The sequence below is a fragment of the Nothobranchius furzeri genome, chromosome 3, assembly GCF_043380555.1.
Source record: "Nothobranchius furzeri strain GRZ-AD chromosome 3, NfurGRZ-RIMD1, whole genome shotgun sequence".
Classification (NCBI taxonomy): Eukaryota; Metazoa; Chordata; class Actinopteri; order Cyprinodontiformes; family Nothobranchiidae; genus Nothobranchius; species Nothobranchius furzeri.
In genome coordinates, this window is record NC_091743.1 from 29,731,192 (window position 1) to 29,875,370 (window position 144,179).

Consider the following 144,179-nt stretch of genomic DNA (forward strand, 5'->3'; position numbering starts at 1 on the left):
CCAATCAACAGCCCCTACAACCACAAAAAGGAATGGAGTCATTAGCACTTATGGTTTGTAAATGGCACCCAGAATTATGTTGCACGAAGCACAATTTCACATCATTCTGGGTCCATTTGTGTGAAAACAAGGTCCAATCAGGCTGAAACGTTACAGGAAGGTAGAATCTATTGAGTTGTAAGTGATCTGAACGTTTCATGATGATCGCACATTCCTATGGGGGTCAAACCATGTCCCAAAGGTCACCGGGCCTGGTGTCACTTTAAAGAAGTAGTCCAGTTACACCTTTGTGGGCTTATAACTTGGCTTCTGAATGTCCTAGAGAGGTCAGGTTTGTTTTAGTGTACTCCAATCAACAGCCCCTACAACCACAAAAAGGAATGGAGTTATTAGCACTTATGGTTTGTAAATGGCACCCAGAATTATGTTGCACGAAGCACAATTTCACATCATTCTGGGTCCATTTGTGTGAAAACAAGGTCCAATCAGGCTGAAACGTTACAGGAAGGTAGAATCTATTAAGTTGTAAGTGATCTGAACGTTTCATGATGATAGCACTTTCCTAAGGGGGTCAAACCATGTCCCAAAGGTCACCGGATCTGGTGTCAATTTAAAGAAGTAGTCCAGTTACACATTTGTGGGCTTATAACTTGGCTTCTGAATGTCCTAGAGAGATCAGGTTTGTTTTAGTATACTCCAATCTAAAGCCCCTACAACCAAAAAAAGGAATGGAGTCATTAGCACTTATGGTTTTTAAATGGCACCCAGAATTATGTTGCACGAAGCACAATTTCACATCATTCTCGGTTCATTTGTGTGAAAACAAGGTCCAATCAGGCTGAAACGTTACAGAAAAGTAGAATCTATTGAGTTGTAATTGACCTGAACGTTTCATGATAATAGCACTTTCCTAAGGTGGTCAAACCATGTCCCAAAGGTCACCGGATCTGGTGTCAATTTAAAGAAGTAGTCCAGTTACACATTTGTGGGCTTATAACTTGGCTTCTGAATGTCCTAGAGAGATCAGTTTTGTTTCAGAGTACTCCAATCAACAGCCCCTACAACCACTAAAAGGAATGGAGTCATTAGCACTTATGGTTTGTAAATGGCACCCAGAATTATGTTGCACGAAGCACAATTTCACATCATTCTGGGTCCATTTGTGTGAAAACAAGGTCCAATCAGGCTGAAACGTTACAAGAAGGTAGAATCTATTGAGTTGTAAGTGATCTGAACGTTTCATGATGATCGCACATTCCTATAGGGGGTAAAACCATGTCCCAAAGGTCACCGGGCCTGGTGTCACTTTAAAGAAGTAGTCCAGTTACACCTTTGTGGGCTTATAACTTGGCTTCTGAATGTCCTAGAGAGGTCAGGTTTGTTTTAGAGTACTCCAATCCACAGCCCCCATTACCACTAAAAGGAATGGAGTCATTAGCGCTTATGGTTTTTAAATGGCACCCAGAATTATGTTGCACGAAGCACAATTTCACATCATTCTGGGTCCATTTGTGTGAAAACAAGGTCCAATCAGGCTGAAACGTCACAGAAAAGTAGAATCTATTGAGTTGTAAATGATTCCTGTGCTTAATTATGATAGCACATTCCTATAGGGGGTCAAACCATGTCCCAAAGGTCACCGGGCCTGGTGTCACGTCAAAGAAGTAGTCCAGTTACACCTTTGTGGGCTTATAACATTTCTTCTGAATGTCCTAGAGAGGTCAGGTTTGTTTTAGTGTACTCCAATCAACAGCCCCTACAACCACAAAAAGGAATGGAGTCATTTGCACTTATGGTTTTTAAATGGCACTCAGAAGTATGTTGCACGAAGCACAATTTCACATCATTCTGGGTCCATTTGTGTGAAAACAAGGTCCAATCAGGCTGAAACGTTACAGGAAGGTAGAATCTATTTAGTTGTAAGTGATCTGAACGTTTAATGATGATCGCACTTTCCTATAGGGGGTCAAACCATGTCCCAAAGGTCACCGGGCCTGGTGTCACTTTAAAGAAGTAGTCCAGTTACACCTTTGTGGGCTTATAACGTTTCTTCTGAATGTCCTAGAGAGGTCAGGTTTGTTTTAGTGTACTCCAATCAACAGCCCCTACAACCACAAAAAGGAATGGAGTCATTAGCACTTATGGTTTGTAAATGGCACCCAGAATTATGTTGCACGAAGCACAATTTCACATTATTCTGGGTCCATTTGTGTGAAAACAAGGTCCAATCAGGCTGAAACGTTACAGGAAGGTAGAATCTATTGAGTTGTAAGTGATCTGAACGTTTCATGATGATCGCACATTCCTATAGGGGGTCAAACCATGTCCCAAAGGTCACCGGGCCTGGTGTCACTTTAAAGAAGTAGTCCAGTTACACCTTTGTGGGCTTATAACTTGGCTTCTGAATGTCCTAGAGAGGTCAGGTTTGTTTTAGTGTACTCCAATCAACAGCCCCTACAACCACAAAAAGGAATGGAGTTATTAGCACTTATGGTTTGTAAATGGCACCCAGAATTATGTTGCACGAAGCACAATTTCACATCATTCTGGGTCCATTTGTGTGAAAACAAGGTCCAATCAGACTGAAACGTTACAGGAAGGTAGAATCTATTGAGTTGTAAGTGATCTGAACGTTTCATGATGATAGCACTTTCCTAAGGGGGTCAAACCATGTCCCAAAAGTCACCGGGCCTGGTGTCAATTTAAAGAAGTAGTCCAGTTACACATTTGTGGGCTTATAACTTGGCTTCTGAATGTCCTAGAGAGATCAGGTTTGTTTTAGTATACTCCAATCAAAAGCCCCTACAACCAAAAAAAGGAATGGAGTGATTAGCACTTATGGTTTTTAAATGGCACCCAGAATTATGTTGCACGAAGCACAATTTCACATCATTCTGGGTCCATTTGTGTGAAAACAAGGTCCAATCAGGCTGAAACGTTACAGGAAGGTAGAATCTATTGAGTTGTAAGTGATCTGAACGTTTCATGATGATCGCACATTCCTATAGGGGGTCAAACCATGTCCCAAAGGTCACCGGGCCTGGTGTCACTTTAAAGAAGTAGTCCAGTTACACCTTTGTGGGCTTATAACTTGGCTTCTGAATGTCCTAGAGAGATCAGGTTTGTTTTAGTGTACTCCAATCAACAGCCCCTACAACCACAAAAAGGAATGGAGTTATTAGCACTTATGGTTTGTAAATGGCACCCAGAATTATGTTGCACGAAGCACAATTTCACATCATTCTGGGTCCATTTGTGTGAAAACAAGGTCCAATCAGGCTGAAACATTACAGGAAGGTAGAATCTATTGAGTTGTAAGTGATCTGAACGTTTCATGATGATAGCACTTTCCTAAGGGGGTCAAACCATGTCCCAAAGGTCACCGGATCTGGTGTCAATTTAAAGAAGTAGTCCAGTTACACATTTGTGGGCTTATAACTTGGCTTCTGAATGTCCTAGAGAGATCAGGTTTGTTTTAGTATACTCCAATCAAAAGCCCCTCAAACCAAAAAAAGGAATGGAGTCATTAGCACTTATGGTTTTTAAATGGCACCCAGAATTATGTTGCACGAAGCACAATTTCACATCATTCTCGGTTCATTTGTGTGGAAACAAGGTCCAATCAGGCTGAAACGTTACAGAAAAGTAGAATCTATTGAGTTGTAATTGACCTGAACGTTTCATGATAATAGCACTTTCCTAAGGGGGTCAAACCATGTCCCAAAGGTCACCGGATCTGGTGTCAATTTAAAGTAGTCCAGTTACACATTTGTGGGCTTATAACTTGGCTTCTGAATGTCCTAGAGACATCAGTTTTGTTTCAGAGTACTCCAATCAACAGCCCCTACAACCACTAAAAGGAATGGAGTCATTAGCACTTATGGTTTGTAAATGGCACCCAGAATTATGTTGCACGAAGCACAATTTCACATCATTCTGGGTCCATTTATGTGAAAACAAGGTCCAATCAGGCTGAAACGTTACAAGAAGGTAGAATCTATTGAGTTGTAAGTGATCTGAACGTTTCATGATGATCGCACATTCCTATAGGGGGTCAAACCATGTCCCAAAGGTCACCGGGCCTGGTGTCACTTTAAAGAAGTAGTCCAGTTACACCTTTGTGGGCTTATAACGTTTCTTCTGAATGTCCTAGAGAGGTCAGGTTTGTTTTAGTGTACTCCAATCAACAGCCCCTACAACCACAAAAAGGAATGGAGTCATTAGCACTTATGGTTTGTAAATGGCACCCAGAATTATGTTGCACGAAGCACAATTTCACATTATTCTGGGTCCATTTGTGTGAAAACAAGGTCCAATCAGGCTGAAACGTTACAGGAAGGTAGAATCTATTGAGTTGTAAGTGATCTGAACGTTTCATGATGATCGCACATTCCTATAGGGGGTCAAACCATGTCCCAAAGGTCACCGGGCCTGGTGTCACTTTAAAGAAGTAGTCCAGTTACACCTTTGTGGGATTAGAACTTGGCTTCTGAATGTCCTAGAGAGGTCAGGTTTGTTTTAGTGTACTCCAATAAACAGCCCCTACAACCACAAAAAGGAATGGAGTTATTAGCACTTATGGTTTGTAAATGGCACCCAGAATTATGTTGCACGAAGCACAATTTCACATCATTCTGGGTCCATTTGTGTGAAAACAAGGTCCAATCAGGCTGAAACGTTACAGGAAGGTAGAATCTATTGAGTTGTAAGTGATCTGAACGTTTCATGATGATAGCACTTTCCTAAGGGGGTCAAACCATGTCCCAAAAGTCACCGGATCTGGTGTCAATTTAAAGAAGTAGTCCAGTTACACATTTGTGGGCTTATAACTTGGCTTCTGAATGTCCTAGAGAAATCAGGTTTGTTTTAGTATACTCCAATCAAAAGCCCCTACAACCAAAAAAAGGAATGGAGTGATTAGCACTTATGGTTTTTAAATGGCACCCAGAATTATGTTGCACGAAGCACAATTTCACATCATTCTGGGTCCATTTGTGTGAAAACAAGGTCCAATCAGGCTGAAACGTTACAGGAAGGTAGAATCTATTGAGTTGTAAGTGATCTGAACGTTTCATGATGATCGCACATTCCTATAGGGGGTCAAACCATGTCCCAAAGGTCACCGGGCCTGGTGTCACTTTAAAGAAGTAGTCCAGTTACACCTTTGTGGGCTTATAACTTGGCTTCTGAATGTCCTAGAGAGATCAGGTTTGTTTTAGTGTACTCCAATCAACAGCCCCTACAACCACAAAAAGGAATGGAGTTATTAGCACTTATGGTTTGTAAATGGCACCCAGAATTATGTTGCACGAAGCACAATTTCACATCATTCTGGGTCCATTTGTGTGAAAACAAGGTCCAATCAGGCTGAAACGTTACAGGAAGGTAGAATCTATTGAGTTGTAAGTGATCTGAACGTTTCATGATGATAGCACTTTCCTAAGGGGGTCAAACCATGTCCCAAAGGTCACCGGATCTGGTGTCAATTTAAAGAAGTAGTCCAGTTACACATTTGTGGGCTTATAACTTGGCTTCTGAATGTCCTAGAGAGATCAGGTTTGTTTAAATGTACTCCAACCAACAGCCCCTCCAACCACAAAAAGGAATGGAGTCATTAGCACTTATGGTTTTTAAATGGCACCCAGAATTATGTTGCACGAAGCCCAATTTCACATCATTCTGGGTCCATTTGTGTGAAAACAAGGTCCAATCAGGCTGAAACGTTACAAGAAGGTAGAATCTATTGAGTTGTAAGTGATCTGAACGTTTCATGATGATCGCACATTCCTATAGGGGGTAAAACCATGTCCCAAAGGTCACCGGGCCTGGTGTCACTTTAAAGAAGTAGTCCAGTTACACCTTTGTGGGCTTATAACTTGGCTTCTGAATGTCCTAGAGAGGTCAGGTTTGTTTTAGAGTACTGCAATCCACAGCCCCCATTACCAATAAAAGGAATTGAGTCATTAGCACTTATGGTTTTTAAATGGCACCCAGAATTATGTTGCACGAAGCACAATTTCACGTCATTCTGGGTTCATTTGTGTGAAAACAAGGTCCGATCAGGCTGAAACGTTGCAAGAAGGTAGAATCTATTGAGTTGTAAGTGATCTGAACGTTTCATGATGATCGCACATTCCTATAGGGGGTAAAACCATGTCCCAAAGGTCACCGGAACTGGTGTCACTTTAAAGAAGTAGTCCAGTTACACATTTGTGGGCTTATAACTTGGCTTCTGAATGTCCTAGAGAGGTCAGGTTTGTTTTAGAGTACTCCAATCCACAGCCCCCATTACCACTAAAAGGAATGGAGTCATTAGCACTTATGGTTTTTAAATGGCACCCAGAATTATGTTGCACGAAGCACAATTTCACATCATTCTGGGTCCATTTGTGTGAAAACAAGGTCCAATCAAGCTGAAACGTCACAGAAAAGTAGAATCTATTGAGTTGTAAATGATTCCTGTGTTTAATTATGATAGCACATTCCTATAGGGGGTCAAACCATGTCCCAAAGGTCACCGGGCCTGGTGTCACTTCAAAGAAGTAGTCCAGTTACACCTTTGTGGGCTTATAACATTTCTTCTGAATGTCCTAGAGAGGTCAGGTTTGTTTTAGTGTACTCCAATCAACAGCCCCTACAACCACAAAAAGGAATGGAGTCATTAGCACTTATGGTTTGTAAATGGCACCCAGAAGTAAGTTGCACGAAGCACAATTTCACATCATTCTGGGTCCATTTGTGTGAAAACAAGGTCCAATCAGGCTGAAACGTTACAGGAAGGTAGAATCTATTTAGTTGTAAGTGATCTGAACGTTTCATGATGATCGCACTTTCCTAAAGGGGGTCAAACCATGTCCCAAAGGTCACCGGGCCTGGTGTCACTTTAAAGAAGTAGTCCAGTTACACCTTTGTGGGCTTATAACATTTCTTCTGAATGTCCTAGAGAGGTCAGGTTTGTTTTAGTGTACTCCAATCAACAGCCCCTACAACCACAAAAAGGAATGGAGTCATTAGCACTTATGGTTTGTAAATGGCACCCAGAATTATGTTGCACGAAGCACAATTTCACATCATTCTGGGTCCATTTGTGTGAAAACAAGGTCCAATCAGGCTGAAACGTTACAGGAAGGTAGAATCTATTGAGTTGTAAGTGATCTGAACGTTTCATGATGATCGCACATTCCTATAGGGGGTCAAACCATGTCCCAAAGGTCACCGGGCCTGGTGTCACTTTAAAGAAGTAGTCCAGTTACACCTTTGTGGGCATATAACTTAGCTTCTGAATGTCCTAGAGAGGTCAGGTTTGTTTTAGTGTACTCCAATCAACAGCCCCTACAACCACAAAAAGGAATGGAGTTATTAGCACTTATGGTTTGCAAATGGCACCCAGAATTATGTTGCACGAAGCACAATTTCACATCATTCTGGGTCCATTTGTGTGAAAACAAGGTCCAATCAGGCTGAAACGTTACAGGAAGGTAGAATCTATTGAGTTGTAAGTGATCTGAACGTTTCATGTTGATAGCACTTTCCTAAGGGGGTCAAACCATGTCCCAAAGGTCACCGGATCTGGTGTCAATTTAAAGAAGTAGTCCAGTTACACATTTGTGGGCTTATAACTTGGCTTCTGAATGTCCTAGAGAGATCAGGTTTGTTTTAGTATACTCCAATCTAAAGCCCCTACAACCAAAAAAAGGAATGGAGTCATTAGCACTTATGGTTTTTAAATGGCACCCAGAATTATGTTGCACGAAGCACAATTTCACATCATTCTCGGTTCATTTGTGTGAAAACAAGGTCCAATCAGGCTGAAACGTTACAGAAAAGTAGAATCTATTGAGTTGTAATTGACCTGAACGTTTCATGATAATAGCACTTTCCTAAGGTGGTCAAACCATGTCCCAAAGGTCACCGGATCTGGTGTCAATTTAAAGAAGTAGTCCAGTTACACATTTGTGGGCTTATAACTTGGCTTCTGAATGTCCTAGAGAGATCAGTTTTGTTTCAGAGTACTCCAATCAACAGCCCCTACAACCACTAAAAGGAATGGAGTCATTAGCACTTATGGTTTGTAAATGGCACCCAGAATTATGTTGCACGAAGCACAATTTCACATCATTCTGGGTCCATTTGTGTGAAAACAAGGTCCAATCAGGCTGAAACGTTACAAGAAGGTAGAATCTATTGAGTTGTAAGTGATCTGAACGTTTCATGATGATCGCACATTCCTATAGGGGGTAAAACCATGTCCCAAAGGTCACCGGGCCTGGTGTCACTTTAAAGAAGTAGTCCAGTTACACCTTTGTGGGCTTATAACTTGGCTTCTGAATGTCCTAGAGAGGTCAGGTTTGTTTTAGAGTACTCCAATCCACAGCCCCCATTACCACTAAAAGGAATGGAGTCATTAGCGCTTTTGGTTTTTAAATGGCACCCAGAATTATGTTGCACGAAGCACAATTTCACATCATTCTGGGTCCATTTGTGTGAAAACAAGGTCCAATCAGGCTGAAACGTCACAGAAAAGTAGAATCTATTGAGTTGTAAATGATTCCTGTGTTTAATTATGATAGCACATTCCTATAGGGGGTCAAACCATGTCCCAAAGGTCACCGGGCCTGGTGTCACTTCAAAGAAGTAGTCCAGTTACACCTTTGTGGGCTTATAACATTTCTTCTGAATGTCCTAGAGAGGTCAGGTTTGTTTTAGTGTACTCCAATCAACAGCCCCTACAACCACAAAAAGGAATGGAGTCATTAGCACTTATGGTTTGTAAATGGCACCCAGAATTATGTTGCACGAAGCACAATTTCACATCATTCTGGGTCCATTTGTGTGAAAACAAGGTCCAATCAGGCTGAAACGTTACAGGAAGGTAGAATCTATTGAGTTGTAAGTGATCTGAACGTTTCATGATGATCGCACTTTCCTATAGGGGGTCAAACCATGTCCCAAAGGTCACCGGGCCTGGTGTCACTTTAAAGAAGTAGTCCAGTTACACCTTTGTGGGCTTATAACGTTTCTTCTGAATGTCCTAGAGAGGTCAGGTTTGTTTTAGTGTACTCCAATCAACAGCCCCTACAACCACAAAAAGGAATGGAGTCATTAGCACTTATGGTTTGTAAATGGCACCCAGAATTATGTTGCACGAAGCACAATTTCACATCATTCTGGGTCCATTTGTGTGAAAACAAGGTCCAATCAGGCTGAAACGTTACAGGAAGGTAGAATCTATTGAGTTGTAAGTGATCTGAACATTTCATGATGATCGCACATTCCTATAGGGGGTCAAACCATGTCCCAAAGGTCACCGGGCCTGGTGTCACTTTAAAGAAGTAGTCCAGTTACACATTTGTGGGCTTATAACTTGGCTTCTGAATGTCCTAGAGAGATCAGGTTTGTTTTAGTGTACTCCAATCAACAGCCCCTACAACCACAAAAAGGAATGGAGTCATTAGCACTTATGGTTTGTAAATGGCACCCAGAATTATGTTGCACGAAGCACAATTTCACATCATTCTGGGTCCATTTGTGTGAAAACAAGGTCCAATCAGGCTGAAACGTTACAAGAAGGTAGAATCTATTGAGTTTAAGAGATCTGAACGTTTCATGATGATCGCATATTCCTATAGGGGGTCAAACCATGCCCCAAAGGTCACTGGGCCTGGTGTCACTTTAAAGAAGTAGTCCAGTTACACCTTTGTGGGCTTATAACTTGGCTTCTGAATGTCCTAGAGAGGTCAGGTTTGTTTCAGAGTACTCCATTCAACAGCCCCTACAACCACAAATAGGAATGGAGTCATTAGCACTTATGGTTTGTAAATGGCACCCAGAATTATGTTGCACAAAGCACAATTTCACATCATTCTGGGTCCATTTGTGTGAAAACAAGGTCCAATCAGGCTGAAACGTTACAAGAAGGTAGAATCTATTGAGTTGTAAGTGATCTGAACGTTTCATGATGATCGCACATTCCTATAGGGGGTCAAACCATGTCCCAAAGGTCACCGGGCCTGGTGTCACTTTAAAGAAGTAGTCCAGTTACACATTTGTGGGCTTATAACTTGGCTTCTGAATGTCCTAGAGAGATCAGGTTTGTTTTAATGTACTCCAACCAACAGCCCCTACAACCACAAAAAGGAATGGAGTCATTAGCACTTATGGTTTTTAAATGGCACCCAGAGTTATGTTGCACGAAGCACAATTTCACATCTTTCTGGGTCTATTTGTGTGAAAACAAGGTCCAATCAGGCTGAAATGTTACAAGAAGGTAGAATCTATTGAGTTGTAAGTGATCTGAACGTTTCATGATGATCGCACATTCCTATAGGGGGTCAAACCATGTCCCAAAGGTCACCGGGCCTGGTGTCACTTTAAAGAAGTAGTCCAGTTACACATTTGTGGGCTTATAACTTGGCTTTTGAATATCCTAGAGAGGTCAGGTTTGTTTTAGAGTACTCCAATTAACAGCCCCCTTACCCCAAAAAGGAATGGAGTCATTAGCACTTATGGTTTTTAAATGTCACCCAGAATTATGTTGCACGAAGCACAATTTCACATCATTCTGGGTTCATTTGTGTGAAAACAAGGTCCAATCAGGCTGAAACGTTACAGGAAGGTAGAATCTATTGAGTTGTAAGTGATCTGAACGTTTCATGATGATAGCACTTTCCTAAGGGGGTCAAACCATGTCCCAAAGGACACCGGATCTGGTGTCAATTTAAAGAAGTAGTCCAGTTACACATTTGTGGGCTTATAACTTGGCTTCTGAATGTCCTAGAGAGATCAGGTTTGTTTTAGTGTACTCCAATCAACAGCCCCTACAACCACAAAAAGGAATGGAGTCATTAGCACTTATGGTTTGTAAATGGCACCCAGAATTATGTTGCACGAAGCACAATTTCACATCATTCTGGGTCCATTTGTGTGAAAACAAGGTCCAATCAGGCTGAAACGTTACAAGAAGGTAGAATCTATTGAGTTTAAGAGATCTGAACGTTTCATGATGATCGCACATTCCTATAGCGGGTCAAACCATGTCCCAAAGGTCACCGGGCCTGGTGTCACTTTAAAGAAGTAGTCCAGCTACACATTTGTGGGCTTATAACTTGGCTTCTGAATGTCCTAGAGAGATCAGGTTTGTTTTAATGTACTCCAACCAACAGCCCCTACAACCACAAAAAGGAATGGAGTCATTAGCACTTATGGTTTTTACATGGCACCCAGAGTTATGTTGCACGAAGCACAATTTCACATCTTTCTGGGTCTATTTGTGTGAAAACAAGGTCCAATCAGGCTGAAATGTTACAAGAAGGTAGAATCTATTGAGTTGTAAGTGATCTGAACGTTTCATGATGATTGCACATTCCTATAGGGGGTCAAACCATGTCCCAAAGGTCACCGGGCCTGGTGTCACTTTAAAGAAGTAGTCCAGCTACACCTTTGTGGGCTTATAACTTGGCTTCTGAATGTCCTAGAGAGGTCAGGTTTGTTTTAGAGTACTCCAATCCACAGCCCCCATTACCACTAAAAGGAATGTAGTCATTAGCACTTATGATTTTTAAATGGCACCCAGAATTATGTTGCACGAAGCACAATTTCACATCATTCTGGGTTCATTTGTGTGAAAACAAGGTCCAATCAGGCTGAAACGTTGCAAGAAGGTAGAATCTATTGAGTTGTAAGTGATCTGAACGTTTCATGATGATCGCACATTCCTATAGGGGGTAAAACCATGTCCCAAAGGTCACCAGAACTGGTGTCACTTTAAAGAAGTAGTCCAGTTACACATTTGTGGGCTTATAACTTGGCTTCTGAATGTCCTAGAGAGATCAGGTTTGTTTTAGTATACTCCAATCAACAGCCCATACAACCACAAAAAGGAACGGAGTCATTAGCACTTATGGTTTTTAAATGGCACCCAGAATTATGTTGCACGAAGCACAATTTCACATCATTCTGGGTTCATTTGTGTGAAAACAAGGTCCAATCAGGCTGAAACGTTACAGGAAGGTAGAATCTATTGAGTTGTAAGTGATCTGAACGTTTCCTAATGATAGCACTTTCCTAAGGGGGTCAAACCATGTCCCAAAGGTCACCGGATCTGGTGTCAATTTAAAGAAGTAGTCCAGTTACACATTTGTGGGCTTATAACTTGGCTTCTGAATGTCCTAGAGAGATCAGGTTTGTTTAAATGTACTCCAACCAACAGCCCCTCCAACCACAAAAAGGAATGGAGTCATTAGCACTTATGGTTTTTAAATGGCACCCAGAATTATGTTGCACGAAGCACAATTTCACATCATTCTGGGTCCATTTGTGTGAAAACAAGGTCCAATCAGGCTGAAACGTTACAAGAAGGTAGAATCTATTGAGTTGTAAGTGATCTGAACGTTTCATGATGATCGCACATTCCTATAGGGGGTAAAACCATGTCCCAAAGGTCACCGGGCCTGGTGTCACTTTAAAGAAGTAGTCCAGTTACACCTTTGTGGGCTTATAACTTGGCTTCTGAATGTTCTAGAGAGGTCAGGTTTGTTTTAGAGTACTGCAATCCACAGCCCCCATTACCAATAAAAGGAATTGAGTCATTAGCACTTATGGTTTTGAAATGGCACCCAGAATTATGTTGCACGAAGCACAATTTCACGTCATTCTGGGTTCATTTGTGTGAAAACAAGGTCCGATCAGGCTGAAACGTTGCAAGAAGGTAGAATCTATTGAGTTGTAAGTGATCTGAACGTTTCATGATGATCGCACATTCCTATAGGGGGTAAAACCATGTCCCAAAGGTCACCGGAACTGGTGTCACTTTAAAGAAGTAGTCCAGTTACACATTTGTGGGCTTATAACTTGGCTTCTGAATGTCCTAGAGAGGTCAGGTTTGTTTTAGAGTACTCCAATCCACAGCCCCCATTACCACTAAAAGGAATGGAGTCATTAGCACTTATGGTTTTTAAATGGCACCCAGAATTATGTTGCACGAAGCACAATTTCACATCATTCTGGGTCCATTTGTGTGAAAACAAGGTCCAATCAAGCTGAAACGTCACAGAAAAGTAGAATCTATTGAGTTGTAAATGATTCCTGTGTTTAATTATGATAGCACATTCCTATAGGGGGTCAAACCATGTCCCAAAGGTCACCGGGCCTGGTGTCACTTCAAAGAAGTAGTCCAGTTACACCTTTGTGGGCTTATAACATTTCTTCTGAATGTCCTAGAGAGGTCAGGTTTGTTTTAGTGTACTCCAATCAACAGCCCCTACAACCACAAAAAGGAATGGAGTCATTAGCACTTATGGTTTGTAAATGGCACCCAGAAGTAAGTTGCACGAAGCACAATTTCACATCATTCTGGGTCCATTTGTGTGAAAACAAGGTCCAATCAGGCTGAAACGTTACAGGAAGGTAGAATCTATTTAGTTGTAAGTGATCTGAACGTTTCATGATGATCGCACTTTCCTATAGGGGGTCAAACCATGTCCCAAAGGTCACCGGGCCTGGTGTCACTTTAAAGAAGTAGTCCAGTTACACCTTTGTGGGCTTATAACATTTCTTCTGAATGTCCTAGAGAGGTCAGGTTTGTTTTAGTGTACTCCAATCAACAGCCCCTACAACCACAAAAAGGAATGGAGTCATTAGCACTTATGGTTTGTAAATGGCACCCAGAATTATGTTGCACGAAGCACAATTTCACATCATTCTGGGTCCATTTGTGTGAAAACAAGGTCCAATCAGGCTGAAACGTTACAGGAAGGTAGAATCTATTGAGTTGTAAGTGATCTGAACGTTTCATGATGATCGCACATTCCTATGGGGGTCAAACCATGTCCCAAAGGTCACCGGGCCTGGTGTCACTTTAAAGAAGTAGTCCAGTTACACCTTTGTGGGCTTATAACTTGGCTTCTGAATGTCCTAGAGAGGTCAGGTTTTTTTTAGTGTACTCCAATCAACAGCCCCTACAACCACAAAAAGGAATGGAGTTATTAGCACTTATGGTTTGTAAATGGCACCCAGAATTATGTTGCACGAAGCACAATTTCACATCATTCTGGGTCCATTTGTGTGAAAACAAGGTCCAATCAGGCTGAAACGTTACAGGAAGGTAGAATCTATTGAGTTGTAAGTGATCTGAACGTTTCATGATGATAGCACTTTCCTAAGGGGGTCAAACCATGTCCCAAAGGTCACCGGATCTGGTGTCAATTTAAAGAAGTAGTCCAGTTACACATTTGTGGGCTTATAACTTGGCTTCTGAATGTCCTAGAGAGATCAGGTTTGTTTTAGTATACTCCAATCTAAAGCCCCTACAACCAAAAAAAGGAATGGAGTCATTAGCACTTATGGTTTTTAAATGGCACCCAGAATTATGTTGCACGAAGCACAATTTCACATCATTCTCGGTTCATTTGTGTGAAAACAAGGTCCAATCAGGCTGAAACGTTACAGAAAAGTAGAATCTATTGAGTTGTAATTGACCTGAACGTTTCATGATAATAGCACTTTCCTAAGGTGGTCAAACCATGTCCCAAAGGTCACCGGATCTGGTGTCAATTTAAAGAAGTAGTCCAGTTACACATTTGTGGGCTTATAACTTGGCTTCTGAATGTCCTAGAGAGATCAGTTTTGTTTCAGAGTACTCCAATCAACAGCCCCTACAACCACTAAAAGGAATGGAGTCATTAGCACTTATGGTTTGTAAATGGCACCCAGAATTATGTTGCACGAAGCACAATTTCACATCATTCTGGGTCCATTTGTGTGAAAACAAGGTCCAATCAGGCTGAAACGTTACAAGAAGGTAGAATCTATTGAGTTGTAAGTGATCTGAACGTTTCATGATGATCGCACATTCCTATAGGGGGTAAAACCATGTCCCAAAGGTCACCGGGCCTGGTGTCACTTTAAAGAAGTAGTCCAGTTACACCTTTGTGGGCTTATAACTTGGCTTCTGAATGTCCTAGAGAGGTCAGGTTTGTTTTAGAGTACTCCAATCCACAGCCCCCATTACCACTAAAAGGAATGGAGTCATTAGCGCTTATGGTTTTTAAATGGCACCCAGAATTATGTTGCACGAAGCACAATTTCACATCATTCTGGGTCCATTTGTGTGAAAACAAGGTCCAATCAGGCTGAAACGTCACAGAAAAGTAGAATCTATTGAGTTGTAAATGATTCCTGTGTTTAATTATGATAGCACATTCCTATAGGGGGTCAAACCATGTCCCAAAGGTCACCGGGCCTGGTGTCACGTCAAAGAAGTAGTCCAGTTACACCTTTGTGGGCTTATAACATTTCTTCTGAATGTCCTAGAGAGGTCAGGTTTGTTTTAGTGTACTCCAATCAACAGCCCCTACAACCACAAAAAGGAATGGAGTCATTTGCACTTATGGTTTTTAAATGGCACTCAGAAGTATGTTGCACGAAGCACAATTTCACATCATTCTGGGTCCATTTGTGTGAAAACAAGGTCCAATCAGGCTGAAACGTTACAGGAAGGTAGAATCTATTTAGTTGTAAGTGATCTGAACGTTTCATGATGATCGCACTTTCCTATAGGGGGTCAAACCATGTCCCAAAGGTCACCGGGCCTGGTGTCACTTTAAAGAAGTAGTCCAGTTACACCTTTGTGGGCTTATAACGTTTCTTCTGAATGTCCTAGAGAGGTCAGGTTTGTTTTAGTGTACTCCAATCAACAGCCCCTACAACCACAAAAAGGAATGGAGTCATTAGCACTTATGGTTTGTAAATGGCACCCAGAATTATGTTGCACGAAGCACAATTTCACATTATTCTGGGTCCATTTGTGTGAAAACAAGGTCCAATCAGGCTGAAACGTTACAGGAAGGTAGAATCTATTGAGTTGTAAGTGATCTGAACGTTTCATGATGATCGCACATTCCTATAGGGGGTCAAACCATGTCCCAAAGGTCACCGGGCCTGGTGTCACTTTAAAGAAGTAGTCCAGTTACACCTTTGTGGGCTTATAACTTGGCTTCTGAATGTCCTAGAGAGGTCAGGTTTGTTTTAGTGTACTCCAATCAACAGCCCCTACAACCACAAAAAGGAATGGAGTTATTAGCACTTATGGTTTGTAAATGGCACCCAGAATTATGTTGCACGAAGCACAATTTCACATCATTCTGGGTCCATTTGTGTGAAAACAAGGTCCAATCAGGCTGAAACGTTACAGGAAGGTAGAATCTATTGAGTTGTAAGTGATCTGAACGTTTCATGATGATAGCACTTTCCTAAGGGGGTCAAACCATGTCCCAAAAGTCACCGGGCCTGTTGTCAATTTAAAGAAGTAGTCCAGTTACACATTTGTGGGCTTATAACTTGGCTTCTGAATGTCCTAGAGAGATCAGGTTTGTTTTAGTATACTCCAATCAAAAGCCCCTACAACCAAAAAAAGGATTGGAGTGATTAGCACTTATGGTTTTTAAATGGCACCCAGAATTATGTTGCACGAAGCACAATTTCACATCATTCTGGGTCCATTTGTGTGAAAACAAGGTCCAATCAGGCTGAAACGTTACAGGAAGGTAGAATCTATTGAGTTGTAAGTGATCTGAACGTTTCATGATGATCGCACATTCCTATAGGGGGTCAAACCATGTCCCAAAGGTCACCGGGCCTGGTGTCACTTTAAAGAAGTAGTCCAGTTACACCTTTGTGGGCTTATAACTTGGCTTCTGAATGTCCTAGAGAGATCAGGTTTGTTTTAGTGTACTCCAATCAACAGCCCCTACAACCACAAAAAGGAATGGAGTTATTAGCACTTATGGTTTGTAAATGGCACCCAGAATTATGTAGCACGAAGCACAATTTCACATCATTCTGGGTCCATTTGTGTGAAAACAAGGTCCAATCAGGCTGAAACATTACAGGAAGGTAGAATCTATTGAGTTGTAAGTGATCTGAACGTTTCATGATGATAGCACTTTCCTAAGGGGGTCAAACCATGTCCCAAAGGTCACCGGATCTGGTGTCAATTTAAAGAAGTAGTCCAGTTACACATTTGTGGGCTTATAACTTGGCTTCTGAATGTCCTAGAGAGATCAGGTTTGTTTTAGTATACTCCAATCAAAAGCCCCTACAACCAAAAAAAGGAATGGAGTCATTAGCACTTATGGTTTTTAAATGGCACCCAGAATTATGTTGCACGAAGCACAATTTCACATCATTCTCGGTTCATTTGTGTGGAAACAAGGTCCAATCAGGCTGAAACGTTACAGAAAAGTAGAATCTATTGAGTTGTAATTGACCTGAACGTTTCATGATAATAGCACTTTCCTAAGGGGGTCAAACCATGTCCCAAAGGTCACCGGATCTGGTGTCAATTTAAAGTAGTCCAGTTACACATTTGTGGGCTTATAACTTGGCTTCTGAATGTCCTAGAGACATCAGTTTTGTTTCAGAGTACTCCAATCAACAGCCCCTACAACCACTAAAAGGAATGGAGTCATTAGCACTTATGGTTTGTAAATGGCACCCAGAATTATGTTGCACGAAGCACAATTTCACATCATTCTGGGTCCATTTATGTGAAAACAAGGTCCAATCAGGCTGAAACGTTACAAGAAGGTAGAATCTATTGAGTTGTAAGTGATCTGAACGTTTCATGATGATCGCACATTCCTATAGGGGGTCAAACCATGTCCCAAAGGTCACCGGGCCTGGTGTCACTTTAAAGAAGTAGTCCAGTTACACCTTTGTGGGCTTATAACGTTTCTTCTGAATGTCCTAGAGAGGTCAGGTTTGTTTTAGTGTACTCCAATCAACAGCCCCTACAACCACAAAAAGGAATGGAGTCATTAGCACTTATGGTTTGTAAATGGCACCCAGAATTATGTTGCACGAAGCACAATTTCACATTATTCTGGGTCCATTTGTGTGAAAACAAGGTCCAATCAGGCTGAAACGTTACAGGAAGGTAGAATCTATTGAGTTGTAAGTGATCTGAACATTTCATGATGATCGCACATTCCTATAGGGGGTCAAACCATGTCCCAAAGGTCACCGGGCCTGGTGTCACTTTAAAGAAGTAGTCCAGTTACACCTTTGTGGGATTAGAACTTGGCTTCTGAATGTCCTAGAGAGGTCAGGTTTGTTTTAGTGTACTCCAATCAACAGCCCCTACAACCACAAAAAGGAATGGAGTTATTAGCACTTATGGTTTGTAAATGGCACCCAGAATTATGTTGCACGAAGCACAATTTCACATCATTCTGGGTCCATTTGTGTGAAAACAAGGTCCAATCAGGCTGAAACGTTACAGGAAGGTAGAATCTATTGAGTTGTAAGTGATCTGAACGTTTCATGATGATAGCCCTTTCCTAAGGGGGTCAAACCATGTCCCAAAAGTCACCGGATCTGGTGTCAATTTAAAGAAGTAGTCCAGTTACACATTTGTGGGCTTATAACTTGGCTTCTGAATGTCCTAGAGAGATCAGGTTTGTTTTAGTATACTCCAATCAAAAGCCCCTACAACCAAAAAAAGGAATGGAGTGATTAGCACTTATGGTTTTTAAATGGCACCCAGAATTATGTTGCACGAAGCACAATTTCACATCATTCTGGGTCCATTTGTGTGAAAACAAGGTCCAATCAGGCTGAAACGTTACAGGAAGGTAGAATCTATTGAGTTGTAAGTGATCTGAACGTTTCATGATGATCGCACATTCCTATAGGGGGTCAAACCATGTCCCAAAGGTCACCGGGCCTGGTGTCACTTTAAAGAACTAGTCCAGTTACACCTTTGTGGGCTTATAACTTGGCTTCTGAATGTCCTAGAGAGATCAGGTTTGTTTTAGTGTACTCCAATCAACAGCCCCTACAACCACAAAAAGGAATGGAGTTATTAGCACTTATGGTTTGTAAATGGCACCCAGAATTATGTTGCACGAAGCACAATTTCACATCATTCTGGGTCCATTTGTGTGAAAACAAGGTCCAATCAGGCTGAAACGTTACAGGAAGGTAGAATCTATTGAGTTGTAAGTGATCTGAACGTTTCATGATGATAGCACTTTCCTAAGGGGGTCAAACCATGTCCCAAAGGTCACCGGATCTGGTGTCAATTTAAAGAAGTAGTCCAGTTACACATTTGTGGGCTTATAACTTGGCTTCTGAATGTCCTAGAGAGATCAGGTTTGTTTTAGTATACTCCAATCAAAAGCCCCTACAACCAAAAAAAGGAATGGAGTCATTAGCACTTATGGTTTGTAAATGGCACCCAGAATTATGTTGCACGAAGCACAATTTCACATCATTCTGGGTCCATTTGTGTGAAAACAAGGTCCAATCAGGCTGAAACGTTACAAGAAGGTAGAATCTATTGAGTTGTAAGTGATCTGAACGTTTCATGATGATCGCACATTCCTATAGGGGGTCAAACCATGTCCCAAAGGTCACCGGGCCTGGTGTCACTTTAAAGAAGTAGTCCAGTTACAACTTTGTGGGCTTATAAAGTTTCTTCTGAATGTCCAAGAGAGGTCAGATTTGTTTTAGTGTACTCCAATCAACAGCCCCTACAACCACAAAAAGGAATGGAGTCATTAGCACTTATGGTTTGTAAATGGCACCCAGAATTATGTTGCACAAAGCACAATTTCACATCATTCTGGGTCCATTTGTGTGAAAACAAGGTCCAATCAGGCTGAAACGTTACAAGAAGGTAGAATCTATTGAGTTGTAAGAGATCTGAACGTTTCATGATGATCGCACATTCCTATAGGGGGTCAAACCATGTCCCAAAGGTCACCGGGCCTGGTGTCACTTTAAAGTAGTCCAGTTACACATTTGTGGGCTTATAACTTGGCTTCTGAATATCCTAGAGAGGTCAGGTTTGTTTTAGAGTACTCCAATTAACAGCCCCCTTACCCCAAAAAGGAATGGAGTCATTAGCACTTATGGTTTTTAAATGTCACCCAGAATTATGTTGCACGAAGCACAATTTCACATCTTTCTGGGTTCATTTGTGTGAAAACAAGGTCCAATCAGGCTGAAACGTTACAGGAAGGTAAAATCTATTGAGTTGTAAGTGATCTGAATGTTTCATGATGATAGCACTTTCCTAAGGGGGTCAAACCATGTCCCAAAGGTCACCGGATCTGGTGTCAATTTAAAGAAGTAGTCCAGTTACACATTTGTGGGCTTATAACTTGGCTTCTGAATGTCCTAGAGAGATCAGGTCTGTTTTATTGTACTCCAATCAACAGCCCCTACAACCACAAAAAGGAATGGAGTCATTAGCACTTATGGTTTGTAAATGGCACCCAGAATTATGTTGCACGAAGCACAATTTCACATCATTCTGGGTCCATTTGTGTGAAAACAAGGTCCAATCAGGCTGAAACGTTACAAGAAGGTAGAATCTATTGAGTTTAAGTGATCTGAACGTTTCATGATGATCGCACATTCCTATAGCGGGTCAAACCATGTCCCAAAGGTCACCGGGCCTGGTGTCACTTTAAAGAAGTAGTCCAGTTACACCTTTGTGGGCTTATAACTTGGCTTCTGAATGTCCTAGAGAGGTCAGGTTTGTTCGAGTGTACTCCAATCAACAGCCCCTACAACCACTAAAAGGAATGGAGTCATTAGCACTTATGGTTTGTAAATGGCACCCAGAATTATGTTGCACGAAGCACAATTTCACATCATTCTGGGTCCATTTGTGTGAAAACAAGGTCCAATCAGGCTGAAACGTTACAAGAAGGTAGAATCTATTGACTTGTAAGTGATCTGAACGTTTCATAATGATCGCAGATTCCAATAGGGGGTCAAACCATGTCCCAAAGGTCACCGGGGTAGGTGTCACTTTAAAGAAGTAGTCCAGTTACAACTTTGTGGGCTTATAACTTGGCTTCTGAATGTCCTAGAGAGGTCAGGTTTATTTTAGTGTACTCCATTCAACAGCCCCTACAACCACAAATAGGAATGGAGTCATTAGCACTTATGGTTTGTAAATGGCACCCAGAATTATGTTGCACAAAGCACAATTTCACATCATTCTGGGTCCATTTGTGTAAAAACAAGGTCCAATCAGGCTGAAACGTTACAAGAAGGTAGAATCTATTGATTTGTAAGTGATCTGAACGTTTCATGATGATCGCACATTCCTATAGGGGGTCAAACTATGTCCCAAAGGTCACCGGGCCTGGTGTCACATTAAAGAAGTAGTCCAGTTACACATTTGTGGGCTTATAACTTGGCTTCTGAATGTCCTAGAGAGATCAGGTTTGTTTTAGTGTACTCCAATCAACAGCCCCTACAACCACAAAAGGAATGGAGTCATTAGCACTTATGGTTTGTAAATGGCACCCAGAATTATGTTGCACGAAGCACAATTTCACATCATTCTGGGTCCATTTGTGTGAAAACAAGGTCCAATCAGGCTGAAACGTTACAAGAAGGTAGAATCTATTGAGTTTAAGTGTTCTGAACGTTTCATGATGATCGCACATTCCTATAGCGGGTCAAACCATGTCCCAAAGGTCACCGGGCCTGGTGTCACTTTAAAGAAGTAGTCCAGTTACACCTTTGTGGGCTTATAACTTGGCTTCTGAATGTCCTAGAGAGGTCAGGTTTGTTTCAGAGTACTCCAATCAACAGCCCCTACATCCGCTAAAAGGAATGGAGTCATTAGCACTTATGGTTTGTAAATGGCACCCAGAATTATGTTGCACAAAGCACAATTTCACATCATTCTGGGTCCATTTGTGTGAAAACAAGGTCCAATCAGGCTGAATTGTTACAAGAAGGTAGAATCTATTGAGTTGTAAGTGATCTGAACGTTTCATGATGATCGCACATTCCTATAGGGGGTCAAACCATGTCCCAAAGGTCACCGGGCCTGGTGTCACTTTAAAGAAGTAGTCCAGTTACACATTTGTGGGCTTATAACTTGGCTTCTGAATGTCCTAGGGAGATCAGGTTTGTTTTAATGTACTCCAACCAACAGCCCCTACAACCACAAAAAGGAATGGAGTCATTAGCACTTATGGTTTTTAAATGGCACCCAGAGTTATGTTACACGAAGCACAATTTCACATCTTTCTGGGTCTATTTGTGTGAAAACAAGGTCCAATCAGGCTGAAACGTTACAGGAAGGTAGAATCTATTGAGTTGTAAGTGATCTGAACGTTTCATGATGATCGCACATTCCTATAGGGGGTATAACCATGTCCCAAAGGTCACAAGCCTGGTGTCACTTTAAAGAAGTAGTTCAGTTACACCTTTGTGGACTTATAACTTGGCTTCTGAATGTCCTAGAGAGGTCAGGTTTGTTTTAGAGTACTCCAATCCACAGCCCCCATTACCACTAAAAGGAATGGAGTCATTAGCACTTATGGTTTTTAAATGGCACCCAGAATTATGTTGCACGAAGCACAATTTCACGTCATTCTGGGTTCATTTGTGTGAAAACAAGGTCCAATCAGGCTGAAACGTTGCAAGAAGGTAGAATCTATTGAGTTGTAAGTGATCTGAACGTTTCATGATGATCGCTCATTCCTATAGGGGGTAAAACCATGTCCCAAAGGTCACCGGAACTGGTGTCACTTTAAAGAAGTAGTCCAATTGCACATTTGTGGGCTTATAACTTGGCTTCTGAATGTCCTAGAGAGATCAGGTTTGTTTTAGTGTACTCCAATCAACAGCCCCTACAACCTCAAAAAGGATTGGAGTCATTAGCACTTATGGTTTTTAAATGGCACCCAGAATTATGTTGCACGAAGCACAATTTCACATCATTCTGGGTCCATTTGTGTGAAAACAAGGTCCAATCAGGCTGAAACGTTACAAGAAGGTAGAATCTATTGAGTTGTAAGTGATCTGAACGTTTCATAATGATCGCAGATTCCTATAGGGGGTCAAACCATGTCCCAAAGGTCACCGGGGTAGGTGTCACTTTAAAGAAGTAGTCCAGTTACAACTTTGTGGGCTTATAACTTGGCTTCTGAATGTCCTAGAGAGGTCAGGTTTATTTTAGTGTACTCCATTCAACAGCCCCTACAACCACAAATAGGAATGGAGTCCTTAGCACTTATGGTTTTTAAATGGCACCCAGAATTATGTTGCACGAAGCACAATTTCACATCATTCTGGGTCCATTTGTGTGAAAACAAGGTCCAATCAAGCTGAAACGTCACAGAAAAGTAGAATCTATTGAGTTGTAAATGATTCCTGTGTTTAATTATGATAGCACATTCCTATAGGGGGTCAAACCATGTCCCAAAGGTCACCGGGCCTGGTGTCACTTCAAAGAAGTAGTCCAGTTACACCTTTGTGGGCTTATAACATTTCTTCTGAATGTCCTAGAGAGGTCAGGTTTGTTTTAGTGTACTCCAATCAACAGCCCCTACAACCACAAAAAGGAATGGAGTCATTAGCACTTATGGTTTGTAAATGGCACCCAGAAGTATGTTGCACGAAGCACAATTTCACATCATTCTGGGTCCATTTGTGTGAAAACAAGGTCCAATCAGGCTGAAACGTTACAGGAAGGTAGAATCTATTGAGTTGTAAGTGATCTGAACGTTTCATAATGATCGCAGATTCCAATAGGGGGTCAAACCATGTCCCAAAGGTCACCGGGGTAGGTGTCACTTTAAAGAAGTAGTCCAGTTACAACTTTGTGGGCTTATAACTTGGCTTCTGAATGTCCTAGAGAGGTCAGGTTTATTTTAGTGTACTCCATTCAACAGCCCCTACAACCACAAATAGGAATGGAGTCATTAGCACTTATGGTTTGTAAATGGCACCCAGAATTATGTTGCACAAAGCACAATTTCACATCATTCTGGGTCCATTTGTGTAAAAACAAGGTCCAATCAGGCTGAAACGTTACAAGAAGGTAGAATCTATTGATTTGTAAGTGATCTGAACGTTTCATGATGATCGCACATTCCTATAGGGGGTCAAACTATGTCCCAAAGGTCACCGGGCCTGGTGTCACATTAAAGAAGTAGTCCAGTTACACATTTGTGGGCTTATAACTTGGCTTCTGAATGTCCTAGAGAGATCAGGTTTGTTTTAGTGTACTCCAATCAACAGCCCCTACAACCACAAAAGGAATGGAGTCATTAGCACTTATGGTTTGTAAATGGCACCCAGAATTATGTTGCACGAAGCACAATTTCACATCATTCTGGGTCCATTTGTGTGAAAACAAGGTCCAATCAGGCTGAAACGTTACAAGAAGGTAGAATCTATTGAGTTTAAGTGTTCTGAACGTTTCATGATGATCGCACATTCCTATAGCGGGTCAAACCATGTCCCAAAGGTCACCGGGCCTGGTGTCACTTTAAAGAAGTAGTCCAGTTACACCTTTGTGGGCTTATAACTTGGCTTCTGAATGTCCTAGAGAGGTCAGGTTTGTTTCAGAGTACTCCAATCAACAGCCCCTACATCCGCTAAAAGGAATGGAGTCATTAGCACTTATGGTTTGTAAATGGCACCCAGAATTATGTTGCACGAAGCACAATTTCACATCATTCTGGGTCCATTTGTGTGAAAACAAGGTCCAATCAGGCTGAAACGTTACAAGAAGGTAGAATCTATTGAGTTGTAAGTGATCTGAACGTTTCATGATGATCGCACATTCCTATAGGGGGTCAAACCATGTCCCAAAGGTCACCGGGCCTGGTGTCACTTTAAAGAAGTAGTCCAGTTACAACTTTGTGGGCTTATAACTTGGCTTCTGAATGTCCTAGAGAGGTCAGGTTTGTTTTAGTGTACTCCATTCAACAGCCCCTACAACCACAAATAGGAATGGAGTCATTAGCACTTATGGTTTGTAAATGGCACCCAGAATTATGTTGCACAAAGCACAATTTCACATCATTCTGGGTCCATTTGTGTGAAAACAAGGTCCAATCAGGCTGAATTGTTACAAGAAGGTAGAATCTATTGAGTTGTAAGTGATCTGAACGTTTCATGATGATCGCACATTCCTATAGGGGGTCAAACCATGTCCCAAAGGTCACCGGGCCTGGTGTCACTTTAAAGAAGTAGTCCAGTTACACATTTGTGGGCTTATAACTTGGCTTCTGAATGTCCTAGAGAGATCAGGTTTGTTTTAATGTACTCCAACCAACAGCCCCTACAACCACAAAAAGGAATGGAGTCATTAGCACTTATGGTTTTTAAATGGCACCCAGAGTTATGTTGCACGAAGCACAATTTCACATCTTTCTGGGTCTATTTGTGTGAAAACAAGGTCCAATCAGGCTGAAACGTTACAGGAAGGTAGAATCTATTGAGTTGTAAGTGATCTGAACGTTTCCTAATGATAGCACTTTCCTAAGGGGGTCAAACCATGTCCCAAAGGTCACCGGATCTGGTGTCAATTTAAAGAAGTAGTCCAGTTACACATTTGTGGGCTTATAACTTGGCTTCTGAATGTCCTAGAGAGATCAGGTTTGTTTAAATGTACTCCAACCAACAGCCCCTCCAACCACAAAAAGGAATGGAGTCATTAGCACTTATGGTTTTTAAATGGCACCCAGAATTATGTTGCACGAAGCACAATTTCACATCATTCTGGGTCCATTTGTGTGAAAACAAGGTCCAATCAGGCTGAAACGTTACAAGAAGGTAGAATCTATTGAGTTGTAAGTGATCTGAACGTTTCATGATGATCGCACATTCCTATAGGGGGTCAAACCATGTCCCAAAGGTCACCGGGCCTGGTGTCACTTTAAAGAAGTAGTCCAGTTACAACTTTGTGGGCTTATAACTTGGCTTCTGAATGTCCTAGAGAGGTCAGGTTTGTTTTAGTGTACTCCATTCAACAGCCCCTACAACCACAAATAGGAATGGAGTCATTAGCACTTATGGTTTGTAAATGGCACCCAGAATTATGTTGCACAAAGCACAATTTCACATCATTCTGGGTCCATTTGTGTGAAAACAAGGTCCAATCAGGCTGAATTGTTACAAGAAGGTAGAATCTATTGAGTTGTAAGTGATCTGAACGTTTCATGATGATCGCACATTCCTATAGGGGGTCAAACCATGTCCCAAAGGTCACCGGGCCTGGTGTCACTTTAAAGAAGTAGTCCAGTTACACATTTGTGGGCTTATAACTTGGCTTCTGAATGTCCTAGAGAGATCAGGTTTGTTTTAATGTACTCCAACCAACAGCCCCTACAACCACAAAAAGGAATGGAGTCATTAGCACTTATGGTTTTTAAATGGCACCCAGAGTTATGTTACACGAAGCACAATTTCACATCTTTCTGGGTCTATTTGTGTGAAAACAAGGTCCAATCAGGCTGAAACGTTACAGGAAGGTAGAATCTATTGAGTTGTAAGTGATCTGAACGTTTCATGATGATCGCACATTCCTATAGGGGGTATAACCATGTCCCAAAGGTCACAAGCCTGGTGTCACTTTAAAGAAGTAGTTCAGTTACACCTTTGTGGACTTATAACTTGGCTTCTGAATGTCCTAGAGAGGTCAGGTTTGTTTTAGAGTACTCCAATCCACAGCCCCCATTACCACTAAAAGGAATGGAGTCATTAGCACTTATGGTTTTTAAATGGCACCCAGAATTATGTTGCACGAAGCACAATTTCACGTCATTCTGGGTTCATTTGTGTGAAAACAAGGTCCAATCAGGCTGAAACGTTGCAAGAAGGTAGAATCTATTGAGTTGTAAGTGATCTGAACGTTTCATGATGATCGCTCATTCCTATAGGGGGTAAAACCATGTCCCAAAGGTCACCGGAACTGGTGTCACTTTAAAGAAGTAGTCCAATTGCACATTTGTGGGCTTATAACTTGGCTTCTGAATGTCCTAGAGAGATCAGGTTTGTTTTAGTGTACTCCAATCAACAGCCCCTACAACCTCAAAAAGGATTGGAGTCATTAGCACTTATGGTTTTTAAATGGCACCCAGAATTATGTTGCACGAAGCACAATTTCACATCATTCTGGGTCCATTTGTGTGAAAACAAGGTCCAATCAGGCTGAAACGTTACAAGAAGGTAGAATCTATTGAGTTGTAAGTGATCTGAACGTTTCATAATGATCGCAGATTCCTATAGGGGGTCAAACCATGTCCCAAAGGTCACCGGGGTAGGTGTCACTTTAAAGAAGTAGTCCAGTTACAACTTTGTGGGCTTATAACTTGGCTTCTGAATGTCCTAGAGAGGTCAGGTTTATTTTAGTGTACTCCATTCAACAGCCCCTACAACCACAAATAGGAATGGAGTCCTTAGCACTTATGGTTTTTAAATGGCACCCAGAATTATGTTGCACGAAGCACAATTTCACATCATTCTGGGTCCATTTGTGTGAAAACAAGGTCCAATCAAGCTGAAACGTCACAGAAAAGTAGAATCTATTGAGTTGTAAATGATTCCTGTGTTTAATTATGATAGCACATTCCTATAGGGGGTCAAACCATGTCCCAAAGGTCACCGGGCCTGGTGTCACTTCAAAGAAGTAGTCCAGTTACACCTTTGTGGGCTTATAACATTTCTTCTGAATGTCCTAGAGAGGTCAGGTTTGTTTTAGTGTACTCCAATCAACAGCCCCTACAACCACAAAAAGGAATGGAGTCATTAGCACTTATGGTTTGTAAATGGCACCCAGAAGTATGTTGCACGAAGCACAATTTCACATCATTCTGGGTCCATTTGTGTGAAAACAAGGTCCAATCAGGCTGAAACGTTACAGGAAGGTAGAATCTATTGAGTTGTAAGTGATCTGAACGTTTCATAATGATCGCAGATTCCAATAGGGGGTCAAACCATGTCCCAAAGGTCACCGGGGTAGGTGTCACTTTAAAGAAGTAGTCCAGTTACAACTTTGTGGGCTTATAACTTGGCTTCTGAATGTCCTAGAGAGGTCAGGTTTATTTTAGTGTACTCCATTCAACAGCCCCTACAACCACAAATAGGAATGGAGTCATTAGCACTTATGGTTTGTAAATGGCACCCAGAATTATGTTGCACAAAGCACAATTTCACATCATTCTGGGTCCATTTGTGTAAAAACAAGGTCCAATCAGGCTGAAACGTTACAAGAAGGTAGAATCTATTGAGTTGTAAGTGATCTGAACGTTTCATGATGATCGCACATTCCTATAGCGGGTCAAACCATGTCCCAAAGGTCACCGGGCCTGGTGTCACTTTAAAGAAGTAGTCCAGTTACACCTTTGTGGGCTTATAACTTGGCTTCTGAATGTCCTAGAGTGGTCAGGTTTGTTTCAGAGTACTCCAATCAACAGCCCCTACATCCGCTAAAAGGAATGGAGTCATTAGCACTTATGGTTTGTAAATGGCACCCAGAATTATGTTGCACGAAGCACAATTTCACATCATTCTGGGTCCATTTGTGTGAAAACAAGGTCCAATCAGGCTGAAACGTTACAAGAAGGTAGAATCTATTGAGTTGTAAGTGATCTGAACGTTTCATGATGATCGCACATTCCTATAGGGGGTCAAACCATGTCCCAAAGGTCACCGGGCCTGGTGTCACTTTAAAGAAGTAGTCCAGTTACAACTTTGTGGGCTTATAACTTGGCTTCTGAATGTCCTAGAGAGGTCAGGTTTGTTTTAGTGTACTCCATTCAACAGCCCCTACAACCACAAATAGGAATGGAGTCATTAGCACTTATGGTTTGTAAATGGCACCCAGAATTATGTTGCACAAAGCACAATTTCACATCATTCTGGGTCCATTTGTGTGAAAACAAGGTCCAATCAGGCTGAATTGTTACAAGAAGGTAGAATCTATTGAGTTGTAAGTGATCTGAACGTTTCATGATGATCGCACATTCCTATAGGGGGTCAAACCATGTCCCAAAGGTCACCGGGCCTGGTGTCACTTTAAAGAAGTAGTCCAGTTACACATTTGTGGGCTTATAACTTGGCTTCTGAATGTCCTAGAGAGATCAGGTTTGTTTTAATGTACTCCAACCAACAGCCCCTACAACCACAAAAAGGAATGGAGTCATTAGCACTTATGGTTTTTAAATGGCACCCAGAGTTATGTTGCACGAAGCACAATTTCACATCTTTCTGGGTCTATTTGTGTGAAAACAAGGTCCAATCAGGCTGAAACGTTACAGGAAGGTAGAATCTATTGAGTTGTAAGTGATCTGAACGTTTCCTAATGATAGCACTTTCCTAAGGGGGTCAAACCATGTCCCAAAGGTCACCGGATCTGGTGTCAATTTAAAGAAGTAGTCCAGTTACACATTTGTGGGCTTATAACTTGGCTTCTGAATGTCCTAGAGAGATCAGGTTTGTTTAAATGTACTCCAACCAACAGCCCCTCCAACCACAAAAAGGAATGGAGTCATTAGCACTTATGGTTTTTAAATGGCACCCAGAATTATGTTGCACGAAGCACAATTTCACATCATTCTGGGTCCATTTGTGTGAAAACAAGGTCCAATCAGGCTGAAACGTTACAAGAAGGTAGAATCTATTGAGTTGTAAGTGATCTGAACGTTTCATGATGATCGCACATTCCTATAGGGGGTAAAACCATGTCCCAAAGGTCACAAGCCTGGTGTCACTTTAAAGAAGTAGTTCAGTTACACCTTTGTGGACTTATAACTTGGCTTCTGAATGTCCTAGAGAGGTCAGGTTTGTTTTAGAGTACTCCAATCCACAGCCCCCATTACCACTAAAAGGAATGGAGTCATTAGCACTTATGGTTTTTAAATGGCACCCAGAATTATGTTGCACGAAGCACAATTTCACGTCATTCTGGGTTCATTTGTGTGAAAACAAGGTCCAATCAGGCTGAAACGTTACAGGAAGGTAGAATCTATTGAGTTGTAAGTGATCTGAACGTTTCATGATGATCGCTCATTCCTATAGGGGGTAAAACCATGTCCCAAAGGTCACCGGGCCTGGTGTCACTTTAAAGAAGTAGTCCAATTGCACATTTGTGGGCTTATAACTTGGCTTCTGAATGTCCTAGAGAGATCAGGTTTGTTTTAGTGTACTCCAATCAACAGCCCCTACAACCTCAAAAGGGATTGGAGTCATTAGCACTTATGGTTTTTAAATGGCACCCAGAATTATGTTGCACGAAGCACAATTTCACATCATTCTGGGTCCATTTGTGTGAAAACAAGGTCCAATCAGGCTGAAACGTTACAAGAAGGTAGAATCTATTGAGTTGTAAGTGATCTGAACGTTTCATAATGATCGCAGATTCCTATAGGGGGTCAAACCATGTCCCAAAGGTCACCGGGATAGGTGTCACTTTAAAGAAGTAGTCCAGTTACAACTTTGTGGGCTTATAACTTGGCTTCTGAATGTCCTAGAGAGGTCAGGTTTATTTTAGTGTACTCCATTCAACAGCCCCGACAACCACAAATAGGAATGGAGTCCTTAGCACTTATGGTTTTTAAATGGCACCCAGAATTATGTTGCACGAAGCACAATTTCACATCATTCTGGGTCCATTTGTGTGAAAACAAGGTCCAATCAAGCTGAAACGTCACAGAAAAGTAGAATCTATTGAGTTGTAAATGATTCCTGTGTTTAATTATGATAGCACATTCCTATAGGGGGTCAAACCATGTCCCAAAAGTCACCGGGCCTGGTGTCACTTCAAAGAAGTAGTCCAGTTACACCTTTGTGGGCTTATAACATTTCTTCTGAATGTCCTAGAGAGGTCAGGTTTGTTTTAGTGTACTCCAATCAACAGCCCCTACAACCACAAAAAGGAATGGAGTCATTAGCACTTATGGTTTGTAAATGGCACCCAGAAGTATGTTGCACGAAGCACAATTTCACATCATTCTGGGTCCATTTGTGTGAAAACAAGGTCCAATCAGGCTGAAACGTTACAGGAAGGTAGAATCTATTTAGTTGTAAGTGATCTGAACGTTTCATGATGATCGCACTTTCCTATAGGGGGTCAAACCATGTCCCAAAGGTCACCGGGCCTGGTGTCACTTTAAAGAAGTAGTCCAGTTACACCTTTGTGGGCTTATAACGTTTCTTCTGAATGTCCTAGAGAGGTCAGGTTTGTTTTAGTGTACTCCAATCAACAGCCCCTACAACCACAAAAAGGAATGGAGTCATTAGCACTTATGGTTTGTAAATGGCACCCAGAATTATGTTGCACGAAGCACAATTTCACATCATTCTGGGTCCATTTGTGTGAAAACAAGGTCCAATCAGGCTGAAACGTTACAGGAAGGTAGAATCTATTGAGTTGTAAGTGATCTGAACGTTTCATGATGATAGCACTTTCCTAAGGGGGTCAAACCATGTCCCAAAGGTCACCGGATCTGGTGTCAATTTAAAGAAGTAGTCCAGTTACACATTTGTGGGCTTATAACTTGGCTTCTGAATGTCCTAGAGAGATCGTGTTTGTTTTAGTATACTCCAATCTAAAGCCCCTACAACCAAAAAAAGGAATGGAGTCATTAGCACTTATGGTTTTTAAATGGCACCCAGAATTATGTTGCACGAAGCACAATTTCACATCATTCTCGGTTCATTTGTGTGAAAACAAGGTCCAATCAGGCTGAAACGTTACAGAAAAGTAGAATCTATTGAGTTGTAATTGACCTGAACGTTTCATGATAATAGCACTTTCCTAAGGTGGTCAAACCATGTCCCAAAGGTCAACGGATCTGGTGTCAATTTAAAGAAGTAGTCCAGTTACACATTTGTGGGCTTATAACTTGGCTTCTGAATGTCCTAGAGAGATCAGTTTTGTTTCAGTGTACTCCAATCAACAGCCCCTACAACCACTAAAAGGAATGGAGTCATTAGCACTTATGGTTTGTAAATGGCACCCAGAATTATGTTGCACGAAGCACAATTTCACATCATTCTGGGTCCATTTGTGTGAAAACAAGGTCCAATCAGGCTGAAACGTCACAGAAAAGTAGAATCTATTGAGTTGTAAATGATTCCTGTGTTTAATTATGATAGCACATTCCTATAGGGGGTCAAACCATGTCCCAAAGGTCACCGGGCCTGGTGTCACTTCAAAGAAGTAGTCCAGTTACACCTTTGTGGGCTTATAACATTTCTTCTGAATGTCCTAGAGAGGTCAGGTTTGTTTTAGTGTACTCCAATCAACAGCCCCTACAACCACAAAAAGGAATGGAGTCATTAGCACTTATGGTTTTTAAATGGCACCCAGAAGTATGTTGCACGAAGCACAATTTCACATCATTCTGGGTCCATTTGTGTGAAAACAAGGTCCAATCAGGCTGAAACGTTACAGGAAGGTAGAATCTATTTAGTTGTAAGTGATCTGAACGTTTCATGATGATCGCACTTTCCTATAGGGGGTCAAACCATGTCCCAAAGGTCACCGGGCCTGGTGTCACTTAAAAGAAGTAGTCCAGTTACACCTTTGTGGGCTTATAACGTTTCTTCTGAATGTCCTAGAGAGGTCAGGTTTGTTTTAGTGTACTCCAATCAACAGCCCCTACAACCACAAAAAGGAATGGAGTCATTAGCACTTATGGTTTGTAAATGGCACCCAGAATTATGTTGCACGAAGCACAATTTCACATCATTCTGGGTCCATTTGTGTGAAAACAAGGTCCAATCAGGCTGAAACGTTACAAGAAGGTAGAATCTATTGAGTTGTAAGTGATCTGAACGTTTCATGATGATCGCACATTCCTATAGGGGGTCAAACCATGTCCCAAAGGTCACCGGGCCTGGTGTCACTTTAAAGAAGTAGTCCAGTTACAACTTTGTGGGCTTATAAAGTTTCTTCTGAATGTCCAAGAGAGGTCAGATTTGTTTTAGTGTACTCCAATCAACAGCCCCTACAACCACAAAAAGGAATGGAGTCATTAGCACTTATGGTTTGTAAATGGCACCCAGAATTATGTTGCACAAAGCACAATTTCACATCATTCTGGGTCCATTTGTGTGAAAACAAGGTCCAATCAGGCTGAAACGTTACAAGAAGGTAGAATCTATTGAGTTGTAAGAGATCTGAACGTTTCATGATGATCGCACATTCCTATAGGGGGTCAAACCATGTCCCAAAGGTCACCGGGCCTGGTGTCACTTTAAAGTAGTCCAGTTACACATTTGTGGGCTTATAACTTGGCTTCTGAATATCCTAGAGAGGTCAGGTTTGTTTTAGAGTACTCCAATTAACAGCCCCCTTACCCCAAAAAGGAATGGAGTCATTAGCACTTATGGTTTTTAAATGTCACCCAGAATTATGTTGCACGAAGCACAATTTCACATCTTTCTGGGTTCATTTGTGTGAAAACAAGGTCCAATCAAGCTGAAACGTTACAGGAAGGTAGAATCTATTGAGTTGTAAGTGATCTGAATGTTTCATGATGATAGCACTTTCCTAAGGGGGTCAAACCATGTCCCAAAGGTCACCGGATCTGGTGTCAATTTAAAAAAGTAGTCCAGTTACACATTTGTGGGCTTATAACTTGGCTTCTGAATGTCCTAGAGAGATCAGGTTTGTTTTATTGTACTCCAATCAACAGCCCCTACAACCACAAAAAGGAATGGAGTCATTAGCACTTATGGTTTGTAAATGGCACCCAGAATTATGTTGCACGAAGCACAATTTCACATCATTCTGGGTCCATTTGTGTGAAAACAAGGTCCAATCAGGCTGAAACGTTACAAGAAGGTAGAATCTATTGAGTTTAAGTGATCTGAACGTTTCATGATGATCGCACATTCCTATAGCGGGTCAAACCATGTCCCAAAGGTCACCGGGCCTGGTGTCACTTTAAAGAAGTAGTCCAGTTACACCTTTGTGGGCTTATAACTTGGCTTCTGAATGTCCTAGAGAGGTCAGGTTTGTTCCAGAGTACTCCAATCAACAGCCCCTACAACCACTAAAAGGAATGGAGTCATTAGCACTTATGGTTTGTAAATGGCACCCAGAATTATGTTGCACGAAGCACAATTTCACATCATTCTGGGTCCATTTGTGTGAAAACAAGGTCCAATCAGGCTGAAACGTTACAAGAAGGTAGAATCTATTGATTTGTAAGTGATCTGAACGTTTCATGATGATCGCACATTCCTATAGGGGGTCAAACTATGTCCCAAAGGTCACCGGGCCTGGTGTCACATTAAAGAAGTAGTCCAGTTACACATTTGTGGGCTTATAACTTGGCTTCTGAATGTCCTAGAGAGATCAGGTTTGTTTTAGTGTACTCCAATCAACAGCCCCTACAACCACAAAAGGAATGGAGTCATTAGCACTTATGGTTTGTAAATGGCACCCAGAATTATGTTGCACGAAGCACAATTTCACATCATTCTGGGTCCATTTGTGTGAAAACAAGGTCCAATCAGGCTGAAACGTTACAAGAAGGTAGAATCTATTGAGTTTAAGTGTTCTGAACGTTTCATGATGATCGCACTTTCCTATAGGGGGTCAAACCATGTCCCAAAGGTCACCGGGCCTGGTGTCACTTTAAAGAAGTAGTCCAGTTACACCTTTGTGGGCTTATAACGTTTCTTCTGAATGTCCTAGAGAGGTCAGGTTTGTTTTAGTGTACTCCAATCAACAGCCCCTACAACCACAAAAAGGAATGGAGTCATTAGCACTTATGGTTTGTAAATGGCACCCAGAATTATGTTGCACGAAGCACAATTTCACATCATTCTGGGTCCATTTGTGTGAAAACAAGGTCCAATCAGGCTGAAACGTTACAGGAAGGTAGAATCTATTGAGTTGTAAGGGATCTGAACGTTTCATGATGATAGCACTTTCCTAAGGGGGTCAAACCATGTCCCAAAGGTCACCGGATCTGGTGTCAATTTAAAGAAGTAGTCCAGTTACACATTTGTGGGCTTATAACTTGGCTTCTGAATGTCCTAGAGAGATCGTGTTTGTTTTAGTATACTCCAATCTAAAGCCCCTACAACCAAAAAAAGGAATGGAGTCATTAGCACTTATGGTTTTTAAATGGCACCCAGAATTATGTTGCACGAAGCACAATTTCACATCATTCTCGGTTCATTTGTGTGAAAACAAGGTCCAATCAGGCTGAAACGTTACAGAAAAGTAGAATCTATTGAGTTGTAATTGACCTGAACGTTTCATGATAATAGCACTTTCCTAAGGTGGTCAAACCATGTCCCAAAGGTCAACGGATCTGGTGTCAATTTAAAGAAGTAGTCCAGTTACACATTTGTGGGCTTATAACTTGGCTTCTGAATGTCCTAGAGAGATCAGTTTTGTTTCAGAGTACTCCAATCAACAGCCCCTACAACCACTAAAAGGAATGGAGTCATTAGCACTTATGGTTTGTAAATGGCACCCAGAATTATGTTGCACGAAGCACAATTTCACATCATTCTGGGTCCATTTGTGTGAAAACAAGGTCCAATCAGGCTGAAACGTCACAGAAAAGTAGAATCTATTGAGTTGTAAATGATTCCTGTGTTTAATTATGATAGCACATTCCTATAGGGGGTCAAACCATGTCCCAAAGGTCACCGGGCCTGGTGTCACTTCAAAGAAGTAGTCCAGTTACACCTTTGTGGGCTTATAACATTTCTTCTGAATGTCCTAGAGAGGTCAGGTTTGTTTTAGTGTACTCCAATCAACAGCCCCTACAACCACAAAAAGGAATGGAGTCATTAGCACTTATGGTTTTTAAATGGCACCCAGAAGTATGTTGCACGAAGCACAATTTCACATCATTCTGGGTCCATTTGTGTGAAAACAAGGTCCAATCAGGCTGAAACGTTACAGGAAGGTAGAATCTATTTAGCTGTAAGTGATCTGAACGTTTCATGATGATCGCATTTTCCTATAGGGGGTCAAACCATGTCCCAAAGGTCACCGGGCCTGGTGTCACTTAAAAGAAGTAGTCCAGTTACACCTTTGTGGGCTTATAACGTTTCTTCTGAATGTCCTAGAGAGGTCAGGTTTGTTTTAGTGTACTCCAATCAACAGCCCCTACAACCACAAAAAGGAATGGAGTCATTAGCACTTATGGTTTGTAAATGGCACCCAGAATTATGTTGCACGAAGCACAATTTCACATCATTCTGGGTCCATTTGTGTGAAAACAAGGTCCAATCAGGCTGAAACGTTACAAGAAGGTAGAATCTATTGAGTTGTAAGTGATCTGAACGTTTCATGATGATCGCACATTCCTATAGGGGGTCAAACCATGTCCCAAAGGTCACCGGGCCTGGTGTCACTTTAAAGAAGTAGTCCAGTTACAACTTTGTGGGCTTATAAAGTTTCTTCTGAATGTCCAAGAGAGGTCAGATTTGTTTTAGTGTACTCCAATCAACAGCCCCTACAACCACAAAAAGGAATGGAGTCATTAGCACTTATGGTTTGTAAATGGCACCCAGAATTATGTTGCACAAAGCACAATTTCACATCATTCTGGGTCCATTTGTGTGAAAACAAGGTCCAATCAGGCTGAAACGTTACAAGAAGGTAGAATCTATTGAGTTGTAAGAGATCTGAACGTTTCATGATGATCGCACATTCCTATAGGGGGTCAAACCATGTCCCAAAGGTCACCGGGCCTGGTGTCACTTTAAAGTAGTCCAGTTACACATTTGTGGGCTTATAACTTGGCTTCTGAATATCCTAGAGAGGTCAGGTTTGTTTTAGAGTACTCCAATTAACAGCCCCCTTACCCCAAAAAGGAATGGAGTCATTAGCACTTATGGTTTTTAAATGTCACCCAGAATTATGTTGCACGAAGCACAATTTCACATCTTTCTGGGTTCATTTGTGTGAAAACAAGGTCCAATCAGGCTGAAACGTTACAGGAAGGTAGAATCTATTGAGTTGTAAGTGATCTGAATGTTTCATGATGATAGCACTTTCCTAAGGGGGTCAAACCATGTCCCAAAGGTCACCGGATCTGGTGTCAATTTAAAAAAGTAGTCCAGTTACACATTTGTGGGCTTATAACTTGGCTTCTGAATGTCCTAGAGAGATCAGGTTTGTTTTATTGTACTCCAATCAACAGCCCCTACAACCACAATAAGGAATGGAGTCATTAGCACTTATGGTTTGTAAATGGCACCCAGAATTATGTTGCACGAAGCACAATTTCACATCATTCTGGGTCCATTTGTGTGAAAACAAGGTCCAATCAGGCTGAAACGTTACAAGAAGGTAGAATCTATTGAGTTTAAGTGATCTGAACGTTTCATGATGATCGCACATTCCTATAGCGGGTCAAACCATGTCCCAAAGGTCACCGGGCCTGGTGTCACTTTAAAGAAGTAGTCCAGTTACACCTTTGTGGGCTTATAACTTGGCTTCTGAATGTCCTAGAGAGGTCAGGTTTGTTCCAGAGTACTCCAATCAACAGCCCCTACAACCACTAAAAGGAATGGAGTCATTAGCACTTATGGTTTGTAAATGGCACCCAGAATTATGTTGCACGAAGCACAATTTCACATCATTCTGGGTCCATTTGTGTGAAAACAAGGTCCAATCAGGCTGAAACGTTACAAGAAGGTAGAATCTATTGATTTGTAAGTGATCTGAACGTTTCATGATGATCGCACATTCCTATAGGGGGTCAAACTATGTCCCAAAGGTCACCGGGCCTGGTGTCACATTAAAGAAGTAGTCCAGTTACACATTTGTGGGCTTATAACTTGGCTTCTGAATGTCCTAGAGAGATCAGGTTTGTTTTAGTGTACTCCAATCAACAGCCCCTACAACCACAAAAGGAATGGAGTCATTAGCACTTATGGTTTGTAAATGGCACCCAGAATTATGTTGCACGAAGCACAATTTCACATCATTCTGGGTCCATTTGTGTGAAAACAAGGTCCAATCAGGCTGAAACGTTACAAGAAGGTAGAATCTATTGAGTTTAAGTGTTCTGAACGTTTCATGATGATCGCACATTCCTATAGCGGGTCAAACCATGTCCCAAAGGTCACCGGGCCTGGTGTCACTTTAAAGAAGTAGTCCAGTTACACCTTTGTGGGCTTATAACTTGGCTTCTGAATGTCCTAGAGAGGTCAGGTTTGTTTCAGAGTACTCCAATCAACAGCCCCTACATCCGCTAAAAGGAATGGAGTCATTAGCACTTATGGTTTGTAAATGGCACCCAGAATTATGTTGCACGAAGCACAATTTCACATCATTCTGGGTCCATTTGTGTGAAAACAAGGTCCAATCAGGCTGAAACGTTACAAGAAGGTAGAATCTATTGAGTTGTAAGTGATCTGAACGTTTCATGATGATCGCACATTCCTATAGGGGGTCAAACCATGTCCCAAAGGTCACCGGGCCTGGTGTCACTTTAAAGAAGTAGTCCAGTTACAACTTTGTGGGCTTATAACTTGGCTTCTGAATGTCCTAGAGAGATCAGGTTTGTTTTAATGTACTCCAACCAACAGCCCCTACAACCACAAAAAGGAATGGAGTCATTAGCACTTATGGTTTTTAAATGGCACCCAGAATTATGTTGCACGAAGCACAATTTCACATCTTTCTGGGTCTATTTGTGTGAAAACAAGGTCCAATCAGGCTGAAACGTTACAGGAAGGTAGAATCTATTGAGTTGTAAGTGATCTGAACGTTTCCTAATGATAGCACTTTCTTAAGGGGGTCAAACCATGTCCCAAAGGTCACCGGATCTGGTGTCAATTTAAAGAAGTAGTCCAGTTACACATTTGTGGGCTTATAACTTGGCTTCTGAATGTCCTAGAGAGATCAGGTTTGTTTAAATGTACTCCAACCAACAGCCCCTCCAACCACAAAAAGGAATGGAGTCATTAGCACTTATGGTTTTTAAATGGCACCCAGAATTATGTTGCACGAAGCACAATTTCACGTCATTCTGGGTTCATTTGTGTGAAAACAAGGTCCAATCAGGCTGAAACGTTGCAAGAAGGTAGAATCTATTGAGTTGTAAGTGATCTGAACGTTTCATGATGATCGCTCATTCCTATAGGGGGTAAAACCATGTCCCAAAGGTCACCGGAACTGGTGTCACTTTAAAGAAGTAGTCCAATTGCACATTTGTGGGCTTATAACTTGGCTTCTGAATGTCCTAGAGAGATCAGGTTTGTTTTAGTGTACTCCAATCAACAGCCCCTACAACCTCAAAAAGGATTGGAGTCATTAGCACTTATGGTTTTTAAATGGCACCCAGAATTATGTTGCACGAAGCACAATTTCACATCATTCTGGGTCCATTTGTGTGAAAACAAGGTCCAATCAGGCTGAAACGTTACAAGAAGGTAGAATCTATTGAGTTGTAAGTGATCTGAACGTTTCATAATGATCGCAGATTCCTATAGGGGGTCAAACCATGCCCCAAAGGTCACCGGGGTAGGTGTCACTTTAAAGAAGTAGTCCAGTTACAACTTTGTGGGCTTATAACTTGGCTTCTGAATGTCCTAGAGAGGTCAGGTTTATTTTAGTGTACTCCATTCAACAGCCCCTACAACCACAAATAGGAATGGAGTCCTTAGCACTTATGGTTTTTAAATGGCACCCAGAATTATGTTGCACGAAGCACAATTTCACATCATTCTGGGTCCATTTGTGTGAAAACAAGGTCCAATCAAGCTGAAACGTCACAGAAAAGTAGAATCTATTGAGTTGTAAATGATTCCTGTGTTTAATTATGATAGCACATTCCTATAGGGGGTCAAACCATGTCCCAAAGGTCACCGGGCCTGGTGTCACTTCAAAGAAGTAGTTCAGTTACACCTTTGTGGGCTTATAACATTTCTTCTGAATGTCCTAGAGAGGTCAGGTTTGTTTTAGTGTACTCCAATCAACAGCCCCTACAACCACAAAAAGGAATGGAGTCATTAGCACTTATGGTTTGTAAATGGCACCCAGAAGTATGTTGCACGAAGCACAATTTCACATCATTCTGGGTCCATTTGTGTGAAAACAAGGTCCAATCAGGCTGAAACGTTACAGGAAGGTAGAATCTATTTAGTTGTAAGTGATCTGAACGTTTCATGATGATCGCACTTTCCTATAGGGGGTCAAACCATGTCCCAAAGGTCACCGGGCCTGGTGTCACTTTAAAGAAGTAGTCCAGTTACACCTTTGTGGGCTTATAACGTTTCTTCTGAATGTCCTAGAGAGGTCAGGTTTGTTTTAGTGTACTCCAATCAACAGCCCCTACAACCACAAAAAGGAATGGAGTCATTAGCACTTATGGTTTGTAAATGGCACCCAGAATTATGTTGCACGAAGCACAATTTCACATCATTCTGGGTCCATTTGTGTGAAAACAAGGTCCAATCAGGCTGAAACGTTACAGGAAGGTAGAATCTATTGAGTTGTAAGTAATCTGAACGTTTCATGATGATAGCACTTTCCTAAGGGGGTCAAACCATGTCCCAAAGGTCACCGGATCTGGTTTCAATTTAAAGAAGTAGTCCAGTTACACATTTGTGGGCTTATAACTTGGCTTCTGAATGTCCTAGAGAGATCGTGTTTGTTTTAGTATACTCCAATCTAAAGCCCCTACAACCAAAAAAAGGAATGGAGTCATTAGCACTTATGGTTTTTAAATGGCACCCAGAATTATGTTGCACGAAGCACAATTTCACATCATTCTCGGTTCATTTGTGTGAAAACAAGGTCCAATCAGGCTGAAACGTTACAGAAAAGTAGAATCTATTGAGTTGTAATTGACCTGAACGTTTCATGATAATAGCACTTTCCTAAGGTGGTCAAACCATGTCCCAAAGGTCAACGGATCTGGTGTCAATTTAAAGAAGTAGTCCAGTTACACATTTGTGGGCTTATAACTTGGCTTCTGAATGTCCTAGAGAGATCAGTTTTGTTTCAGAGTACTCCAATCAACAGCCCCTACAACCACTAAAAGGAATGGAGTCATTAGCACTTATGGTTTGTAAATGGCACCCAGAATTATGTTGCACGAAGCACAATTTCACATCATTCTGGGTCCATTTGTGTGAAAACAAGGTCCAATCAGGCTGAAACGTCACAGAAAAGTAGAATCTATTGAGTTGTAAATGATTCCTGTGTTTAATTATGATAGCACATTCCTATAGGGGGTCAAACCATGTCCCAAAGGTCACCGGGCCTGGTGTCACTTCAAAGAAGTAGTCCAGTTACACCTTTGTGGGCTTATAACATTTCTTCTGAATGTCCTAGAGAGGTCAGGTTTGTTTTAGTGTACTCCAATCAACAGCCCCTACAACCACAAAAAGGAATGGAGTCATTAGCACTTATGGTTTTTAAATGGCACCCAGAAGTATGTTGCACGAAGCACAATTTCACATCATTCTGGGTCCATTTGTGTGAAAACAAGGTCCAATCAGGCTGAAACGTTACAGGAAGGTAGAATCTATTTAGTTGTAAGTGATCTGAACGTTTCATGATGATCGCACTTTCCTATAGGGGGTCAAACCATGTCCCAAAGGTCACCGGGCCTGGTGTCACTTAAAAGAAGTAGTCCAGTTACACCTTTGTGGGCTTATAACGTTTCTTCTGAATGTCCTAGAGAGGTCAGGTTTGTTTTAGTGTACTCCAATCAACAGCCCCTACAACCACAAAAAGGAATGGAGTCATTAGCACTTATGGTTTGTAAATGGCACCCAGAATTATGTTGCACGAAGCACAATTTCACATTATTCTGGGTCCATTTGTGTGAAAACAAGGTCCAATCAGGCTGAAACGTTACAGGAAGGTAGAATCTATTGAGTTGTAAGTGATCTGAACATTTCATGATGATCGCACATTCCTATAGGGGGTCAAACCATGTCCCAAAGGTCACCGGGCCTGGTGTCACTTTAAAGAAGTAGTCCAGTTACACATTTGTGGGCTTATAACTTGGCTTCTGAATGTCCTAGAGAGATCAGGTTTGTTTTAGTATACTCCAATCAAAAGCCCCTACAACCACTAAAAGGAATGGAGTCATTAGCACTTATGGTTTGTAAATGGCACCCAGAATTATGTTGCACAAAGCACAATTTCACATCTTTCTGGGTCCATTTGTGTGAAAACAAGGTCCAATCAGGCTGAAACGTTACAAGAAGGTAGAATCTATTGAGTTGTAAGTGATCTGAACGTTTCATGATGATCGCACATTCCTATAGGGGGTCAAACCATGTCCCAAAGGTCACCGGGCCTGGTGTCACTTTAAAGTAGTCCAGTTACACATTTGTGGGCTTATAACTTGGCTTCTGAATATCCTAGAGAGGTCAGGTTTGTTTTAGAGTACTCCAATTAACAGCCCCCTTACCCCAAAAAGGAATGGGGTCATTAGCACTTATGGTTTTTAAATGTCACCCAGAATTATGTTGCACGAAGCACAATTTCACATCTTTCTGGGTTCATTTGTGTGAAAACAAGGTCCAATCAGGCTGAAACGTTACAAGAAAGTAGAATCTATTGAGTTGTAAGTGATCTGAACGTTTCATAATGATCGCAGATTCCTATAGGGGGTCAAACCATGTCCCAAAGGTCACCGGGGTAGGTGTCACTTTAAAGAAGTAGTCCAGTTACACCTTTGTGGGCTTATAACTTGGCTTCTGAATGTCCTAGAGAGGTCAGGTTTGTTCCAGAGTACTCCAATCAACAGCCCCTACAACCACTAAAAGGAATGGAGTCATTAGCACTTATGGTTTGTAAATGGCACCCAGAATTATGTTGCACGAAGCACAATTTCACATCATTCTGGGTCCATTTGTGTGAAAACAAGGTCCAATCAGGCTGAAACGTTACAAGAAAGTAGAATCTATTGAGTTGTAAGTGATCTGAACGTTTCATAATGATCGCAGATTCCTATAGGGGGTCAAACCATGTCCCAAAGGTCACCGGGGTAGGTGTCACTTTAAAGAAGTAGTCCAGTTACAACTTTGTGGGCTTATAACTTGGCTTCTGAATGTCCTAGAGAGGTCAGGTTTATTTTAGTGTACTCCATTCAACAGCCCCTACAACCACAAATAGGAATGGAGTCATTAGCACTTATGGTTTGTAAATGGCACCCAGAATTATGTTGCGCAAAGCACAATTTCACATCATTCTGGGTCCATTTGTGTAAAAACAAGGTCCAATCAGGCTGAAACGTTACAAGAAGGTAGAATCTATTGAGTTGTAAGTGATCTGAACGTTTCATGATGATCGCACATTCCTATAGGGGGTCAAACCATGTCCCAAAGGTCACCGGGCCTGGTGTCACATTAAAGAAGTAGTCCAGTTACACATTTGTGGGCTTATAACTTGGCTTCTGAATGTCCTAGAGAGATCAGGTTTGTTTTAGTGTACTCCAATCAACAGCCCCTACAACCACAAAAGGAATGGAGTCATTAGCACTTATGGTTTGTAAATGGCACCCAGAATTATGTTGCACGAAGCACAATTTCACATCATTCTGGGTCCATTTGTGTGAAAACAAGGTCCAATCAGGCTGAAACGTTACAAGAAGGTAGAATCTATTGAGTTTAAGTGTTCTGAACGTTTCATGATGATCGCACATTCCTATAGCGGGTCAAACCATGTCCCAAAGGTCACCGGGCCTGGTGTCACTTTAAAGAAGTAGTCCAGTTACACCTTTGTGGGCTTATAACTTGGCTTCTGAATGTCCTAGAGAGGTCAGGTTTGTTTCAGAGTACTCCAATCAACAGCCCCTACATCCACTAAAAGGAATGGAGTCATTAGCACTTATGGTTTGTAAATGGCACCCAGAATTATGTTGCACGAAGCACAATTTCACATCATTCTGGGTCCATTTGTGTGAAAACAAGGTCCAATCAGGCTGAAACGTTACAAGAAGGTAGAATCTATTGAGTTGTAAGTGATCTGAACGTTTCATGATGATCGCACATTCCTATAGGGGGTCAAACCATGTCCCAAAGGTCACTGGGCCTGGTGTCACTTTAAAGAAGTAGTCCAGTTACAACTTTGTGGGCTTATAACTTGGCTTCTGAATGTCCTAGAGAGATCAGGTTTGTTTTAATGTACTCCAACCAACAGCCCCTACAACCACAAAAAGGAATGGAGTCATTAGCACTTATGGTTTTTAAATGGCACCCAGAGTTATGTTGCACGAAGCACAATTTCACATCTTTCTGGGTCTATTTGTGTGAAAACAAGGTCCAATCAGGCTGAAACGTTACAGGAAGGTAGAATCTATTGAGTTGTAAGTGATCTGAACGTTTCCTAATGATAGCACTTTCCTAAGGGGGTCAAACCATGTCCCAAAGGTCACCGGATCTGGTGTCACTTTAAAGAAGTAGTCCAGTTACATATTTGTGGGCTTATAACTTGGCTTCTGAATGTCCTAGAGAGATCAGGTTTGTTTAAATGTACTCCAACCAACAGCCCCTCCAACCACAAAAAGGAATGGAGTCATTAGCACTTATGGTTTTTAAATGGCACCCAGAATTATGTTGCACGAAGCACAATTTCACATCATTCTGGGTCCATTTGTGTGAAAACAAGGTCCAATCAGGCTGAAACGTTACAAGAAGGTAGAATCTATTGAGTTGTAAGTGATCTGAACGTTTCATGATGATCGCACATTCCTATAGGGGGTAAAACCATGTCCCAAAGGTCACCGGGCCTGGTGTCACTTTAAAGAAGTAGTTCAGTTACACCTTTGTGGGCTTATAACTTGGCTTCTGAATGTCCTAGAGAGATCAGGTTTGTTTTAGTGTACTCCAATCAACAGCCCCTACAACCACAAAAAGGAATGGAGTCATTAGCACTTATGGTTTGTAAATGGCACCCAGAATTATGTTGCACGAAGCACAATTTCACATCATTCTGGGTCCATTTGTGTGAAAACATGGTCCAATCAGGCTGAAACGTTACAAGAAGGTAGAATCTATTGAGTTTAAGTGATCTGAACGTTTCATGATGATCGCACATTCCTATAGCGGGTCAAACCATGTCCCAAAGGTCACCGGGCCTGGTGTCACTTTAAAGAAGTAGTCCAGTTACACCTTTGTGGGCTTATAACTTGGCTTCTGAATGTCCTAGAGAGGTCAGGTTTGTTCCAGAGTACTCCAATCAACAGCCCCTACAACCACTGAAAGGAATGGAGTCATTAGCACTTATGGTTTGTAAATGGCACCCAGAATTATGTTGCACGAAGCACAATTTCACATCATTCTGGGTCCATTTGTGTGAAAACAAGGTCCAATCAGGCTGAAACGTTACAAGAAAGTAGAATCTATTGAGTTGTAAGTGATCTGAACGTTTCATAATGATCGCAGATTCCTATAGGGGGTCAAACCATGTCCCAAAGGTCACCGGGGTAGGTGTCACTTTAAAGAAGTAGTCCAGTTACACCTTTGTGGGCTTATAACTTGGCTTCTGAATGTCCTAGAGAGGTCAGGTTTGTTCCAGAGTACTCCAATCAACAGCCCCTACAACCACTAAAAGGAATGGAGTCATTAGCACTTATGGTTTGTAAATGGCACCCAGAATTATGTTGCACGAAGCACAATTTCACATCATTCTGGGTCCATTTGTGTGAAAACAAGGTCCAATCAGGCTGAAACGTTACAAGAAAGTAGAATCTATTGAGTTGTAAGTGATCTGAACGTTTCATAATGATCGCAGATTCCTATAGGGGGTCAAACCATGTCCCAAAGGTCACCGGGGTAGGTGTCACTTTAAAGAAGTAGTCCAGTTACAACTTTGTGGGCTTATAACTTGGCTTCTGAATATCCTAGAGAGGTCAGGTTTGTTTTAGAGTACTCCAATTAACAGCCCCCTTACCCCAAAAAGGAATGGGGTCATTAGCACTTATGGTTTTTAAATGTCACCCAGAATTATGTTGCACGAAGCACAATTTCACATCTTTCTGGGTTCATTTGTGTGAAAACAAGGTCCAATCAGGCTGAAACGTTACAAGAAAGTAGAATCTATTGAGTTGTAAGTGATCTGAACGTTTCATAATGATCGCAGATTCCTATAGGGGGTCAAACCATGTCCCAAAGGTCACCGGGGTAGGTGTCACTTTAAAGAAGTAGTCCAGTTACACCTTTGTGGGCTTATAACTTGGCTTCTGAATGTCCTAGAGAGGTCAGGTTTGTTCCAGAGTACTCCAATCAACAGCCCCTACAACCACTAAAAGGAATGGAGTCATTAGCACTTATGGTTTGTAAATGGCACCCAGAATTATGTTGCACGAAGCACAATTTCACATCATTCTGGGTCCATTTGTGTGAAAACAAGGTCCAATCAGGCTGAAACGTTACAAGAAAGTAGAATCTATTGAGTTGTAAGTGATCTGAACGTTTCATAATGATCGCAGATTCCTATAGGGGGTCAAACCATGTCCCAAAGGTCACCGGGGTAGGTGTCACTTTAAAGAAGTAGTCCAGTTACAACTTTGTGGGCTTATAACTTGGCTTCTGAATGTCCTAGAGAGGTCAGGTTTATTTTAGTGTACTCCATTCAACAGCCCCTACAACCACAAATAGGAATGGAGTCATTAGCACTTATGGTTTGTAAATGGCACCCAGAATTATGTTGCGCAAAGCACAATTTCACATCATTCTGGGTCCATTTGTGTAAAAACAAGGTCCAATCAGGCTGAAACGTTACAAGAAGGTAGAATCTATTGAGTTGTAAGTGATCTGAACGTTTCATGATGATCGCACATTCCTATAGGGGGTCAAACCATGTCCCAAAGGTCACCGGGCCTGGTGTCACATTAAAGAAGTAGTCCAGTTACACATTTGTGGGCTTATAACTTGGCTTCTGAATGTCCTAGAGAGATCAGGTTTGTTTTAGTGTACTCCAATCAACAGCCCCTACAACCACAAAAGGAATGGAGTCATTAGCACTTATGGTTTGTAAATGGCACCCAGAATTATGTTGCACGAAGCACAATTTCACATCATTCTGGGTCCATTTGTGTGAAAACAAGGTCCAATCAGGCTGAAACGTTACAAGAAGGTAGAATCTATTGAGTTTAAGTGTTCTGAACGTTTCATGATGATCGCACATTCCTATAGCGGGTCAAACCATGTCCCAAAGGTCACCGGGCCTGGTGTCACTTTAAAGAAGTAGTCCAGTTACACCTTTGTGGGCTTATAACTTGGCTTCTGAATGTCCTAGAGAGGTCAGGTTTGTTTCAGAGTACTCCAATCAACAGCCCCTACATCCACTAAAAGGAATGGAGTCATTAGCACTTATGGTTTGTAAATGGCACCCAGAATTATGTTGCACGAAGCACAATTTCACATCATTCTGGGTCCATTTGTGTGAAAACAAGGTCCAATCAGGCTGAAACGTTACAAGAAGGTAGAATCTATTGAGTTGTAAGTGATCTGAACGTTTCATGATGATCGCACATTCCTATAGGGGGTCAAACCATGTCCCAAAGGTCACTGGGCCTGGTGTCACTTTAAAGAAGTAGTCCAGTTACAACTTTGTGGGCTTATAACTTGGCTTCTGAATGTCCTAGAGAGATCAGGTTTGTTTTAATGTACTCCAACCAACAGCCCCTACAACCACAAAAAGGAATGGAGTCATTAGCACTTATGGTTTTTAAATGGCACCCAGAGTTATGTTGCACGAAGCACAATTTCACATCTTTCTGGGTCTATTTGTGTGAAAACAAGGTCCAATCAGGCTGAAACGTTACAGGAAGGTAGAATCTATTGAGTTGTAAGTGATCTGAACGTTTCCTAATGATAGCACTTTCCTAAGGGGGTCAAACCATGTCCCAAAGGTCACCGGATCTGGTGTCACTTTAAAGAAGTAGTCCAGTTACATATTTGTGGGCTTATAACTTGGCTTCTGAATGTCCTAGAGAGATCAGGTTTGTTTAAATGTACTCCAACCAACAGCCCCTCCAACCACAAAAAGGAATGGAGTCATTAGCACTTATGGTTTTTAAATGGCACCCAGAATTATGTTGCACGAAGCACAATTTCACATCATTCTGGGTCCATTTGTGTGAAAACAAGGTCCAATCAGGCTGAAACGTTACAAGAAGGTAGAATCTATTGAGTTGTAAGTGATCTGAACGTTTCATGATGATCGCACATTCCTATAGGGGGTAAAACCATGTCCCAAAGGTCACCGGGCCTGGTGTCACTTTAAAGAAGTAGTTCAGTTACACCTTTGTGGGCTTATAACTTGGCTTCTGAATGTCCTAGAGAGGTCAGGTTTGTTTTAGAGTACTCCAATCCACATTCCCCATTACCACTAAAAGGAATGGAGTCATTAGCACTTATGGTTTTTAAATGGCACCCAGAATTATGTTGCACGAAGCACAATTTCACGTCATTCTGGGTTCATTTGTGTGAAAACAAGGTCCAATCAGGCTGAAACGTTGCAAGAAGGTAGAATCTATTGAGTTGTAAGTGATCTGAACGTTTCATAATGATCGCAGATTCCTATAGGGGGTAAAACCATGTCCCAAAGGTCACCGGGGTAGGTGTCACTTTAAAGAAGTAGTCCAGTTACAACTTTGTGGGCTTATAACTTGGCTTCTGAATGTCCTAGAGAGGTCAGGTTTATTTTAGTGTACTCCATTCAACAGCCCCTACAACCACAAATAGGAATGGAGTCATTAGCACTTATGGTTTGTAAATGGCACCCAGAATTATGTTGCACAAAGCACAATTTCACATCATTCTGGGTCCATTTGTGTGAAAACAAGGTCCAATCAGGCTGAAACGTTACAAGAAGGTAGAATCTATTGAGTTGTAAGTGATCTGAACGTTTCATGATGATCGCACATTCCTATAGGGGGTCAAACCATGTCCCAAAGGTCACCGGGCCTGGTGTCACTTTAAAGAAGTAGTCCAGTTACACCTTTGTGGGCTTATAACTTGGCTTCTGAATGTCCTAGAGAGATCAGGTTTGTTTTAGTGTACTCCAATCAACAGCCCCTACAACCACAAAAGGAATGGAGTCATTAGCACTTATGGTTTGTAAATGGCACCCAGAATTATGTTGCACGAAGCACAATTTCACATCATTCTGGGTCCATTTGTGTGAAAACAAGGTCCAATCAGGCTGAAACGTTACAAGAAGGTAGAATCTATTGAGTTTAAGTGTTCTGAACGTTTCATGATGATCGCACATTCCTATAGCGGGTCAAACCATGTCCCAAAGGTCACCGGGCCTGGTGTCACTTTAAAGAAGTAGTCCAGTTACACCTTTGTGGGCTTATAACTTGGCTTCTGAATGTCCTAGAGAGGTCAGGTTTGTTTCAGAGTACTCCATTCAACAGCCCCTACAACCACAAAAAGGAATGGAGTCATTAGCACTTATGGTTTGTAAATGGCACCCAGAATTATGTTGCACAAAGCACAATTTCACATCATTCTGGGTCCATTTGTGTGAAAACAAGGTCCAATCAGGCTGAATTGTTACAAGAAGGTAGAATCTATTGAGTTGTAAGTGATCTGAATGTTTCATGATGATCGCACATTCCTATAGGGGGTCAAACCATGTCCCAAAGGTCACCGGGCCTGGTGTCACTTTAAAGAAGTAGTCCAGTTACACATTTGTGGGCTTATAACTTGGCTTCTGAATGTCCTAGAGAGATCAGGTTTGTTTTAATGTACTCCAACCAACAGCCCCTACAACCACAAAAAGGAATGGAGTCATTAGCACTTATGGTTTTTAAATGGCACCCAGAGTTATGTTGCACGAAGCACAATTTCACATCTTTCTGGGTCTATTTGTGTGAAAACAAGGTCCAATCAGGCTGAAACGTTACAGGAAGGTAGAATCTATTGAGTTGTAAGTGATCTGAACGTTTCCTAATGATAGCACTTTCCTAAGGGGGTCAAACCATGTCCCAAAGGTCACCGGATCTGGTGTCAATTTAAAGAAGTAGTCCAGTTACACATTTGTGGGCTTATAAATTGGCTTCTGAATGTCCTAGAGAGATCAGGTTTGTTTAATTGTACTCCAACCAACAGCCCCTCCAACCACAAAAAGGAATGGAGTCATTAGCACTTATGGTTTTTAAATGGCACCCAGAATTATGTTGCACGAAGCACAATTTCACATCATTCTGGGTCCATTTGTGTGAAAACAAGGTCCAATCAGGCTGAAACGTTACAAGAAGGTAGAATCTATTGAGTTGTAAGTGATCTGAACGTTTCATGATGATCGCACATTCCTATAGGGGGTAAAACCATGTCCCAAAGGTCAACGGGCCTGGTGTCACTTTAAAGAAGTAGTTCAGTTACACCTTTGTGGGCTTATAACTTGGCTTCTGAATGTCCTAGAGAAGTCAAGTTTGTTTTAGAGTACTCCAATCCACAGCCCCCATTACCACTAAAAGGAATGGAGTCATTAGCACTTATGGTTTGTAAATGGCACCCAGAATTATGTTGCACGAAGCACAATTTCACATCATTCTCGGTCCATTTGTGTGAAAACAAGGTCCAATCAGGCTGAAACGTTACAAGAAGGTAGAATCTATTGAGTTTAAGTGTTCTGAACGTTTCATGATGATCGCACATTCCTATAGCGGGTCAAACCATGTCCCAAAGGTCACCGGGCCTGGTGTCACTTTAAAGAAGTAGTCCAGTTACACCTTTGTGGGCTTATAACTTGGCTTCTGAATGTCCTAGAGAGGTCAGGTTTGTTTCAGAGTACTCCAATCAACAGCCCCTACATCCACTAAAAGGAATGGAGTCATTAGCACTTATGGTTTGTAAATGGCACCCAGAATTATGTTGCACGAAGCACAATTTCACATCATTCTGGGTCCATTTGTGTGAAAACAAGGTCCAATCAGGCTGAAACGTTACAAGAAAGTAGAATCTATTGAGTTGTAAGTGATCTGAACGTTTCATGATGATCGCACATTCCTATAGGGGGTCAAACCATGTCCCAAAGGTCACCGGGCCTGGTGTCACTTTAAAGAAGTAGTCCAGTTACAACTTTGTGGGCTTATAACTTGGCTTCTGAATGTCCTAGAGAGGTCAGGTTTGTTTTAGTGTACTCCATTCAACAGCCCCTACAAGCACAAATAGGAATGGAGTCATTAGCACTTATGGTTTGTAAATGGCACCCAGAATTATGTTGCACAAAGCACAATTTCACATCATTCTGGGTCCATTTGTGCGAAAACAAGGTCCAATCAGGCTGAATTGTTACAAGAAGGTAGAATCTATTGAGTTGTAAGTGATCTGAACGTTTCATGATGATCGCACATTCCTATAGGGGGTCAAACCATGTCCCAAAGGTCACCGGGCCTGATGTCACTTTAAAGAAGTAGTCCAGTTACACATTTGTGGGCTTATAACTTGGCTTCTGAATGTCCTAGAGAGATCAGGTTTGTTTTAATGTACTCCAACCAACAGCCCCTACAACCACAAAAAGGAATGGAGTCATTAGCACTTATGGTTTTTAAATGGCACCCAGAGTTATGTTGCACGAAGCACAATTTCACATCTTTCTGGGTCTATTTGTGTGAAAACAAGGTCCAATCAGGCTGAAACGTTACAGGAAGGTAGAATCTATTGAGTTGTAAGTGATCTGAACGTTTCCTAATGATAGCACTTTCCTAAGGGGGTCAAACCATGTCCCAAAGGTCACCGGATCTGGTGTCAATTTAAAGAAGTAGTCCAGTTACACATTTGTGGGCTTATAACTTGGCTTCTGAATGTCCTAGAGAGATCAGGTTTGTTTAAATGTACACCAACCAACAGCCCCTCCAACCACAAAAAGGAATGGAGTCATTAGCACTTATGGTTTTTAAATGGCACCCAGAATTATGTTGCACGAAGCACAATTTCACATCATTCTGGGTCCATTTGTGTGAAAACAAGGTCCAATCAGGCTGAAACGTTACAAGAAGGTAGAATCTATTGAGTTGTAAGTGATCTGACGTTTCATGATGATCGCACATTCCTATAGGGGGTAAAACCATGTCCCAAAGGTCACCGGGCCTGGTGTCACTTTAAAGAAGTAGTTCAGTTACACATTTGTGGGCTTATAACTTGGCTTCTGAATGTCCTAGAGAGGTCAAGTTTGTTTTAGAGTACTCCAATCCACAGCCCCCATTACCACTAAAAGGAATGGAGTCATTAGCACTTATGGTTTTTAAATGGCACCCAGAATTATGTTGCACGAAGCACAATTTCACGTCATTCTGGGTTCATTTGTGTGAAAACAAGGTCCAATCAGGCTGAAACGTTGCAAGAAGGTAGAATCTATTGAGTTGTAAGTGATCTGAACGTTTCATGATGATCGCTCATTCCTATAGGGGGTAAAACCATGTCCCAAAGGTCACCGGAACTGGTGTCACTTTAAAGAAGTAGTCCAGTTGCACATTTGTGGGCTTATAACTTGGCTTCTGAATGTCCTAGAGAGATCAGGTTTGTTTTAGTGTACTCCAATCAACAGCCCCTACAACCTCAAAAAGGATTGGAGTCATTAGCACTTATGGTTTTTAAATGGCACCCAGAATTATGTTGCACGAAGCACAATTTCACATCATTCTGGGTCCATTTGTGTGAAAACAAGGTCCAATCAGGCTGAAACGTTACAAGAAGGTAGAATCTATTGAGTTGTAAGTGATCTGAACGTTTCATGATGATCGCACATTCCTATAGGGGGTCAAACCATGTCCCAAAGGTCACCGGGCCTGGTGTCACTTTAAAGAAGTAGTCCAGTTACACCTTTGTGGGCTTATAACTTGGCTTCTGAATGTCCTAGAGAGGTCAGGTTTGTTTTAGAGTACTCCAATCCACAGCCCCCATTAACACTAAAAGGAATGGAGTCATTAGCACTTATGGTTTTTAAATGGCACCCAGAATTATGTTGCACGAAGCACGATTTCACATCATTCTGGGTCCATTTGTGTGAAAACAAGGTCCAATCAGGATGAAACGTCACAGAAAAGTAGAATCTATTGAGTTGTAAATGATTGCTGTGTTTAATTATGATAGCACATTCCTATAGGGGGTCAAACCATGTCCCAAAGGTCACCGGGCCTGGTGTCACTTCAAAGAAGTAGTCCAGTTACACATTTGTGGGCTTATAACATTTCCTCTGAATGTCCTAGAGAGGTCAGGTTTGTTTTAGTGTACTCCAATCAACAGCCCCTACAACCACAAAAAGGAATGGAGTCATTAGCACTTATGGTTTGTAAATGGCACCCAGAAGTATGTTGCACGAAGCACAATTTCGCATCATTCTGGGTCCATTTGTGTGAAAACAAGGTCCAATCAGGCTGAAACGTTACAGGAAGGTAGAATCTATTTAGTTGTAAGTGATCTGAACGTTTCATGATGATCGCACTTTCCTATAGGGGGTCAAACCATGTCCCAAAGGTCACCGGGCCTGGTGTCACTTTAAAGAAGTAGTCCAGTTACACCTTTGTGGGCTTATAACGTTTCTTCTGAATGTCCTAGAGAGGTCAGGTTTGTTTTAGTGTACTCCAATCAACAGCCCCTACAACCACAAAAAGGAATGGAGTCATTAGCACTTATGGTTTGTAAATGGCACCCAGAATTATGTTGCACGAAGCACAATTTCACATCATTCTGGGTCCATTTGTGTGAAAACAAGGTCCAATCAGGCTGAAACGTTACAGGAAGGTAGAATCTATTGAGTTGTAAGTGATCTGAACGTTTCATGATGATCGCTCATTCCTATAGGGGGTCAAACCATGTCCCATAGGTCACCGGGCCTGGTGTCACTTTAAAGAAGTAGTCCAGTTACACCTTTGTGGGCTTATAACCTGGCTTCTGAATGTCCTAGAGAGGTCAGGTTTGTTTTAGTGTACTCCAATCAACAGCCCCTACAACCACAAAAAGGAATGGAGTTATTAGCACTTATGGTTTGTAAATGGCACCCAGAATTATGTTGCAGGAAGCACAAATTCACATCATTCTGGGTCCATTTGTGTGAAAACAAGGTCCAATCAGGCTGAAACGTTACAGGAAGGTAGAATCTATTGAGTTGTAAGTGATCTGAACGTTTCATGATGATAGCACTTTACTAAGGGGGTCAAACCATGTCCCAAAAGTCACCGGATCTGGTGTCAATTTAAAGAAGTAGTCCAGTTACACATTTGTGGGCTTATAACTTGGCTTCTGAATGTCCTAGAGAGATCAGGTTTGTTTTAGTATACTCCAATCAAAAGCCCCTACAACCAAAAAAAGGAATGGAGTGATTATCACTTATGGTTTTTAAATGGCACCCAGAATTATGTTGCACGAAGCACAATTTCACATCATTCTGGGTCCATTTGTTTGAAAACAAGGTCCAATCAGGCTGAAACGTTACAGGAAGGTAGAATCTATTGAGTTGTAAGTGATCTGAACGTTTCATGATGATCGCACATTCCTAAGGGGGTCAAACCATGTCCCAAAGGTCACCGGATCTGGTGTCAATTTAAAGAAGTAGTCCAGTTACACATTTGTGGGCTTATAACTTGGCTTCTGAATGCCCTAGAGAGATCAGGTTTGTTTCAGAGTACTCCAATCAACAGCCCCTACAACCACTAAAAGGAATGGAGTCATTAGCACTTATGGTTTTTAAATGGCACCCAGAATTATGTTGCACGAAGCACAATTTCACATCATTCTGGGTCCATTTGTGTGAAAACAAGGTCCAATCAGGCTGAAACGTTACAAGAAGGTAGAATCTATTGAGTTGTAAGTGATCTGAACGTTTCATGATGATCGCACATTCCTATAGGGGGTCAAACCATGTCCCAAAGGTCACCGGGCCTGGTGTCACTTTAAAGTAGTCCAGTTACACATTTGTGGGCTTATAACTTGGCTTTTGAATATCCTAGAAAGGTCAGGTTTGTTTTAGAGTACTCCAATTAACAGCCCCCTTACCCATAAAAAGGAATGGAGTCATTAGCACTTATGGTTTTTAAATGTCACCCCTAATTATGTTGCACGAAGCACAATTTCACATCATTCTGGGTTCATTTGTGTGAAAACAAGGTCCAATCAGGCTGAAACGTTACAGGAAGGTAGAATCTATTGAGTTGTAAGTGATCTGAATGTTTCATGATGATAGCACTTTCCTAAGGGGGTCAAACCATGTCCCAAAGGTCACCAGATCTGGTGTAAATTTAAAGAAGTAGTCCATTTACACATTTGTGGGCTTATAACTTGGCTTCTGAATGTCCTAGAGAGATCAGATTTGTTTAAGTGTACTCCAATCAACAGCCCCTACAACCACAAAAAGGAATGGAGTCATTAGCACTTATGGTTTGTAAATGGCACCCAGAATTATGTTGCACGAAGCACAATTTCACATCATTCTGGGTCCATTTGTGTGAAAACAAGGTCCAATCAGGCTGAAACGTTACAAGAAGGTAGAATCTATTGAGTTTAAGTGATCTGAACGTTTCATGATGATCGCACATTCCTATAGCGGGTCAAACCATGTCCCAAAGGTCACCGGGCCTGGTGTCACTTTAAAGAAGTAGTCCAGTTACACCTTTGTGGGCTTATAACTTGGCTTCTGAATGTCCTAGAGAGTTCAGGTTTGTTTCAGAGTACTCCAATCAACAGCCCCTACAACCACTAAAAGGAATGGAGTCATTAGCACTTATGGTTTGTAAATGGCACCCAGAATTATGTTGCACGAAGCACAATTTCACATCATTCTGGGTCCATTTGTGTGAAAACAAGGTCCAATCAGGCTGAAACGTTACAAGAAGGTAGAATCTATTGAGTTGTAAGTGATCTGAACGTTTCATGATGATAGCACTTTCCTAAGGGGGTCAAACCATGTCCCAAAAGTCACCGGATCTGGTGTCAATTTAAAGAAGTAGTCCAGTTACACATTTGTGGGCTTATAACTTGGCTTCTGAATGTCCTAGAGAGATCAGGTTTGTTTTAGTATACTCCAATCAAAAGCCCCTACAACCAAAAAAAGGAATGGAGTGATTATCACTTATGGTTTTTAAATGGCACCCAGAATTATGTTGCACGAAGCACAATTTCACATCATTCTGGGTCCATTTGTTGGAAAAAAAGGTCCAATCAGGCTGAAACGTTACAGGAAGGTAGAATCTATTGAGTTGTAAGTGATCTGAACGTTTCATGATGATCGCACATTCCTAAGGGGGTCAAACCATGTCCCAAAGGTCACCGGATCTGGTGTCAATTTAAAGAAGTAGTCCAGTTACACATTTGTGGGCTTATAACTTGGCTTCTGAATGCCCTAGAGAGATCAGGTTTGTTTCAGAGTACTCCAATCAACAGCCCCTACAACCACTAAAAGGAATGGAGTCATTAGCACTTATGGTTTTTAAATGGCACCCAGAATTATGTTGCACGAAGCACAATTTCACATCATTCTGGGTCCATTTGTGTGAAAACAAGGTCCAATCAGGCTGAAACGTTACAAGAAGGTAGAATCTATTGAGTTGTAAGTGATCTGAACGTTTCATGATGATCGCACATTCCTATAGGGGGTCAAACCATGTCCCAAAGGTCACCGGGCCTGGTGTCACTTTAAAGTAGTCCAGTTACACATTTGTGGGCTTATAACTTGGCTTTTGAATATCCTAGAAAGGTCAGGTTTGTTTTAGAGTACTCCAATTAACAGCCCCCTTACCCATAAAAAGGAATGGAGTCATTAGCACTTATGGTTTTTAAATGTCACCCCTAATTATGTTGCACGAAGCACAATTTCACATCATTCTGGGTTCATTTGTGTGAAAACAAGGTCCAATCAGGCTGAAACGTTACAGGAAGGTAGAATCTATTGAGTTGTAAGTGATCTGAATGTTTCATGATGATAGCACTTTCCTAAGGGGGTCAAACCATGTCCCAAAGGTCACCAGATCTGGTGTAAATTTAAAGAAGTAGTCCATTTACACATTTGTGGGCTTATAACTTGGCTTCTGAATGTCCTAGAGAGATCAGATTTGTTTAAGTGTACTCCAATCAACAGCCCCTACAACCACAAAAAGGAATGGAGTCATTAGCACTTATGGTTTGTAAATGGCACCCAGAATTATGTTGCACGAAGCACAATTTCACATCATTCTGGGTCCATTTGTGTGAAAACAAGGTCCAATCAGGCTGAAACGTTACAAGAAGGTAGAATCTATTGAGTTTAAGTGATCTGAACGTTTCATGATGATCGCACATTCCTATAGCGGGTCAAACCATGTCCCAAAGGTCACCGGGCCTGGTGTCACTTTAAAGAAGTAGTCCAGTTACACCTTTGTGGGCTTATAACTTGGCTTCTGAATGTCCTAGAGAGTTCAGGTTTGTTTCAGAGTACTCCAATCAACAGCCCCTACAACCACTAAAAGGAATGGAGTCATTAGCACTTATGGTTTGTAAATGGCACCCAGAATTATGTTGCACGAAGCACAATTTCACATCATTCTGGGTCCATTTGTGTGAAAACAAGGTCCAATCAGGCTGAAACGTTACAAGAAGGTAGAATCTATTGAGTTGTAAGTGATCTGAACGTTTCATGATGATCGCACATTCCTATAGGGGGTCAAACCATGTCCCAAAGGTCACCGGGCCTGGTGTCACTTTAAAGAAGTAGTCCAGTTACACATTTGTGGGCTTATAACTTGGCTTCTGAATGTCCTAGAGAGATCAGGTTTGTTTTAATGTACTCCAACCAACAGCCCCTACAACCACAAAAAGGAATGGAGTCATTAGCACTTATGGTTTTTAAATGGCACCCAGAGTTATGTTGCACGAAGCACAATTTCACATCTTTCTGGGTCCATTTGTGTGAAAACAAGGTCCAATCAGGCTGAAACGTTACAAGAAGGTAGAATCTATTGAGTTGTAAGTGATCTGAACGTTTCATGATGATCACACATTCCTATAGGGGGTCAAACCATGTCCCAAAGGTCACCGGGCCTGGTGTCACTTTAAAGAAGTAGTCCAGCTACACCTTTGTGGGCTTATAACATGGCTTCTGAATGTCCTAGAGAGGTCAGGTTTGTTTTAGTGTACTCCAATCCACAGCCCCCATTACCACTAAAAGGAATGGAGTCATTAGCACTTATGGTTTGTAAATGGCACCCAGAATTATGTTGCACGAAGCACAATTTCACATCATTCTGGGTCCATTTGTGTGAAAACAAGGTCCAATCAGGCTGAAACGTTACAAGAAGGTAGAATCTATTGAGTTGTAAGTGATCTGAACGTTTCATGATGATCGCACATTCCTATAGGGGGTCAAACCATGTCCCAAATGTCACCGGGCCTGGTGTCACTTTAAAGAAGTAGTCCAGTTACACATTTGTGGGCTTATAACTTGGCTTCTGAATGTCCTAGAGAGATCAGGTTTGTTTTAGTGTACTCCAATCTACAGCCCCTACAACCACAAAAGGAATGGAGTCATTAGCACTTATGGTTTTTAAATGGCACCCAGAATTATGTTGCACGAAGCACAATTTCACATCATTCTGGGTCCATTTGTGTGAAAACAAGGTCCAGTCAGGCTGAAACGTTACAAGAAGGTAGAATCTATTGAGTTTAAGTGTTCTGAACGTTTCATGATGATCGCACATTCCTATAGCGGGTCAAACCATGTCCCAAAGGTCACCGGGCCTGGTGTCACTTTAAAGAAGTAGTCCAGTTACACCTTTGTGGGCTTATAACTTGGCTTCTGAATGTCCTAGAGAGGTCAGGTTTGTTTCAGAGTACTCCAATCAACAGCCCCTACATCCACTAAAAGGAATGGAGTCATTAGCACTTATGGTTTGTAAATGGCACCCAGAATTATGTTGCACGAAGCACAATTTCACATCATTCTGGGTCCATTTGTGTGAAAACAAGGTCCAATCAGGCTGAAACGTTACAAGAAGGTAGAATCTATTGAGTTGTAAGTGATCTGAACGTTTCATGATGATCGCACATTCCTATAGGGGGTCAAACCATGTCCCAAATGTCACCGGATCTGGTGTCACTTTAAAGAAGTAGTCCAGTTACAACTTTGTGGGCTTATAACTTGGCTTCTGAATGTCCTAGAGAGGTCAGGTTTGTTTTAGTGTACTCCATTCAACAGCCCCTACAACCACAAATAGGAATGGAGTCATTAGCACTTATGGTTTGTAAATGGCACCCAGAATTATGTTGCACAAAGCACAATTTCACATCATTCTGGGTCCATTTGTGTGAAAACAAGGTCCAATCAGGCTGAAACGTTACAAGAAGGTAGAATCTATTGAGTTGTAAGTGATCTGAACGTTTCATGATGATCGCACATTCCTATAGGGGGTCAAACCATGTCCCAAAGGTCACCGGGCCTGGTGTCACTTTAAAGAAGTAGTCCAGTTACACCTTTGTGGGCTTATAACTTGGCTTCTGAATGTCCTAGAGAGATCAGGTTTGTTTTAGTGTACTCCAATCAACAGCCCCTACAACCAAAAAAGGAATGGAGTCATTAGCACTTATGGTTTGTAAATGGCACCCAGAATTATGTTGCACGAAGCACAATTTCACATCATTCTGGGTCCATTTGTGTGAAAACAAGGTCCAATCAGGCTGAAACGTTACAAGAAGGTAGAATCTATTGAGTTTAAGTGTTCTGAACGTTTCATGATGATCGCACATTCCTATAGCGGGTCAAACCATGTCCCAAAGGTCACCGGGCCTGGTGTCACTTTAAAGAAGTAGTCCAGTTACACCTTTGTGGGCTTATAACTTGGCTTCTGAATGTCCGAGAGAGGTCAGGTTTGTTTCAGAGTACTCCAATCAACAGCCCCTACATCCACTAAAAGGAATGGAGTCATTAGCACTTATGGTTTGTAAATGGCACCCAGAATTATGTTGCACGAAGCACAATTTCACATAATTCTGGGTCCATTTGTGTGAAAACAAGGTCCAATCAGGCTGAAACGTTACAAGAAGGTAGAATCTATTGAGTTGTAAGTGATCTGAACGTTTCATGATGATCGCACATTCCTATAGGGGGTCAAACCATGTCCCAAAGGTCACCGGGCCTGGTGTCACTTTAAAGAAGTAGTCCAGTTACAACTTTGTGGGCTTATAACTTGGCTTCTGAATGTCCTAGAGAGGTCAGGTTTGTTTTAGTGTACTCCATTCAACAGCCCCTACAACCACAAATAGGAATGGAGTCATTAGCACTTATGGTTTGTAAATGGCACCCAGAATTATGTTGCACAAAGCACAATTTCACATCATTCTGGGTCCATTTGTGTGAAAACAAGGTCCAATCAGGCTGAATTGTTACAAGAAGGTAGAATCTATTGAGTTGTAAGTGATCTGAACGTTTCATGATGATCGCACATTCCTATAGGGGGTCAAACCATGTCCCAAAGGTCACCGGGCCTGGTGTCACTTTAAAGAAGTAGTCCAGTTACACATTTGTGGGCTTATAACTTGGCTTCTGAATGTCCTAGAGAGATCAGGTTTGTTTTAATGTACTCCAACCAACAGCCCCTACAATCACAAAAAGGAATGGAGTCATTAGCACTTATGGTTTTTAAATGGCACCCAGAGTTATGTTGCACGAAGCACAATTTCACATCTTTCTGGGTCTATTTGTGTGAAAACAAGGTCCAATCAGGCTGAAACGTTACAGGAAGGTAGAATCTATTGAGTTGTAAGTGATCTGAACGTTTTCTAATGATAGCACTTTCCTAAGGGGGTCAAACCATGTCCCAAAGGTCACCGGATCTGGTGTCAATTTAAAGAAGTAGTCCAGTTACACATTTGTGGGCTTATAACTTGGCTTCTGAATGTCCTAGAGAGATCAGGTTTGTTTAAATGTACTCCAACCAACAGCCCCTCCAACCACAAAAAGGAATGGAGTCATTAGCACTTATGGTTTTTAAATGGCACCCAGAATTATGTTGCACGAAGCACAATTTCACATCATTCTGGGTCCATTTGTGTGAAAACAAGGTCCAATCAGGCTGAAACGTTACAAGAAGGTAGAATCTATTGAGTTGTAAGTGATCTGAACGTTTCATGATGATCACACATTCCTATAGGGGGTCAAACCATGTCCCAAAGGTCACCGGGCCTGGTGTCACTTTAAAGAAGTAGTCCAGCTACACCGTTGTGGGCTTATAACATGGCTTCTGAATGTCCTAGAGAGGTCAGGTTTGTTTTAGTGTACTCCAATCCACAGCCCCCATTACCACTAAAAGGAATGGAGTCATTAGCACTTATGGTTTGTAAATGGCACCCAGAATTATGTTGCACGAAGCACAATTTCACATCATTCTGGGTCCATTTGTGTGAAAACAAGGTCCAATCAGGCTGAAACGTTACAAGAAGGTAGAATCTATTGAGTTGTAAGTGATCTGAACGTTTCATGATGATCGCACATTCCTATAGGGGGTCAAACCATGTCCCAAATGTCACCGGGCCTGGTGTCACTTTAAAGAAGTAGTCCAGTTACACATTTGTGGGCTTATAACTTGGCTTCTGAATGTCCTAGAGAGATCAGGTTTGTTTTAGTGTACTCCAATCTACAGCCCCTACAACCACAAAAGGAATGGAGTCATTAGCACTTATGGTTTGTAAATGGCACCCAGAATTATGTTGCACGAAGCACAATTTCACATCATTCTGGGTCCATTTGTGTGAAAACAAGGTCCAATCAGGCTGAAACGTTACAAGAAGGTAGAATCTATTGAGTTTAAGTGTTCTGAACGTTTCATGATGATCGCACATTCCTATAGCGGGTCAAACCATGTCCCAAAGGTCACCGGGCCTGGTGTCACTTTAAAGAAGTAGTCCAGTTACACCTTTGTGGGCTTATAACTTGGCTTCTGAATGTCCTAGAGAGGTCAGGTTTGTTTCAGAGTACTCCAATCAACAGCCCCTACATCCACTAAAAGGAATGGAGTCATTAGCACTTATGGTTTGTAAATGGCACCCAGAATTATGTTGCACGAAGCACAATTTCACATCATTCTGGGTCCATTTGTGTGAAAACAAGGTCCAATCAGGCTGAAACGTTACAAGAAGGTAGAATCTATTGAGTTGTAAGTGATCTGAACGTTTCATGATGATCGCACATTCCTATCGGGGGTCAAACCATGTCCCAAATGTCACCGGATCTGGTGTCACTTTAAAGAAGTAGTCCAGTTACAACTTTGTGGGCTTATAACTTGGCTTCTGAATGTCCTAGAGAGGTCAGGTTTGTTTTAGTGTACTCCATTCAACAGCCCCTACAACCACAAATAGGAATGGAGTCATTAGCACTTATGGTTTGTAAATGGCACCCAGAATTATGTTGCACAAAGCACAATTTCACATCATTCTGGGTCCATTTGTGTGAAAACAAGGTCCAATCAGGCTGAAACGTTACAAGAAGGTAGAATCTATTGAGTTGTAAGTGATCTGAACGTTTCATGATGATCGCACATTCCTATAGGGGGTCAAACCATGTCCCAAAGGTCACCGGGCCTGGTGTCACTTTAAAGAAGTAGTCCAGTTACACCTTTGTGGGCTTATAACTTGGCTTCTGAATGTCCTAGAGAGATCAGGTTTGTTTTAGTGTACTCCAATCAACAGCCCCTACAACCAAAAAAGGAATGGAGTCATTAGCACTTATGGTTTGTAAATGGCACCCAGAATTATGTTGCACGAAGCACAATTTCACATCATTCTGGGTCCATTTGTGTGAAAACAAGGTCCAATCAGGCTGAAACGTTACAAGAAGGTAGAATCTATTGAGTTTAAGTGTTCTGAACGTTTCATGATGATCGCACATTCCTATAGCGGGTCAAACCATGTCCCAAAGGTCACCGGGCCTGGTGTCACTTTAAAGAAGTAGTCCAGTTACACCTTTGTGGGCTTATAACTTGGCTTCTGAATGTCCGAGAGAGGTCAGGTTTGTTTCAGAGTACTCCAATCAACAGCCCCTACATCCACTAAAAGGAATGGAGTCATTAGCACTTATGGTTTGTAAATGGCACCCAGAATTATGTTGCACGAAGCACAATTTCACATAATTCTGGGTCCATTTGTGTGAAAACAAGGTCCAATCAGGCTGAAACGTTACAAGAAGGTAGAATCTATTGAGTTGTAAGTGATCTGAACGTTTCATGATGATCGCACATTCCTATAGGGGGTCAAACCATGTCCCAAAGGTCACCGGGCCTGGTGTCACTTTAAAGAAGTAGTCCAGTTACAACTTTGTGGGCTTATAACTTGGCTTCTGAATGTCCTAGAGAGGTCAGGTTTGTTTTAGTGTACTCCATTCAACAGCCCCTACAACCACAAATAGGAATGGAGTCATTAGCACTTATGGTTTGTAAATGGCACCCAGAATTATGTTGCACAAAGCACAATTTCACATCATTCTGGGTCCATTTGTGTGAAAACAAGGTCCAATCAGGCTGAATTGTTACAAGAAGGTAGAATCTATTGAGTTGTAAGTGATCTGAACGTTTCATGATGATCGCACATTCCTATAGGGGGTCAAACCATGTCCCAAAGGTCACCGGGCCTGGTGTCACTTTAAAGAAGTAGTCCAGTTACACATTTGTGGGCTTATAACTTGGCTTCTGAATGTCCTAGAGAGATCAGGTTTGTTTTAATGTACTCCAACCAACAGCCCCTACAACCACAAAAAGGAATGGAGTCATTAGCACTTATGGTTTTTAAATGGCACCCAGAGTTATGTTGCACGAAGCACAATTTCACATCTTTCTGGGTCTATTTGTGTGAAAACAAGGTCCAATCAGGCTGAAACGTTACAGGAAGGTAGAATCTATTGAGTTGTAAGTGATCTGAACGTTTCATGATGATCACACATTCCTATAGGGGGTCAAACCATGTCCCAAAGGTCACCGGGCCTGGTGTCACTTTAAAGAAGTAGTCCAGCTACACCTTTGTGGGCTTATAACATGGCTTCTGAATGTCCTAGAGAGGTCAGGTTTGTTTTAGTGTACTCCAATCCACAGCCCCTCCAACCACAAAAAGGAATGGAGTCATTAGCACTTATGGTTTTTAAATGGCACCCAGAATTATGTTGCACGAAGCACAATTTCACATCATTCTGGGTCCATTTGTGTGAAAACAAGGTCCAATCAGGCTGAAACGTTACAAGAAGGTAGAATCTATTGAGTTGTAAGTGATCTGAACGTTTCATGATGATCACACATTCCTATAGGGGGTCAAACCATGTCCCAAAGGTCACCGGGCCTGGTGTCACTTTAAAGAAGTAGTCCAGCTACACCTTTGTGGGCTTATAACATGGCTTCTGAATGTCCTAGAGAGGTCAGGTTTGTTTTAGTGTACTCCAATCCACATTCCCCATTACCACTAAAAGGAATGGAGTCATTAGCACTTATGGTTTGTAAATGGCACCCAGAATTATGTTGCACGAAGCACAATTTCACATCATTCTGGGTCCATTTGTGTGAAAACAAGGTCCAATCAGGCTGAAACGTTACAAGAAGGTAGAATCTATTGAGTTGTAAGTGATCTGAACGTTTCATGATGATCGCACATTCCTATAGGGGGTCAAACCATGTCCCAAATGTCACCGGGCCTGGTGTCACTTTAAAGAAGTAGTCCAGTTACACATTTGTGGGCTTATAACTTGGCTTCTGAATGTCCTAGAGAGATCAGGTTTGTTTTAGTGTACTCCAATCTACAGCCCCTACAACCACAAAAGGAATGGAGTCATTAGCACTTATGGTTTGTAAATGGCACCCAGAATTATGTTGCACGAAGCACAATTTCACATCATTCTGGGTCCATTTGTGTGAAAACAAGGTCCAATCAGGCTGAAACGTTACAAGAAGGTAGAATCTATTGAGTTTAAGTGTTCTGAACGTTTCATGATGATCGCACATTCCTATAGCGGGTCAAACCATGTCCCAAAGGTCACCGGGCCTGGTGTCACTTTAAAGAAGTAGTCCAGTTACACCTTTGTGGGCTTATAACTTGGCTTCTGAATGTCCTAGAGAGGTCAGGTTTGTTTCAGAGTACTCCAATCAACAGCCCCTACATCCACTAAAAGGAATGGAGTCATTAGCACTTATGGTTTGTAAATGGCACCCAGAATTATGTTGCACGAAGCACAATTTCACATCATTCTGGGTCCATTTGTGTGAAAACAAGGTCCAATCAGGCTGAAACGTTACAAGAAGGTAGAATCTATTGAGTTGTAAGTGATCTGAACGTTTCATGATGATCGCACATTCCTATAGGGGGTCAAACCATGTCCCAAATGTCACCGGATCTGGTGTCACTTTAAAGAAGTAGTCCAGTTACAACTTTGTGGGCTTATAACTTGGCTTCTGAATGTCCTAGAGAGGTCAGGTTTGTTTTAGTGTACTCCATTCAACAGCCCCTACAACCACAAATAGGAATGGAGTCATTAGCACTTATGGTTTGTAAATGGCACCCAGAATTATGTTGCACGAAGCACAATTTCACATCATTCTGGGTCCATTTGTGTGAAAACAAGGTCCAATCAGGCTGAAACGTTACAAGAAGGTAGAATCTATTGAGTTTAAGTGTTCTGAACGTTTCATGATGATCGCACATTCCTATAGCGGGTCAAACCATGTCCCAAAGGTCACCGGGCCTGGTGTCACTTTAAAGAAGTAGTCCAGTTACACCTTTGTGGGCTTATAACTTGGCTTCTGAATGTCCGAGAGAGGTCAGGTTTGTTTCAGAGTACTCCAATCAACAGCCCCTACATCCACTAAAAGGAATGGAGTCATTAGCACTTATGGTTTGTAAATGGCACCCAGAATTATGTTGCACGAAGCACAATTTCACATAATTCTGGGTCCATTTGTGTGAAAACAAGGTCCAATCAGGCTGAAACGTTACAAGAAGGTAGAATCTATTGAGTTGTAAGTGATCTGAACGTTTCATGATGATCACACATTCCTATAGGGGGTCAAACCATGTCCCAAAGGTCACCGGGCCTGGTGTCACTTTAAAGAAGTAGTCCAGTTACAACTTTGTGGGCTTATAACTTGGCTTCTGAATGTCCTAGAGAGGTCAGGTTTGTTTTAGTGTACTCCATTCAACAGCCCCTACAACCACAAATAGGAATGGAGTCATTAGCACTTATGGTTTGTAAATGGCACCCAGAATTATGTTGCACAAAGCACAATTTCACATCATTCTGGGTCCATTTGTGTGAAAACAAGGTCCAATCAGGCTGAATTGTTACAAGAAGGTAGAATCTATTGAGTTGTAAGTGATCTGAACGTTTCATGATGATCGCACATTCCTATAGGGGGTCAAACCATGTCCCAAAGGTCACCGGGCCTGGTGTCACTTTAAAGAAGTAGTCCAGTTACACATTTGTGGGCTTATAACTTGGCTTCTGAATGTCCTAGAGAGATCAGGTTTGTTTTAATGTACTCCAACCAACAGCCCCTACAACCACAAAAAGGAATGGAGTCATTAGCACTTATGGTTTTTAAATGGCACCCAGAGTTATGTTGCACGAAGCACAATTTCACATATTTCTGGGTCTATTTGTGTGAAAACAAGGTCCAATCAGGCTGAAACGTTACAGGAAGGTAGAATCTATTGAGTTGTAAGTGATCTGAACGTTTCCTAATGATAGCACTTTCCTAAGGGGGTCAAACCATGTCCCAAAGGTCACCGGATCTGGTGTCAATTTAAAGAAGTAGTCCAGTTACACATTTGTGGGCTTATAACTTGGCTTCTGAATGTCCTAGAGAGATCAGGTTTGTTTAAATGTACTCCAACCAACAGCCCCTCCAACCACAAAAAGGAATGGAGTCATTAGCACTTATGGTTTTTAAATGGCACCCAGAATTATGTTGCACGAAGCACAATTTCACATCATTCTGGGTCCATTTGTGTGAAAACAAGGTCCAATCAGGCTGAAACGTTACAAGAAGGTAGAATCTATTGAGTTGTAAGTGATCTGAACGTTTCATGATGATCGCACATTCCTATAGGGGGTAAAACCATGTCCCAAAGGTCACCGGGCCTGGTGTCACTTTAAAGAAGTAGTTCAGTTACACCTTTGTGGGCTTATAACTTGGCTTCTGAATGTCCTAGAGAGGTCAGGTTTGTTTTAGAGTACTCCAATCCACAGCCCCCATTACCACTAAAAGGAATGGAGTCATTAGCACTTATGGTTTTTAAATGGCACCCAGAATTATGTTGCACGAAGCACAATTTCACGTCATTCTGGGTTCATTTGTGTGAAAACAAGGTCCAATCAGGCTGAAACGTTGCAAGAAGGTAGAATCTATTGAGTTGTAAGTGATCTGAACATTTCATGATGATCGCTCATTCCTATAGGGGGTAAAACCATTTCCCAAAGGTCACCGGAACTGGTGTCACTTTAAAGAAGTAGTCCAGTTGCACATTTGTGGGCTTATAACTTGGCTTCTGAATGTTCTAGAGAGATCAGGTTTGTTTTAGTGTACTCCAATCAACAGCCCCTACAACCTCAAAAAGGATTGGAGTCATTAGCACTTATGGTTTTTAAATGGCACCCAGAATTATGTTGCACGAAGCACAATTTCACATCATTCTGGGTCCATTTGTGTGAAAACAAGGTCCAATCAGGCTGAAACGTTGCAAGAAGGTAGAATCTATTGAGTTGTAAGTGATCTGAACGTTTCATGATGATCGCACATTCCTATAGGGGGTCAAACCATGTCCCAAAGGTCACCGGGCCTGGTGTCACTTTAAAGAAGTAGTCCAGTTACACCTTTGTGGGCTTATAACTTGGCTTCTGAATGTCCTAGAGAGGTCAGGTTTGTTTTAGAGTACTCCAATCCACAGCCCCCATTAACACTAAAAGGAATGGAGTCATTAGCACTTATGGTTTTTAAATGGCACCCAGAATTATGTTGCACGAAGCACGATTTCACATCATTCTGGGTCCATTTGTGTGAAAACAAGGTCCAATCAGGATGAAACTTCACAGAAAAGTAGAATCTATTGAGTTGTAAATGATTGCTGTGTTTAATTATGATAGCACATTCCTATAGGGGGTCAAACCATGTCCCAAAGGTCACCGGGCCTGGTGTCACTTCAAAGAAGTAGTCCAGTTACACATTTGTGGGCTTATAACATTTCTTCTGAATGTCCTAGAGAGGTCAGGTTTGTTTTAGTGTACTCCAATCAACAGCCCCTACAACCACAAAAAGGAATGGAGTCATTAGCACTTATGGTTTGTAAATGGCACCCAGAAGTATGTTGCACGAAGCGCAATTTCACATCATTCTGGGTCCATTTGTGTGAAAACAAGGTCCAATCAGGCTGAAACGTTACAGGAAGGTAGAATCTATTTAGTTGTAAGTGATCTGAACGTTTCATGATGATCGCACTTTCCTATAGGGGGTCAAACCATGTCCCAAAGGTCACCGGGCCTGGTGTCACTTTAAAGAAGTAGTCCAGTTACACCTTTGTGGGCTTATAACGTTTCTTCTGAATGTCCTAGAGAGGTCAGGTTTGTTTTAGTGTACTCCATACAACAGCCCCTACAACCACAAAAAGGAATGGAGTCATTAGCACTTATGGTTTGTAAATGGCACCCAGAATTATGTTGCACGAAGCACAATTTCACATCATTCTGGGTCCATTTGTGTGAAAACAAGGTCCAATCAGGCTGAAACGTTACAGGAAGGTAGAATCTATTGAGTTGTAAGTGATCTGAACGTTTCATGATGATCGCACATTCTTATAGGGGGTCAAACCATGTCCCAAAGGTCACCGGGCCTGGTGTCACTTTAAAGAAGTAGTCCAGTTACACCTTTGTGGGCTTATAACTTGGCTTCTGAATGTCCTAGAGAGGTCAGGTTTGTTTTAGTGTACTCCAATCAACAGCCCCTACAACCACAAAAAGGAATGGAGTTATTAGCACTTATGGTTTGTAAATGGCACCCAGAATTATGTTGCACGAAGCACAATTTCACATCATTCTGGGTCCATTTGTGTGAAAACAAGGTCCAATCAGGCTGAAACGTTACAGGAAGGTAGAATCTATTGAGTTGTAAGTGATCTGAACGTTTCATGATGATAGCACTTTCCTAAGGGGGTCAAACCATGTCCCAAAAGTCACCGGATCTGGTGTCAATTTAAAGAAGTAGTCCAGTTACACATTTGTGGGCTTATAACTTGGCTTCTGAATGTCCTAGAGAGATCAGGTTTGTTTTAGTATACTCCAATCAAAAGCCCCTACAACCAAAAAAAGGAATGGAGTGATTAGCACTTATGGTTTTTAAATGGCACCCAGAATTATGTTGCACGAAGCACAATTTCACATCATTCTGGGTCCATTTGTGTGAAAACAAGGTCCAATCAGGCTGAAACGTTACAGGAAGGTAGAATCTATTTAGTTGTAAGTGATCTGAAAGTTTCATGATGATCGCACTTTCCTATAGGGGGTCAAACCATGTCCCAAAGGTCACCGGGCCTGGTGTCACTTTAAAGAAGTAGTCCAGTTACACCTTTGTGGGCTTATAACGTTTCTTCTGAATGTCCTAGAGAGGTCAGGTTTGTTTTAGTGTTCTCCAATCAACAGCCCCTACAACCACAAAAAGGAATGGAGTCATTAGCACTTATGGTTTGTAAATGGCACCCAGAATTATGTTGCACGAAGCACAATTTCACATCATTCTGGGTCCATTTGTGTGAAAACAAGGTCCAATCAGGCTGAAACGTTACAGGAAGGTAGAATCTATTGAGTTGTAAGTGATCTTAACGTTTCATGATGATCGCACATTCTTATAGGGGGTCAAACCATGTCCCAAAGGTCACCGGGCCTGGTGTCACTTTAAAGAAGTAGTCCAGTTACACATTTGTGGGCTTATAACTTGGCTTCTGAATGTCCTAGAGAGGTCAGGTTTGTTTTAGTGTACTCCAATCAACAGCCCCTACAACCACAAAAAGGAATGGAGTTATTAGCACTTATGGTTTGTAAATGGCACCCAGAATTATGTTGCACGAAGCACAATTTCACATCATTCTGGGTCCATTTGTGTGAAAACAAGGTCCAATCAGGCTGAAACGTTACAGGAAGGTAGAATCTATTGAGTTGTAAGTGATCTGAACGTTTCATGATGATAGCACTTTCCTAAGGGGGTCAAACCATGTCCCAAAAGTCACCGGATCTGGTGTCAATTTAAAGAAGTAGTCCAGTTACACATTTGTGGGCTTATAACTTGGCTTCTGAATGTCCTAGAGAGATCAGGTTTGTTTTAGTATACTCCAATCAAAAGCCCCTACACCCAAAAAAAGGAATGGAGTGATTAGCACTTATGGTTTTTAAATGGCACCCAGAATTATGTTGCACGAAGCACAATTTCACATCATTCTGGGTCCATTTGTGTGAAAACAAGGTCCAATCAGGCTGAAACGTTACAGGAAGGTAGAATCTATTGAGTTGTAAGTGATCTGAACGTTTCATGATGATCGCACATTCCTATAGGGGGTCAAACCATGTCCCAAAGGTCACCGGGCCTGGTGTCACTTTAAAGAAGTAGTCCTGTTACACCTTTGTGGGCTTATAACTTGGCTTCTGAATGTCCTAGAGAGGTCAGGTTTGTTTTAGTGTACTCCAATCAACAGCCCCTACAACCACAAAAAGGAATGGAGTTATTAGCACTTATGGTTTGTAAATGGCACCCAGAATTATGTTGCACGAAGCACAATTTCACGTCATTCTGGGTTCATTTGTGTGAAAACAAGGTCCAATCAGGCTGAAACGTTGCAAGAAGGTAGAATCTATTGAGTTGTAAGTGATCTGAACGTTTCATGATGATCGCTCATTCCTATAGGGGGTAAAACCATGTCCCAAAGGTCACCAGAACTGGTGTCACTTTAAAGAAGTAGTCCAGTTGCACATTTGTGGGCTTATAACTTGGCTTCTGAATGTCCTAGAGAGATCAGGTTTGTTTTAGTGTACTCCAATCAACAGCCCCTACAACCTCAAAAAGGATTGGAGTCATTAGCACTTATGGTTTTTAAATGGCACCCAGAATTATGTTGCACGAAGCACAATTTCACATCATTCTGGGTCCATTTGTGTGAAAACAAGGTCCAATCAGGCTGAAACGTTACAAGAAGGTAGAATCTATTGAGTTGTAAGTGATCTGAACGTTTCATGATGATCGCACATTCCTATAGGGGGTCAAACCATGTCCCAAAGGTCACCGGGCCTGGTGTCACTTTAAAGAAGTAGTCCAGTTACACCTTTGTGGGCTTATAACTTGGCTTCTGAATGTCCTAGAGAGGTCAGGTTTGTTTTAGAGTACTCCAATCCACAGCCCCCATTAACACTAAAAGGAATGGAGTCATTAGCACTTATGGTTTTTAAATGGCACCCAGAATTATGTTGCACGAAGCACGATTTCACATCATTCTGGGTCCATTTGTGTGAAAACAAGGTCCAATCAGGATGAAACGTCACAGAAAAGTAGAATCTATTGAGTTGTAAATGATTGCTGTGTTTAATTATGATAGCACATTCCTATAGGGGGTCAAACCATGTCCCAAAGGTCACCGGGCCTGGTGTCACTTCAAAGAAGTAGTCCAGTTACACATTTGTTGGCTTATAACATTTCTTCTGAATGTCCTAGAGAGGTCAGGTTTGTTTTAGTGTACTCCAATCAACAGCCCCTACAACCACAAAAAGGAATGGAGTCATTAGCACTTATGGTTTGTAAATGGCACCCAGAAGTATGTTGCACGAAGCACAATTTCACATCATTCTGGGTCCATTTGTGTGAAAACAAGGTCCAATCAGGCTGAAACGTTACAGGAAGGTAGAATCTATTTCGTTGTAAGTGATCTGAACGTTTCATGATGATCGCACTTTCCTATAGGGGGTCAAACCATGTCCCAAAGGTCACCGGGCCTGGTGTCACTTTAAAGAAGTAGTCCAGTTACACCTTTGAGGGCTTATAACGTTTCTTCTGAATGTCCTAGAGAGGTCAGGTTTGTTTTAGTGTACTCCAATCAACAGCCCCTACAACCACAAAAAGGAATGGAGTCATTAGCACTTATGGTTTGTAAATGGCACCCAGAATTATGTTGCACGAAGCACAATTTCACATCATTCTGGGTCCATTTGTGTGAAAACAAGGTCCAATCAGGCTGAAACGTTACAGGAAGGTAGAATCTATTGAGTTGTAAGTGATCTGAACGTTTCATGATGATCGCACATTCTTATAGGGGGTCAAACCATGTCCCAAAGGTCACCGGGCCTGGTGTCACTTTAAAGAAGTAGTCCAGTTACACCTTTGAGGGCTTATAACGTTTCTTCTGAATGTCCTAGAGAGGTCAGGTTTGTTTTAGTGTACGCCAATCAACAGCCCCTACAACCACAAAAAGGAATGGAGTTATTAGCACTTATGGTTTGTAAATGGCACCCAGAATTATGTTGCACGAAGCACAATTTCACATCATTCTGGGTCCATTTGTGTGAAAACAAGGTCCAATCAGGCTGAAACGTTACAGGAAGGTAGAATCTATTGAGTTGTAAGTGATCTGAACGTTTCATGATGATAGCACTTTCCTAAGGGGGTCAAACCATGTCCCAAAAGTCACCGGATCTGGTGTCAATTTAAAGAAGTAGTCCAGTTACACATTTGTGGGCTTATAACTTGGCTTCTGAATGTCCTAGAGAGATCAGGTTTGTTTTAGTATACTCCAATCAAAAGCCCCTACAACCAAAAAAAGGAATGGAGTGATTAGCACTTATGGTTTTTAAATGGCACCCAGAATTATGTTGCACGAAGCACAATTTCACATCATTCTGGGTCCATTTGTGTGAAAACAAGGTCCAAACAGGCTGAAACGTTACAGGAAGGTAGAATCTATTTAGTTGTAAGTGATCTGAAAGTTTCATGATGATCGCACTTTCCTATAGGGGGTCAAACCATGTCCCAAAGGTCACCGGGCCTGGTGTCACTTTAAAGAAGTAGTCCAATTACACCTTTGTGGGCTTATAACGTTTCTTCTGAATGTCCTAGAGAGGTCAGGTTTGTTTTAGTGTACTCCAATCAACAGCCCCTACAACCACAAAAAGGAATGGAGTCATTAGCACTTATGGTTTGTAAATGGCACCCAGAATTATGTTGCACGAAGCACAATTTCACATCATTCTGGGTCCATTTGTGTGAAAACAAGGTCCAATCAGGCTGAAACGTTACAGGAAGGTAGAATCTATTGAGTTGTAAGTGATCTGAACGTTTCATGATGATCGCACATTCTTATAGGGGGTCAAACCATGTCCCAAAGGTCACCGGGCCTGGTGTCACTTTAAAGAAGTAGTCCAGTTACACCTTTGTGGGCTTATAACTTGGCTTCTGAATGTCCTAGAGAGGTCAGGTTTGTTTTAGTGTACTCCAATCAATAGCCCCTACAACCACAAAAAGGAATGGAGTTATTAGCACTTATGGTTTGTAAATGGCACCCAGAATTATGTTGCACGAAGCACAATTTCACATCATTCTGGGTCCATTTGTGTGAAAACAAGGTCCAATCAGGCTGAAACGTTACAGGAAGGTAGAATCTATTGAGTTGTAAGTGATCTGAACGTTTCATGATGATAGCACTTTCCTAAGGGGGTCAAACCATGTCCCAAAGGTCACCGGATCTGGTGTCAATTTAAAGAAGTAGTCCAGTTACACATTTGTGGGCTTATAACTTGGCTTCTGAATGTCCTAGAGAGATCAGGTTTGTTTTAGTATACTCCAATCAAAAGCCCCTACAACCAAAAAAAGGAATGGAGTCATTAGCACTTATGGTTTTTAAATGGCACCCAGAATTATGTTGCACGAAGCACAATTTCACATCATTCTCGGTTCATTTGTGTGAAAACAAGGTCCAATCAGGCTGAAACGTTACAGAAAAGTAGAATCTATTGAGTTGTAATTGACCTGAATGTTTCATGATAATAGCACTTTCCTAAGGGGGTCAAACCATGTCCCAAAAGTCACCGGATCTGGTGTCAATTTAAAGAAGTAGTCCAGTTACACATTTGTGGGCTTATAACTTGGCTTCTGAATGTCCTAGAGAGATCAGGTTTGTTTCAGAGTACTCCAATCAACAGCCCCTACAACCACTAAAAGGAATGGAGTCATTAGCACTTATGGTTTGTAAATGGCACCCAGAATTATGTTGCACGAAGCACAATTTCACATCATTCTGGGTCCATTTGTGTGAAAACAAGGTCCAATCAGGCTGAAACGTTACAAGAAGGTAGAATCTATTGAGTTGTAATTGATCTGAACGTTTCATGATGATCGCACATTCCTATAGGGGGTCAAACCATGTCGCAAAGGTCACCGGGCCTGGTGTCACTTTAAAGAAGTAGTTCAGTTACAACTTTGTGGGCTTATAACGTTTCTTCTGAATGTCCTAGAGAGGTCAGATTTGTTTTAGTGTACTCCAACCAACAGCCCCTACAACCACAAAAAGGAATGGAGTCATTAGCACTTATGGTTTGTAAATGGCACCCAGAATTATGTTGCACGAAGCACAATTTCACATCATTCTGGGTCCATTTGTGTGAAAACAAGGTCCAATCAGGCTGAAACGTTACAAGAAGGTAGAATCTATTGAGTTGTAAGTGATCTGAACGTTTCATGATGATCGCACATTCCTATAGGGGGTCAAACCATGTCCCAAAGGTCACCGGGCCTGGTGTCACTTTAAAGTAGTCCAGTTACACATTTGTGGGCTTATAACTTGGCTTTTGAATATCCTAGAAAGGTCAGGTTTGTTTTAGAGTACTCCAATTAACAGCCCCCTTACCCATAAAAAGGAATGGAGTCATTAGCACTTATGGTTTTTAAATGTCACCCAGAATTATGTTGCACGAAGCACAATTTCACATCATTCTGGGTTCATTTGTGTGAAAACAAGGTCCAATCAGGCTGAAACGTTACAGGAAGGTAGAATCTATTGAGTTGTAAGTGATCTGAATGTTTCATGATGATAGCACTTTCCTAAGGGGGTCAAACCATGTCCCAAAGGTCACCGGATCTGGTGTCAATTTAAAGAAGTAGTCCAGTTACACATTTGTGGGCTTATAACTTGGCTTCTGAATGTCCTAGAGAGATCAGGTTTGTTTTAGTGTACTCCAATCAACAGCCCCTACAACCACAAAAAGGAATGGAGTCATTAGCACTTATGGTTTGTAAATGGCACCCAGAATTATGTTGCACGAAGCACAATTTCACATCATTCTGGGTCCATTTGTGTGAAAACAAGGTCCAATCAGGCTGAAACGTTACAAGAAGGTAGAATCTATTGAGTTTAAGTGATCTGAACGTTTCATGATGATCGCACATTCCTATAGCGGGTCAAACCATGTCCCAAAGGTCACCCGGCCTGGTGTCACTTTAAAGAAGTAGTCCAGTTACACCTTTGTGGGCTTATAACTTGGCTTCTGAATGTCCTAGAGAGTTCAGGTTTGTTTCAGAGTACTCCAATCAACAGCCCCTACAACCACTAAAAGGAATGGAGTCATTAGCACTTATGGTTTGTAAATGGCACCCAGAATTATGTTGCACGAAGCACAATTTCACATCATTCTGGGTCCATTTGTGTGAAAACAAGGTCCAATCAGGCTGAAACGTTACAAGAAGGTAGAATCTATTGAGTTGTAAGTGATCTGAACGTTTCATGATGATCACACATTCCTATAGGGGGTCAAACCATGTCCCAAAGGTCACCGGGCCTGGTGTCACTTTAAAGAAGTAGTCCAGCTACACCTTTGTGGGCTTATAACATGGCTTCTGAATGTCCTAGAGAGGTCAGGTTTGTTTTAGTGTACTCCAATCCACAGCCCCCATTACCACTAAAAGGAATGGAGTCATTAGCACTTATGGTTTTTAAATGGCACCCAGAAATATGTTGCACGAAGCACAATTTCACATCATTCTGGGTTCATTTGTGTGATAACAAGGTCCAATCAGGCTGAAACGTTGCAAGAAGGTAGAATCTATTGAGTTGTAAGTGATCTGAACGTTTCATGATGATCACACATATCTATAGGGGGTAAAACCATGTCCCAAAGGTCACCGGAACTGGTGTCACTTTAAAGAAGTAGTCCAGTTACACATTTGTGGGCTTATAACTTGGCTTCTGAATGTCCTAGAGAGATCAGGTTTGTTTTAATGTACTCCAACCAACAGCCCCTACAACCACAAAAAGGAATGGAGTCATTAGCACTTATGGTTTTTAAATTGCACCCAGAATTATGTTGCACGAAGCACAATTTCACATCTTTCTGGGTCCATTTGTGTGAAAACAAGGTCCAATCAGGCTGAAACGTTACAAGAAGGTAGAATCTATTGAGTTGTAAGTGATCTGAATGTTTCATGATGATCGCACATTCCTATAGGGGGTCAAACCATGTCCCAAAGGTCACCGGGCCTGGTGTCACTTTAATGTAGTCCAGCTACACCTTTGTGGGCTTATAACTTGGCTTCTGAATGTCCTAGAGAGGTCAGGTTTGTTTTAGAGTACTCCAATCCACAGCCCCCATTACCACTAAAAGGAATGGAGTCATTAGCACTTATGGTTTTTAAATGGCACCCAGAATTATGTTGCACGAAGCACAATTTCACATCATTCTGGGTTCATTTGTGTGAAAACAAGGTCCAATCAGGCTGAAACGTTGCAAGGAGGTAGAATCTATTGAGTTGTAAGTGATCTGAATGTTTCATGATGATCGCACATTCCTATAGGGGGTAAAACCATGTCCCAAAGGTCACCGGAACTGGTGTCACTTTAAAGAAGTAGTCCAGTTACACATTTGTGGGCTTATAACTTGGCTTCTGAATGTCCTAGAGAGATCAGGTTTGTTTTAGTGTACTCCAATCAACAGCCCCTACAACCTCAAAAAGGATTGGAGTCATTAGCACTTATGGTTTTTAAATGGCACCCAGAATTATGTTGCACGAAGCACAATTTCACATCATTCTGGGTCCATTTGTGTGAAAACAAGGTCCAATCAGGCTGAAACGTTACAGGAAGGTAGAATCTATTGAGTTGTAAGTGATCTGAACGTTTCATGTTGATAGCACATTCTAAGGGGGTCAAACCATGTCCCAAAAGTCACCGGATCTGGTGTCAACTTAAAGAAGTAGTCCAGTTACAACTTTGTGGGCTTATAACTTGGCTTCTGAATGTCCTAGAGAGATCAGGTTTGTTTTAGTGTACTCCAATCAAAAGCCCCTACAACCACAAAAAGGAATGGAGTCATTAGCACTTATGGTTTGTAAATGGCACCCAGAATTATGTTGCACGAAGCACAATTTCACATCATTCTGGGTCCATTTGTGTGAAAACAAGGTCCAATCAGGCTGAAACGCTACAAGAAGGTAGAATCTATTGAGTTGTAAGTGATCTGAAATTTTCAAGATGATAGCACATTCCTATAGGGGGTCAAACCATGTCCCAAAGGTCACCAGGCCTGGTGTCAATTTAAAGAAGTAGTCCAGTTACACCTTTGTGGGCTTATAACTTGGCTTTTGAATATCCTAGAAAGGTCAGGTTTGTTTTAGAGTACTCCAATTAACAGTCCCCTTACCCATAAAAAGGAATGGAGTCATTAGCACTTATGGTTTTTAAATGTCACCCAGAATTATGTTGCACGAAGCACAATTTCACATCATTCTGGGTTCATTTGTGTGAAAACAAGGTCCAATCAGGCTGAAACGTTACAGGAAGGTAGAATCTATTGAGTTGTAAGTGATCTGAATGTTTCATGATGATAGCACTTTCCTAAGGGGGTCAAACCATGTCCCAAAGGTCACCGGATCTGGTGTCAATTTAAAGAAGTAGTCCAGTTACACATTTGTGGGCTTATAACTTGGCTTCTGAATGTCCTAGAGAGATCAGGTTTGTTTTAGTGTACTCCAATCAACAGCCCCTACAACCACAAAAAGGAATGGAGTCATTAGCACTTATGGTTTGTAAATGGCACCCAGAATTATGTTGCACGAAGCACAATTTCACATCATTCTGGGTCCATTTGTGTGAAAACAAGGTCCAATCAGGCTGAAACGTTACAAGAAGGTAGAATCTATTGAGTTTAAGTGATCTGAACGTTTCATGATGATCGCACATTCCTATAGCGGGTCAAACCATGTCCCAAAGGTCACCCGGCCTGGTGTCACTTTAAAGAAGTAGTCCAGTTACACCTTTGTGGGCTTATAACTTGGCTTCTGAATGTCCTAGAGAGTTCAGGTTTGTTTCAGAGTACTCCAATCAACAGCCCCTACAACCACTAAAAGGAATGGAGTCATTAGCACTTATGGTTTGTAAATGGCACCCAGAATTATGTTGCACGAAGCACAATTTCACATCATTCTGGGTCCATTTGTGTGAAAACAAGGTCAAATCAGGCTGAAACGTTACAAGAAGGTAGAATCTATTGAGTTGTAAGTGATCTGAACGTTTCATGATGATCGCACATTCCTATAGGGGGTCAAACCATGTCCCAAAGGTCACCGGGCCTGGTGTCACTTTAAAGAAGTAGTCCAGTTACACATTTGTGGGCTTATAACTTGGCTTCTGAATGTCCTAGAGAGATCAGGTTTGTTTTAATGTACTCCAACCAACAGCCCCTACAACCACAAAAAGGAATGGAGTCATTAGCACTTATGGTTTTTAAATGGCACCCAGAGTTATGTTGCACGAAGCACAATTTCACATCTGTCTGGGTCCATTTGTGTGAAAACAAGGTCCAATCAGGCTGAAACGTTACAAGAAGGTAGAATCTATTGAGTTGTAAGTGATCTGAACGTTTCATGATGATCACACATTCCTATAGGGGGTCAAACCATGTCCCAAAGGTCACCGGGCCTGGTGTCACTTTAAAGAAGTAGTCCAGCTACACCTTTGTGGGCTTATAACATGGCTTCTGAATGTCCTAGAGAGGTCAGGTTTGTTTTAGTGTACTCCAATCCACAGCCCCCATTACCACTAAAAGGAATGGAGTCATTAGCACTTATGGTTTTTAAATGGCACCCAGAAATATGTTGCACGAAGCACAATTTCACATCATTCTGGGTTCATTTGTGTGATAACAAGGTCCAATCAGGCTGAAACGTTGCAAGAAGGTAGAATCTATTGAGTTGTAAGTGATCTGAACGTTTCATGATGATCACACATTCCTATAGGGGGTAAAACCATGTCCCAAAGGTCACCGGAACTGGTGTCACTTTAAAGAAGTAGTCCAGTTACACATTTGTGGGCTTATAACTTGGCTTCTGAATGTCCTAGAGAGATCAGGTTTGTTTTAATGTACTCCAACCAACAGCCCCTACAACCACAAAAAGGAATGGAGTCATTAGCACTTATGGTTTTTAAATTGCACCCAGAATTATGTTGCACGAAGCACAATTTCACATCTTTCTGGGTCCATTTGTGTGAAAACAAGGTCCAATCAGGCTGAAACGTTACAAGAAGGTAGAATCTATTGAGTTGTAAGTGATCTGAATGTTTCATGATGATCGCACATTCCTATAGGGGGTCAAACCATGTCCCAAAGGTCACCGGGCCTGGTGTCACTTTAAAGTAGTCCAGCTACACCTTTGTGGGCTTATAACTTGGCTTCTGAATGTCCTAGAGAGGTCAGGTTTGTTTTAGAGTACTCCAATCCACAGCCCCCATTACCACTAAAAGGAATGGAGTCATTAGCACTTATGGTTTTTAAATGGCACCCAGAATTATGTTGCACGAAGCACAATTTCACATCATTCTGGGTTCATTTGTGTGAAAACAAGGTCCAATCAGGCTGAAACGTTGCAAGGAGGTAGAATCTATTGAGTTGTAAGTGATCTGAATGTTTCATGATGATCGCACATTCCTATAGGGGGTAAAACCATGTCCCAAAGGTCACCGGAACTGGTGTCACTTTAAAGAAGTAGTCCAGTTACACATTTGTGGGCTTATAACTTGGCTTCTGAATGTCCTAGAGAGATCAGGTTTGTTTTAGTGTACTCCAATCAACAGCCCCTACAACCTCAAAAAGGATTGGAGTCATTAGCACTTATGGTTTTTAAATGGCACCCAGAATTATGTTGCACGAAGCACAATTTCACATCATTCTGGGTCCATTTGTGTGAAAACAAGGTCCAATCAGGCTGAAACGTTACAGGAAGGTAGAATCTATTGAGTTGTAAGTGATCTGAACGTTTCATGTTGATAGCACATTCTAAGGGGGTCAAACCATGTCCCAAAAGTCACCGGATCTGGTGTCAACTTAAAGAAGTAGTCCAGTTACAACTTTGTGGGCTTATAACTTGGCTTCTGAATGTCCTAGAGAGATCAGGTTTGTTTTAGTGTACTCCAATCAAAAGCCCCTACAACCACAAAAAGGAATGGAGTCATTAGCACTTATGGTTTGTAAATGGCACCCAGAATTATGTTGCACGAAGCACAATTTCACATCATTCTGGGTCCATTTGTGTGAAAACAAGGTCCAATCAGGCTGAAACGCTACAAGAAGGTAGAATCTATTGAGTTGTAAGTGATCTGAAATTTTCAAGATGATAGCACATTCCTATAGGGGGTCAAACCATGTCCCAAAGGTCACCAGGCCTGGTGTCAATTTAAAGAAGTAGTCCAGTTACACCTTTGTGGGCTTATAACTTGGCTTCTGAATGTCCTAGAGAGGTCAGGTTTGTTTTAGTGTACTCCAATCAACAGCCCCTACAACCACAAAAAGGAATGGAGTCCTTAGCACTTATGGTTTGTAAATGGCACCCAGAATTATGTTGCACGAAGCACAATTTCACATCATTCTGGGTTCATTTGTGTGAAAACAAGGTCCAATCAGGCTGAAACGTTACAGGAAGGTAGAATCTATTGAGTTGTAAGTGATCTGAACGTTTCATGATGATAGCACTTTCCTAAGGAGGTCAAACCATGTCCCAAAGGTCACCGGATCTGGTGTCAATTTAAAGAAGTAGTCCAGTTACACATTTGTGGGATTATAACTTGGCTTCTGAATGTCCTAGAGAGATCAGGTTTGTTTTAGTATACTCCAATCAACAGCCCCTACAACCACAAAAAGGAATGGAGTCATTAGCACTTATGGTTTTTAAATGGCACCCAGAAATATGATGCACGAAGCACAATTTCACATCATTCTGGGTTCATTTGTGTGAAAACAAGGTCCAATCAGGCTGATCGTTACAGGAAGGTAGAATCTATTGAGTTGTAAGTGATCTGAACGTTTCATGATGATAGCCCTTTCCTAAGGGGGTCAAACCATGTCCCAAAGGTCACCGGATCTGGTGTCAATTTAAAGAAGTAGTCCAGTTACACATTTGTGGGCTTATAACTTGGCTTCTGAATGTCCTAGAGAGATCAGGTTTGTTTTAGTGTACTCCAATCAACAGCCCCTACAACCACAAAAAGGAATGGAGTCATTAGCACTTATGGTTTGTAAATGGCACCCAGAATTATGTTGCACGACGCACAATTTCACATCATTCTGGGTCCATTTGTGTGAAAACAAGGTCCAATCAGGCTGAAACGCTACAAGAAGGTAGAATCTATTGAGTTGTAAGTGATCTCAACGTTTCATGATGATCGCACATTCCTATAGGGGGTCAAACCATGTCCCAAAGGTCACCGGGCCTGGTGTCACTTTAAAGAAGTAGTCCAGTTACACCTTTGTGGGCTTATAACTTGGCTTCTCAATGTCCTAGAGAGGTCAGGTTTGTTTTAGTGTATTCCAATCAACAGCCCCTACAACCACAAAAAGGAATGGAGTCATTAGCACTTATGGTTTGTAAATGGCACCCAGAATTATGTTGCACGAAGCACAGTTTCACATCATTCTGGGTTCATTTGTGTGAAAACAAGGTCCAATCAGGCTGAAACGTTACAGGAAGGTAGAATCTATTGAGTTGTAAGTGATCTGAACGTTTCATGATGATAGCACTTTCCTAAGGAGGTCAAACCATGTCCCAAAGGTCACCGGATCTGGTGTCAATTTAAAGAAGTAGTCCAGTTACACATTTGTGGGCTTATAACTTGGCTTCTGAATGTCCTAGAGAGATCAGGTTTGTTTTAGTATACTCCAATCAACAGCCCCTACAACCACAAAAAGGAATGGAGTCATTAGCACTTATGGTTTTTAAATGGCACCCAGAATTATGTTGCACGAAGCACAATTTCACATCATTCTGGGTTCATTTGTGTGAAAACAAGGTCCAATCAGGCTGAAACGTTACAGGAAGGTAGAATCTATTGAGTTGTAAGTGATCTGAACGTTTCATGATGATAGCGCTTTCCTAAGGGGGTCAAACCATGTCCCAAAGGTCACCGGATCTGGTGTCAATTTAAAGAAGTAGCCCAGTTACACATTTGTGTGCTTACAACTTGGCTTCTGAATGTCCTAGAGAGATCAGGTTTGTTTTAGTGTACTCCAATCAAAAGCCCCTACAACCACAAAAAGGAATGGAGTCATTAGCACTTATGGTTTGTAAATGGCACCCAGAATTATGTTGCACGAAGCACAATTTCACATCATTCTGGGTCCATTTGTGTGAAAACAAGGTCCAATCAGGCTGAAACGCTACAAGAAGGTAGAATCTATTGAGTTGTAAGTGATCTGAAATTTTCAAGATGATAGCACATTCCTATAGGGGGTAAAACCATGTCCCAAAGGTCACCGGGCCTGGTGTCACTTTAAAGAAGTAGTCCAGTTACACCTTTGTGGGCTTATAACTTCGCTTCTGAATATCCTAGAGAGATCAGGTTTGTTTTAGTGTACTCCAATCAACAGCCCCTACAACCACAAAAAGGAATGGAGTCATTAGCACTCATGGTTTGTAAATGGCACCCAGAATTATGTTGCACGAAGCACAATTTCACATCATTCTGGGTCCATTTGTGTGAAAACAAGGTCCAATCAGGCTGAAACATTACAGGAAGGTAGAATATATTAAGTTGTAAGTTATCTGAACGTTTCATGATGATAGCACTTCCCTGAGGGGGTCAAACCATGTCCCAAAGGTCACCGGATCTGGTGTCTAAAGAAGTAGTCCAGTTACACATTTGTGGGCTTATAACTTGGCTTCTGAATGCCCTAGAGAGATCAGGTTTGTTTTAGTATACTCCAATGAACAGCCCCTACAACCACAAAAAGGAATGGAGTCATTAGCACTTATGGTTTTTAAATGGCACCCAGAATTATGTTGCACGAAGCACAATTTCACATCATTCTGGGTTCATTTGTGTGAAAACAAGGTCCAATCAGGCTGAAACGTTACAGGAAGGTAGAATATATTGAGTTGTAAGTGATCTGAACGTTTCATGATGATAGCACTTTCCTAAGGGGGTCAAACCATGTCCCAAAGGTCACCGGATCTGGTGTCAATTTAAAGAAGTAGTCCAGTTACACATTTGTGGGCTTATAACTTGGCTTCTGAATGCCCTAGAGAGATCAGGTTTGTTTTAGTGTACTCCAATCAACAGCCCCTACAACCACAAAAAGGAATGGAGTCATTAGCACTCATGGTTTGTAAATGGCACCCAGAATTATGTTGCACGAAGCACAATTTCAAATCATTCTGGGTCCATTTGTGTGAAAACAAGGTCCAATCAGGCTGAAACATTACAGGAAGGTAGAATCTATTAAGTTGTAAGTGATCTGAACGTTTCATGATGATAGCACTTCCCTAAGGGGGTCAAACCATGTCCCAAAGGTCACCGGATCTGGTGTCTAAAGAAGTAGTCCAGTTACACATTTGTGGGCTTATAACTTGGCTTCTGAATGCCCTAGAGAGATCAGGTTTGTTTTAGTATACTCCAATCAACATCCCCTACAACCACAAAAAGGAATGGAGTCATTAGCACTTATGGTTTTTAAATGGCACCCAGAATTATGTTGCACGAAGCACAATTTCACATCATTCTGGGTTCATTTGTGTGAAAACAAGGTCCAATCAGGCTGAAACGTTACAGGAAGGTAGAATCTATTGAGTTGTAAGTGATCTGAACGTTTCATGATGATTGCACTTTCCTAAGGGGGTCACACCATGTCCCAAAGGTCACCGGATCTGGTGTCAATTTAAAGAAGTAGTCCAGTTACACATTTGTGGGCTTATAACTTGGCTTCTGAATGTCCTAGAGAGATCAGGTTTGTTTTAATGTACTCCAACCAACAGCCCCTACAACCACAAAAAGGAATGGAGTCATTAGCACTTATGGTTTGTAAATGGCACCCAGAATTATGTTACACGAAGCACAATTTCACATCATTCTGGGTCCATTTGTGTGAAAACAAGGTCCAATAAGGCTGAAACGCTACAAGAAGGTAGAATCTATTGAGTTGTAAGTGATCTGAACGTTTCATGATGATAGCACTTCCCTAAGGAGGTCAAACCATGTCCCAAAGGTCACCGGATCTGGTGTCTAAAGAAGTAGTCCAGTTACACATTTGTGGGCTTATAACTTGGCTTCTGAATGCCCTAGAGAGGTTAGGTTTGTTTTAGTGTACTCCAATCAACAGCCCATACAACCACAAAAAGGAATGGAGTCATTAGCACTTATGGTTTGTAAATGGCACCCAGAATTATGTTGCACGAAGCACAATTTCACATCATTCTGCGTCCATTTGTGTGAAAACAAGGTCCAGTCAGGCTGAAACATTACAGGAAGGTAGAATCTATTAAGTTGTAAGTGATCTGAACGTTTCATGATGATAGCATTTCCCTAAGGAGGTCAAACCATGTCCCAAAGGTCACCGGATCTGGTGTCTAAAGAAGTAGTCCAGTTACACATTTGTGGGCTTATAACTTGGCTTCTGAATGCCCTAGAGAGATCAGGTTTGTTTTAGTATACTCCAATCAACAGCCCCTACAACCACAAAAAGGAATGGAGTCATTAGCACTTATGGTTTTTAAATGGCACCCAGAATTATGTTGCACGAAGCACAATTTCACATCATTCTGGGTTCATTTGTGTGAAAACAAGGTCCAATCAGGCTGAAACGTTACAGGAAGGTAGAATCTATTGAGTTGTAAGTGATCTGAACGTTTCATGATGATAGCACTTTCCTAAGGGGGTCAAACCATGTCCCAAAGGTCACCGGATCTGGTGTCAATTTAAAAAAGTAGTCCAGTTACACATTTGTGGGCTTATAACTTGGCTTCTGAATGTCCTAGAGCGATCAGGTTTGCTTTAGTGTCCTCCAATCAACAGCCCCTACAACCACAAAAAGGAATGGAGACATTAGCACTTATGGTTTTTAAATGGCACCCAGAATTATGTTGCACGAAGCACAATTTCACATCATTCTGGGTTCATTTGTGTAAAAACAAGGTCCAATCATGCTGAAACAATACAGGAAGGTAGAATCTATTGAGTTGTAAGTGATCTGAATGTTTCATGATGATCGCACTTTCCTAAGGGGGTCAAAAAATGTCCCAAAGGTCACCGGACCTGGTGTCACTTTAAAGAAGTAGTCCAGTTACACATTTGTGGGCTTATAACTTGGCTTCTGAATGTCCTAGAGAGGTCAGGGTTGTTTTAGTGTACTCCAATCAACAGCCCCTACAACCACAAAAAGCAATGGAGTCATTAGCACTTATGGTTTGTAAATGGCACCCAGAATTATGTTGCACGAAGCACAATTTCACATCATTCTGGGTCCATTTGTGTGAAAACAAGGTCAAATCAGGCTGAAACGTTACAGGAAGGTAGAATCTATTGAGTTGTAAGTGATCTGAACATTTCATGATGATAGCACTTTCCTAAGGGGGTCACACCATGTCCCAAAGGTCACCGGATCTGGTGTCAATTTAAAGAAGTAGTCCAGTTACACATTTGTGGGCTTATAACCTGGCTTCTGAATGTCCTAGAGAGATCAGGTTTGTTTTAGTGTACTCCAATCAACAGCCCCTACAACCACAAAAAGGAATGGAGTCATTAGCACTTATGGTTTGTAAATGGCACCCAGAATTATGTTACACGAAGCACAATTTCACATCATTCTGGGTCCATTTGTGTGAAAACAAGGTCCAATAAGGCTGAAACGCTACAAGAAGGTAGAATCTATTGAGTTGTAAGTGATCTGAACGTTTCAAGATGATCGCACATTCCAATAGGGGGTAAAACCATGTCCCAAAGGTCACCGGGCCTGGTGTCACTTTAAAGATGTAGTCCAGTTACACCTTTGTGGGCTTATAACTTGGCTTCTGAATGTCCTAGAGAGGTTAGGTTTGTTTTAGTGTACTCCAATCAACAGCCCCTACAACCACAAAAAGGAATGGAGTCATTAGCACTTATGGTTTGTAAATGGCACCCAGAATTATGTTGCACGAAGCACAATTTCATATCATTCTGGGTCCATTTGTGTGAAAACAAGGTCCAATCAGGCTGAAACGTTACAGGAAGGTAGAATCTATTGAGTTGTAAGTGATCTGAACGTTTCATGATGATAGCACTTTCCTAAGGGGGTCAAACCATGTCCCAAAGGTCATCGGATCTGGTGTCAATTTAAAGAAGTAGTCCAGTTACACATTTGTGGGCTTATAACTTGGCTTCTGAATGTCCTAGAGAGATCAGGTTTGTTTTAATGTACTCCAATCAACAGCCCCTACAACCACAAAAAGGAATGGAGTCATTAGCACTTATGGTTTGTAAGTGGCACCCAGAATTATGTTGCACGAAGCACAATTTCACATCATTCTGGGTCCATTTGTGTGAAAACAAGGTCCAATCCGGCTGAAACGCTACAAGAAGGTAGAATCTATTGAGTTGTAAGTGATCTGAACGTTTCAAGATGATCGCACAATCCTATAGGGGGTCAAACCATGTCCCAAAGGTCACCGGATCTGGTGTCAATTTAAAGTAGTCCAGTTACACATTTGTGGGCTTATAACTTGGCTTCTGAATGTCCTAGAGAGATCAGGTTTGTTTTAGTATACTCCAATCAACAGCCCCTACAATCACAAAAAGGAATGGAGTCATTAGCACTTATGGTTTGTAAATGGCACCCAGAATTATGTTGCACGAAGCACAATTTCACATCATTCTGGGTTCATTTGTGTGAAAACAAGGTCCAATCAGCTGAAACGTTACAGGAAGGTAGAATCTATTGAGTTGTAAGTGATCTGAACGTTTCATGATGATAGCACTTTCGTAAGGGGGTCAAACCATGTCCCAAAGGTCACCGGATCTGGTGTCAATTTAAAGAAGTAGTCCAGTTACACATTTGTGGGCTTATAACGTGGCTTCTGAATGTCCTAGAGAGATCAGGTTTGTTTTATTATGCTCCAATCAACAGGCCCTACAACCACAAAAAGGAATGGAGTCATTAGCGCTTATGGTTTTTAAATGGCACCCAGAATTATGTTGCACGAAGCACAGTTTCACCTCATTCTGGGTTCATTTGTGTGAAAACAAGGTCCAATCAGGCTGAAACGTTACAGGAAGGTAGAATCTATTGAGTTGTAAGTGATCTGAACGTTTCATGATGATAGCACTTTCCTAAGCGGGTCAAACCATGTCCCAAAGGTCACCGGATCTGGTGTCAATTTAAAGAAGTAGTCCAGTTACACATTTGTGGGCTTATAACTTGGCTTCTGAATGTCCTAGAGCGATCAGGTTTGTTTTAGTGTACTCCAATCAACAGCCCCTACAACCACAAAAAGGAATGGAGTCATTAGCACTCATGGTTTGTAAATGGCACCCAGAATTATGTTGCACGAAGCACAATTTCACATCATTCTGGGTCCATTTGTGTGAAAACAAGGTCCAATCAGGCTGAAACATTACAGAAAGGTAGAATCTATTGAGTTGTAAGTGATCTGAACGTTTCAAGATGATCGCACGTTCCTATAGGGGGTCAAACCATGTCCCAAAGGTCACCGGATCTGGTGTCTAAAGAAGTAGTCCAGTTACACATTTGTGGGCTTATAACTTGGCTTCTGAATGCCCTAGAGAGATCAGGTTTGTTTTAGTATACTCCAATCAACAGCCCCTACAACCACAAAAAGGAATGGAGTCATTAGCACTTATGGTTTTTAAATGGCACCCAGAATTATGTTGCACAAAGCACAATTTCACATCATTCTGGGTTCATTTGTGTGAAAACAAGGTCCAATCAGGCTGAAACGTTACAGGAAGGTAGAATCTATTGAGTTGTAAGTGATCTGAACGTTTCATGATGATAGCACTTTCCTGAGGGGGTCAAACCATGTCCCAAAGATCACCGGATCTGGTGTCAATTTAAAGAAGTAGTCCAGTTACAACTTTGTGGGCTTATAACTTGGCTTCTGAATGTCCTAGAGAGATCAGGTTTGTTTTAGTGTACTCCAATCAACAGCCCCTACAACCACAAAAAAGAATGGAGTCATTAGCACTTATGGTTTGTAAATGGCACCCAGAATTATGTTACACGAAGCACAATTTCACATCATTCTGGGTCCATTTGTGTGAAAACAAGGTCCAATAAGGCTGAAACGCTACAAGAAGGTAGAATCTATTGAGTTGTAAGTGATCTGAACGTTTCAAGATGATCGCACGTTCCTATAGGGGGTAAAACCATGTCCCAAAGGTCACCGGGCCTGGTGTCACATTAAAGAAGTAGTCCAGTTACACCTTTGTGGGCTTATAACTTGGCTTCTGAATGTCCTAGAGAGGTTAGGTTTGTTTTAGTGTACTCCAATCAACAGCCCCTACAACCACAAAAAGGAATGGAGTCATTAGCACTTGTGGTTTGTAAATGGCACCCAGAATTATGTTGCACGAAGCACAATTTCACATCATTCTGGGTCCATTTGTGTGAAAACAAGGTCCAATCAGGCTGAAACATTACAGGAAGGTAGAATCTATTAAGTTGTAAGTGATCTGAACGTTTCATGATGATAGCACTTCCCTAAGGGGGTCAAACCATGTCCCAAATGTCACCGGATCTGGTGTCTAAAGAAGTAGTCCAGTTACACATTTGTGGGTTTATAACTTGGCCTCTGAATGTCCTAGAGCGATCAGGTTTGCTTTAGTGTACTCCAATCAACAGCCCCTACAACCACAAAAAGGAATGGAGACATTAGCACTTATGGTTTTTAAATGGCACCCAGAATTATGTTGCACGAAGCACAATTTCACATCATTCTGGGTTCATTTGTGTGAAAACAAGGTCCAATCAGGCTGAAACAATACAGGAAGGTAGAATCTATTGAGTTGTAAGTGATCTGAACGTTTCATGTTGATAGCACATTCTAAGGGGGTCAAACCATGTCCCAAAAGTCACCGGATCTGGTGTCAACTTAAAGAAGTAGTCCAGTTACAACTTTGTGGGCTTATAACTTGGCTTCTGAATGTCCTAGAGAGATCAGGTTTGTTTTAGTGTACTCCAATCAAAAGCCCCTACAACCACAAAAAGAAATGGAGTCATTAGCACTTATGGTTTGTAAATGGCACCCAGAATTATGTTGCACGAAGCACAATTTCACATCATTCTGGGTCCATTTGTGTGAAAACAAGGTCCAATCAGGCTGAAACGCTACAAGAAGGTAGAATCTATTGAGTTGTAAGTGATCTGAAATTTTCAAGATGATAGCACATTCCTATAGGGGGTCAAACCATGTCCCAAAGGTCACCAGGCCTGGTGTCAATTTAAAGAAGTAGTCCAGTTACACCTTTGTGGGCTTATAACTTGGCTTCTGAATGTCCTAGAGAGGTCAGGTTTGTTTTAGTGTACTCCAATCAACAGCCCCTACAACCACAAAAAGGAATGGAGTCCTTAGCACTTATGGTTTGTAAATGGCACCCAGAATTATGTTGCACGAAGCACAATTTCACATCATTCTGGGTTCATTTGTGTGAAAACAAGGTCCAATCAGGCTGAAACGTTACAGGAAGGTAGAATCTATTGAGTTGTAAGTGATCTGAACGTTTCATGATGATAGCACTTTCCTAAGGAGGTCAAACCATGTCCCAAAGGTCACCGGATCTGGTGTCAATTTAAAGAAGTAGTCCAGTTACACATTTGTGGGATTATAACTTGGCTTCTGAATGTCCTAGATAGATCAGGTTTGTTTTAGTATACTCCAATCAACAGCCCCTACAACCACAAAAAGGAATGGAGTCATTAGCACTTATGGTTTTTAAATGGCACCCAGAAATATGATGCACGAAGCACAATTTCACATCATTCTGGGTTCATTTGTGTGAAAACAAGGTCCAATCAGGCTGAAACGTTACAGGAAGGTAGAATCTATTGAGTTGTAAGTGATCTGAACGTTTCATGATGATAGCCCTTTCCTAAGGGGGTCAAACCATGTCCCAAAGGTCACCGGATCTGGTGTCAATTTAAAGAAGTAGTCCAGTTACACATTTGTGGGCTTATAACTTGGCTTCTGAATGTCCTAGAGAGATCAAGTTTGTTTTAGTGTACTCCAATCAACAGCCCCTACAACCACAAAAAGGAATGGAGTCATTAGCACTTATGGTTTGTAAATGGCACCCAGAATTATGTTGCACGACGCACAATTTCACATCATTCTGGGTCCATTTGTGTGAAAACAAGGTCCAATCAGGCTGAAACGCTACAAGAAGGTAGAATCTATTGAGTTGTAAGTGATCTCAACGTTTCATGATGATCGCACATTCCTATAGGGGGTCAAACCATGTCCCAAAGGTCACCGGGCCTGGTGTCACTTTAAAGAAGTAGTCCAGTTACACATTTGTGGGCTTATAACTTGGCTTCTCAATGTCCTAGAGAGGTCAGGTTTGTTTTAGTGTATTCCAATCAACAGCCCCTACAACCACAAAAAGGAATGGAGTCATTAGCACTTATGGTTTGTAAATGGCACCCAGAATTATGTTGCACGAAGCACAGTTTCACATCATTCTGGGTTCATTTGTGTGAAAACAAGGTCCAATCAGGCTGAAACGTTACAGGAAGGTAGAATCTATTGAGTTGTAAGTGATCTGAACGTTTCATGATGATAGCACTTTCCTAAGGAGGTCAAACCATGTCCCATACGTCACCGGATCTGGTGTCAATTTAAAGAAGTAGTCCAGGTACACATTTGTGGGCTTATAACTTGGCTTCTGAATGTCCTAGAGAGATCAGGTTTGTTTTAGTATACTCCAATCAACAGCCCCTACAACCACAAAAAGGAATGGAGTCATTAGCACTTATGGTTTTTAAATGGCACCCAGAATTATGTTGCACGAAGCACAATTTCACATCATTCTGGGTTCATTTGTGTGAAAACAAGGTCCAATCAGGCTGAAACGTTACAGGAAGGTAGAATCTATTGAGTTGTAGGTGATCTGAACGTTTCATGATGATAGCGCTTTCCTAAGGGGGTCAAACCATGTCCCAAAGGTCACCGGATCTGGTGTCAATTTAAAGAAGTAGCCCAGTTACACATTTGTGTGCTTACAACTTGGCTTCTGAATGTCCTAGAGAGATCAGGTTTGTTTTAGTGTACTCCAATCAAAAGCCCCTACAACCACAAAAAGGAATGGAGTCATTAGCACTTATGGTTTGTAAATGGCACCCAGAATTATGTTGCACGAAGCACAATTTCACATCATTCTGGGTCCATTTGTGTGAAAACAAGGTCCAATCAGGCTGAAACGCTACAAGAAGGTAGAATCTATTGAGTTGTAAGTGATCTGAAATTTTCAAGATGATAGCACATTCCTATAGGGGGTAAAACCATGTCCCAAAGGTCACCGGGCCTGGTGTCACTTTAAAGAAGTAGTCCAGTTACACCTTTGTGGGCTTATAACTTCGCTTCTGAATATCCTAGAGAGATCAGGTTTGTTTTAGTGTACTCCAATCAACAGCCCCTACAACCACAAAAAGTAATGGAGTCATTAGCACTCATGGTTTGTAAATGGCACCCAGAATTATGTTGCACGAAGCACAATTTCACATCATTCTGGGTCCATTTGTGTGAAAACAAGGTCCAATCAGGCTGAAACATTACAGGAAGGTAGAATATATTAAGTTGTAAGTTATCTGAACGTTTCATGATGATAGCACTTCCCTAAGGGGGTCAAACCATGTCCCAAAGGTCACCGGATCTGGTGTCTAAAGAAGTAGTCCAGTTACACATTTGTGGGCTTATAACTTGGCTTCTGAATGCCCTAGAGAGATCAGGTTTGTTTTAGTATACTCCAATGAACAGCCCCTACAACCACAAAAAGGAATGGAGTCATTAGCACTTATGGTTTTTAAATGGCACCCAGAATTATGTTGCACGAAGCACAATTTCACATCATTCTGGGTTCATTTGTGTGAAAACAAGGTCCAATCAGGCTGAAACGTTACAGGAAGGTAGAATATATTGAGTTGTAAGTGATCTGAACGTTTCATGATGATAGCACTTTCCTAAGGGGGTCAAACCATGTCCCAAAGGTCACCGGATCTGGTGTCAATTTAAAGAAGTAGTCCAGTTACACATTTGTGGGCTTATAACTTGGCTTCTGAATGCCCTAGAGAGATCAGGTTTGTTTTAGTGTACTCCAATCAACAGCCCCTACAACCACAAAAAGGAATGGAGTCATTAGCGCTCATGGTTTGTAAATGGCACTCAGAATTATGTTGCACGAAGCACAATTTCAAATCATTCTGGGTCCATTTGTGTGAAAACAAGGTCCAATCAGGCTGAAACATTACAGGAAGGTAGAATCTATTAAGTTGTAAGTGATCTGAACGTTTCATGATGATAGCACTTCCCTAAGGGGGTCAAACCATGTCCCAAAGGTCACCGGATCTGGTGTCTAAAGAAGTAGTCCAGTTACACATTTGTGGGCTTATAACTTGGCTTCTGAATGCCCTAGAGAGATCAGGTTTGTTTTAGTATACTCCAATCAACATCCCCTACAACCACAAAAAGGAATGGAGTCATTAGCACTTATGGTTTTTAAATGGCACCCAGAATTATGTTGCACGAAGCACAATTTCACATCATTCTGGGTTCATTTGTGTGAAAACAAGGTCCAATCAGGCTGAAACGTTACAGGAAGGTAGAATCTATTGAGTTGTAAGTGATCTGAACGTTTCATGATGATAGCACTTTCCTATAGGGGGTCACACCATGTCCCAAAGGTCACCGGATCTGGTGTCAATTTAAAGAAGTAGTCCAGTTACACATTTGTGGGCTTATAACTTGGCTTCTGAATGTCCTAGAGAGATCAGGTTTGTTTTAATGTACTCCAAACAACAGCCCCTACAACCACAAAAAGGAATGGAGTCATTAGCACTTATGGTTTGTAAATGGCACCCAGAATTATGTTACACGAAGCACAATTTCACATCATTCTGGGTCCATTTGTGTGAAAACAAGGTCCAATAAGGCTGAAACGCTACAAGAAGGTAGAATCTATTGAGTTGTAAGTGATCTGAACGTTTCATGATGATAGCACTTCCCTAAGGAGGTCAAACCATGTCCCAAAGGTCACCGGATCTGGTGTCTAAAGAAGTAGTCCAGTTACACATTTGTGGGCTTATAACTTGGCTTCTGAATGCCCTAGAGAGGTTAGGTTTGTTTTAGTGTACTCCAATCAACAGCCCATACAACCACAAAAAGGAATGGAGTCATTAGCACTTATGGTTTGTAAATGGCACCCAGAATTATGTTGCACGAAGCACAATTTCACATCATTCTGCGTCCATTTGTGTGAAAACAAGGTCTAATCAGGCTGAAACATTACAGGAAGGTAGAATCTATTAAGTTGTAAGTGATCTGAACGTTTCATGATGATAGCACTTCCCTAAGGAGGTCAAACCATGTCCCAAAGGTCACCGGATCTGGTGTCTAAAGAAGTAGTCCAGTTACACATTTGTGGGCTTATAACTTGGCTTCTGAATGCCCTAGAGAGATCAGGTTTGTTTTAGTATACTCCAATCAACAGCCCCTACAACCACAAAAAGGAATGGAGTCATTAGCACTTATGGTTTTTAAATGGCACCCAGAATTATGTTGCACGAAGCACAATTTCACATCATTCTGGGTTCATTTGTGTAAAAACAAGGTCCAATCATGCTGAAACAATACAGGAAGGTAGAATCTATTGAGTTGTAAGTGATCTGAATGTTTCATGATGATCGCACTTTCCTAAGGGGGTCAAACCATGTCCCAAAGGTCACCGGACCTGGTGTCACTTTAAAGAAGTAGTCCAGTTACACATTTGTGGGCTTATAACTTGGCTTCTGAATGTCCTAGAGAGGTCAGGGTTGTTTTAGTGTACTCCAATCAACAGCCCCTACAACCACAAAAAGCAATGGAGTCATTAGCACTTATGGTTTGTAAATGGCACCCAGAATTATGTTGCACGAAGCACAATTTCACATCATTCTGGGTCCATTTGTGTGAAAACAAGGTCAAATCAGGCTGAAACGTTACAGGAAGGTAGAATCTATTGAGTTGTAAGTGATCTGAACATTTCATGATGATAGCACTTTCCTAAGGGGGTCACACCATGTCCCAAAGGTCACCGGATCTGGTGTCAATTTAAAGAAGTAGTCCAGTTACACATTTGTGGGCTTATAACTTGGCTTCTGAATGTCCTAGAGAGATCAGGTTTGTTTTAGTGTACTCCAATCAACAGCCCCTACAACCACAAAAAGGAATGGAGTCATTAGCACTTATGGTTTTTAAATGGCACCCAGAATTATGTTGCACAAAGCACAATTTCACATCATTCTGGGTTCATTTGTGTGAAAACAAGGTCCAATCAGGCTGAAACGTTACAGGAAGGTAGAATCTACTGAGTTGTAAGTGATCTGAACGTTTCATGATGATAGCACTTTCCTAAGGGGGTCAAACCATGTCCCAAAGGTCACCGGGCCTGGTGTCACTTTAAAGAAGTAGTCCAGTTACACATTTGTGGGCTTATAACCTGGCTTCTGAATGTCCTAGAGAGATCAGGTTTGTTTTAGTGTACTCCAATCAACAGCCCCTACAACCACAAAAAGGAATGGAGTCATTAGCACTTATGGTTTGTAAATGGCACCCAGAATTATGTTACACGAAGCACAATTTCACATCATTCTGGGTCCATTTGTGTGAAAACAAGGTCCAATAAGGCTGAAACGCTACAAGAAGGTAGAATCTATTGAGTTGTAAGTGATCTGAACGTTTCAAGATGATCGCACATTCCAATAGGGGGTAAAACCATGTCCCAAAGGTCACCGGGCCTGGTGTCACTTTAAAGATGTAGTCCAGTTACACCTTTGTGGGCTTATAACTTGGCTTCTGAATGTCCTAGAGAGGTTAGGTTTGTTTTAGTGTACTCCAATCAACAGCCCCTACAACCACAAAAAGGAATGGAGTCATTAGCACTTATGGTTTGTAAATGGCACCCAGAATTATGTTGCACGAAGCACAATTTCATATCATTCTGGGTCCATTTGTGTGAAAACAAGGTCCAATCAGGCTGAAACGTTACAGGAAGGTAGAATCTATTGAGTTGTAAGTGATCTGAACGTTTCATGATGATAGCACTTTCCTAAGGGGGTCAAACCATGTCCCAAAGGTCATCGGATCTGGTGTCAATTTAAAGAAGTAGTCCAGTTACACATTTGTGGGCTTATAACTTGGCTTCTGAATGTCCTAGAGAGATCAGGTTTGTTTTAATGTACTCCAATCAACAGCCCCTACAACCACAAAAAGGAATGGAGTCATTAGCACTTATGGTTTGTAAGTGGCACCCAGAATTATGTTGCACGAAGCACAATTTCACATCATTCTGGGTCCATTTGTGTGAAAACAAGGTCCAATCCGGCTGAAACGCTACAAGAAGGTAGAATCTATTGAGTTGTAAGTGATCTGAACGTTTCAAGATGATCGCACATTCCTATAGGGGGTCAAACCATGTCCCAAAGGTCACCGGATCTGGTGTCAATTTAAAGAAGTAGTCCAGTTACACATTTGTGGGCTTATAACTTGGCTTCTGAATGTCCTAGAGAGATCAGGTTTGTTTTAGTATACTCCAATCAACAGCCCCTACAATCACAAAAAGGAATGGAGTCATTAGCACTTATGGTTTGTAAATGGCACCCAGAATTATGTTGCACGAAGCACAATTTCACATCATTCTGGGTTCATTTGTGTGAAAACAAGGTCCAATCAGCTGAAACGTTACAGGAAGGTAGAATCTATTGAGTTGTAAGTGATCTGAACGTTTCATGATGATAGCACTTTCGTAAGGGGGTCAAACCATGTCCCAAAGGTCACCGGATCTGGTGTCAATTTAAAGAAGTAGTCCAGTTACACATTTGTGGGCTTATAACGTGGCTTCTGAATGTCCTAGAGAGATCAGGTTTGTTTTATTATACTCCAATCAACAGGCCCTACAACCACAAAAAGGAATGGAGTCATTAGCGCTTATGGTTTTTAAATGGCACCCAGAATTATGTTGCACGAAGCACAGTTTCACCTCATTCTGGGTTCATTTGTGTGAAAACAAGGTCCAATCAGGCTGAAACGTTACAGGAAGGTAGAATCTATTGAGTTGTAAGTGATCTGAACGTTTCATGATGATAGCACTTTCCTAAGCGGGTCAAACCATGTCCCAAAGGTCACCGGATCTGGTGTCAATTTAAAGAAGTAGTCCAGTTACACATTTGTGGGCTTATAACTTGGCTTCTGAATGTCCTAGAGCGATCAGGTTTGTTTTAGTGTACTCCAATCAACAGCCCCTACAACCACAAAAAGGAATGGAGTCATTAGCACTCATGGTTTGTAAATGGCACCCAGAATTATGTTGCACGAAGCACAATTTCACATCATTCTGGGTCCATTTGTGTGAAAACAAGGTCCAATCAGGCTGAAACATTACAGAAAGGTAGAATCTATTGAGTTGTAAGTGATCTGAACGTTTCAAGATGATCGCACGTTCCTATAGGGGGTCAAACCATGTCCCAAAGGTCACCGGATCTGGTGTCTAAAGAAGTAGTCCAGTTACACATTTGTGGGCTTATAACTTGGCTTCTGAATGCCCTAGAGAGATCAGGTTTGTTTTAGTATACTCCAATCAACAGCCCCTACAACCACAAAAAGGAATGGAGTCATTAGCACTTATGGTTTTTAAATGGCACCCAGAATTATGTTGCACAAAGCACAATTTCACATCATTCTGGGTTCATTTGTGTTAAAACAAGGTCCAATCAGGCTGAAACGTTACAGGAAGGTAGAATCTGTTGAGTTGTAAGTGATCTGAACGTTTCATGATGATAGCACTTTCCTAAGGGGGTCAAACCATGTCCCAAAGGTCACCGGATCTGGTGTCAATTTAAAGAAGTAGTCCAGTTACACATTTGTGGGTTTATAACTTGGCTTCTGAATGTCCTAGAGCGATCAGGTTTGCTTTAGTGTACTCCAATCAACAGCCCCTACAACCACAAAAAGGAATGGAGACATTAGCACTTATGGTTTTTAAATGGCACCCAGAATTATGTTGCACGAAGCACAATTTCACATCATTCTGGGTTCATTTGTGTGAAAACAAGGTCCAATCAGGCTGAAACAATACAGGAAGGTAGAATCTATTGAGTTGTAAGTGATCTGAACGTTTCATGATGATCGCACTTTCCTAAGGGGGTCAAACCATGTCCCAAAGGTCACCGGATCTGGTGTCACTTTAAAGAAGTAGTCCAGTTACACATTTGTGGGCTTATAACTTGGCTTCTGAATGTCCTAGAGAGGTCAGGGTTGTTTTAGTGTACTCCAATCAACAGCCCCTACAACCACAAAAAGCAATGGAGTCATTAGCACTTATGGTTTGTAAATGGCACCCAGAATTATGTTGCACGAAGCACAATTTCACATCATTCTGGGTCCATTTGTGTGAAAACAAGGTCAAATCAGGCTGAAACGTTACAGGAAGGTAGAATCTATTGAGTTGTAAGTGATCTGAACGTTTCATGATGATAGCACTTTCCTAAAGGGGTCACACCATGTCCCAAAGGTCACCGGACCTGGTGTCAATTTAAAGAAGTAGTCCAGTTACACATTTGTGGGCTTACAACTTGGCTTCTGAATGTCCTAGAGAGATCAGGTTTGTTTTAGTGTACTCCAATCAACAGCCCCTACAATCACAAAAAGGAATGGAGTCATTAGCACTTATGGTTTTTAAATGGCACCCAGAATTATGTTGCACGAACCACAATTTCACATCATTCTGGGTTCATTTGTGTGAAAACAAGGTCCAATCAGGCTGAAACGTTACAGGAAGGTAGAATCTACTGAGTTGTAAGTGATCTGAACGTTTCATGATGATAGCACTTTCCTAAGGGGGTCAAACCATGTCCCAAAGATCACCGGATCTGGTGTCAATTTAAAGAAGTAGTCCAGTTACACATTTGTGTGCTTATAACTTGGCTTCTGATTGTCCTAGAGAGATCAGGTTTGTTTTAGTGTACTCCAATCAACAGCCCCTACAACCACAAAAAGGAATGGAGTCATTAGCACTTATGGTTTGTAAATGGCACCCAGAATTATGTTACACGAAGCACAATTTCACATCATTCTGGGTCCATTTGTGTGAAAACAAGGTCCAATAAGGCTGAAACGCTACAAGAAGGTAGAATCTATTGAGTTGTAAGTGATCTGAACGTTTCAAGATGATCGCACATTCCTATAGGGGGTAAAACCATGTCCCAAAGGTCACTGGGCCTGGTGTCACTTTAAAGAAGTAGTCCAGTTACACCTTTGTGGGCTTATAACTTGGCTTCTGAATGTCCTAGAGAGGTTAGGTTTGTTTTAGTGTACTCCAATCAACAGCCCCTACAACCACAAAAAGGAATGGAGTCATTAGCACTTATGGTTTGTAAATGGCACCCAGAATTATGTTGCACGAAGCACAATTTCACATCATTCCTGGTCCATTTGTGTGAAAACAAGGTCCAATCAGGCTGAAACGCTACAAGAAGGTAGAATCTATTGAGTTGTAGGTGATCTGAATGTTTCAAGATGATCGCACATTCCTATAGGGGGTCAAACCATGTCCCAAAGGTCACCGGGCCAAGTGTCACTTTAAAGAAGTAGTCCAGTTACACCTTTGTGGGCTTATAACTTGGGTTCTTAATGTCCTAGAGAGGTTAGGTTTGTTTTAGTGTACTCCAATCAACAGCCCCTACAACCACAAAAAGGAATGGAGTCATTAGCACTTATGGTTTGTAAATGGCACCCAGAATTATGTTGCACGAAGCACAATTTCACATCATTCTGGGTCCATTTGTGTGAAAACAAGGTCCAATCAGGCTGAAACATTACAGGAAGGTAGAATCTATTGAGTTGTAAGTTATCTGAATGTTTCATGATGATAGCACTTTCCTAAGGGGCTCAAACCATGTCCCAAAGGTCACCGGATCTGGTGTCAATTTAAAGAAGCAGTCCAGTTACACATTTGTGGGCTTATAACTTGGCTTCTGAATGTCCTAGAGAGATCAGGTTTGTTTTAGTATACTCCAATCAACAGCCCCTACAATCACAAAAAGGAATGGAGTCATTAGCACTTATGGTTTGTAAATGGCACCCAGAATTATGTTGCACGAAGCACAATTTCACATCATTCTGGGTTCATTTGTGTGAAAACAAGGTCCAATCAGGCTGAAACGTTACAGGAAGGTAGAATCTATTGAGTTGTAAGTGATCTGAACGTTTCATGATGATAGCACTTTCCTAAGGAGGTCAAACCATGTCCCAAAGGTCACCGGATCTGGTGTCAATTTAAAGAAGTAGTCCAGTTACACATTTGTGGGCTTATAACTTGGCTTCTGAATGTCCAAGAGAGATCAGGTTTGTTTTAGTATACTCCAATCAACAGCCCCTACAACCACAAAAAGGAATGGAGTCATTAGCACTTATGCTTTTTAAATGGCACCCAGAATTATGTTGCACGAAGCACAATTTCACATCATTCTGGGTTCATTTGTGTGAAAACAAGGTCCAATCAGGCTGAAACGTTACAGGAAGGTAGAATCTATTGAGTTGTAAGTGATTTGAACGTTTCATGATGATAGCACTTTCCTAAGGGGGTCAAACCATGTCCCAAAGGTCACCGGATCTGGTGTCAATTTCAAGAAGTAGTCCAGTTACACATTTGTGGGCTTATAACTTGGCTTCTGAATGTCCTAGAGAGATCAAGTTTGTTTTAGTGTACTCCAATCAAAAGCCCCTACAACCACAAATAGGAATGGAGTCATTAGCACTTATGGTTTGTAAATGGCACCCAGAATTATGTTGCACGAAGCACAATTTCACATCATTCTGGGTCCATTTGTGTGAAAACAAGGTCCAATAAGGCTGAAACGCTACAAGAAGGTAGAATCTATTGAGTTGTAAGTGATCTGAACGTTTCAAGATGATCGCACATTCCTATAGGGGGTAAAACCATGTCCCAAAGGTCACCGGGCCTGGTGTCACTTTAAAGAAGTAGTCCAGTTACAGCTTTGTGGGCTTATAACTTGGCTTCTAAATGTCCTAGAGAGGTTAGGTTTGTTTTAGTGTACTCCAATCAACAGCCCCTACAACCACAAAAAGGAATGGAGTCATTAGCACTTATGGTTTGTAAATGATACCTAGAATTATGTTGCACGAAGCACAATTTCACATCATTCTGGGTCCATTTGTGTGAAAACAAGGTCCAATCAGGCTGAAACGTTACAGGAAGGTAGAATGTATTGAGTTGTAAGTGATCTGAACGTTTCATGATGATAGCACTTTCCTAAGGGGGTCAAACCATGTCCCAAAGGTCATCGGATCTGGTGTCAATTTAAAGAAGTAGTCCAGTTACACATTTGTGGGCTTATAACTTGGCTTCTGAATGTCCTTGAGGGATCAGGTTTGTTTTAATGTACTCCAATCAACAGCCCCTACAACCACAAAAAGGAATGGAGTCATTAGCACTTATGGTTTGTAAGTGGCACCCAGAATTATGTTGCACGAAGCACAATTTCACATCATTCTGGGTCCATTTGTGTGAAAACAAGGTCCAATCCGGCTGAAACGCTACAAGAAGGTAGAATCTATTGAGTTGTAAGTGATCTGAACGTTTCAAGATGATCGCACATTCCTATAGGGGGTCAAACCATGTCCCAAAGGTCACCGGGCCAAGTGTCACTTTAAAGAAGTAGTCCAGTTACACCTTTGTGGGCTTATAACTTGGCTTCTGAATGTCCTAGAGAGGTTAGGTTTGTTTTAGTGTACTCCAATCAACAGCCCCTACAACCACAAAAAGGAATGGAGTCATTAGCACTTATGGTTTGTAAATGGCACCCAGAATTATGTTGCACGAAGCACAATTTCACATCATTCTGGGTCCATTTGTGTGAAAACAAGGTCCAATCAGGCTGAAACGTTACAGGAAGGTAAAATCTATTGAGTTGTAAGTGATCTGAACGTTTCATGATGATAGCACTTTCCTAAGGAGGTCAAACCATGTCCCAAAGGTCACCGGATCTGGTGTCAATTTAAAGAAGTAGTCCAGTTACACATTTGTGGGCTTATAACTTGGCTTCTGAATGTCCAAGAGAGATCAGGTTTGTTTTAGTATACTCCAATCAACAGCCCCTACAACCACAAAAAGGAATGGAGTCATTAGCACTTATGCTTTTTAAATGGCACCCAGAATTATGTTGCACGAAGCACAATTTCACATCATTCTGGGTTCATTTGTGTGAAAACAAGGTCCATTCAGGCTGAAACGTTACAGGACGGTAGAATCTATTGAGTTGTAAGTGATTTGAACGTTTCATGATGATAGCACTTTCCTAAGGGGGTCAAACCATGTCCCAAAGGTCACCGGATCTGGTGTCAATTTAAAGAAGTAGTCCAGTTACACATTTGTGGGCTTATAACTTGGCTTCTGAATGTCCTAGAGAGATCAGGTTTGTTTTAGTGTACTCCAATCAAAAGCCCCTACAACCACAAAAAGGAATGGAGTCATTAGCACTTATGGTTTGTAAATGGCACCCAGAATTATGTTGCACGAAGCACAATTTCACATCATTCTGGGTCCATTTGTGTGAAAACAAGGTCCAATAAGGCTGAAACGCTACAAGAAGGTAGAATCTATTGAGTTGTAAGTGATCTGAACGTTTCAAGATGATCGCACATTCCTATAGGGGGTAAAACCATGTCCCAAAGGTTACCGGGCCTGGTGTCACTTTAAAGAAGTAGTCCAGTTACACCTTTGTGGGCTTATAACTTGGCTTCTGAATGTCCTAGAGAGGTTAGGTTTGTTTTAGTGTACTCCAATCAACAGCCCCTACAACCACAAAAAGGAATGGAGTCATTAGCACTTATGGTTTGTAAATGGCACCCAGAATTATGTTGCACGAAGCACAATTTCACATCATTCTGGGTCCATTTGTGTGAAAACAAGGTCCAATCAGGCTGAAACGTTACAGGAAGGTAGAATCTATTGAGTTGTAAGTGATCTGAACGTTTCATGATGATAGCACTTTCCTAAGGGGGTCAAACCATGTCCCAAAGGTCATCGGATCTGGTGTCAATTTAAAGAAGTAGTCCAGTTACATATTTGTGGGCTTATAACTTGGCTTCTGAATGTCCTAGAGAGATCATGTTTGTTTTAATGTACTCCAATCAACAGCCCCTACAACCACAAAAAGGAATGGAGTCATTAGCACTTATGGTTTGTAAGTGGCACCCAGAATTATGTTGCACGAAGCACAATTTCACATCATTCTGGGTCCATTTGTGTGAAAACAAGGTCCAATCCGGCTGAAACGCTACAAGAAGGTAGAATCTATTGAGTTGTAAGTGATCTGAACGTTTCAAGATGATCGCACATTCCTATAGGGGGTCAAACCATGCCCCAAAGGTCACCGGGCCAAGTGTCACTTTAAAGAAGTAGTCCAGTTACACCTTTGTGGGCTTATAACTTGGCTTCTGAATGTCCTAGAGAGGTTAGGTTTGTTTTAGTGTACTCCAATCAACAGCCCCTACAACCACAAAAAGGAATGGAGTCATTAGCACTTATGGTTTGTAAATGGCACCCAGAATTATGTTGCACGAAGCACAATTTCACATCATTCTGGGTCCATTTGTGTGAAAACAAGGTCCAATCAGGCTGAAACGTTACAAGAAGGTAGAATCTATTGAGTTGTAAGTGATCTGAACGTTTCATGATGATCGCACATTCCTATAAGGGGTCAAAGCATGTCCCAAAGGTCACCGGATCAGGTGTCAATTTAAAGAAGTAGTCCAGTTACACATTTGTGGGCTTATAACTTGGCTTCTGAATGACCTAGAGAGATCAGGTTTGTTTTAGTGTACTCCAATCAAAAGCCCCTACAACCACAAAAAGGAATGGAGTCATTAGCACTTATTGTTTGTAAATGGCACCCAGACACAATTTCACATCATTCTGGGTCCATTTGTGTGAAAACAAGGTCCAATCAGGCTGAAACGTTACAGGAAGGTAGAATCTATTGAGTTGTAAGTGATTTGAACGTTTCATGATGATAGCACTTTCCTAAGGGGGTCAAACCATGTCCCAAAGGTCACCGGATCTGGTGTCAATTTAAAGAAGTAGTCCAGTTACACATTTGTGGGCTAATAACTTGGCTTCTGAATGTCCTAGAGAGATCAGGTTTGTTTTAGTGTACTCCAATCAAAAGCCCCTACAACCACAAAAAGGAATGGAGTCATTAGCACTTATGGTTTTTAAATGGCACCCAGAATTATGTTGCACGAAGCACAATTTCACATCATTCTTGGTTCATTTGTGTGAAAACAAGGTCCAATCAGGCTGAAACGTTACAGGAAGGTAGAATCTATTGAGTTGTAAGTGATCTGAACGTTTCATGGTGATAGCACTTTCCTAAGGGGGTCAAACCATGTCCCAAAGGTCACCGGATCTGGTGTCAATTTAAAGAAGTAGTCCAGTTACACATTTGTGGGCTTATAACTTGGCTTCTGAATGTCCTAGAGAGATCAGGTTTGTTTTAGTTTACTCCAACCAACAGCCCCTACAACCACAAAAAGGAATGGAGTCATTAGCACTTATGGTTTTTAAATGGCACCCAGAATTATGTTGCACGAAGCACAATTTCACATCATTCTGGGTTCATTTGTGTGAAAACAAGGTCCTATCAGGCTGAAACGTTACAGGAAGGTAGAATCTATTGAGTTGTAAGTGATCTGAACGTTTCATGATGATAGCACTTTCGTAAGGGGGTCAAACCATGTCCCAAAGGTCACCGGATCTGGTGTCAATTTAAAGAAGTAGTCCAGTTACACATTTGTGGGCTTATAACTTGGCTTCTGAATGTCCTAGAGAGATCAGGTTTGTTTTAATGTACTCCAATCAACAGCCCCTACAACCACAAAAAGGAATGGAGTCATTAGCACTTATGATTTGTAAATGGCACCCAGAATTATGTTGCACGAAGCACAATTTCACATCATTCTGGGTTCATTTGTGTGAAAACAAGGTCCAATCAGGCTGAAATGTTACAGGAAGGTAGAATCTATTGAGTTGTAAGTGATCTGAACGTTTCATGATGATAGCACTTTCCTAAGGGGGTCAAACCATGTCCCAAATGTCACCGGATCTGGTGTCAATTTAAAGAAGTAGTCCAGTTACATATTTGTGGGCTTATAACTTGGCTTCTGAATGTCCTAGAGAGATCAGGTTTTTTTTAGTGTACTCCAATCAACAGCCCCTACAACCACAAAAAGGAATGGAGTCATTAGCACTTATGGTTTGTAAATGGCACCCAGAATTATGTTGCACGAAGCACAATTTCACTTCATTCTGGGTCCTTTTGTGTGAAAACAAGGTCCAATCAGGCTGAAACGCTACAAGAAGGAAGAATCTATTGAGTTGTAAGTGATCTGAACGTTTCAAGATGATCGTACATTCCTATAGGGGGTCAAACCATGTCCCAAAGGTCACCGGGCCTGGTGTCACTTTAAAGAAGTAGTCCAGTTACATCTTTGTGGGCTTATAACTTGGCTTCTGAATGTCCTAGACAGGTTAGGTTTGTTTTAGTGTACTCCAATCAACAGCCCCTACAACCACAAAAAGGAATGGAGTCATTAGCACTTATGGTTTGTAAATGGCACCCAGAATTATGTTGCACGAAGCACAATTTCACATCATTCTGGGTTCATTTGTGTGAAAACAAGGTCCAATCAGGCTGAAACGTTACAAGAAGGTAGAATCTATTGAGTTGTAAGTGATCTGAACGTTTCATGATGATCGCACATTCCTATAGGGGGTCAAACCATGTCCCAAAGGTCACCGGGCCTGGTGTCACTTTAAAGAAGTAGTCCAGTTACACATTTGTGGGCTTATAACTTGGCTTCTGAATGTCCTAGAGAGATCAGGTTTGTTTTAGTGTACTCCAATCAAAAGCCCCTACAACCACAAAAAGGAATGGAGTCATTAGCACTTATGGTTTGTAAATGGCACCCAGAATTATGTTGCACGAAGCACAATTTCACATCATTCTGGGTCCATTTGTGTGAAAACAAGGTCCAATCAGGCTGAAACGTTACAAGAAGGTAGAATCTATTGAGTTGTAAGTGATCTGAACGTTTCATGATGATCGCACAATCCTATAGGGTGTCAAACCATGTCCCAAAGGTCACCGGGCCTGGTGTCACTTTAAAGAAGTAGTCCAGTTACACCTTTGTGGGCTTATAACTTGGCTTCTGAATGTCCTAGAGAGGTCAGGTTTGTTTTAGTGTACTCCAATCAACAGCCCCTACAACCACAAAAAGGAATGGAGTCATTAGCACTTATGGTTTGTAAATGGCACCCAGAATTATTTTGCACGAAGCACAATTTCACATCATTCTGGGTTCATTTGTGTGAAAACAAGGTCCAATCAGGCTGAAACGTTACAGGAAGGTAGAATCTATTGAGTTGTAAGTGATCTGAACGTTTCATGATGATAGCACTTTCCTAAGGGGGTCAAACCATGTCCCAAATGTCACCGGATCTGGTGTCAATTTAAAGAAGTAGTCCAGTTACATATTTGTGGGCTTATAACTTGGCTTCTGAATGTCCTAGAGAGATCAGGTTTTTTTTAGTGTACTCCAATCAACAGCCCCTACAACCACAAAAAGGAATGGAGTCATTAGCACTTATGGTTTGTAAATGGCACCCAGAATTATGTTGCACGAAGCACAATTTCACTTCATTCTGGGTCCTTTTGTGTGAAAACAAGGTCCAATCAGGCTGAAACGCTACAAGAAGGAAGAATCTATTGAGTTGTAAGTGATCTGAACGTTTCAAGATGATCGTACATTCCTATAGGGGGTCAAACCATGTCCCAAAGGTCACCGGGCCTGGTGTCACTTTAAAGAAGTAGTCCAGTTACATCTTTGTGGGCTTATAACTTGGCTTCTGAATGTCCTAGACAGGTTAGGTTTGTTTTAGTGTACTCCAATCAACAGCCCCTACAACCACAAAAAGGAATGGAGTCATTAGCACTTATGGTTTGTAAATGGCACCCAGAATTATGTTGCACGAAGCACAATTTCACATCATTCTGGGTTCATTTGTGTGAAAACAAGGTCCAATCAGGCTGAAACGTTACAAGAAGGTAGAATCTATTGAGTTGTAAGTGATCTGAACGTTTCATGATGATCGCACATTCCTATAGGGGGTCAAACCATGTCCCAAAGGTCACCGGGCCTGGTGTCACTTTAAAGAAGTAGTCCAGTTACACATTTGTGGGCTTATAACTTGGCTTCTGAATGTCCTAGAGAGATCAGGTTTGTTTTAGTGTACTCCAATCAAAAGCCCCTACAACCACAAAAAGGAATGGAGTCATTAGCACTTATGGTTTGTAAATGGCACCCAGAATTATGTTGCACGAAGCACAATTTCACATCATTCTGGGTCCATTTGTGTGAAAACAAGGTCCAATCAGGCTGAAACGTTACAAGAAGGTAGAATCTATTGAGTTGTAAGTGATCTGAACGTTTCATGATGATCGCACAATCCTATAGGGTGTCAAACCATGTCCCAAAGGTCACCGGGCCTGGTGTCACTTTAAAGAAGTAGTCCAGTTACACCTTTGTGGGCTTATAACTTGGCTTCTGAATGTCCTAGAGAGGTCAGGTTTGTTTTAGTGTACTCCAATCAACAGCCCCTACAACCACAAAAAGGAATGGAGTCATTAGCACTTATGGTTTGTAAATGGCACCCAGAATTATTTTGCACGAAGCACAATTTCACATCATTCTGGGTTCATTTGTGTGAAAACAAGGTCCAATCAGGCTGAAACGTTACAGGAAGGTAGAATCTATTGAGTTGTAAGTGATCTGAACGTTTCATGATGATAGCACTTTCCTAAGGAGGTCAAATCATGTCCCAAAGGTCACCGGATCTGGTGTCAATTTAAAGAAGTAGTCCAGTTACACATTTGTGGGCTTATAACTTGGCTTCTGAATGTCCTAGAGAGATCAGGTTTGTTTTAGTATACTCCAATCAACAGCCCCTACAACCACAAAAAGGAATGGAGTCATTAGCACTTATGGTTTTTAAATGGCACCCAGAATTATGTTGCACGAAGCACAATTTCACATCATTCTGGGTTCATTTGTGTGAAAACAAGGTCCAATCAGGCTGAAACGTTACAGGAAGGTAGAATCTACTGAATTGTAAGTGATCTGAACGTTTCATGATGATAGCACTTTCCTAAGGGGGTCAAACCATGTCCCAAAGATCACCGGATCTGGTGTCAATTTAAAGAAGTAGTCCAGTTACACATTTGTGTGCTTATAACTTGGCTTCTGAATGTCCTAGAGAGATCAGGTTTGTTTTAGTGTACTCCAATCAATAGCCCCTACAACCACAAAAAGGAATGGAGTCATTAGCACTTATGGTTTGTAAATGGCACCCAGAATTATGTTGCACGAAGCACAATTTCACATCATTCTGGGTCCATTTGTGTGAAAACAAGGTCCAATCAGGCTGAAATGTTACAAGAAGGTAGAATCTATTGAGTTGTAAGTGATCTGAACGTTTCATGATGATCGCACATTCCTATAGGGGGTCAAAACCATGTCCCAAAGGTCACCGGGCCTGGTGTCACTTTAAAGAAGTAGTCCAGTTACACATTTGTGGGCTTATAACTTGGCTTCTGAATGTCCTAGAGAGGTCAGGTTTGTTTTAGTGTAGTCCAATCAACAGCCCCTACAACCACAAAAAGGAATGGAGTCATTAGCACTTATGGTTTGTAAATGGCACCCAGAATTATGTTGCACGAAGCACAATTTCACATCATTCTGGGTCCATTTGTGTGAAAACAAGGTCCAATCAGGCTGAAACATTACAGGAAGGTAGAATCTATTGAGTTGTAAGTGATCTGAATGTTTCATGATGATAGCACTTTCCTAAGGGGCTCAAACCATGTCCCAAAGGTCACCGGATCTGGTGTCAATTTAAAGAAGTAGTCCAGTTACACATTTGTGGGCTTATAACTTGGCTTCTGAATGTCCTAGAGAGATCAGGTTTGTTTTAGTATACTCCAATCAACAGCCCCTACAATCACAAAGAGGAATGGAGTCATTAGCACTTATGGTTTGTAAATGGCACCCAGAATTATGTTGCACGAAGCACAATTTCACATCATTCTGGGTTCATTTGTGTGAAAACAAGGTCCAATCAGGCTGAAACGTTACAGGAAGGTAGAATCTATTGAGTTGTAAGTGATCTGAACGTTTCAAGATGATCGCACATTCCTATAGGGGGTCAAACCATGTCCCAAAGGTCACCGGGCCAAGTGTCACTTTAAAGAAGTAGTCCAGTTACACCTTTGTGGGCTTATAACTTGGCTTCTGAATGTCCTAGAGAGGTTAGGTTTGTTTTAGTGTACTCCAATCAACAGCCCCTACAACCACAAAAAGGAATGGAGTCATTGGCACTTACTGTTTGTAAATGGCACCCAGAATTATGTTGCACGAAGCACAATTTCACATCATTCTGGGTCCATTTGTGTGAAAACAAGGTCCAATCAGGCTGAAACGTTACAGGAAGGTAGAATCTATTGAGTTGTAAGTGATCTGAATGTTTCATGATGATAGCACTTTCCTAAGGAGGTCAAACCATGTCCCAAAGGTCACGGGATCTGGTGTCAATTTAAAGAAGTAGTCCAGTTACACATTTGTGGGCTTATAACTTGGCTTCTGAATGTCCAAGAGAGATCAGGTTTGTTTTAGTATACTCCAATCGACAGCCCCTACAACCACAAAAAGGAATGGAGTCATTAGCACTTATGCTTTTTAAATGGCACCCAGAATTATGTTGCACGAAGCACAATTTCACATCATTCTGGGTTCATTTGTGTGAAAACAAGGTCCAATCAGGCTGAAACGTTACAGGAAGGTAGAATCTATTGAGTTGTAAGTGATTTGAACGTTTCATGATGATAGCACTTTCCTAAGGGGGTCAAACCATGTCCCAAAGGTCACCGGATCTGGTGTCAATTTAAAGAAGTAGTCCAGTTACACATTTGTGGGCTAATAACTTGGCTTGTGAATGTCCTAGAGAGATCAGGTTTGTTTTAGTATACTCCAATCAACAGCCCCTACAACCACAAAAAGGAATGGAGTCATTAGCACTTATGGTTTGTAAATGGCACCCAGAATTATGTTGCACGAAGCACAATTTCACATCATTCTGGGTTCATTTGTGTGAAAACAAAGTCCAATCAGGCTGAAACGTTACAGGAAGGTAGAATCTATTGAGTTGTAAGTGATCTGAACGTTTCATGATGATAGCACTTTCCTAAGGAGGTCAAACCATGTCCCAAAGGTCACCGGATCTGGTGTCAATTTAAAGAAGTAGTCCAGTTACACATGTGTGGGCTTATAACTTGGCTTCTGAATGTCCTAGAGAGATCAGGTTTGTTTTAGTTTACTCCAACCAACAGCCCCTACAACCACAAAAAGGAATGGAGTCATTAGCACTTATGATTTGTAAATGGCACCCAGAATTATGTTGCACGAAGCACAATTTCACATCATTCTGGGTTCATTTGTGTGAAAACAAGGTCCAATCAGGCTGAAATGTTACAGGAAGGTAGAATCTATTGAGTTGTAAGTGATCTGAACGTTTCATGATGATAGCACTTTCCTAAGGGGGTCAAACCATGTCCCAAATGTCACCGGATCTGGTGTCAATTTAAAGAAGTAGTCCAGTTACATATTTGTGGGCTTATAACTTGGCTTCTGAATGTCCTAGAGAGATCAGGTTTGTTTTAGTGTACTCCAATCAACAGCCCCTACAACCACAAAAAGGAATGGAGTCATTAGCACTTATGGTTTGTAAATGGCACCCAGAATTATGTTGCACGAAGCACAATTTCACTTCATTCTGGGTCCATTTGTGTGAAAACAAGGTCCAATCAGGCTGAAACGTTACAAGAAGGTAGAATCTATTGAGTTGTAAGTGATCTGAACGTTTCATGATGATCGCACATTCCTATAGGGGGTCAAACCATGTCCCAAAGGTCACCGGGCCTGGTGTCACTTTAAAGAAGTAGTCCAGTTACACATTTGTGGGCTTATAACTTGGCTTCTGAATGTCCTAGAGAGATCAGGTTTGTTTTAGTGTACTCCAATCAAAAGCCCCTACAACCACAAAAAGGAATGGAGTCATTAGCACTTATGGTTTGTAAATGGCACCCAGAATTATGTTGCACGAAGCACAATTTCACATCATTCTGGGTCCATTTGTGTGAAAACAAGGTCCAATCAGGCTGAAACGTTACAAGAAGGTAGAATCTATTGAGTTGTAAGTGATCTGAACGTTTCATCATGATCGCACAATCCTATAGGGGGTCAAACCATGTCCCAAAGGTCACCGGGCCTGGTGTCACTTTAAAGAAGTAGTCCAGTTACACCTTTGTGGGCTTATAACTTGGCTTCTGAATGTCCTAGAGAGGTCAGGTTTGTTTTAGTGTACTCCAATCAACAGCCCCTACAACCACAAAAAGGAATGGAGTCATTAGCACTTATGGTTTGTAAATGGCACCCAGAATTATTTTGCACGAAGCACAATTTCACATCATTCTGGGTTCATTTGTGTGAAAACAAGGTCCAATCAGGCTGAAACGTTACAGGAAGGTAGAATCTATTGAGTTGTAAGTGATCTGAACGTTTCATGATGATAGCACTTTCCTAAGGAGGTCAAACCATGTCCCAAAGGTCACCGGATCTGGTGTCAATTTAAAGAAGTAGTCCAGTTACACATTTGTGGGCTTATAACTTGGCTTCTGAATGTCCTAGAGAGATCAGGTTTGTTTTAGTATACTCCAATCAACAGCCCCTACAACCACAAAAAGGAATGGAGTCATTAGCACTTATGGTTTTTAAATGGCACCCAGAATTATGTTGCACGAAGCACAATTTCACATCATTCTGGGTTCATTTGTGTGAAAACAAGGTCCAATCAGGCTGAAACGTTAGAGGAAGGTAGAATCTACTGAGTTGTAAGTGATCTGAACGTTTCATGATGATAGCACTTTCCTAAGGGGGTCAAACCATGTCCCAAAGATCACCGGATCTGGTGTCAATTTAAAGAAGTAGTCCAGTTACACATTTGTGTGCTTATAACTTGGCTTCTGAATGTCCTAGAGAGATCAGGTTTGTTTTAGTGTACTCCAATCAACAGCCCCTACAACCACAAAAAGGAATGGAGTCATTAGCACTTATGGTTTGTAAATGGCACCCAGAATTATGTTGCACGAAGCACAATTTCACATCATTCTGGGTCCATTTGTGTGAAAACAAGGTCCAATCAGGCTGAAACGTTACAAGAAGGTAGAATCTATTGAGTTGTAAGTGATCTGAACGTTTCATGATGATCGCACATTCCTATAGGGGGTCAAACCATGTCCCAAAGGTCACCGGGCCTGGTGTCACTTTAAAGAAGTAGTCCAGTTACACCTTTGTGGGCTTATAACTTGGCTTCTGAATGTCCTAGAGAGGTCAGGTTTGTTTTAGAGTACTCCAATCAACAGCCCCTACAACCACAAAAAGGAATGGAGTCATTAGCACTTATGGTTTGTAAATGGCACCCAGAATTATGTTGCACGAAGCACAATTTCACATCATTCTGGGTCCATTTGTGTGAAAACAAGGTCCAATCAGGCTGAAACATTACAGGAAGGTAGAATCTATTGAGTTGTAAGTGATCTGAATGTTTCATGATGATAGCACTTTCCTAAGGGGCTCAAACCATGTCCCAAAGGTCACCGGATCTGGTGTCAATTTAAAGAAGTAGTCCAGTTACACATTTGTGGGCTTATAACTTGGCTTCTGAATGTCCTAGAGAGATCAGGTTTGTTTTAGTATACTCCAATCAACAGCCCCTACAATCACAAAGAGGAATGGAGTCATTAGCACTTATGGTTTGTAAATGGCACCCAGAATTATGTTGCACGAAGCACAATTTCACATCATTCTTGGTTCATTTGTGTGAAAACAAGGTCCAATCAGGCTGAAACGTTACAGGAAGGTAGAATCTATTGAGTTGTAAGTGATCTGAACGTTTCATGATGATAGCACTTTCGTAAGGGGGTCAAACCATGTCCCAAAGGTCACCGGATCTGGTGTCAATTTAAAAAAGTAGTCCAGTTACACATTTGTGGGCTTATAACTTGGCTTATGAATGTCCTAGAGAGATCAGGTTTGTATTAGTGTACTCCAATCAAAAGCCCCTACAACCACAAAAAGGAATGGAGTCATTAGCACTTATTGTTTGTAAATGGCACACAGAATTATGTTGCACGAAGCACAATTTCAAATCATTCTGGGTCCATTTGTGTGAAAACAAGGTCCAATCAGGCTGAAACGTTACAGGAAGGTAGAATCTATTGAGTTGTAAGTGATCTGAACGTTTCATGATGATAGCACTTTCCTAAGGAGGTCAAACCATGTCCCAAAGGTCACCGGATCTGGTGTCAATTTAAAGAAGTAGTCCAGTTACACCTTTGTGGGCTTATAACTTGGCTTCTGAATGTCCTAGAGAGGTCAGGTTTGTTTTAGTGTAGTCCAATCAACAGCCCCTACAACCACAAAAAGGAATGGAGTCATTAGCACTTATGGTTTGTAAATGGCACCCAGAATTATGTTGCACGAAGCACAATTTCACATCATTCTGGGTCCATTTGTGTGAAAACAAGGTCCAATCAGGCTGAAACATTACAGGAAGGTAGAATCTATTGAGTTGTAAGTGATCTGAATGTTTCATGATGATAGCACTTTCCTAAGGGGCTCAAACCATGTCCCAAAGGTCACCGGATCTGGTGTCAATTTAAAGAAGTAGTCCAGTTACACATTTGTGGGCTTATAACTTGGCTTCTGAATGTCCTAGAGGGATCAGGTTTGTTTTAGTATACTCCAATCAACAGCCCCTACAATCACAAAGAGGAATGGAGTCATTAGCACTTATGGTTTGTAAATGGCACCCAGAATTATGTTGCACGAAGCACAATTTCACATCATTCTGGGTTCATTTGTGTGAAAACAAGGTCCAATCAGGCTGAAACGTTACAAGAAGGTAGAATCTATTGAGTTGTAAGTGATCTGAACGTTTCATCATGATCGCACAATCCTATAGGGGGTCAAACCATGTCCCAAAGGTCACCGGGCCTGGTGTCACTTTAAAGAAGTAGTCCAGTTACACCTTTGTGGGCTTATAACTTGGCTTCTGAATGTCCTAGAGAGGTCAGGTTTGTTTTAGTGTACTCCAATCAACAGCCCCTACAACCACAAAAAGGAATGGAGTCATTAGCACTTATGGTTTGTAAATGGCACCCAGAATTATTTTGCACGAAGCACAATTTCACATCATTCTGGGTTCATTTGTGTGAAAACAAGGTCCAATCAGGCTGAAACGTTACAGGAAGGTAGAATCTATTGAGTTGTAAGTGATCTGAACGTTTCATGATGATAGCACTTTCCTAAGGAGGTCAAACCATGTCCCAAAGGTCACCGGATCTGGTGTCAATTTAAAGAAGTAGTCCAGTTACACATTTGTGGGCTTATAACTTGGCTTCTGAATGTCCTAGAGAGATCAGGTTTGTTTTAGTATACTCCAATCAACAGCCCCTACAACCACAAAAAGGAATGGAGTCATTAGCACTTATGGTTTTTAAATGGCACCCAGAATTATGTTGCACGAAGCACAATTTCACATCATTCTGGGTTCATTTGTGTGAAAACAAGGTCCAATCAGGCTGAAACGTTAGAGGAAGGTAGAATCTACTGAGTTGTAAGTGATCTGAACGTTTCATGATGATAGCACTTTCCTAAGGGGGTCAAACCATGTCCCAAAGATCACCGGATCTGGTGTCAATTTAAAGAAGTAGTCCAGTTACACATTTGTGTGCTTATAACTTGGCTTCTGAATGTCCTAGAGAGATCAGGTTTGTTTTAGTGTACTCCAATCAACAGCCCCTACAACCACAAAAAGGAATGGAGTCATTAGCACTTATGGTTTGTAAATGGCACCCAGAATTATGTTGCACGAAGCACAATTTCACATCATTCTGGGTCCATTTGTGTGAAAACAAGGTCCAATCAGGCTGAAACGTTACAAGAAGGTAGAATCTATTGAGTTGTAAGTGATCTGAACGTTTCATGATGATCGCACATTCCTATAGGGGGTCAAACCATGTCCCAAAGGTCACCGGGCCTGGTGTCACTTTAAAGAAGTAGTCCAGTTACACCTTTGTGGGCTTATAACTTGGCTTCTGAATGTCCTAGAGAGGTCAGGTTTGTTTTAGAGTACTCCAATCAACAGCCCCTACAACCACAAAAAGGAATGGAGTCATTAGCACTTATGGTTTGTAAATGGCACCCAGAATTATGTTGCACGAAGCACAATTTCACATCATTCTGGGTCCATTTGTGTGAAAACAAGGTCCAATCAGGCTGAAACATTACAGGAAGGTAGAATCTATTGAGTTGTAAGTGATCTGAATGTTTCATGATGATAGCACTTTCCTAAGGGGCTCAAACCATGTCCCAAAGGTCACCGGATCTGGTGTCAATTTAAAGAAGTAGTCCAGTTACACATTTGTGGGCTTATAACTTGGCTTCTGAATGTCCTAGAGAGATCAGGTTTGTTTTAGTATACTCCAATCAACAGCCCCTACAATCACAAAGAGGAATGGAGTCATTAGCACTTATGGTTTGTAAATGGCACCCAGAATTATGTTGCACGAAGCACAATTTCACATCATTCTTGGTTCATTTGTGTGAAAACAAGGTCCAATCAGGCTGAAACGTTACAGGAAGGTAGAATCTATTGAGTTGTAAGTGATCTGAACGTTTCATGATGATAGCACTTTCGTAAGGGGGTCAAACCATGTCCCAAAGGTCACCGGATCTGGTGTCAATTTAAAAAAGTAGTCCAGTTACACATTTGTGGGCTTATAACTTGGCTTATGAATGTCCTAGAGAGATCAGGTTTGTATTAGTGTACTCCAATCAAAAGCCCCTACAACCACAAAAAGGAATGGAGTCATTAGCACTTATTGTTTGTAAATGGCACACAGAATTATGTTGCACGAAGCACAATTTCAAATCATTCTGGGTCCATTTGTGTGAAAACAAGGTCCAATCAGGCTGAAACGTTACAGGAAGGTAGAATCTATTGAGTTGTAAGTGATCTGAACGTTTCATGATGATAGCACTTTCCTAAGGAGGTCAAACCATGTCCCAAAGGTCACCGGATCTGGTGTCAATTTAAAGAAGTAGTCCAGTTACACCTTTGTGGGCTTATAACTTGGCTTCTGAATGTCCTAGAGAGGTCAGGTTTGTTTTAGTGTAGTCCAATCAACAGCCCCTACAACCACAAAAAGGAATGGAGTCATTAGCACTTATGGTTTGTAAATGGCACCCAGAATTATGTTGCACGAAGCACAATTTCACATCATTCTGGGTCCATTTGTGTGAAAACAAGGTCCAATCAGGCTGAAACATTACAGGAAGGTAGAATCTATTGAGTTGTAAGTGATCTGAATGTTTCATGATGATAGCACTTTCCTAAGGGGCTCAAACCATGTCCCAAAGGTCACCGGATCTGGTGTCAATTTAAAGAAGTAGTCCAGTTACACATTTGTGGGCTTATAACTTGGCTTCTGAATGTCCTAGAGGGATCAGGTTTGTTTTAGTATACTCCAATCAACAGCCCCTACAATCACAAAGAGGAATGGAGTCATTAGCACTTATGGTTTGTAAATGGCACCCAGAATTATGTTGCACGAAGCACAATTTCACATCATTCTGGGTTCATTTGTGTGAAAACAAGGTCCAATCAGGCTGAAACGTTACAGGAAGGTAGAATCTATTGAGTTGTAAGTGATCTGAACGTTTCATGATGATAGCACTTTCGTAAGGGGGTCAAACCATGTCCCAAAGGTCACCGGATCTGGTGTCAATTTAAAGAAGTAGTCCAGTTACACATTTGTGGGCTTATAACTTGGCTTCTGAATGTCCTAGAGAGGTCAGGTTTGTTTTAGTGTACTCCAATCAACAGCCCCTACAACCACAAAAAGGAATGGAGTCATTAGCACTTATGGTTTTTAAATGGCACCCAGAATTATGTTGCACGAAGCACAATTTCACATCATTCTCGGTTCATTTGTGTGAAAACAAGGTCCAATCAGGCTGAAACGTTACAGGAAGGTAGAATCTACTGAATTGTAAGTGATCTGAACGTTTCATGATGATAGCACTTTCCTAAGGGGGTCAAACCATGTCCCAAAGATCACCGGATCTGGTGTCAATTTAAAGAAGTAGTCCAGTTACACATTTGTGTGCTTATAACTTGGCTTCTGAATGTCCTAGAGAGATCAGGTTTGTTTTAGTGTACTCCAATCAATAGCCCCTACAACCACAAAAAGGAATGGAGTCATTAGCACTTATGGTTTGTAAATGGCACCCAGAATTATGTTGCACGAAGCACAATTTCACATCATTCTGGGTCCATTTGTGTGAAAACAAGGTCCAATCAGGCTGAAATGTTACAAGAAGGTAGAATCTATTGAGTTGTAAGTGATCTGAACGTTTCATGATGATCGCACATTCCTATAGGGGGTCAAAACCATGTCCCAAAGGTCACCGGGCCTGGTGTCACTTTAAAGAAGTAGTCCAGTTACACCTTTGTGGGCTTATAACTTGGCTTCTGAATGTCCTAGAGAGGTCAGGTTTGTTTTAGTGTAGTCCAATCAACAGCCCCTACAACCACAAAAAGGAATGGAGTCATTAGCACTTATGGTTTGTAAATGGCACCCAGAATTATGTTGCACGAAGCACAATTTCACATCATTCTGGGTCCATTTGTGTGAAAACAAGGTCCAATCAGGCTGAAACATTACAGGAAGGTAGAATCTATTGAGTTGTAAGTGATCTGAATGTTTCATGATGATAGCACTTTCCTAAGGGGCTCAAACCATGTCCCAAAGGTCACCGGATCTGGTGTCAATTTAAAGAAGTAGTCCAGTTACACATTTGTGGGCTTATAACTTGGCTTCTGAATGTCCTAGAGAGATCAGGTTTGTTTTAGTATACTCCAATCAACAGCCCCTACAATCACAAAGAGGAATGGAGTCATTAGCACTTATGGTTTGTAAATGGCACCCAGAATTATGTTGCACGAAGCACAATTTCACATCATTCTGGGTTCATTTGTGTGAAAACAAGGTCCAATCAGGCTGAAACGTTACAGGAAGGTAGAATCTATTGAGTTGTAAGTGATCTGAACGTTTCATGATGATAGCACTTTCGTAAGGGGGTCAAACCATGTCCCAAAGGTCACCGGATCTGGTGTCAATTTAAAGAAGTAGTCCAGTTACACATTTGTGGGCTTATAACTTGGCTTATGAATGTCCTAGAGAGATCAGGTTTGTTTTAGTGTACTCCAATCAAAAGCCCCTACAACCACAAAAAGGAATGGAGTCATTAGCACTTATTGTTTGTAAATGGCACCCAGAATTATGTTGCACGAAGCACAATTTCACATCATTCTGGGTCCATTTGTGTGAAAACAAGGTCCAATCAGGCTGAAACGTTACAGGAAGGTAGAATCTATTGAGTTGTAAGTGATCTGAACGTTTCATGATGATAGCACTTTCCTAAGGAGGTCAAACCATGTCCCAAAGGTCACCGGATCTGGTGTCAATTTAAAGAAGTAGTCCAGTTACACATTTGTGGGCTTATAACTTGGCTTCTGAATGTCCAAGAGAGATCAGGTTTGTTTTAGTATACTCCAATCAACAGCCCCTACAACCACAAAAATGAATGGCGTCATTAGCACTTATGCTTTTTAAATGGCACCCAGAATTATGTTGCACGAAGCACAATTTCACATCATTCTGGGTTCATTTGTGTGAAAACAAGGTCCAATCAGGCTGAAACGTTACAGGAAGGTAGAATCTATTGAGTTGTAAGTGATTTGAACGTTTCATGATGATAGCACTTTCCTAAGGGGGTCAAACCATGTCCCAAAGGTCACCGGATCTGGTGTCAATTTAAAGAAGTAGTCCAGTTACACATTTGTGGGCTTATAACTTGGCTTCTGAATGTCCTAGAGAGATCAGGTTTGTTTTAATGTACTCCAATCAACAGCCCCTACAACCACAAAAAGGAATGGAGTCATTAGCACTTATGGTTTGTAAGTGGCACCCAGAATTATGTTGCACGAAGCACAATTTCAAATCATTCTGGGTCCATTTGTGTGAAAACAAGGTCCAATCCGGCTGAAACGCTACAAGAAGGTAGAATCTATTGAGTTGTAAGTGATCTGAACGTTTCAAGATGATCGCACATTCCTATAGGGGGTCAAACCATGTCCCAAAGGTCACCGGGCCAAGTGTCACTTTAAAGAAGTAGTCCAGTTACACCTTTGTGGGCTTATAACTTGGCTTCTGAATGTCCTAGAGAGGTTAGGTTTGTTTTAGTGTACTCCAATCAACAGCCCCTACAACCACAAAAAGGAATGGAGTCATTGGCACTTACTGTTTGTAAATGGCACCCAGAATTATGTTGCACGAAGCACAATTTCACATCATTCTGGGTCCATTTGTGTGAAAACAAGGTCCAATCAGGCTGAAACGTTACAGGAAGGTAGAATCTATTGAGTTGTAAGTGATCTGAATGTTTCATGATGATAGCACTTTCCTAAGGAGGTCAAACCATGTCCCAAAGGTCACGGGATCTGGTGTCAATTTAAAGAAGTAGTCCAGTTACACATTTGTGGGCTTATAACTTGGCTTCTGAATGTCCAAGAGAGATCAGGTTTGTTTTAGTATACTCCAATCGACAGCCCCTACAACCACAAAAAGGAATGGAGTCATTAGCACTTATGCTTTTTAAATGGCACCCAGAATTATGTTGCACGAAGCACAATTTCACATCATTCTGGGTTCATTTGTGTGAAAACAAGGTCCAATCAGGCTGAAACGTTACAGGAAGGTACAATCTATTGAGTTGTAAGTGATTTGAACGTTTCATGATGATAGCACTTTCCTAAGGGGGTCAAACCATGTCCCAAAGGTCACCGGATCTGGTGTCAATTTAAAGAAGTAGTCCAGTTACACATTTGTGGGCTAATAACTTGGCTTGTGAATGTCCTAGAGAGATCAGGTTTGTTTTAGTATACTCCAATCAACAGCCCCTACAACCACAAAAAGGAATGGAGTCATTAGCACTTATGGTTTGTAAATGGCACCCAGAATTATGTTGCACGAAGCACAATTTCACATCATTCTGGGTTCATTTGTGTGAAAACAAGGTCCAATCAGGCTGAAACGTTACAGGAAGGTAGAATCTATTGAGTTGTAAGTGATCTGAACGTTTCATGATGATAGCACTTTCCTAAGGAGGTCAAACCATGTCCCAAAGGTCACCGGATCTGGTGTCAATTTAAAGAAGTAGTCCAGTTACACATGTGTGGGCTTATAACTTGGCTTCTGAATGTCCTAGAGAGATCAGGTTTGTTTTAGTTTACTCCAACCAACAGCCCCTACAACCACAAAAAGGAATGGAGTCATTAGCACTTATGATTTGTAAATGGCACCCAGAATTATGTTGCACGAAGCACAATTTCACATCATTCTGGGTTCATTTGTGTGAAAACAAGGTCCAATCAGGCTGAAATGTTACAGGAAGGTAGAATCTATTGAGTTGTAAGTGATCTGAACGTTTCATGATGATAGCACTTTCCTAAGGGGGTCAAACCATGTCCCAAATGTCACCGGATCTGGTGTCAATTTAAAGAAGTAGTCCAGTTACATATTTGTGGGCTTATAACTTGGCTTCTGAATGTCCTAGAGAGATCAGGTTTGTTTTAGTGTACTCCAATCAACAGCCCCTACAACCACAAAAAGGAATGGAGTCATTAGCACTTATGGTTTGTAAATGGCACCCAGAATTATGTTGCACGAAGCACAATTTCACTTCATTCTGGGTCCATTTGTGTGAAAACAAGGTCCAATCAGGCTGAAACGTTACAAGAAGGTAGAATCTATTGAGTTGTAAGTGATCTGAACGTTTCATGATGATCGCACATTCCTATAGGGGGTCAAACCATGTCCCAAAGGTCACCGGGCCTGGTGTCACTTTAAAGAAGTAGTCCAGTTACACATTTGTGGGCTTATAACTTGGCTTCTGAATGTCCTAGAGAGATCAGGTTTGTTTTAGTGTACTCCAATCAAAAGCCCCTACAACCACAAAAAGGAATGGAGTCATTAGCACTTATGGTTTGTAAATGGCACCCAGAATTATGTTGCACGAAGCACAATTTCACATCATTCTGGGTCCATTTGTGTGAAAACAAGGTCCAATCAGGCTGAAACGTTACAAGAAGGTAGAATCTATTGAGTTGTAAGTGATCTGAACGTTTCATCATGATCGCACAATCCTATAGGGGGTCAAACCATGTCCCAAAGGTCACCGGGCCTGGTGTCACTTTAAAGAAGTAGTCCAGTTACACCTTTGTGGGCTTATAACTTGGCTTCTGAATGTCCTAGAGAGGCCAGGTTTGTTTTAGTGTACTCCAATCAACAGCCCCTACAACCACAAAAAGGAATGGAGTCATTAGCACTTATGGTTTGTAAATGGCACCCAGAATTATTTTGCACGAAGCACAATTTCACATCATTCTGGGTTCATTTGTGTGAAAACAAGGTCCAATCAGAATGAAACGTTACAGGAAGGTAGAATCTATTGAGTTGTAAGTGATCTGAACGTTTCATGATGATAGCACTTTCCTAAGGAGGTCAAACCATGTCCCAAAGGTCACCGGATCTGGTGTCAATTTAAAGAAGTAGTCCAGTTACACATTTGTGGGCTTATAACTTGGCTTCTGAATGTCCTAGAGAGATCAGGTTTGTTTTAGTATACTCCAATCAACAGCCCCTACAACCACAAAAAGGAATGGAGTCATTAGCACTTATGGTTTTTAAATGGCACCCAGAATTATGTTGCACGAAGCACAATTTCACATCATTCTGGGTTCATTTGTGTGAAAACAAGGTCCAATCAGGCTGAAACGTTAGAGGAAGGTAGAATCTACTGAGTTGTAAGTGATCTGAACGTTTCATGATGATAGCACTTTCCTAAGGGGGTCAAACCATGTCCCAAAGATCACCGGATCTGGTGTCAATTTAAAGAAGTAGTCCAGTTACACATTTGTGTGCTTATAACTTGGCTTCTGAATGTCCTAGAGAGATCAGGTTTGTTTTAGTGTACTCCAATCAACAGCCCCTACAACCACAAAAAGGAATGGAGTCATTAGCACTTATGGTTTGTAAATGGCACCCAGAATTATGTTGCACGAAGCACAATTTCACATCATTCTGGGTCCATTTGTGTGAAAACAAGGTCCAATCAGGCTGAAACGTTACAAGAAGGTAGAATCTATTGAGTTGTAAGTGATCTGAACGTTTCATGATGATCGCACATTCCTATAGGGGGTCAAACCATGTCCCAAAGGTCACCGGGCCTGGTGTCACTTTAAAGAAGTAGTCCAGTTACACCTTTGTGGGCTTATAACTTGGCTTCTGAATGTCCTAGAGAGGTCAGGTTTGTTTTAGAGTACTCCAATCAACAGCCCCTACAACCACAAAAAGGAATGGAGTCATTAGCACTTATGGTTTGTAAATGGCACCCAGAATTATGTTGCACGAAGCACAATTTCACATCATTCTGGGTCCATTTGTGTGAAAACAAGGTCCAATCAGGCTGAAACATTACAGGAAGGTAGAATCTATTGAGGTGTAAGTGATCTGAATGTTTCATGATGATAGCACTTTCCTAAGGGGCTCAAACCATGTCCCAAAGGTCACCGGATCTGGTGTCAATTTAAAGAAGTAGTCCAGTTACACATTTGTGGGCTTATAACTTGGCTTCTGAATGTCCTAGAGAGATCAGGTTTGTTTTAGTATACTCCAATCAACAGCCCCTACAATCACAAAGAGGAATGGAGTCATTAGCACTTATGGTTTGTAAATGGCACCCAGAATTATGTTGCACGAAGCACAATTTCACATCATTCTTGGTTCATTTGTGTGAAAACAAGGTCCAATCAGGCTGAAACGTTACAGGAAGGTAGAATCTATTGAGTTGTAAGTGATCTGAACGTTTCATGATGATAGCACTTTCGTAAGGGGGTCAAACCATGTCCCAAAGGTCACCGGATCTGGTGTCAATTTAAAAAAGTAGTCCAGTTACACATTTGTGGGCTTATAACTTGGCTTATGAATGTCCTAGAGAGATCAGGTTTGTATTAGTGTACTCCAATCAAAAGCCCCTACAACCACAAAAAGGAATGGAGTCATTAGCACTTATTGTTTGTAAATGGCACACAGAATTATGTTGCACGAAGCACAATTTCAAATCATTCTGGGTCCATTTGTGTGAAAACAAGGTCCAATCAGGCTGAAACGTTACAGGAAGGTAGAATCTATTGAGTTGTAAGTGATCTGAACGTTTCATGATGATAGCACTTTCCTAAGGAGGTCAAACCATGTCCCAAAGGTCACCGGATCTGGTGTCAATTTAAAGAAGTAGTCCAGTTACACATTTGTGGGCTTATAACTTGGCTTCTGAATGTCCAAGAGAGATCAGGTTTGTTTTAGTATACTCCAATCAACAGCCCCTACAACCACAAAAAGGAATGGAGTCATTAGCACTTATGCTTTTTAAATGGCACCCAGAATTATGTTGCACGAAGCACAATTTCACATCATTCTGGGTTCATTTGTGTGAAAACAAGGTCCAATCAGGCTGAAACGTTACAGGAAGGTAGAATCTATTGAGTTGTAAGTGATTTGAACGTTTCATGATGATAGCACTTTCCTAAGGGGGTCAAACCATGTCCCAAAGGTCACCGGATCTGGTGTCAATTTAAAGAAGTAGTCCAGTTACACATTTGTGGGCTTATAACTTGGCTTCTGAATGTCCTAGAGAGATCAGGTTTGTTTTAGTGTACTCCAATCAAAAGCCCCTACAACCACAAAAAGGAATGGAGTCATTAGCACCTATGGTTTGTAAATGGCACCCAGAATTATGTTGCACGAAGCACAATTTCACATCATTCTGGGTCCATTTGTGTGAAAACAAGGTCCAATAAGGCTGAAACGCTACAAGAAGGTAGAATCTATTGAGTTGTAAGTGATCTGAACGTTTCAAGATGATCGCACATGCCTATAGGGGGTAAAACCATGTCCCAAAGGTCACCGGGCCTGGTGTCACTTTAAAGAAGTAGTCCAGTTACACCTTTGTGGGCTTATAACTTGGCTTCTGAATGTCCTAGAGAGGTTAGGTTTGTTTTAGTGTACTCCAATCAACAGCCCCTACAACCACAAAAAGGAATGGAGTCATTAGCAGTTATGGTTTGTAAATGGCACCCAGAATTATGTTGCACGAAGCACAATTTCACATCATTCTGGGTCCATTTGTGTGAAAACAAGGTCCAATCAGGCTGAAACGTTACAGGAAGGTAGAATCTATTGAGTTGTAAGTGATCTGAACGTTTCATGATGATAGCACTTTCCTAAGGGGGTCAAACCATGTCCCAAAGGTCATCGGATCTGGTGTCAATTTAAAGAAGTAGTCCAGTTACACATTTGTGGGCTTATAACTTGGCTTCTGAATGTCCTAGAGAGATCAGGTTTGTTTTAATGTACTCCAATCAACAGCCCCTACAACCACAAAAAGGAATGGAGTCATTAGCACTTATGGTTTGTAAGTGGCACCCAGAATTATGTTGCACGAAGCACAATTTCACATCATTCTGGGTCCATTTGTGTGAAAACAAGGTCCAATCCGGCTGAAACGCTACAAGAAGGTAGAATCTATTGAGTTGTAAGTGATCTGAACGTTTCAAGATGATCGCACATTCCTATAGGGGGTCAAACCATGTCCCAAAGGTCACCGGGCCAAGTGTCACTTTAAAGAAGTAGTCCAGTTACACCTTTGTGGGCTTATAACTTGGCTTCTGAATGTCCTAGAGAGGTTAGGTTTGTTTTAGTGTACTCCAATCAACAGCCCCTACAACCACAAAAAGGAATGGAGTCATTAGCACTTATGGTTTGTAAATGGCAACCAGAATTATGTTGCACGAAGCACAATTTCACATCATTCTGGGTCCATTTGTGTGAAAACAAGGTCCAATCAGGCTGAAACGTTACAAGAAGGTAGAATCTATTGAGTTGTAAGTGATCTGAACGTTTCATGATGATCGCACATTCCAATAGGGGGTCAAACCATGTCCCAAAGGTCACCGGGCCTGGTGTCACTTTAAAGAAGTAGTCCAGTTACACCTTTTTGGGCTTATAACTTGGCTTCTGAATGTCCTAGAGAGGTCAGGTTTGTTTTAGTGTACTCCAATCAACAGCCCCTACAACCAAAAAAAGGAATGGAGTCATTAGCACTTATGGTTTGTAAATGGCACCCAGAATTATGTTGCACGAAGCACAATTTCACATCATTCTGGGCCCATTTGTGTGAAAACAAGGTCCAATCAGGCTGAAACATTACAGGAAGGTAGAATCTATTGAGTTGTAAGTGATCTGAATGTTTCATGATGATAGCACTTTCCTAAGGGGCTCAAACCATGTCCCAAAGGTCACCGGATCTGGGGTCAATTTAAAGAAGTAGTCCAGTTACACATTTGTGGGCTTATAACTTGGCTTCCGAATGTCCTAGAGAGATCAGGTTTGTTTTAGTATACTCCAATCAACAGCCCCTACAATCACAAAAAGGAATGGAGTCATTAGCACTTATGGTTTGTAAATGGCACCCAGAATTATGTTGCACGAAGCACAATTTCAAATCATTCTGGGTTCATTTGTGTGAAAACAAGGTCCAATCAGGCTGAAATGTTACAGGAAGGTAGAATCTATTGAGTTGTAAGTGATCTGAACGTTTCATGATGATAGCACTTTCCTAAGGGGGTCAAACAATGTCCCAAATGTCACCGGATCTGGTGTCAATTTAAAGAAGTAGTCCAGTTACATATTTGTGGGCTTATAACTTGGCTTCTGAATGTCCTAGGGAGATCAGGTTTGTTTTAGTGTACTCCAATCAACAGCCCCTACAACCACAAAAAGGAATGGTGTCATTAGCACTTATGGTTTGTAAATGGCACCCAGAATTATGTTGCACGAAGCACAATTTCACTTCATTCTGGGTCCATTTGTGTGAAAACAAGGTCCAATCAGGCTGAAACGCTACAAGAAGGTAGAATCTATTGAGTTGTAAGTGATATGAACATTTCAAGATGATCGTACATTCCTATAGGGGGTCAAACCATGTCCCAAAGGTCACTGGGCCTGGTGTCACTTTAAAGAAGTAGTCCAGTTACATCTTTGTGGGCTTATAACTTGGCTTCTGAATGTCCTAGACAGGTTAGGTTTGTTTTACTGTACTCCAATCAACAGCCCCTACAACCACAAAAAGGAATGGAGTCATTAGCACTTATGGTTTGTAAATGGCACCCAGAGTTATGTTGCACGAAGCACAATTTCACATCATTCTGGGTTCATTTGTGTGAAAACAAGGTCCAATCAGGCTGAAACATTACAAGAAGGTAGAATCTATTGAGTTGTAAGTGATCTGAACATTTCATGATGATCGCACATTCCTATAGGGGGTCAAACCATGTCCCAAAGGTCAACGGATCTGGTGTCAATTTAAAGAAGTAGTCCAGTTACAAATTTGTGAGCTTATAACTTTTCTTCTGAATGTCCTAGAGAGATCAGGTTTGTTTCAGAGTACTCCAATCAACAGCCCCTACAACCACAAAAAGGAATGGAGTCATTAGCACTTATGGTTTGTAAATGGCACCCAGAATTATGTTGCACGAAGCACAATTTCACATCATTCTGGGTCCATTTATGTGAAAACAAGGTCCAATAAGGCTGAAACGTCACAAAAAAGTAGAATGTAGTGAGTTGTAAATTATTCCTGTGCTTCATGATGATAGCACATTCCTAAGGGCGTCAAATCAGGTCATAAAGGTCACCGGATCACTTGTTCCTTAAAGGCAGGGTTCCAAACACACATTTGGGGGCTTATAACTTGGCTTCTGAATGTCCTAGAGAGGTCAGGTTTGTTTTAGAGTACTTCAATTAACAGCTCCTACAACCCCAAAAAGGAATGGAGTCATTAGCACTTATGGGTTTTAAATGCCACCCAGAATTATGTCGCACAAAGCACAATTTCACATCATTCCTGGTCCATTTCTCAGAAAAAAGCTTCAATCAGGCTGAAACGTCACAGAAAAGTAGAATCTATTGAGTTGTAAAGGATTCCTGTGTTTCATGATGATAGCACATTCCTAAGGGCATCAAATTAGGTCATAAAGGTCACCGGATCACTTGTTCCTTAAAGGCAGGGTTCCAAACACACATTTGGGGGCTTATAACTTGGCTTCTGAATGTCTCAGAGAGGTCAGGTTTGTTTTAGCTTACTCCAATCAACAGCCCCTATTACCCCAAAAAGAAATGGAGTCATTAGCACTTGGTTTTTAAATGGCACCCAGATTTATGTTGCACGAAGCACAATTTCACTTCATTCTGGGTCCATTTGTGTGAAAACAAGGTCCAATCAGGCTGAAACGCTACAAGAAGGTAGAATCTATTGAGTTGTAAGTGATCTGAACGTTTCATGATGATCGCACATTCCTATAGGGGGTCAAACCATGTCCCAAAGGTCACCAGGCTTGGTGTCACTTTAAAGAAGTAGTCCAGTTACACCTTTGTGGGCTTATAACGTTTCTTCTGAATGTCCTAGAGAGGTCAGGTTTGTTTTAGAGTACTCCAATTAACAGCCCCTATAACCCCAAAAAGGAATGGAGTCATTAGCACTTATGGTTTTTAAATGGCACCCAGAATTATGTTGCACGAAGCACAATTTCACATCATTCTGGGTTCATTTGTGTGAAAACAAGGTCCAATCAGGCTGAAACGTTACAGGAAAGTAGCATCTATTGAGTTGTAATTGATCTGAACGTTTCATGATGATAGCACTTTCCTAAGGGGGTCAAACCATGTCCCAAAGGTCACCGGATCTGGTGTCAATTTAAAGAAGTAGTCCAGTTACACCTTTGTGGGCTTATAACGTTTCTTCTGAATGTCCTAGAGAGGTCAGGTTTGTTTTAGAGTACTCCAATTAACAGCCCCTATAACCCCAAAAAGGAATGGAGTCATTAGCACTTATGTTTTTTAAACGGCACCCAGAATTATGTTTCACAAAGCACAATTTCACATCATTCTGGGTCCATTTATGTGAAAACAAGGTCCGATCAGGCTGAAACGTCACAGAAAAGTAGAATCTATTGAGTTGTAAAAGATTCCTGTGTTTCATGATGATAGCACATTCCTAAGGGCGTCAAATCAGGTCATAAAGGTCACCGGATCACTTGTTCCTTAAAGGCAGGGTTCCAAACACACCTTTGGGGGCTTATAATTTGGCTTCTGAATGTCTCAGAGAGGTCAGGTTTGTTTTATGGTACTACAATCACCAGCCCCTATTATCCCAAAAAGGAATGGAGTCATTAGCACTTATGGTTTTTAAACGGCACCCAGAATTATGTTGCACAAAGCACAATTTCACATCATTCTGGGTCCATTTATGTGAAAACAAGGTCCAATCAGGCTGAAAAATCACAGAAAAGTAGAATCTATTGAGTGGTAAAAGATTCCTGTGTTTCATGATGATAGCACATTCCTAAGGGCGTCAAATCAGGTCATAAAGGTCACCGGATCACTTGTTCCTTAAAGGCAGGGTTCCAAACACACCTTTGGGGGCTTATAACTTGGCTTCTGAATGTCTCAGAGAGGTCAGGTTTGTTTTATGGTACTCCAATCACCAGCCCCTATTACCCCAAAAGGAATGGAGTCATTAGCACTTGGTTTTTAAATGGCACCCAGATTCATGCTGCACGAAGCACAATTTCACATCATTCTGGGTCCATTTGTGTGAAAACAAGGTCCAATCAGGCTGAAACGTTACAGGAAGGTAGAATCTATTGAGTTGTAAGTGATCTGAATGTTTCATGATGATAGCACATTCCTATAGGGGGTCAAACCATGTCCCAAAGGTCACCGGGCCTCGTGTCAATTTAAAGAAGTAGTCCAGTTACACATTTGTGGGCTTATAACTTTTTTTCTGAATGTCCTAGAGAGATCAGGTTTGTTTCAGAGTACTCCAATCAACAACCCTACAAAAACAAAAAGGAATGGAGTCATTAGCACTTATGGTTTGTAAATGGCACCCAGAATTATGTTGCACGAAGCACAATTTCACATCATTCTGGGTCCATTTGTTTGAAAACAAGGTCCAATCAGGCTGAAACGTTACAAGAAGGTAGAATCTATAGAGTTGTAAGAGATCTGAACGTTTCATGATGATCGCACATTCCTATAGGGGTCAAACCATGTCCCAAAGGTCACCGGGCCTGGTGTCACTTTAAAGAAGTAGTCCAGTTACACCTTTGCAGGCTTATAACATTTCTTCTGAATGTCCTAGAGAGGTCAGGTTTGTTTTAGAGTACTTCAATTAACAGCTCCTACAACCCCAAAAAGGAATGGAGTCATTAGCACTTATGGTTTTTAATTGGCACCCAGAATTATGTCGCACAAAGCACAATTTCTGATCATTCCGGGTCCATTTCACAGAAAAAAGCTTCAATCAGGCTGAAACATCAGAGAAAAGTAGAATCTATTGAGTTGTAAATGATTCCTGTGTTTCATGATGATAGCACATTCCTAAGGGCGTCAAATCAGGTCATAAAGGTCACCGGATCACTTGTTCCTTAAAGGCAGGGTTCCAAACACACCTTTGTGGGCTTATAACTTGGCTTCTGAATGTCCTAGAGAGATCAGGTTTGTTTTAGTATACTCCAATCAACAGCCCCTAAAACCACAAAAAGGAATGGAGTCATTAGCACTTATGGTTTTTAAATGGCACCCAGAATTATGTTGCACGAAGCACAATTTCACATCATTCTGGGTCCATTTGTGTGAAAACAAGGTCCAATCAGGCTGAAACGTTACAAGAAGGTAGAATCTATTGAGTTGTAAGTGATCTGAACGTTTCATGATGATCGCACATTCCTATAGGGGGTCAAACCATGTCCCAAAGGTCACCGGGCCTGGTGTCACTTTAAAGACGTAGTCCAGTTACAACTTTGTGGGCTTATAACTTGGCTTCTGAATGTCCTAGAGAGGTCAGGTTTGTTTTAGTGTACTCCATTCAACAGCCCCTACAACCACAAATAGGAATTGAGTCATTAGCACTTATGGTTTGTAAATGGCACCCAGAATTATGTTGCACAAAGCACAATTTCACATCATTCTGGGTCCATTTGTGTGAAAACAAGGTCCAATCAGGCTGAAACGTTACAAGAAGGTAGAATCTATTGAGTTGTAAGTGATCTGAACGTTTCATGATGATCGCACATTCCTATAGGGGGTCAAACCATGTCCCAAAGGTCACCGGGCCTGGTGTCACTTTAAAGAAGTAGTCCAGTTACACATTTGTGGGCTTATAACTTGGCTTCTGAATGTCCTAGAGAGATCAGGTTTGTTTTAATGTACTCCAACCAACAGCCCCTACAACCACAAAAAGTAATGGAGTCATTAACACTTATGGTTTTTAAATGGCACCCAGAGTTATGTTGCACGAAGCACAATTTCACATCTTTCTGGGTCCATTTGTGTGAAAACAAGGTCCAATCAGGCTGAAACGTTACAAGAAGGTAGAATCTATTGAGTTGTAAGTGATCTGAACGTTTCATGATGATCGCACATTCCTATAGGGGGTCAAACCATGTCCCAAAGGTCACCGTGCCTGGTGTCACTTTAAAGAAGTAGTCCAGTTACACCTTTGTGGGCTTATAACTTGGCTTCTGAATGTCCTAGAGAGGTCAGGTTTGTTTTAGAGTACTCCATTCCACAGCCCCCATTACCACTAAAAGGAATGGAGTCATTAGCACTTATGGTTTTTAAATGGCACCCAGAATTATGTTGCACGAAGCACAATTTCACATCATTCTGGGTTCATTTGTGTGAAAACAAGGTCCAATCAGGCTGAAACGTTGCAAGAAGGTAGAATCTATTGAGTTGTAAGTGATCTGAACGTTTCATGATGATCGCACATTCCTATAGGGGGTAAAACCATGTCCCAAAGGTCACCGGAACTGGTGTCACTTTAAAGAAGTAGTCCAGTTACACATTTGTGGGATTAAAACTTGGCTTCTGAATGTCCTAGAGAGATCAGGTTTGTTTTAGTGTACTACAATCAACAGCCCCTACAACCTCAAAAAGGATTGGAGTCATTAGCACTTATGGTTTTTAAATGGCACCCAGAATTATGTTGCACGAAGCACAATTTCACATCATTCTGGGTCCATTTGTGTGAAAACAAGGTCCAATCAGGCTGAAACGTTACAAGAAGGTAGAATCTATTGAGTTGTAAGTGATCTGAACGTTTCATGATGATCGCACATTCCTATAGGGGGTCAAACCATGTCCCAAAGGTCACCGGGCCTGGTGTCACTTTAAAGAAGTAGTCCAGTTACACCTTTGTGGGCTTATAACTTGGCTTCTGAATGTCCTAGAGAGGTCAGATTTGTTTTAGAGTACTCCAATCCACAGCCCCCATTACCACTAAAAGGAATGGAGTCATTAGCACTTATGGTTTTTAAATGGCACCCAGAATTATGTTGCACGAAGCACAATTTCACATCATTCTGGGTCCATTTGTGTGAAAACAAGGTCCAATCAGGCTGAAACGTCACAGAAAAGTAGAATCTATTGAGTTGTAAATGATTCCTGTGTTTTATTATGATAGCACATTCCTATAGGGGGTCAAACCATGTCCCAAAGGTCACGGGGCCTGGTGTCACTTCAAAGAAGTAGTCCAGTTACACCTTTGTGGGCTTATAACATTTCTTCTGAATGTCCTAGAGAGGTCAGGTTTGTTTTAGTGTACTCCAATCAACAGCCCCTACAACCACAAAAAGGAATGGAGTCATTAGCACTTATGGTTTGTAAATGGCACGCAGAATTATGTTGCACGAAGCACAATTTCACATCATTCTGGGTCCATTTGTGTGAAAACAAGGTCCAATCAGGCTGAAACGTTACAGGAAGGTAGAATCTATTTAGTTGTAAGTGATCTGAACGTTTCATGATCATCGCACATTCCTATAGGGGGTCAAACCATGTCCCAAAGGTCACCGGGCCTGGTGTCACTTTAAAGAAGTAGTCCAGTTACACCTTTGTGGGCTTATAACGTTTCTTCTGAATGTCCTAGAGAGGTCAGGTGTGTTTTAGTGTACTCCAATCAACAGCCCCTACAACCACAAAAAGGAATGGAGTCATTAGCACTTATGGTTTGTAAATGGCACCCAGAATTATGTTGCACGAAGCACAATTTCACATCATTCTGGGTCCATTTGTGTGAAAACAAGGTCCAATCAGGCTGAAACGTTACAGGAAGGTAGAATCTATTGAGTTGTAAGTGATCTGAACGTTTCATGATGATCGCACATTCCTATAGGGGGTCAAACCATGTCCCAAAGGTCACCGGGCCTGGTGTCACTTTAAAGAAGTAGTCCAGTTACACCTTTGTGGGCTTATAACTTGGCTTCTGAATGTCCTAGAGAGGTCAGGTTTGTTTAAGTGTACTCCAATCAACAGCCCCTACAACCACAAAAAGGAATGGAGTCATTAGCACTTATGGTTTGTAAATGGCACCCAGAATTATGTTGCACGAAGCACAATTTCACATCATTCTGGGTCCATTTGTGTGAAAACAAGGTCCAATCAGGCTGAAACGTTACAGGAAGGTAGAATCTATTGAGTTGTAAGTGATCTGATTGTTTCATGATGATAGCACTTTCCTAAGGGGGTCAAACCATGTCCCAAAGGTCACCGGATCTGGTGTCAATTTAAAGAAGTAGTCCAGTTACATATTTGTGGGCTTATAACTTGGCTTCTGAATGTCCTAGAGAGATCAGGTTTGTTTTAGTATACTCCAATCAAAAGCCCCTACAACCACAAAAAGGAATGGAGTCATTAGCACTTATGGTTTGTAAATGGCACCCAGAATTATGTTGCACGAAGCACAATTTCACATCATTCTCGGTTCATTTGTGTGAAAACAAGGTCCAATCAGGCTGAAACGTTACAGAAAAGTAGAATCTATTGAGTTGTAATTGATCTGAACGTTTCATGATAATGGCACTTTCCTAAGGGGGTCAAACCATGTCCCAAAGGTCACTGGATCTCGTGTCACTTTAAAGAAGTAGTCCAGTTACAGATTTGTGGGCTTATAACTTGGCTTCTGAATGTCCTAGAGAGATCAGGTTTGTTTCAGAGTACTCCAATCAACAGCCCCTAAAACCACTAAAAGGAATGGAGTCATTAGCACTTATGGTTTGTAAATGGCACCCAGAATTATGTTGCACGAAGCACAATTTCACATCTTTCTGGGTCCATTTGTGTGAAAACAAGGTCCAATCAGGCTGAAACGTTACAAGAAGGTAGAATCTATTGAGTTGTAAGTGATCTGAACGTTTCATGATGATCGCACATTCCTATAGGGGGTCAAACCATGTCCGAAAGGTCACCGGGCCTGGTGTCACTTTAAAGAAGTAGTCCAGTTACAACTTTGTGGGCTTATAACTTGGCTTCTGAATGTCCTAGAGAGGTCAGATTTGTTTTAGTGTACTCCAATCAACAGCCCCTACAACCACAAAAAGGAATGGAGTCATTAGCACTTATGGTTTGTAAATGGCACCCAGAATTATGTTGCACAAAGCACAATTTCACATCATTCTGGGTCCATTTGTGTGAAAACAAGGTCCAATCAGGCTGAAACGTTACAAGAAGGAAGAATCTATTGAGTTGTAAGTGATCTGAACGTTTCATGATGATCGCACATTCCTATAGGGGGTCAAACCATGTCCCAAAGGTCACCGGGCCTGGTGTCACTTTAAAGAAGTAGTCCAGTTACACCTTTGTGGGCTTATAACTTGGCTTCTGAATGTCCTAGAGAGGTCAGGTTTGTTTTCGTGTACTCCAATCAACAGCCCCTACAACCACAAAAAGGAATGGAGTCATTAGCACTTATGGTTTGTAAATGGCACCCAGAATTATGTTGCACGAAGCACAATTTCACATCATTCTGGGTCCATTTGTGTGAAAACAAGGTCCAATCAGGCTGAAACGTTAGAGGAAGGTAGAATCTATTGAGTTGTAAGTGATCTGAACATTTCATGATTATAGCACTTTCCTAAGGGGGTCAAACCATGCCCCAAAGGTCACCGGATCTGGTGTCACTTTAAAGAAGTAGTCCAGTTACACATTTGTGGGCTTATAACTTGGCTTCTGAATGTCCTAGAGAGATCAGGTTTGTTTTAGTATACTCCAATCAAAAGCCCCTACAACCAAAAAAAGGCATGGAGTCATTTGCACTTATGGTTTTTAAATGGCACCCAGAATTATGTTGCATGAAGCACAATTTCACATCATTCTCGGTTCATTTGTGTGAAAACAAGGTCCAATCAGGCTAAAACGTTACAAAAAAGTAGAATCTATTGATTTGTAATTGATCTGAACATTTCATGATAATAACACTTTCCTAAGGGGGTCAAACCATGTCCCAAAGGTCACCGGATCTGGTGTCAATTTAAAGAAGTAGTCCAGTTACACCTTTGTGGGCTTATAACTTGGCTTCTGAATGTCCTAGAGAGGTCAGGTTTGTTTTAGAGTACTCCAATTAACAGCCCCCTTACCCCAAAAAGGAATGGAGTCATTAGCACTTATGGTTTTTAAATGGCACCCAGAATTATGTTGCACGAAGCACAATTTCACATCATTCTGGGTTCATTTGTGTGAAAACAAGGTCCAATCAGGCTGAAACGTTACAGGAAGGTAGAATATATTGAGTTGTAAGTTATCTGAACCATGTCCCAAAGGTCACCGGATCTGGTGTCAATTTAAAGAAGTAGTCCAGTTACACCTTTGTGGGCTTATAACTTGGCTTCTGAATGTCCTAGAGAGGTCAGGTTTGTTTCAGAGTACTCCAATCAACAGCCCCTACAACCACTAAAAGGAATGGAGTCATTAGCACTTATGGTTTGTAAATGGCACCCAGAATTATGTTGCACAAAGCACAATTTCACATCATTCTGGGTCCATTTGTGTGAAAACAAGGTCCAATCAGGCTGAAACGTTACAAGAAGGTAGAATCTATTGAGTTGTAAGTGATCTGAACGTTTCATGATGATCGCACATTCCTATAGGGGGTCAAACCATGTCCCAAAGGTCACCGGGCCTGGTGTCACTTTAAAGAAGTAGTCCAGTTACAACTTTGTGGGCTTATAATTTGGCTTCTGAATGTCCTAGAGAGGTCAGGTTTGTTTTAGTGTACTCCATTCAACAGCCCCTACAACCACAAATAGGAATGGAGTCATTAGCACTTATGGTTTGTAAATGGCACCCAGAATTATGTTGCACAAAGCACAATTTCACATCATTCTGGGTCCATTTGTGTGAAAACAAGGTCCAATCAGGCTGAAACGTTACAAGAAGGTAGAATCTATTGAGTTGTAAGTGATCTGAACGTTTCATGATGATCGCACATTCCTATAGGGGGTCAAACCATGTCCCAAAGGTCACCGGGCCTGGTGTCACTTTAAAGAAGTAGTCCAGTTACACATTTGTGGGCTTATAACTTGGCTTCTGAATGTCCTAGAGAGATCAGGTTTTTTTTCGAGTACTCCAACCAACAGCCCCTACAACCACAAAAAGTAATGGAGTCATTAGCACTTATGGTTTTTAAATGGCACCCAGAGTTATGTTGCACGAAGCACAATTTCACATCTTTCTGTGTCCATTTGTGTGAAAACAAGGTCCAATCAGGCTGAAACGTTACAAGAAGGTGAAATCTATTGAGTTGTAAGTGATCTGAACGTTTCATGATGATCGCACATTCCTATAGGGGGTCAAACCATGTCCCAAAGGTCACCGGGCCTGGTGTCACTTTAAAGAAGTAGTCCAGTTACACCTTTGTGGGCTTATAACTTGGCTTCTGAATGTCCTAGAGAGGTCAGATTTGTTTTAGAGTACTCCAATCCACAGCCCCCATTACCACTAAAAGGAATGGAGTCATTAGCACTTATGGTTTTTAAATGGCACCCAGAATCATGTTGCACGAAGCACAATTTCACATCATTCTGGGTTCATTTGTGTGAAAACAAGGTCCAATCAGGCTGAAATGTTGCAAGAAGGTAGAATCTATTGAGTTGTAAGTGATCTGAATGTTTCATGATGATCGCACATTCCTATAGGGGGTAAAACCATGTCCCAAAGGTCACCGGAACTGGTGTCACTTTAAAGAGGTAGTCCAGTTACACATTTGTGGGCTTATACCTTGGCTTCTGAATGTCCTAGAGAGATCAGGTTTGTTTTACTGTACTCCAATCAACAGCCCCTACAACCTCAAAAAGGATTGGAGTCTTTAGCTTTATGGTTTTTAAATGGCACCCAGAATTATGTTGCACGAAGCACAATTTCACATCATTCTGGGTCCATTTGTGTGAAAACAAGGTCCAATCAGGCTGAAACGTTACAAGAAGGTAGAATCTATTGAGTTGTAAATGATTCCTGTGTTTAATTATGATAGCACATTCCTATAGGGGGTCAAACCATGTCCCAAAGGTCACCGGGCCTGGTGTCACTTCAAAGAAGTAGTCCAGTTACACCTTTGTGGGCTTATAACATTTCTTCTGAATGTCCTAGAGAGGTCAGGTTTGTTTTAGTGTACTCCAATCAACAGGCACTACAACCACAAAAAGGAATGGAGTCATTAGCACTTATGGTTTGTAAATGGCACCCAGATATATGTTGCACGAAGCACAATTTCACATCTTTCTGGGTCCATTTGTGTGAAAACAAGGTCCAATCAGGCTGAAACGTTACAGGAAGGTAGAATCTATTGAGTTGTAAGTGATCTGAACGTTTCATGATTATCGCACATTCCTATAGGGGGTCAAATCATGTCCAAAAGGTCACCGGGCCTGGTGTCACTTTAGAGAAGTAGTCCAGTTACACCTTTGTGGGCTTATAACTTGGCTTCTGAATGTCCTAGAGAGGTCAGGTTTGTTTTAGTGTACTCCAATCAACAGCCCCTACAAACACAAAAAGGAATGGAGTTATTAGCACTTATGGTTTGTAAATGGCACCCAGAATTATGTTGCACGAAGCACAATTTCACATCATTCTGGGTCCATTTGTGTGAAAACAAGGTCCAATCAGGCTGAAACGTTACAGAAAAGTAGAATCTATTGAGTTGTAATTGACCTGAACGTTTCATGATAATAGCACTTTCCAAAGGGGGTCAAACCATGTCCCAAAGGTCACCGGATCTGGTGTCAATTTAAAGAAGTAGTCCAGTTACACATTTGTGGGCTTATAACTTGGCTTCTGAATGTCCTAGAGAGATCAGGTTTGTTTCAGAGTACTCCAATCAACAGCCCCTACAACCACTAAAAGGAATGGAGTCATTAGCACTTATGGTTTGTAAATGGCACCCAGAATTATGTTGCACGAAGCACAATTTCACATCATTCTGGGTCCATTTGTGTGAAAACAAGGTCCAATCAGGCTGAAACGTTACAAGAAGGTAGAATCTATTGAGTTGTAAGTGATCTGAACGTTTCATGATGATCGCACATTCCTATAGGGGGTCAAACCATGTCCCAAAGGTCACCGGGCCTGGTGTCACTTTAAAGAAGTAGTCCAGTTACAACTTTGTGGGCTTATAACTTGGCTTCTGAATGTCCTAGAGAGGTCAGATTTGTTTTAGTGTACTCCAATCAACAGCCCCTACAACCACAAAAAGGAATGGAGTCATTAGCACTTATGGTTTGTAAATGGCACCCAGAATTATGTTGCACAAAGCACAATTTCACATCATTCTGGGTCCATTTGTGTGAAAACAAGGTCCAATCAGGCTGAAACGTTACAAGAAGGTAGAATCTATTGAGTTGTAAGTGATCTGAACGTTTCATGATGATCGCACATTCCTATAGGGGGTCAAACCATGTCCCAAAGGTCACCGGGCCTGGTGTCACTTTAAAGTAGTCCAGTTACACATTTGTGGGCTTATAACTTGGCTTTTGAATATCCTAGAGAGGTCAGGTTTGTTTTAGAGTACTCCAATTAACAGCCCCCTTACCCCAAAAAGGAATGGAGTCATTAGCACTTATGGTTTTTAAATGTCACCCAGAATTATGTTGCACGAAGCACAATTTCACATCATTCTGGGTCCATTTGTGTGAAAACAAGGTCCAATCAGGCTGAAACGTTACAGGAAGGTAGAATCTATTGAGTTGTAAGTGATCTGAACGTTTCATGATGATAGCACTTTCCTAAGGGGGTCAAACCATGTCCCAAAGGTCACCGGGCCTGGAGTCACTTTAAAGAAGTAGTCCAGTTACACATTTGTGGGCTTATAACTTGGCTTCTGAATGTCCTAGAGAGATCAGGTTTGTTTTAATGTACTCCAACCAACAGCCCCTACAACCACAAAAAGGAATGGATTCATTAGCACTTATGGTTTTTAAATGGCACCCAGAGTTATGTTGCACGAAGCACAATTTCACATCTTTCTGGGTCCATTTGTGTGAAAACAAGGTCCAATCAGGCTGAAACGTTACAAGAAGGTAGTATCTATTGAGTTGTAAGTGATCTGAACGTTTCATGATGATCGCACATTCCTATAGGGGGTCAAACCATGTCCCAAAGGTCACCGGGCCTGGTGTCACTTTAAAGAAGTAGTCCAGCTACACCTTTGTGGGCTTATAACTTGGCTTCTGAATGTCCTAGAGAGGTCAGGTTTGTTTTAGAGTACTCCAATCCACAGCCCCCATTACCAGTAAAAGGAATGGAGTCATTAGCACTTATGGTTTTTAAATGGCACCCAGAATTATGTTGCACGAAGCACAATTTCACATCATTCTGGGTTCATTTGTGTGAAAACAAGGTCCAATCAGGCTGAAACGTTGCAAGAAGGTAGAATCTATTGAGTTGTAAGTGATCTGAACGTTTCATGATGATCGCACATTCCTATAGGGGGTAAAACCATGTCCCAAAGGTCACCGGAACTGGTGTCACTTTAAAGAAGTAGTCCAGTTACACATTTGTGGGCTTATAACTTGGCTTCTGAATGTCCTAGAGAGATCAGGTTTGTTTTAATGTACTCCAACCAAATGCCCCTACAACCACAAAAAGGAATGGAGTCATTAGCACTTATGGTTTTTAAATGGCACCCAGAGTTATGTTGCACGAAGCACAATTTCACATCTTTCTGGGTCTATTTGTGTGAAAACAAGGTCCAATCAGGCTGAAATGTTACAAGAAGGTAGAATCTATTGAGTTGTAAGTGATCTGAACGTTTCATGATGATCGCACATTCCTATAGGGGGTCAAACCATGTCCCAAAGGTCACCGGGCCTGATGTCACTTTAAAGAAGTAGTCCAGCTACACCTTTGTGGGCTTATAACTTGGCTTCTGAATGTTCTAGAGAGATCAGGTTTGTTTCAGAGTACTCCAATCAACAGCCCCTACAACCACTAAAAGGAATGGAGTCATTAGCACTTTAGGTTTGTAAATGGCACCCAGAATTATGTTGCACGAAGCACAATTTCACATCATTCTGGGTCCATTTGTGTGAAAACAAGGTCCAATCAGGCTGAAACGTTACAGAAAAGTAGAATCTATTGAGTTGTAATTGACCTGAACGTTTCATGATAATAGCACTTTCCAAAGGGGGTCAAACCATGTCCCAAAGGTCACCGGATCTGGTGTCAATTTAAAGAAGTAGTCCAGTTACACATTTGTGGGCTTATAACTTGGCTTCTGAATGTCCTAGAGAGATCAGGTTTGTTTCAGAGTACTCCAATCAACAGCCCCTACAACCACTAAAAGGAATGGAGTCATTAGCACTTATGGTTTGTAAATGGCACCCAGAATTATGTTGCACGAAGCACAATTTCACATCATTCTGGGTCCATTTGTGTGAAAACAAGGTCCAATCAGGCTGAAACGTTACAAGAAGGTAGAATCTATTGAGTTGTAAGTGATCTGAACGTTTCATGATGATCGCACATTCCTATAGGGGGTCAAACCATGTCCCAAAGGTCACCGGGCCTGGTGTCACTTTAAAGAAGTAGTCCAGTTACAACTTTGTGGGCTTATAACTTGGCTTCTGAATGTCCTAGAGAGGTCAGATTTGTTTTAGTGTACTCCAATCAACAGCCCCTACAACCACAAAAAGGAATGGAGTCATTAGCACTTATGGTTTGTAAATGGCACCCATAATTATGTTGCACAAAGCACAATTTCACATCATTCTGGGTCCATTTGTGTGAAAACAAGGTCCAATCAGGCTGAAACGTTACAAGAAGGTAGAATCTATTGAGTTGTAAGTGATCTGAACGTTTCATGATGATCGCACATTCCTATAGGGGGTCAAACCATGTCCCAAAGGTCACCGGGCCTGGTGTCACTTTAAAGTAGTCCAGTTACACATTTGTGGGCTTATAACTTGGCTTTTGAATATCCTAGAGAGGTCAGGTTTGTTTTAGAGTACTCCAATTAACATCCCCCTTACCCCAAAAAGGAATGGAGTCATTAGCACTTATGGTTTTTAAATGTCACCCAGAATTATGTTGCACGAAGCACAATTTCACATCATTCTGGGTTCATTTGTGTGAAAACAAGGTCCAATCAGGCTGAAACGTTACAGGAAGGTAGAATCTATTGAGTTGTAAGGGATCTGAACGTTTCATGATGATAGCACTTTCCTAAGGGGGTCAAACCATGTCCCAAAGGTCACCGGGCCTGGAGTCACTTTAAAGAAGTAGTCCAGTTACACATTTGTGGGCTTATAACTTGGCTTCTGAATGTCCTAGAGAGATCAGGTTTGTTTTAATGTACTCCAACCAACAGCCCCTACAACCACAAAAAGGAATGGATTCATTAGCACTTGTGGTTTTTAAATGGCACCCAGAGTTATGTTGCACGAAGCACAATTTCACATCTTTCTGGGTCCATTTGTGTGAAAACAAGGTCCAATCAGGCTGAAACGTTACAAGAAGGTAGTATCTATTGAGTTGTAAGTGATCTGAACGTTTCATGACTATCGCACATTCCTATAGGGGGTCAAACCATGTCCCAAAGGTCACCGGGCCTGGTGTCACTTTAAAGAAGTAGTCCAGCTACACCTTTGTGGGCTTATAACTTGGCTTCTGAATGTCCTAGAGAGATCAGGTTTGTTTCAGAGTACTCCAATCAACAGCCCCTACAACCACTAAAAGGAATGGAGTCATTAGCACTTATGGTTTGTAAATGGCACCCAGAATTATGTTGCACGAAGCACAATTTCACATCATTCTGGGTCCATTTGTGTGAAAACAAGGTCCAATCAGGCTGAAACGTTACAAGAAGGTAGAATCTATTGAGTTGTAAGTGATCTGAACGTTTCATGATGATCGCACATTCCTATAGGGGGTCAAACCATGTCCCAAAGGTCACCGGGCCTGGTGTCACTTTAAAGAAGTAGTCCAGTTACAACTTTGTGGGCTTATAACTTGGCTTCTGAATGTCCTAGAGAGGTCAGATTTGTTTTAGTGTACTCCAATCAACAGCCCCTACAACCACAAAAAGGAATGGAGTCATTAGCACTTATGGTTTGTAAATGGCACCCATAATTATGTTGCACAAAGCACAATTTCACATCATTCTGGGTCCATTTGTGTGAAAACAAGGTCCAATCAGGCTGAAACGTTACAAGAAGGTAGAATCTATTGAGTTGTAAGTGATCTGAACGTTTCATGATGATCGCACATTCCTATAGGGGGTCAAACCATGTCCCAAAGGTCACCGGGCCTGGTGTCACTTTAAAGTAGTCCAGTTACACATTTGTGGGCTTATAACTTGGCTTTTGAATATCCTAGAGAGGTCAGGTTTGTTTTAGAGTACTCCAATTAACATCCCCCTTACCCCAAAAAGGAATGGAGTCAATAGCACTTATGGTTTTTAAATGTCACCCAGAATTATGTTGCACGAAGCACAATTTCACATCATTCTGGGTTCATTTGTGTGAAAACAAGGTCCAATCAGGCTGAAACGTTACAGGAAGGTAGAATCTATTGAGTTGTAAGGGATCTGAACGTTTCATGATGATAGCACTTTCCTAAGGGGGTCAAACCATGTCCCAAAGGTCACCGGGCCTGGAGTCACTTTAAAGAAGTAGTCCAGTTACACATTTGTGGGCTTATAACTTGGCTTCTGAATGTCCTAGAGAGATCAGGTTTGTTTTAATGTACTCCAACCAACAGCCCCTACAACCACAAAAAGGAATGGATTCATTAGCACTTGTGGTTTTTAAATGGCACCCAGAGTTATGTTGCACGAAGCACAATTTCACATCTTTCTGGGTCCATTTGTGTGAAAACAAGGTCCAATCAGGCTGAAACGTTACAAGAAGGTAGTATCTATTGAGTTGTAAGTGATCTGAACGTTTCATGACTATCGCACATTCCTATAGGGGGTCAAACCATGTCCCAAAGGTCACCGGGCCTGGTGTCACTTTAAAGAAGTAGTCCAGCTACACCTTTGTGGGCTTATAACTTGGCTTCTGAATGTCCTAGAGAGATCAGGTTTGTTTTAATGTACTCCAACCAAATGCCCCTACAACCACAAATAGGAATGGAGTCATTAGCACTTATGGTTTTTAAATGGCACCCAGAGTTATGTTGCACGAAGCACAATTTCACATCTTTCTGGGTCTATTTGTGTGAAAACAAGGTCCAATCAGGCTGAAATGTTACAAGAAGGTAGAATCTATTGAGTTGTAAGTGATCTGAACGTTTCATGATGATCGCACATTCCTATAGGGGGTCAAACCATGTCCCAAAGGTCACCGGGCCTGGTGTCACTTTAAAGAAGTAGTCCAGCTACACCTTTGTGGGCTTATAACTTGGCTTCTGAATGTCCTAGAGAGATCAGGTTTGTTTCAGAGTACTCCTGTCAACAGCCCCTACAACCACTAAAAGGAATGGAGTCATTAGCACTTTAGGTTTGTAAATGGCACCCAGAATTATGTTGCACGAAGCACAATTTCACATCATTCTGGGTCCATTTGTGTGAAAACAAGGTCCAATCAGGCTGAAACGTTACAGAAAAGTAGAATCTATTGAGTTGTAAGTGATCTGAACGTTTCCTAATGATAGCACTTTCCTATGGGGGTCAAACCATGTCCCAAAGGTCACCGGATCTGGTGTCAATTTAAAGAAGTAGTCCAGTTACAACTTTGTGGGCTTATAACTTGGCTTCTGAATGTCCTAGAGAGGTCAGATTTGTTTTAGTGTACTCCAATCAACAGCCCCTACAACCACAAAAAGGAATGGAGTCATTAGCACTTATGGTTTGTAAATGGCACCCATAATTATGTTAAACAAAGCGTAATTTCACATCATTCTGGGTCCATTTGTGTGAAAACAAGGTCCAATCAGGCTGAAACGTTACAAGAAGGTAGAATCTATTGAGTTGTAAGTGATCTGAACGTTTCATGATGATCGCACATTCCTATAGGGGGTCAAACCATGTCCCAAAGGTCACCGGGCCTGGTGTCACTTTAAAGTAGTCCAGTTACACATTTGTGGGCTTATAACTTGGCTTTTGAATATCCTAGAGAGGTCAGGTTTGTTTTAGAGTACTCCAATTAACATCCCCCTTACCCCAAAAAGGAATGGAGTCATTAGCACTTATGGTTTTTAAATGTCACCCAGAATTATGTTGCACGAAGCACAATTTCACATCATTCTGGGTTCATTTGTGTGAAAACAAGGTCCAATCAGGCTGAAACGTTACAGGAAGGTAGAATCTATTGAGTTGTAAGTGATCTGAACGTTTCATGATGATAGCACTTTCCTAAGGGGGTCAAACCATGTCCCAAAGGTCACCGGGCCTGGAGTCACTTTAAAGAAGTAGTCCAGTTACACATTTGTGGGCTTATAACTTGGCTTCTGAATGTCCTAGAGAGATCAGGTTTGTTTTAATGTACTCCAACCAACAGCCCCTACAACCACAAAAAGGAATGGATTCATTAGCACTTATGGTTTTTAAATGGCACCCAGAGTTATGTTGCACGAAGCACAATTTCACATCTTTCTGGGTCCATTTGTGTGAAAACAAGGTCCAATCAGGCTGAAACGTTACAAGAAGGTAGTATCTATTGAGTTGTAAGTGATATGAACGTTTCATGATGATCGCACATTCCTATAGGGGGTCAAACCATGTCCCAAAGGTCACCGGGCCTGGTGTCACTTTAAAGAAGTAGTCCAGCTACACCTTTGTGGGCTTATAACTTGGCTTCTGAATGTCCTAGAGAGGTCAGGTTTGTTTTAGAGTACTCCAATCCACAGCCCCCATTACCACTAAAAGGAATGGAGTCATTAGCACTTATGGTTTTTAAATGGCACCCAGAATTATGTTGCACGAAGCACAATTTCACATCATTCTGGGTTCATTTGTGTGAAAACAAGGTCCAATCAGGCTGAAACGTTGCAAGAAGGTAGAATCTATTGAGTTGTAAGTGATCTGAACGTTTCATGATGATCGCACATTCCTATAGGGGGTAAAACCATGTCCCAAAGGTCACCGGAACTGGTGTCACTTTAAAGAAGTAGTCCAGTTACACATTTGTGGGCTTATAACTTGGCTTCTGAATGTCCTAGAGAGATCAGGTTTGTTTCAGAGTACTCCAATCAACAGCCCCTACAACCACTAAAAGGAATGGAGTCATTAGCACTTTAGGTTTGTAAA